At 40.2% G+C, this 143946-nt stretch overlaps 1 protein-coding gene and 2 non-coding genes across 5 annotated transcripts; 1 reads left to right on the forward strand and 2 right to left on the reverse strand.

The window, feature by feature from the left end:
- Positions 1–46545: 46545 nt before the first annotated feature.
- Positions 46546–46620, reverse strand: Trnas-cga. Its single transcript has one exon. It is a non-coding gene; the product is annotated as a tRNA-Ser (tRNA).
- Positions 46621–46806: 186 nt separating this feature from the next.
- On the forward strand, positions 46807–46881 carry Trnas-cga. Its single transcript has one exon. It is a non-coding gene; the product is annotated as a tRNA-Ser (tRNA).
- Positions 46882–65138: 18257 nt separating this feature from the next.
- On the reverse strand, positions 65139–110613 carry LOC124717149. 3 transcript variants are annotated; one of them, XM_047243906.1, is made up of 4 exons: positions 110450–110613; positions 110048–110282; positions 73099–74186; positions 65139–66756 (listed from the first exon to the last, which is right to left on the reverse strand). In XM_047243906.1, the coding sequence occupies exons 3-4, from the start codon at positions 74115–74117 to the stop codon at positions 65676–65678; spliced, it is 2100 nt and encodes a 699-aa protein (XP_047099862.1). In that variant the 5' UTR covers positions 74118–74186; positions 110048–110282; positions 110450–110613; the 3' UTR covers positions 65139–65675. The 3 variants fall into 3 exon arrangements, with proteins under 3 accessions (XP_047099862.1, XP_047099863.1, XP_047099860.1); XM_047243907.1 differs by having other exon boundaries at positions 110501–110580; XM_047243904.1 differs by having other exon boundaries at positions 110048–110613.
- Between the last annotated feature and the right edge of the window lie 33333 nt (positions 110614–143946).

The raw sequence follows: 143946 nt of genomic DNA on the forward strand, positions 1-143946 counted from the left end.
GTTACCACGTCTGCAGTGCACACTTCAAATCCGAAATTCCAATTCTCATCCACATCTCTTGCATCAATGCATACTGGTGCAGATCTTTCATTTATTTTAAGAGTGCAGAATACAGTTGGATACACAAAATGTTCATAACCTTCCTCATCTAACACAGCAGCTTTAAGAGTTGCACGCACAAGTTGAAAATCAATGCTAGCCAGAAGACGGAAGCACATCTGCAAGATGCCATCTTTCTTTTCAAGTTCCACACACAGCATTTACTCAAATTTACATGAGACAATATAGGAGACTTAATACTTTGTGTGTTCTTGGGACAAATATCAAAGCCCGTCACTATCCAGTTGCAGATGGCTTCCTGATAAGTTCACTTATAAGGACTACCAGCATGAAGTGCAGGTAGACAATCCATTTTAACTTTTGCAACAGCATGCACTTGCAAATTGAGACTGTCAGAAAATTTCTCCTCTAGTAGTTGATAACCTGTTAAAAAGAAAACTAACAAATAAATAAAAAGGTAATTATGACTTTTATAGCTAATAGTACATAAAAGGTGAAAACTGTTTACTGACAAACTCTGGGAGGTAGTGTGAGACACCAAAACAAATCCTTTTCTCTAATGTCATATTTTTCTGCAAGGATTTTTTGAACCAATAGAGGGAGTTTTCTCTGGGAGAAAATTAACTAAAGCAACAAACACTGGGAGGTTGCACGGGATACTGAAAATAATTTTTCTAATAGATTTTCCTGTGAGGCACCATTTCATGAGTACATCAAATCTTTCTTACAGAAGACAATGAGTAACAAAAATGTTTTAAATTCTTTATTAGCAAGAGGCATTAATATGGCAATAACTTCAACAACAGTAGGGATTCAAAATGCCCCACCGACTTGTAAACAAAGGTTACACTGGCAGGTCACGTTGTCTCTGATAAAGGAAAGACTACAGGAATGTCGTTAATTTCTCCTACTGGGCAACCAGATCATCATCCAATTCTATGGGGGTTTTGTAAACAGGGTTGCCCATTTCTACCCACATGAAGTCCAAAGGGGTCAAATAAATGGACTGAGTACGCCACGGTACAGGACCAACACTGCCAATCCAGTACTTTAGAAACAGTCAGTTCAAGAACCAACACATGTGCATGAGCCCTAGCATGCTGGAACCACATGCACTGTCTTATAGTGAGTGGCATGTCATCAAGCAATTCTGGCAAGGTCCTGGTGAGGAAATTATAATGTCTGCCATTTAATGGCTTAGCTAGGAAATACGACCCAATTAAACAATCATCAATAACACCTGCCATCACATTCACATAGAACTCTACTTGAACGTTAGCAAATGTGGCGTGGAGATTAAACTCACTTCAGATATATGAATTGTGGATGTTGAAGTCCCCACCACACCCGAATGTTGCTTTATCTGTAAAGAGAGCAGAAGATGGAAATGTAGGATGCATTTGATACTGTTCCAGGTACCACTGCAAAAACTGCGCTCTGAGTGGATACCCATCCGGTTCCAGGTTGGGCACACACTTAAGTGAAATGGATGTAACAACTATTCTTGAATGATATTTCTTGTAATCCTCTGATTCATTTCAATATTACATGCAATTGCACTATTGCTGATGAACACACTGCAGCATAACTTCATTGAATTGCAGGATAACTTCATTGAATTGCAGAGTGGTTGCTGTGTGGTTTAGCCGCTGTCCAGGTAATCTGCTAAATGACCCCCTCACATGCAGATGATGATACACAGCACTAAATATTTAACTTATGTGAGCTACAGTGATTGGGATATTGTCACTGACAAACCTGCTGTGCCACTTGCCCCATGTAGTTCACTATGCAGAAAGTACAATCCTTACCAGTGTACTCACTCTGTATCACTCCATTAGTAAACAAGTACTATGTTGGGTCCAGATGTACAACTACATGTGTATGTGATACACATGTTACAAACTGAAGAGTGTAGTATGCCCTCTACCTGTGTAACAGGAAATGTTACAGCAAATATCATTTATCGCAACTGAAGAGCTAATATGCCTTCTACCAGATTATGTAATGCTCAGAAGTCATGACATTAGATAGAAATATTTGTTTTCGTGTCTTGTGCAATCTCACAGAGTTTGTCTGTTTAAATAATTTTCCCCCTGTATAATTAGATAATAGAAGCAATCCCATAATTTTAGTACTCAGAACTTTCATTCATTTACATTTCACTCAACCTATCACAAAGGAAAATCTGCAGAGATGTGTAATATTTTCTGACTTCAGCATGACTATTTTCTGAGATAATGGCTCCCATCCTCACAGAAACCTCGTGCAAGGAGCCTATAACTGTACAAACCTGAACACAAGCAGTATGCTCATTTTAAAAAATATCACGTTAAGACAATTTGATATTTTAGAGGATAAGTGGACATATTTTTATTCAGTTCTGTGTAAAGTACTAACATTCTTCTATGAGTTTTGCCTGGAGGTGGGGATGTTACTTCCTGGATGTGTTTTTGGTTTCATTCTGTGAGTAGAACTACAGAACAATTAAGTTAAAACTAACTGAAATAGCTGTCAAGCTGATACTGCCAAGACCCCTAATCACATACAATAGAATGCAAGGCCAAGATATGCACCTGTGCACGCACATGCACATAACTAAAAAACTGCAGTCTGAAATAATTCCATAGGCTGCATTAACAAAAACTTTCTGGTTACAGCACTGCACTATTTACATCATACAAAATGATGTGAAAGCTTTTTCCATCAGGCAGTGGTGAAGAATGGAGAAAACTGAAGGGGTAAAGTGAAGAATGAAGGAAGCATGACCTCCCTAAAGTATAGTGTAAAGACAAAAGCAAACATTGTACTACTGCACATCCTCCACCACTTCTGGTATAGTTGGCAGACATTGCATACATTATAATAAGTCTTCCACACTCACAGGGTGTATGCATTCAAGAAAAGTTTAGTTAAAACTATACCACCACTGAAGATTATAAAGCTAAGTTGTTATGACAGCAATAAAATAAAAGAAATATGGCATGACAAACAAAATATTCTTCAACACAAGGATTCTAAACATCTCCAGGTTGTCAAGAGTAGATACTTTAACATTACATTATCTCAGCATGTGTCCAGGACTGACAAACATTCACTGATACTCGTGTTTCCTGCTTTCACTTCTGAACAATATGAGTGTATGTTTTCCGATGGGGCATGTGGGAATGGCACCACTATGGCTTGATGATGATGATGAGGTCCCATACTCTGAAGAGCGTAGGGGCGATGCGGGAGACCCGCACCACCGTACTAGGCAAGGTCCTAGCAGAGGTAGTTTGCCATTCCATTAGAACTACTGACAGCCTTGGGAGAGCCAGCCCTGACAAAAATCTACCATCTGGTGAGCAAGATATACACTCAGATTTCAAGAAGAATATAATAATTCCAATCCCAAAGAAAGCAGGTGTTGACATGTGAAAATTATGAAACTATCAGTTTAATAAGTAACAGCTGCAAAATACTAACATGAATTCTTTACAGATGAATGGAAAAACTGGTAGAAGCCAACCTCAGGGAAGATCAGTTTTGATTCCATATAAATGATGGAACACATGAGGCAATACTGACCCTACAACTTATCTTACAAGATAGATTAAGGAAAGGCACACCTATGTTTCTAGCATCTGTAGACTTAGAGAAAGCTTTTGACAATGTTGACTGGAATACTCTCTTTCAAACTCTGAAGGTGGTACGGGTAAAACACAGGGCACAAAAGGCTATTTACAATTTGTACAGAAACCAGATAGCAGTTATAAGAGTTGAGGGGCATGAAAGGGAAGCAGCGGTTGAGAAGGGAGTGAGACATGGTTATAGCCTATCCCCAATGTTATTCAATCTGTATATTGGGCAAGCAGTAAAGGAAACAAAAGAAAAATTTGGAGTAGGAATGAAAATCCATGGAGAAGAAATAAAAACTTTGAGGGTCACCGATGACATTGTAATTCTGTCAGAGACAGCAAAGGACCTGGAAGAGCAGTTGAACGGTGGATATAAGTTGATCATCAAGAAAAGCAAAACAAGGATAATGGAATGTAGCAGAATTACATCAGGTGATGCTGAGGGAAATAAGTTAGGGAATGAGACACTTAAAGTAGTAGATGAGTTTTGCTGTTTGGGGGGCAACATAACTGATGATGCTCGAAGTAGAGAGGATATAAAATGTAGACTGGCAATGCCGAGGAAAGCATTTTCAAAGAATAGGAGTTTGTTAACATCAGGTATAGATTTAAATGTCAGGAAGACATCTCTGCGGAGTGTAGTCATGTACGGAAGTGAAACATGGATGATAGATAGATTAGACAAGAAGAGAATAGAAGCTTTTGAAATAGGGTGCTACAGAATAATGATGAAGATTAGAGGAGTAAACCACATAACTAATGAGCAGGTATTGAACAGAAATGGGGAGAAGAGAAATTTGTGGCACAACTTGACTAGAAGAAGGGACTGGTTGGTAGGACATGTTCTGATGCATCAAGGGATCATCAATTTGGTACTGGAGGGCAGTGTGGAGGGTAAAAATCATAAAGGGAGACCAATAGATGAATACATTAAGCAGATTCAGAAGGATGTAGTTTGCAGTAAGTACTGGGAGATGAAGAAGCTTGGACAGGATAGAGTAGCATGGAGAGCTATATCAAACCAGTCTCTGGACTGAAGACCACAACAACAACAACAACCATAATGTTTGGATATTGCCATCACTGGATACTGTAAAACAAAAATAAAATGAGATACTAACGAGGTGATCGAGAGAGAGAGAGAGAGAGAGAGAGAGAGAGAGAGAGAGAGAGAGAGAGAGAGTGAGAGAGGACTGCTGGGGGAGGGAACATGTTCAGAGTTCAACGAGTTCCTATTGTACATGCAGTGTTCATTTCCCCCAATAATCTTTTTATTCCTGTCAAGGTTTTAATGTTTTGCACATTCAAGTTGACACAGGTGCTGGATGTCATTATTCAACTTGCAGACATACAGGGACTTGGGTTCTCCCCCTCTTAGCGCCAGTGTCGTGTACATTAGTCACCTACAATAAACAAAGCATTCCAACCTTAGGTAGTTTCTTGGCCCTGGGTCACATATAAATCTTTGGTTAGTCCACTGACTTTTCTGGTGGTGAAAAATACATGCACTGACAATTTATTTGGTTTGGGTGGCTTTAACTTTTTCGGGTTTACTATTTCTGATGAAGTTAAACTCTGATCAGCTGCCTTATATACAACTTGACTCTTTATGCTCTGAATTTTCCACCCAGTTTTCTGTGGGCTTCAGTTGTGCCAATAATTGCAAAGCCCACATCACCTTGGAAACTTTTACCAGGCCCCATTTCAGGCTCACCTGGGGCCCTATTCTGTATCTTTCTGCCATTTTCTGACTGATTCAGTATGCAAGTTCACAGAATGGTCTTGTTTTCGAAGGAGAGCCCCAACATTATTCTGTTACCATTTCAGAAGCAATTTTGAATGGGCCTAAAGAACCGAATTGCTGTTGTCAGTTCTCCTCATGCCAACCAATCAAAAGCAATCTGCCTCAGATCCACACACGTGCACTACAGCACCATGAACCTGAAGCAGCTAGCGGCCTACGCAGGTATGCTGTTCTTCACAGCACCCAAAAGTGTGGTTATAGTATGCAATACTGTTAAAATGTCGCTGACCATAAATGCATGATAGCGACAGAATATTGACTGTGTTCTGGAAACTGTCATAAATGTCAGAGTATGTCATTTATTCTCACTCACATCGAAATCTCATTTTTTTGATTTCGTCATTTTTTCTGTTTCCCATCATTCCTTAGCTGATTTTTTTTTAAAAAAAATGGAAATGATCGTATGTCATTGTTCATTGGTGGGAGGCCCCATGTGGGGGAGTTCAGCCATCGTATTGCAAGTACTTTTTAGTTGACACCACTTCTGCGACTTGCGAGTCAGTAGTTGCTTCAAAGTTCATGGAGGTACGTTCAGTCTATGCAGCTAATTGAAGGCAATTTGTTTATTGCCATACGTGTTTTGGTTATTTTATTCATGAAGATTCTTCACAAATAAAAGAAGTGAAATGTGTATGGCAATAAACTGCCTTCAATTAGTTGCATAGATGGAACACATCTCCACGAAACCGAAAACTTGTTTAAGAGTGTGTCAAAGAATAAGAAGATACATAGAATGTGGTTGTAACTCGCTCCTAGAGATCCAGATGATGAAGTGGCCCACTTCCCTATACGATACATCAACAATTTGGTCCATAAAAACAAAATTTAGAAAAATGTCTTTTCGAGAGCAGGTGGTGAGTGCAGCTACAGAAGTTAGTTGTAGTTTATAACATCCATCTGATGAATCAAAATGTTTCATATATGGTGGTATAGTCTGAAAATATTGTGGTGGGAATGTTTCATCTCTGTCTACTTGTCTAATGTTGTTGAGGATTCAATTGCAGACAAATACTTAGTACTACTACTACTACTACTACTACTACTAGTAGTAGTAGTAGTAGTAGTAGCAGCAGCAGCAGCAGCAGCAGCAGCTTTATTCATCCATAGATCTCTTTTTACAAGGATGTAGGACATGTCAAAGCATTTACAAATTTAGATCAATTTAAAATAAGCTAATTCGTATACACATATATTTACAGACTTCTAGTTAGAGACAATCATTAGATTTACTCCTGGTACACAATACTTTTTTTACAAATAACTTAAGGTGGTAGTTCGGGTTGGTTACACTAAACAACACCATTTCAACAGTAGTTCATTTATTCACCTCTTTACACAACCCAGGCTTACAACGAACTGACATGGCAGAAGTGCTGCACAAAGATAATCTTAGCTTAGTTCAAAGATGATTCTCAGATTAATGCTGGTGCCGACCTCATCGGCGCCACATAGTGCCCCCCCCCCCCCCCCCCTCTCCCGCAGTACGAAGCACTCTTGAGAGGCCAGGGAGGGATGGGGGGGGGGGGGGGGGACTGTGGCGTCGGCAGGGGTGGTCCACAGGAGCCGGACCAGAGGTGCCATCTACATTTAATTCAACATTGTCATTTTTCCTCTTCAAACTGAAATTCATGGCATTAGTTTTCTTTATGTTCAATGTCACTTTATTACTAATTGACCAATCATAAACTTGCTTGAGAGTTTCATTTGCTTTCTCAGCAAGGAGCTCTCTTGTTCTCTCAGTGACTATAATATTGCTGTCATCAGCGAAGAGGATTTTTTCACCATGAGTAACACTACTGGGAAAGTCATTGATGTATATCAGGAATACTATTGGTCCTATTATGATATCTTGCAGAACCCCTATATTAATGTATTTTGGATCTGATAAGTGTTTTACTAAATGTTTAGATCTATTTGATGTATGTGTGATCTCTATTCAATGTACCCTATCTGCTAGGAATGATCGAAACCAGTCATTAGCTACCCCTCTTATTCCTAATGCTTCTGATTTATTTAATATAATCTTGAGGTCAACTGTATCAAAGGCCTTAGAAAGATCCAAAAATATGCCTGTGGCACACTTATCTTTGTCATGAGCATCAAGTACAACCTTTGTGAATTCTACTATGGCTGACTCCGTATTTTTGCCACTTTGGAAACTGCTTAAAACATTGTATTTATTCAGGTAATCCATTAATCTGTCTTTCCTAATTGCTTCTATTATTTTTTTGAATGGTGACAGCAGGGAAATGTGCCAGTAATTTTCTTTGTCTTCTGCATTACCTTTCTTAAGCAAAGGTACAACTCTTGCCTGCTTTAATTGCTCTGGAAATGTCTCTGATGTGAATGATTCATTTATTATATTTGTTAAGGGCATTTGTATAATCTCTACGCATTGTTTCAGTACACACATTGGTACTTCATCTAAGCCTACTGCCTTTTTATTTTTTAGTTTTTGACCAGTTTAATTGACTTCATTCTCTGTGGTTGGAAGGAACATCATTGTATTTAGTGATACATTATTTACAGGTGTTAAATTTGTTTTGGGGAATTTTTGCTGTAACTTCTCTGCAGTACTTGAAGAATGCTCATTTACATAGTTTGCTAAGTGTTGTGGATCATTTATTACCTTATCCCCCTCCCTTAGTAGTATGTTATTCTGTGTTTGTTTGCCTCTCCCCGTTTCCTTATTTATAACATCCCAGACTGCTTTGCTTTTATTCTATGCATTGTATATTATTTTGTCATTAAATGACTTTTTTGAAGCAATCAGCACCTTCCTATAGATTGTTTTGTACCTATGATAGAAATTTAAGAATTCTGCATCATTGCGACTCTTTTTCATGGAACTGAGGTATTTAAGTGTTTGGGAGGACTTCTTAATACTTGCTGTTATCCATCTGTTTTTGTGAGATGTTAATACAGACATGCATACTTTTGGAAATACCTTTTCAAAGTTCAGTTTAAACAATGTGGAGAATTTAGAGAATTTCATATTCACATTGGTTTCCTTATACACTTCATCCCAGCTTTGTTTTTCCTACTTTTTTTGAGAAATCTTTTATTTTGATTTCTGATAGATGTCATGTTGTAGACTAGTAGTTTAGGGAATGATTTGATGCCTGATTTTACTGTTGTTATTTGACAGAGATAGTCTGATAATCCAAGTTCTTTTACAGCTACATCACATTTTTCCCAGTCCGTATTTGTGGCCACATGGTCAATTACTGATGAAGTCATTGTGGTAACCCTTGTTGCACTATTGACCAATAGAGACATGCCAAAACTTTGAAGGATGTTTATGACGGTGCTGCTGGATTCATTTATGATGCTAGTGTTGATGTTAATGTCCCCACAGAGAATTATGTTGACCTTTGTATGTGAGACTTTATCTAGAACTTCTGTTAACTTATTGAAAAATGTGTGCACACTACCACTGGGAGATCTATACATGCACAAAATGATTAATTTCTTGGTGATATCAAGCCCTGTTAATTCGATAGCTGATATTTCAAAGTGTTTATCTTCACTTACGGTACTGAGGTCATGTCTTGATTTGAACTGTGTTCCTTTTCTGATGTAAATGCATGATCCTCCACCCCTTGAAGTAGTTCTGCAATAAGAGTTTGCCTTTTCATACAATGATAATACTACATGTTAGATTTCTGCGTCTCTACACCAGTGCTCAGTAATACAAACAACTGTGCAGTTCTAAGATTGGAGCTCAACTTCTAATAGTTGAGTTGTATTTTTTTTTTTTTTTTTTTTTTTTTTGCATCTGGTATATGTGATATTTGAGGTGTTAAAATCTGTCTTATGAGTGCTTGATTCGGTATTTTTTAATGTTCTGGACATATTCTTTAGGCAGGGGAACCTGTTGTCTGGATTTATCCTAAAAAAAAAAAAAAAACTATTTTTCCTACCTACGACAACAGGAATTTGACCATGTGTGGTCCGAGATCCACCCCCTATACTTTCATGAATCAGCTGTACCAATCTTCCCTTCCCAGTCCTGTTTAGGTGTAGGCCAAGCCTAGTGAAACTAGTGACAAACCAGTTTATAAAGATGATTGCTGGTAGTTTCATTTGCAGTAATTCAAGTTGTGCTCTTAGATTCCTGTCTGACCACACTCTCGGAAATCAATACGTATCAAAAAGAGAGGTGAATTATTTGTGACAAGAAAAAGTATAAATGTCACTGTCAGTTTCACAGCAGTTTCATCTTTCATTTCTTAAACATTCCGATACGGAAGTCACAAAATCGGAGATACTCGTTAGTGAGAAAGCATGCTCTTACTTGTAAATAGCAAAGAATATTAAGAAAAATGCCTAACGTTGATTAATGGAGTCTCAGAATGTGTTAGAAACATGAAGAGGAAACAAAAATATTTTGGTATTATGTGGCATGTGAAACTATGACCTTCGAGATGGCAGGTGCTTTATTCCAATGAACATTCCAGAAAGACCTGCGATGACTTCGTAGTTGAATGATGCAGGCATGAGCCGTAAATGCATGATATTTTGGAAGACTTCCTCTATCAGGCTTCCTCAATTTCTTTGCATTGTTACTTAATAGTTTTAAATGCATTTCAATAATTAATAAGCAAACCATTTGCACAGAAATGTATGTGAAGTCACAAGTAATTTCAGCTGACACTGATGTGATATACGTAAGTAGAGCCAACCTTTTGAAATTGAATGACTTCTTAAACTCTTAATTATGTAAAAATAATAAGTATTTTTTGAGAATATTGACCATAACTGTTCATTTTATGTTATAATCATTCACAGTAACAGCAATACAAACCGTATTTCTAACAAACGAAAATAGTCTATTATGAACACTCTTTCCTGGTGATGATCCAGTAAGACATCACTAAATCCGAAGCTAAAACTGTTCAAAATGTTTAAAATAACAAATTCTAGGTGTAAATAAACCACATCAAACTGAACAAGAAGGCCATACCAAAATCCAAAACCTCTCGGTAGAATTGCCGTAAAATCGGCAGGAGGACCAATCGGCAACAGGTCCCAGAAGGTCACTGAATAAGAACTTTGGATAAAGAACCGAAAATGACGTCAATACTAAAGTTAACCTACTGCATTGATTGGTATGAACGATACAGAATAGGGTCCCTGGTGCCAATGGTGCTCCGTGACCAAGTCAAGGCAGAGCTCAACTGCCTCACGGCCTCCGGGGTTAATCTAGCCAATCACATCCAGCGAATTGGCTACCACATCAGTCATTGTCAAGAAGCCATCGGTATGGTCATGTCTTTGTGGCAATTTCAAATTTTCTGTCAATGCTCGGTCTGTCATTGACACATTTCCTTTGCCACGCCCAAATGAACTTTTTGCTAAGCTCACTAGTGTTCACTATTTTTCCAAGATCAACCTCTCTGATGCATATCTGCAGCTTCCTACTGATGCTGACTTTCAATTGCTCTTGGGTGGTAACACACCTTTTAGCTTGTATCAATACTTGTGGCTGCCATTTGACACCGCCAGCGCTCTGGATATTTTTCAACAATTTCTCGAATAACTTGCGAGGACTGTGCCTGGATGTGCCAACTACCTTTATGATATTGTGGTCTCCAGCTCCTCCACTGCTTAACATACCAACAAGTTAAATATTCTCTTTTCAGTGCTGCAGGCAACTGGGTTAAAATGCAATTTGGAGAAGTGCTGCTTCTTTCAGCCTTCTATTGTTTATCTTGGGTTCAAGGTCAACACTGGTATCAAACCCCTCCATCAGAATGTCTCTGCTGTTGTGGCCCTTCTTTGTCCTGGGGTAAGATTGCTTATCATCAGCTTTTGCCAGTGGCATTGTCGGCTGCACAACTGTTACATGCCTTGCTGAATAAGCAGACATCTTTCCTCTGGTTGCAGGCATTTCCCAAACTGAAGTCTATGTTACAATCCGCACCTTGCACCATAACCTAGCAACCAGATCAACATTTTGTGTTATCAATAGATGCGTCCCAGCATGGGCTCAGAACATGTCAGCTCATAATTATTCTGACGGCTGCGAGCGGCCTATTGAAGACGATTCACCTCAGATTAGATATTCTCAAATAGGGAAATACGCCCTCACCATTGCTTGTGCCTTAAAGAGCTTTCATGTTTTCCTGTATGATGTAAAATTCCATCTTATCACAGATCACAAGAAGTTAGTTTCACTGTTTAACCCCTCAGTGTCATTGCCAGACAAAGCATCACCTTCAACATTTGGTGCTGTTCCTCTCTCTGTACGACTACAAGATTCACTTCTGCCCCACAGCTAAACATGCAAATGCTGATGCGCTCCCCCCTGTCTGGTCCAGACCCAGTTTTTGATCGTAAGAAGTTACTCTGTTTCCATGTTGATGAATGCGCTCAACAAACTGCCGATAGTTTCCAATCACTAGCACTTGGGTCACGCAGGTTAGTGTTATGAATCTGATTTTAAGGAAAGTGATACACTGCGTACAACATGGCTGGCCTGAGGTGCCTACATCATGGGCATTTGACCTCCTCCGTAACTACCGTGTGTTCCAGCATTGTTTCACTGTTTCTCTGTTGATGGTGTTTTACTCCTTGATACGGACATTTCAGCTCCTTGTGTAGCGGTTCCCTCGGTTCTCCATTTGAAGATCCTGCAATTGCGGAATGTTGGTCATGGCAGCAGGGAGGAGAAGAGGGGGGAAGGCGGGGGGGGGGGGGGGGGGGTGTCATGTATCAAGGTGTTTTTAGGCCACCGTTATGTTTTTTGGCCTGGTTTGGACGGCAACATCATTCTTTTCATTATGGCACGTTCTCAATGTACATCGCAGCAAGCTGCCCCACGGGCAATATTGTCTCCACGGCCACATCCTTTGCAGGCCTGGGACTGTCTCCACATTGATATTCCAGCACTTTCCTTAATGCATACTGACTAATAGTAATTGATGCATTTCTCAGTTCCCATATTTTTTTCATTGCCCATCAACTTCGGCCTCTGCCACCGTGGCAGCCCTGTCGATTTCAGCAACATTGCTCTCTGATAACGGCCCTAACTTCGTGTCACAGGAGTTTGCCTCCTCCTGCAACACCCGTAGGATTCACCACATTTTTGTCCTGGCCTTCCCTTGCAGTCCAACTGTGAGGCCAAACTGTTAGAGCATTCAAAACACAAATGAAAAAGTACCCGACTCTGTCCCCATCCAACGTTGCCTTGGATCAACTTCTGTCTTCATGCTGGTTCATGCTGTTGAACAACAGCCCTGCCAAAGTGCTCCAGCTCCTGCATCCACTGCAGACCCATGCAGATGTCATCCTGTTACTGGCCCTGGATGACTTTCTGAGCACGTGGGTTTGATCATTGACAAAAATGTATTCCTGCCACCACCTCCCGATGCCGTGACTGCTCCTCTGCAACATCCCTACAGAGGAAGGCCTCTGTGCCCATCATTAGGACCAGTTACACTTGCTTATGGACAACCAGACACCCCGGCCAGGAAACCAATGTTGCCACACCAATCTGTGTCACTAAATGGATCACCTGATGTGGCTGGGACCCTACAATGGCATACGAGGGGTCACTCATCACCAATGGACCTTGTGCCCCAGTATCAGGTTGTCATCTAAGTGAGAAGCTCGTGGAGGAAGACATCATGTGCATCTCAGAAATCGAACTGTTCCCCAAGCGCACGCGTGCACCCACCCACCCACCCACCCACCCACCCACACACACACACACACACACACACACACACACACTCACACTCTCTCTCTCTCTCTCTCTCTCTCTCTCTCTCTCTCGAAAGCAGTGCATATTAGCTGAGTGTTGTCATCCGCAAGAGTGTACGCACGCGCGCGCACACACACACACACACACACACACACACACACACACACACACACTCTCGAAAGCCGTGCATATTAGCTGAGTGTTGTCATCCGCAAGAGTGCACCACAAAAGAGCAATACTGTGAACTTCTGATAGAGACCACCATAGGTAACTGTCTATTTAAATCCTACCACACTATGTTCATGCTCAGTTATCATGTTATTACCACTTGCATACATTTGCCTTATCTTATTGTTATATTATGCCTCAGTCTAATAAAGTTGTACTAACATTCTTGGTTGTGTTGTGTGTCCAATTTACAACAGTACCCTTCACCAGATCTCCCTTAGAAATTCTTAGAAATATAGATTGAAAAAATATTTATGGTGGAAAACCAAGTAGAAAGGCTATAAAAGAGAACTCCATTATATATTTAAATTTCCAACTGTGATAAATTGAAATTATGAGTAAATTTACCAGTGCAACAATTAGAAGCAAATTCATTACCTATGTGATGTTGCATTTTAAGTATACTTTAGAAAAAAATCAATATGGTAACACTTTAGCACTTATTTTTCCATTTAGACACTATTCACTGCATCTCTTCTGGAGTAATACAACAGAGCAGTCCTTTAAACACTTGAACAGTTTAGCCAAAGACAATCATTTAACGGAATTTTCAAGTAACTTTAAAATCATGTTACCGATGGATTCAGGACTCCTCACTACAGAACAGCATAATTTTAAACAATAAGTAGCAATGGCTTTAGGAGGGAAAGACCTCTTACTTTTCCTCTATGAAAAACAGGAGTTACAAACTGAACATTCGTCTAGTGTGTTGCACATACCACTCTGGTATATTTGCAATTTACGCACATTCTTTTTTTTGCATCTCTTTTTTTGAGCAATGAAACTGAACACAAATTGCTGTTTGTACAAATACTATGTAAATATTTCAGTGATATGGATTCAAAATAAACAACTAGAATAACAGTAATTGAGTGATTCCATCTCTAATGATCTAGTGGGGCTCACTTGGTTTCCTCAGTTTTTGTCCAAATTTGATACACATTTGCCAAATGATTGAAGGAACATAAGATTCTAGTGCACAAACTCAAATACTTTGTAACTAGGAGTTACAGTTTGTACTGTGCACATCTGCTAATGTTTGTGTGATGTAATCCACCATTTTTTTCCCAAGCACCACTTAATTCCCCAATAAATTTTGTCCCAATGAAATTGCTACCAAGTTTGAACAGTTTGATCTCTTCATACAGTTAGTTTAGGAAGCTTTGCTTTTGTACTCTTGTTGTGTAGTAGCTTATTTACAAAACCTGTGAAATTTATCACTTTTGGGCAAACAATTATCAAATTAGAAATGATGAAATTATAGTAACTAAAAGTATTGTTGCAAAAGTAAGTGCTTTTAAACCTTCATGTCTCAGAAGGGACATCCATTTCTAATTTGAAAGAGTATTCTTTTCTACATGAAACAGGAAATTCCCGCAATTGCTTTTTTCCCAGGAAGTCTACAATTATTAAGTAAGGTTTCTCATATTGGTTGATAATTCTGAGTAACACGAAACAGAATTTTTAAAGCAGTTGTCAATCAGAATGAAATTAAAACCTTGTGTGTCGTGTTCATCCATAGTGGCACCTGCCACTATCTGCTAGTAAAAAACTTGAATCCTATCACAAAGGGGCCACCATCACTGATCACGCAAGCTGAGCCACAAGTGAAAGCCTTTTCCTGAGTTTCAAAGCCTTGTTTGGATTTCTTAAGTACATTCACAAGCCTTTGGTTTACTAAGCAGATTTACCAAACTTTTTTTTTTTTGGGGGGGGGGGGGGGGGGGGAGGGGGGTGGAAGGTTACCAACATGAAATACTTACATCATGAAAAAACATTATTAATGTTGCAGAAATTTAAAAAGTTTGTCAATTTTTGTAATATCAGTATCTGGGAAACTGCAATGCCCACCATTATGTACGCAACATGGTATGTTTGATCTCTGTTACAGCAGGTTTTACTAATTACAGTACAAAAAACAGTGTATCAATTTACCATACCAGCAGTGCTAAGATTTTTGCTTTTTAAATAATTTTTTTTTAGAAAACAAGTATGTTTATCCTTAAAATTGCCATTGCTTTCAAACACTGCTTTATTAGAGAAAACAGGAAGGGCAATCAGTGCTATTTTAACAACAACATCCACAGTTGTAAACTATCAAGAAATGGTTCACATTCGAATCGGTACAGCTATGCAGAGACAAAAATATACCCACTGCCAAGTGGTGCAGCCTATTAGACGGCAAGTGTATATGTGCAGTGTGCACATCTGGTCTATATCATAGTTTCTCACTGTCATCTTCTGACATGCTGCATTGTACAATGGCACCATCCCTACTGTGGAAGTATTTTACGAATTGCATCAGCAGTAAAGAACAATGCTCTATTTTCTTTCAAAGATTAAGAATAGGAGGAGGCACAGCAGAGTAGCAACATCATATAAGGAGAAAATATCCATGATGTTCCTTGGAAGAGCAGCTAGATTTGACTGAATACCTATAATTTTATTGTCATAGTATAAACCTGGAATAATGACTCAACCTTCTAACTTTTTGGTTGCTTCAGGATGAAAAATTGACATCAATCGAGTGATGATGCAGAAAAGTCATCAGATTGTGGAATTTTGCTCTCTCAGTCACATCGCCCTGCTGGAGACAATGAGATCGATTTCTGCCGCAGTCTCAATTCCGTGTCAGTCTGGATCTTTACTACTTCACCTTTCTTAGATTTTTTCAACCTTTGTTTGAAGTCTACTTTTATTACTGGACCTAACAGCAACAAAAAAACCCAAAAATCAATTTTTTGAACTGTTTCAACAGTTAAAAATTGGTATAACTAAAATTTTGTTGTCTCACCAATAACTGCCAGCCCTACGGCTTGCATACAACTGAGATAACAGCTAATCAGGGATTCGGTACCTATATTTTTAAACTAACCAGGAAAAATCTGCAAGTGTCACGAGGATGCATCATATTTACCAGTACATCATTCTCTTCAAATGAGATTTCACAAACATTGCCAACCCATCAGCTACTGTCATACGTGCAATATACTAACCTGGTTGCAGTGCTGAAATCTTGGAACCTAAGGAATCTTCAGTCAATTCAGATATTTTGGTAGCAAATGACAAGTCCTCTTGCACCCTTTTTCACTTGAATGTTTTCCAAATCATCTGGAACGAACTGTTAATTGCTGGTTGTACTGGCCACTCCAAAAACCAAAGAAAAACTTTCTTCCTTAGAACCTCTGGCTGACTCAGACTGGGCTTTAATAACAACAAAATTTTTGATTCTGATTATTGCTCACTAAAAGTGTAAAAATCCAAAGGTGGTGGTTGGTTGGTTGACATTTGGGGAAGGGGGCCAAACTGTGAGGTCACTGGTCTCATCGGATTAGAAAATGATGGGGAAGGAAATTGACCATGCCCTTTCAAAGGAATGTCACGGCATTTGCCTGAAGCAATTTACAGAAATCATAGAAAACCTAAATAAGGATGGCTGGACTCTGGTTTGAACCATCACTCTCCTGAATGTGAGTCCAGTGTCCTAACCACTGTGCCACCTCACTTGGTCTTGAAGGTGTGAGAACTTTCTTTTCCTCTGCGCACTGTAAGCCAGCTCTTGCAGCCAATCTTTACAGTGCCTTCAGTTCCTTCATTTGTTGACTTTCCACAATTTGGAAACCTAGCGAAGTGGATTTATGCTATTTGCTACACGACACTCTTAATCCTTACATAACTAACAATTTTCTTTTCTTTCTCCTGCTTTCCCTTATATTCATAATGCATGTATCATGTGGACACAAAACTGTCAAATTCTTATTTATTTAGTATTTTTTGTAATCTTATTCATGTTATAATTTACAACCTGCTGATTTAATGGTATATTCACACTGGAAACCTTCTGAAGAGAATGTATGTTTCAAGACCATTCCTCATGAAGAAACCTCCATTGTATACAGACACTAATAAACAAGCTTATAAAGAGATTACTGAATAATAAGTATAAAAGAAAGCATAAGATAATAGGTACAGATATGCTGAATGAAATCCATCTGGATGTCAAGAGAGCAATATATGATGATCTAATTGATATCCCACAGAACCCAAAGAAATTCTGGTAGTATGTGAAGGCTGTTAGTAGCACCAAAGTTAGTGTCCAGTCCCTAGCAAATGACAGAGAAAATGAAATGCATAACTCAGTTTTCAAATGTTCATTTACAAAAGAAAGCCCAGGTGAACTGCCTCAATTTAATCACCATACCGCTGAAAATTATTACAGTGGTGTTGAGAAACAGCTGAAACCTTTAAAACTGAACAAAACTCTGGGGGCCAATGGAATCTCTGTCAGATTCTACACTGAATTTTTGGCTGTTAGCCCCTCTTCTAACTATAATCTATCACAGATCCCTTCAACAAAAACGTGCACATTTCTTGGGAAAAGCATAGGTCACACCCATCTACAACAAGGGTAGTAGAAGTGATCCACAAAGCTACCAACCAACATCCTTGACATCGATTTGTTGTAGAATCTTAGAACATCATCTGAGCTGAAACACAATGAGGCATCTTGACCTCCTCAATACCATCATCATTTGCAAGAAGGTTGATTTTATTATTAATATCATCTGCAAGGTCACCAAATAGCAAACTGAATCATCCAGATCATCCAAGTACACCTTGGCAGGTAATCTTCACAAGCTGGATCCATGTGATGAGACATTATGCATTCTGCAAATATGTACAAAAATCATTTCCTTGTTTTATTTTTTATTTATGCATTTCATGATTTTCCTTATCCAAAGATATATCACACGGCGATTTCTCTGGTGTTTCAGCCTCCTCTAGTAACACGGTGTTGGCTCTTCTGCCAACACTACACCTATGAATAGTGTTTCAAGGAAATGGGTATTCTTTATCATTAAATTCTATGAATATTTCAGTCAAAAGCAAGAATAACAGAGAAACAAGAAGAGCAGCCAAAAACCACTTATCCACCTTATGCTGGCCCAACAACCAGAAAGGCTGGTAGACTGCTGTGGAAACATGGCATCCAGTGAATTTTGCTCCCTAATTACTTGACAGGTGACACGTAACATGATGAAGCAAGTTTCCTCTAATCAGAGAACTCAATGTCATGCCTCAATCATTCACCATTGTCAAACTACCACAAAATTGGTCAGTTCACTTCCAATTCCTTGTCTGGTTTTCTTCCTTTATGTACCTGGTTCCCAAATCCTGGGGCTGGACCTTTCTTTCTCTCTCTCTCTCTCTCTCTCTCTCCATATACAGAAATAACCAAACAGTACTGGTTTCTTCTGCGCAAGACATGATTCAACATCGCGTATAACAGTTAATGTAATTTCAGGTCAGCTTACATTAGATATGCCTTGAATGACACTGCACAAAGCCGAATTTTTGAAAGCTGCAACTCATCATTGCATCTGGGTCACCAGAGGCCCACACTTAACAACATTAACAAGTTTAGTGGTTAGCACACATACCTCAGTTGTAGAAGATCATGGCTTCAAATCTCATCTAATGCAGCAATTTTTTATTTCTAAATATAATAAAAAGACTGATTATTATTTTTATTCAATTAATTGGTTTTTTAAATGTATTTTTTTAAATTTTTAATACCTGACCACATTTTCATCATCTTATTTACTGTTTTATATGATATTTCTTCCTATCATTCTTTTTCACTTGAAATCTGCCTGTGTCACCTATAATCTGCATGCCACCCAGGACTGCTCATTGGTTGAATAAATGGCAACTACTGCAGTAAGTGTGAGTATAGTTTCAGTAACCACTGATAGCAAGAAATTATAGTTTGCTGTTAGCACTGGAACTGAAGTATTTCCACCTTGTGTTTGCTTATTATGTTAGCCTTAATCGCCACGAACTAACTAATCATGATTTTAGTTCTGCTACAGATTGACGACTACCATTTTCTTGGATACACTGCACACTACAAGGTTGTGGTTATGTTATAACATGAGTTTAAATTCAGGGCTGTTGCAATTCAGTCACTAATCACTTGAAATCAGCTGTTGACAGAGCATCTTGCATTTCCATCATGCCTTGTGGCAGCCACTTCCAACATTGGTCTGTGTGATATGTTAACAGCATTTATGAAGTGACCTGCCGTGTTTGTGTGTCTTCTATACTTGAACTGTAGCCGGCAACCGATGTGGCAACACTGTAGCAGCAAGTGACAGACATCACTGTCAAATACTTTCAATAGGATTATAAAGTAAAAAGTGTTCTTTTTAATGTTAACAACAATCTAGGTTTCCAACAGCCAGCCATGTATCACATTCCGTGTAAACGTAGCATGTCTCACATGGGGCAGACTATCAGAAGAGTCAAGCAATGGTTCAAGGAACTAAGTGACACATTCAAATAAACCCACCAAGCAAATCAGCTGTCACCAAGCACTAGTTCAGATATAATCCTGAAATGAGAACAGTACTGTGGTGCGCCATAGGGTGGTGGGGTTTCGGGTTCCGCTGGATAGGTCAGGAGTCCACTACACGCAGCAAGCGGCTACACGGGTAGCAGGGGTTGTGTGGCGTGGACTGGGCAGTTTTTTAGGTTAGATGGCCTCGGGCAAGTACAGAAAGGGCAGCAGCCTCAAAGGGTGTGGGGCAAAGTCAGGACATGCGGGGATCAAGCAACAATCAGTATTGTAATCATAAACTGTTGAAGCTGCATTGGTAAAGTACCAGAACTTCGAGCACTGATAGAAAGCACCGAAGCTGAAATTGTTATAGATATGGAAAGCTGACTCAAGCCAGAGATAATTTTTACAAAGGCACAGACGGTGTTTAGAAAGGATAGATTGCATGCAACCAGTGGTGGCGTGTTTGTCGCTGTTAGCAGTAGTTTATCCTGTAGTGAAATAGAAGTGGATAGTTCCTGTGAATTATTATGGGTGAAGGTTATACTCAACAACTGAGCTAGGTTACTAACTGGCTCCTTTTACCGACCTCCCTACTCAGCAGCATTAGTGGCAGAACAACTACGAGAAAATCTGGAATACATTTCACATAAATTTCCTCAGCATGATACAGTCTTAGGTGGAGATTTCAATTTACCAGATATAGACTGGGACACTCAGATGTTTAGGATGGGTGGTAGGGACAGAGCATCAAGTGACATTATACTGAGTGCACTATCCAAAAATTACCTCGAGCAATTAATCAGAGAACCGACTCATGGAGATAACATCTTGGACCTACCGATAACAAACAGACCCGAACTTTTTGACTCTGTAAGTGCAGAACAGGGAATCAGTGATCATAAGGAAGTAAATAGGAATAAAAAAAGGGAGGAAGGTTTATCTGTTTAGCAATAGTAATAGGAGGCAGATTTCAGACTACCTAACAGATCAAAATGAAAATTTCTGTTCCGACACTGACAATGTTGAGTGTTTATGGAAAAAGCTCAAGGCAATCGTAAAATGCATTTTAGACAGGTACGTGCTGAGTAAAGCTGTGAGGGACGGGAAAAACCCTCCGTGGTTCAACAACAAAGTTAGGAAACTACTGCAAAAGCAAAGAGAGCTTCACTGCAAATTTAAATGCAGCCAAAACCTCTCAGACAAACAGAAGCTAAACGATGTCAAAGTTAGCATATGTAGGGCTATGCGTGAAGCATTCAGTGAGTTCTATGTACAGACTTGACAGAAAATCCTAGGAAGTTCTGGTCTTAAGTTAAATCAGTAAGTGGATCAAAACAGCATATCCAGACACTCTGGGATGATTATGGCAATGCAACAGAGGATGACATGCGTAAAGCTGAAATAGTAAACACCTTTTTCCAAAGCTGTTTCACAGAGGAAGACCGCACTGCAGTTCCTTCTCTAAATCCTCGCACGAACAAAAAAATGGCTGACATTGAAATAAGTGTCCGAGGAATAGAAAAGCAACTGAAATCACTCAACAGAGGGAAGTCCACTGGACCTGATGGGATACCAATTTGATTCTACACAGAGTATGCGAAAGAACTTGCCCCCTTCTAACAGCCGTGTACTGCAAGTCTCTAGAGGAACTGAAGGTTCCAAATGAATGGAAAAGAGCACAGGTAGTTCCAGTTTTCAAGAAGGGTCGTCGAGCAGATGCGCAAAACTAGTGACTTATATCTCTGACATCGATCTGTTGTAGAATTTTAGAATATTTTTTTTGCTTGCATGTCATGTCATTTCTGGAAACCCAGAATCTACTCTGTAGGACTCAACATGGATTCCGGAAACAGCGATCATGTGAGACCCAACTCACTTTATTTGTTTATGAGACCCAGAAAATATTAGATACAGGCTCCAAGGTAGACACCATTTTCCTTGACTTCCGGAAGGCGTTCGATACAGTTCCGCCCTGTCACCTGATAAACAAAGTAAGACCCTACGGAATATCAGACCAGCTGTGTGGCTGGATTGAAAAGTTTTTAGCAAACAGAAGACAGCATGTTGTTCTCAATAGAGAGATGTCTACAGACGTTCCTCTGGCGGGCCACAGGGGAGTGTTACGGGACCATTGCTTTTCACAATATATATAAATGACCTAGTCGATAGCGTCGGAAGTCGCATGCGGCTTTTCGCAGATGACGCTGTAGTATACAGAGAAGTTGCAGCTTTAGAAAATTGCAGCAAAATGCAGGAAGATCTGCAGCGGATAGGCACTTGGTGCAGGGAGTGGCAACTGACCCTTAACATAGACAAATGTAATGTATTGCAAATACATAGAAAGAAGGATCCTTTATTGTATGATTATATGATAGTGGAACAAACACTGGTAGCAGTTACTTCTGTAAAATATCTGGGAATATGCGTACGGAGTGATATGAAGTGGAATGATCATATAAAATTAATTGTTGGTAAGGCAGGTGCTAAGTTGAGATTCATTGGGGGAGTCCTTAGAAAATGTAGTCCATCAACAAGGGAGGTGAATTACAAAACACTCGTTTGACCTATACGTGACTATTGCTCATCAGTGTGGGATCCGTACCAGGTCGGGTTGACAGAGGAGAAAGAGAAGATCCAAAGAAGAGCGGCGCATTTTGTCACAAGGTTATTTGGTAAGCGTGATAGCATTATGGACATGCTTAGCAAACTCAAGTGGCAGACTCTGCAAGAGAGGCACTCTGCATTGCGGTGTAGCTTGCTGTCCATGTTTTGAGAGGGTGCGTTTCTGGATGAGGTATCGAATATATTGCTTCCTCCCTACTTATACCTCCCGAGGAGATCACGAATGTAAAATTAGAGAGATTCGAGCACGCACGGAGGCTTTCCGGCACTCATTCTTCCTGCGAACCATTCATTACTGGAACAGGAAAGGGAAGTAATGACAGTGGCACATAAAGTGCCCTCCATCACACACTGTTGAGTGGCTTGCGGAGTATAAATGTAGATGTAGGTTTCTAGGTTTCTGGAACAGTATAAAGAAGGATTCTGTCAAAATAAAGATGTCAGAGAACCTAACAAATATGGATGGAGGGATGGAGGAAGGGGGGGGGGGGGGAGAGAGAGAGAGAGAGAGAGAGAGAGAGAGAGAGAGAGAGAGAGAGAGAGAGAGAGAGATCACAGGGCATAGAGGGCATCAGGAATCAAACCTGCTGTCAAGAGTAGCACAAGACCAAAGACAGTTCACTGTGTGGATGAGATACACACAGCAAGTACACACAACAGCAAAACTCAGCACCTGAAGAAGACAACTGGATTAATTGTCAAAATATTCTGCATACCATGGAAATATCAACTCAGTTGAGAAAATGGAAGCATACCATTAATATATCACATTGTGATTTCTGTATTTTGAGTCATAAAATAGTAATTTAAAAGTGGAAATTACATAGGCACACCTCCTTGAAGTGATTGTTTAGTAAAAAAATAGGACTGAATCATTTGTCATACTTTATTGTACATACAGTGAAAATATGGTTCCTGTAATTGGTACCTCAGTTGCCAATATGGTTAACAATACTCCTTTACCGCCTATAGGTCGCAGTCTGTTTTGTTTGTATCTTTAACATTGTCAGAATGTATTTTATATTACACAACTGTTTTTTCTGCATTTTCCAGAAGTTTGCGTTCTGTTGCTAGTAGCGGTGGGGTGTAGAAGTTTAGTAAAGATAAATCTGTATTTCTCGGAAATATTCATGAATGCAGCTCTGTTACAAGCGTACCTAACCAACAAAGAAGTGGCAAGCTCTCAGCTTCTGTGAAAAAATTATCACACCAACAAACAGAAAATGACAGTAGTTTCTGTGTTGATTGTGCAGGGGCATCAAAAAGCTTTAGAGGTCATGATTTAATGCTACAGTCAAACTTTGTACACCAAAATGGGAGATGCAAGGTTTATGGAAACACTTGCTGCATTGCGACAGTGGAAAACCACAGTAGCAGGATGACTTTGTACAAAAATCTCTATTGTCTGCAGTATGTGCAATCAGTCAAACTCCACTACGAGTTCTGGAGTAGTAGGCAGCACAGAGTTATCAAGTAAATTTTGGTTTGTGTGTGGGTTTAAGTGTATTCACAAAGGCAGAAAATAAGCAGAGACATTTTGCAGTGTAACAGTTCTACCACAACTAACTGTAAAGTTCAATTTCCGTTTATCCATATTAAACAGAAGTTGAGATAAGAAAGCCAAAACTCTAATGAACACTGCCATTGACAATGATGTTTCTTGTAATGTAGACAGTATGGATGTAACTGTTGCATCTGATGGAACATGGCAGAAGCAAGGACACACTTCACTCAACTGTGTTGCCACTGCAAAATATCACTTATCAGGGGTAGGCTGATATAATTTCAAAGTCTTTCAAAATATTTCAGTATCTTTAGTTGTAGCACATAACACACACGCTTGAGAAACTTTAGTGGGATCAGTGGATATGTACAAAATATTTGAGGATCTGAAGTGATGCAGCATTGTAAGATATGCAAATTAGGTAAGTGCTGGTGATTCCAGAGCTGTCCCAAGAGTTACTGTAGCAAGAGCATTGCCAGTACTGAAAAGAAGTAGTTCAAAACAGAATGTGAGCAATAGTAATAAATCTAGATAGAGGAGAACCATGTACATGGAACAGTGCAGAGGTGGTAAACTACAAACAGGAAAGGGAGGACTTCCTGACACTGCAGTTAATGAAATGTAGTGTTATTATGGCTTGGGTAACAAAAAGAATTCTGAAAAATGTGGGGAAACAATGAGGAGAGCATCTTGGTTCACTTTCTTCCAAAATATATTAACTAGTAGAAATTCTCAACACACTCTCAGTCCACCTGGCACTGACAAATTGCTAGTGCGGCAGCTAAACTTTACACAGGGTCAAATTCATCTTGTACTTCTTCATGGTATTGAGCAGATGTAGGAACTGAACTCTATCTAGTTGGAGGGAGCCAGTGGGGGGATAGTAAGTGGTAATCAATAACTGTACAAAGTCCAAGTTACATATGCTGTGACAAAATGGTATGCATTATTCACAATGTGTGAGCAGCCTTTTCTTAATTTTCTATTTCAGACATTTACAGCTGTCTTCTGTATAAACCACTTTTGTACAATCTGTACTGAAATACTATCGATTTCATTCAGAGGCAGAATGTGGTGTTGTACCGATCCAGAGTGTAGCCCAAGGTATGGGTTAGATTGAAAGATAACTTTGGAGGAGAGTTGGCAAAAGCAATACATCAATAACAAATACCAACACGTGGCAAAACCAGAAAAGCAAAACTCTATGTAAAATTATTTATTATCGAGCTTAATATCCCTATCAAATGAAGTGTTTTTCTCCAAAAAAAAAGACAATAACATCTCCCTCCAAAAATTCAGTCGAACTAACGAGGCAACAGCGGTAAATTGAGGGTTTTAGGGAGAGGACAAGTTAAATATAATACAAAAAAAAAAAAAAAAACACCACGATCACAAAACACAAAATGACGAACAAAAAGAAAAAAAAAATTAAATTCCGCTACATCAACAAAATCTGCAGGAATCACATACTTCTCTTGACCTATATAGGTCAACGACATGTGACGATACCAAAACACCAATACCTACAAACACAACTACTGAAATTGAAATTGGACATTTCCCCTGACCTATCTAGGTTAACCACATATGTCGATACCAAAACACCAACACCTACAACTAAAACTACAAGAATTGGAATCGGTCATTTCCAAAGACCTATATAGGCCAACCGCAACTATTCACACCAAAAAACAAACACCTACAGCTACGAAAAATGAAACCAAAACCAACCCCACACACACACACACACACACACACACACACACACACACACACACACACACACACACACACACACACCTTACTGCACTACAAACAACAAACCAATAACACCTAACAAAAACGCCAAACACATAAACAAAAAAATTGCTAACTTATCGAAAAAACTCCCAAACCTTATGTTTGGAATTACAAACACTGCCAATGACTTCACGCATCCAACACCAAGCCTCAAATGAACCCAATACAACACATTGTACTCAGCACATACACACACACCACCAGAGGGCACCATGAAACACAACAAGACGACATCTACATCTACATCATACTCCACAAGCCACCTAATGGTGTGTGTCGGAGGGTACTTTCGGTGCCACTATCTGATCCCTCCAACCCTGTTGCACTCGTGAGTAGTGGTGGGAAGAATGATTGGCTCTAATTTCTCGAATTTTCTCCTCGTGGTCAATACTGGTACGCGAGATGTATGTGGGGGAAGTAGTATGTTGTCTGAGACCTCCCGAAGAGTGCTGTTTTGAAATTTCAATAGTAAATCTCTCCGTGATGCACAGCGTCTCTCTTGGAACGTCTGCCAGTGGAGTTTGTTTAGCATCTTCATAACGCTCTCTCGCCAGCTAAACGATCCCGTGACGAAATGCGCCGCTGTTCGTTGGATCTTCTCTATCTCCTCCATCAGCCCTACCTCTTAGTGATCCCAGATAAATACACATTACTCAAGAATCGGGCGAACAAGTGCCTTATAAGCCACTTCTTTCGTGGAGGAGCTACATTTCCTTAAGATTCTTCCGATGAATCTGAGTCTGGTGTCTGCATTTCCCACTAGTCTATATGTTTTATATGGTCATTCCACTTGAGGGCGCTCTGGATAGTTACGCCTGGATATTTCACGACAGACACTGTCTCCAGCTGTTTGTCATCAATAGTGTAGCTGTACAGTAGTGGATTTGTTTTCTATGTATACACAATATGTTACATTTATTTACGTTCAGGGTCAACTGCGAGAGTCTACACCATTCGTCAATTCCCTGCAGATCGTTCTGCAAATTCTTACTATCTTCTGACGTTGCTACTTTGATATAAACAACTGCATCATCTGCGAACAGTCTTAAAGAGCATCCGACGCTTTGTACTACATCATTTGTATATATTGTAAACAGCAACGGTCCTATCACACTTCCCTGTGTTGCTCCGCATATTAGCTTTACATCTGTCGATTTAGTTCCGTTAAGAGCGACGTGTTGAGTTCTATCTGCAAGAAATTCTTGAATCCAATAGCAAGTCTGCTCCGATACTCTGTAAGCTCGTTTTTTTTTTTTTTTTTTTTTTCCATTAAACGGCAATGTGCGACGGTGTCAAGTCGAGGAACACGGCATCAACCTGAGCGCCGTTGTCCACTGTGGATCTCATGGAGGAACAGAGCGAGCTGAGTTTCGCAGGATCTCTTTTTGCGAAATCCATATTGATTCGTATAGGGAAGATGTTCATTTTCCAAGAACGCCATAATTCTTGAGCATAAAACATGTTCCTTAATTCTACAACAGATTGAAGTCAACGATATGGGTCTATAATTGCGTGGATCTGTCTTAGGCCTTTCTTAAAAACGGGAATGACCTGTGCTTTTTTTTCAGTCAGGTACCTTTCGTTGATCAAGAGATCTACGATAAATTACTGCTAGAAGGGGAGCAAGTTCTTTCGCGTAATCTATCTTTATAGAATCTTAAAGGTACCTCATCTGGTCCTGAAGCCTTTCCGCTACTAAGCGATTGTAGCTGCCTTTCAATTCCGCGATCGGTTATCTCAATATCTACCATTTCGACGTTCGCACGGCAATTGAAAGGAGGGGCAGTGTTACGATCTTCCATGGTGAAACAACTTCGGAAGACCAAATTCAGTATTCCGGCCTTCTCTCTGTCATCTTCCGTTTCGGTGCTGCTATGGTCGCTGAGAGAGTGAATAGATGATTTTGACCCACTTACGGATTTTACATACGACCAGAATCTCTTAGGGTTCTTCCTCAAGTCAGTTGGCAACGTCTTACTTTCAAAATCATTGAAAACTTCTCTCATTGTTCTTGTTATGCTCATTTTCGCTTCGTTCAGCTTTTGATTGTCAGCTATATTTTTATTTCTCTTGAATCTGAGATGAAGTGCACTTTGTTTACGTAGCGCTTTTCTGACACGGCTATTAAACCACAGTGGATGTTTCCCACCCCTTAAAACCTTACTCGGAATATACTTGTCTAGGGCATATTGAAGGATGCCTGAGAATTTTTTCCACTTGTTCTCCTCGTCCTCATCGCCGAATATTTGATGCTGACTGCTGAGATATTCTGAAATTTGTATCCTGTCACCAAATATATCTTCCTACCTTTCTTAACATTCTTTGCAGAACGCGTTATTATAGATGCTGTCATAGCCTTATGATCACTGATACCTTCATCTACGTTAACTGATTCAATAAGTTCAGGCTGTTTGCTGAAGTTACCACCATGAGTTAGTTCTCTAACTATCCGCTCAAGGTAATTTTCGGACAAGACATCCAGAACAATGCCACACGATTCCCTGTCTCTGGCACCAGTTTTGATGGCATAACACTCCAAATCTATACTTAGCAAGTTGAAGTCAGCCCCTATTACAACGGCATGATCAGGAAAATTAGTAATGATATTCTGCAAATTCTATCTGAAGCGCTCTACAACTACAGAGCCCATCCCAGGTGGTCTATAAAAGCATCCGATCAGCATTTTTGACCGTTCTTTGATACCCAATTTCACCCAGGTGAATTCACAATCGGAATCCATGATAACCTCGGTAGATTTTATTGATTTTTTTACTGCAATAAATACGCCGCCAACACTTGCAACTAACTTATCCTCACGATAAACATTCCAGTCTGAACTAAGGATTTCGTTGTCATTGAGGTATGGCTTCAACCAGCTTTCTGTTCCCAATACTATCTGTGCATTACAACCATCCGTAAGCGATAATAATTCTGGGATCTTTCCTCGGCTGCTCCTGCAGTTTACTAAAATCATTTTAATCTTTTCTACCTCTGATCTACGAGGACCAAGATTCTCTGAGGTCACTGTGGCTGATTTAAAAGTCAAATCGTCTTTGCTCCCAATGAAGGGGTCCTCTAACCTAAAAATGCCCCATTTGCACGCCACACGTACTCCACTACCCTAGCAGCCACTTCATGCGTGTTTTCACGCCTGACCTATTAAGGGGAACCCTACAATTCTGCACCCGATAGCAGAGGTCGAGAAATTCGCATCCAATACCGTCACAGAGCCGTCTGAGCCTCTGGTTTAGACCTTCCACTCTGCTCCAAAGCAGAGGACCGCAATCAGACCTGGGTACAATGTTACAAACAGACAGCTTATCCAGCACCACGCGTGCGTTGCTAGTTGCCTTCACCAAATGAGCCAGCCGCTAAAAGGAGCCAAGGATGGCCTCAGAAACCAAGCGGAAGGCATCATTTGTGCCACTGCATGCAGCCGGTTGAACCCTGTGCCTTCGATAGCTACTGGCAAGGCCTCCTACACATCACGGATGAGACCTCCCGGCAAACATACTGAATGCACACTGGAATTCTTTCCCACCTTGCCTGCTATCTCCCTGAAGGGCTCCATCACCCGCACAACATTGGTGCTCCCAACAACGAGCATACCCACCCAACCTCTGTACTTGTCCGGACTGGGCAGGAAAATCGACCGCTGGCCCAACAGGAGAGGCATCCCGTGCTCGCTCAGAGTTATCATCAGCACTGGGAGGCACCTCGTACCTGTTGCTAATATGTAGGAAGCCTGCCGCACAGCCTGCTCCCTCTTTTGCCTTCTGATCAGTGACACGCGAACCCAATACTGTCTGCCACCCACTCTGGAGTGAGGACGGATAGGTCAAATGTTGTGTATTGGAAGCTGCGGCGATGTCTGTGTCACCATGGGTTCCAGTGACACCACAGGTGTTGCAGGTCTCGTCATTGGCGCCCCAACATCACCACAACTTCGAGCATTAGCTAGTAGCCAATGCATCTTCCAGCTGATTACAGACAGCAGTCAGCTCTCCTTGTGTCCGCTCACAACAAGCACAGTCCCTAGCCATACCGTACAGTGTATAAAATAGATATAAGATCTCAAACGGTGCTACTGAGTTTGAAAATATACCAAAAGAGAATAAAGTAACACTAAAAGTTGGTGTGCAGATTTCTGACTGCACTCTGAGACCGCAAGCTATTAAACAGAGATAAATTTCTCTACACGGAAAATTTACACTAGGAAGCCGCCTGCACAAGGATATTCACTTTACATTGTTGTTGCTGTTGTGGTCTTCAGTCCTGAGACTGGTTTGATGCAGCTCTCCATGCTACTCTATCCTGTGCAAGCTTCTTCATCTCACGGTACTTACTGCAACCTACATCCTTCTGAATCTGCTTAGCGTATTCATCTCTTGGTTTCCCTCTACAATTTTTACCCTCCAAGCTGCCCTCCAATGCTAAATTTGTGATCCCCTGATGCCTCAGAACATGTCCTACCAACCGGTCCCTTCTTCTTGTCAAGTTGTGCCACAAACTCCTCTTCTCCCCAATTCTGTTCAATACCTCCTCATTAGTTATGTGATCTATCCATCTAATCTTCAGCATTCTTCAGTAGCACCACATTTTGAAAGCTTCTATTCTCTTCTTGTCCAAACTATTTATCGTCCATGTTTCACTTCCATACGTGGCTACACTCCATACAAATACGTTCAGAAACGACTTCCTGACACTTAAATCTACTCGATGTTAACAAATTTCTCTTCTTCAGAAACGCTTTCCTTGCCATTGCCAGTCTACATTTTATATCCTCTCTACTTCGACCATCATCAGTTATTTTGCTCCCCAAATAGCAAAACTCCTTTACTACTTTAAGTGTGTCATTTCCTAATCTAATTCCCTCAGCATCACCCAACTTAATTCGAGTACATTCCATTATCCTCGTTTCGCTTTTGTTGATGTTCAACTTATATCCTCCTTTCAAGACACTGTCCATTCTGTTGAACTGCTCTTCCAAGTCCTTTGCTGTCTCCGACAGAATTACAATGTCATCGGCGAACCTCAAAGTTTTTATTTCTTCTCCATGGATTTTAATACCCACTCCGAATTTTTCTTTTGTTTCCTTTAGTGCTTGCTCAATATACAGATTGAATAACATCGGGGAAAGGCTACAACCGTGTCTCACTCCTTTCCCAACCACTGCTTCCCTTTCATGCCCCTCGACTCTTATAACCGCCATCTGGTTTCTGTACAAATTGTAAATAGCCTTTCACTCCCTGTATTTCACCCCTGCCACCTTTAGAATTTACATATGTGCCTTAAAATAAAATTTTGCAGTACATCAATGGATACAAATGTACAAAAAATTGTAAATCGTACAATAATATTCTTTTGTGTGACTAGCAGTCATTGTCATTCTGCAAAATTACATTGTCAAGTGGAAATGAACAGTAAAAAGCTACAAATCTCTGATACAAGTAAATACAATGGTGTTCACAAAAAAATGATTTAATGAGCACAAACCACCATCACCATATTTCTGTGTATACAAATCTCGGGATAGATGGATTTTCAAATTAGTAACAATGTGTTATGGGAGAAATCAGTTGTGTCAAACCCTAGTAGCACAGTTTAGTTTATAAAAAGCTAGGAATTTCTAATCGGTTTGTTATACCTCCTTGGCTGCTACTTACAGACAGCAGTTTAGTTTCTTTGGTCGTTCAGATAAATCTGGAATTTTCTTCTTTTTCTTTTTCAAGTGGTATAATAATAGAGAACGACATTATTCTCTGAGTACAAATCTGTGTTTGACATGTGGAGTGGTAACCAAAAGATGCTCGGATGTGACAAACGGTATGCCCTCTCCTCCACACCCACAGGTGACAATTGCAGTTGCTCATTCCTGACTTGCACCGTGGGTGGAACTGCGTTGCCAGCTAGTCGCTTACCAGTTGTAGATGCGGATCACCTACACATTGCGTTCCTTTTCAGTCTCTCCTTGTGCGGATGGCCTCATATCAAACACTAACAATATTAGCAAAATAATAGATTGCTACTCACTATTAAGATGGCCCATTAAGTTGCAGATAGTCACAACGAAAAGACGTTTTGGTTGCAGTCACATTGGCATCGACATAAGTGGATTCTGCGAACGACCAATATCGTGCGAAGATGGACGATCTTTTCAGATGAGTACACCAATACGTGAACGGTCACAGTGCAGCCAATGTCATGGCCTGAACAAACTGATTTTGAATGACAGTTGGTGAAATTCAAGTCAGTTTGTTGTTTTTGGTCATAATTGTTTAATCCTGCCTTGACATCAAATGTGAGATCCAGGAAACCTACACTCCCAGATCACTAGACAACAATCAAACAAATCGTATTAATAAGTTTTATTACGAAATGAGCAATGACAATACTTAACTTTGACAATAACACATAAGTGTCTCTAACAACCCTACCACAACAAAGATCAAAATTTTAATAACGATTGTGGTGTTGTTCATGCTGCTAAATACTGCATTTTCGGGCAACGACAGTCATATTATGTGGCAGGTGTCATTAGACCACAGTTAATAAAGTCATTTCATGTAATAATGAAAAACCTAGGCACTCATCTTTTCGCGTTTCCCACGCTGGTCTCGTTGTAAAATCATGGCTCAATCATTGAAAATCTAGGTGGTTATGATTCCAAGCTCGGATGCAAAGAGGCCTAGGTTTTATTGTGCTATATTCAAAAGTTTTGTAGATGCGCTTCACAAACCATCCTTGAAGATTACACTTTTTCTGGACTATCACGATGTAAAAAAATAATCAGCACTCCGAAATTAAGTTACACTTCCTTTTAATTGCAACATCATGTAAACACAAAACATCACTTTACAATACAAAACATACTTGAAAACATCTCTCTCACAGTCACTGTTAAACTTCACATTTTATAAGCGGACTACAATACGCGCATTTCCAACTTGACGTCCAAGACTTCACCGTCTCAATGGCCGACTCTCTAACAAGTAACAACCAACTAAGTATCGCTTACGCGCCCAAAAATCAGAGTTACAAGTATGTCAAAGATCATAGTGACAAAAGAAAGAATGTTGTTGTTGTTGTGGTCTTCAGTCCTGAGACTGGTTTGATGCAGCTCTCCATGCTACTCTATCCTGTGCAAGCTTCATCATCTCCCAGTACCTACTGCAACCTACATCCTTCTGAATCTGCTTAGTGTATTCATCTCTTGGTCTCCCTCTACGATTTTTACCCCCCCCCCCCCCCCCCCCCTTTCACCCTGCCCTCCAATACTAAATTTGTGATCCCTTGATGCCTCAGAACATGTCCTACCAACCGGTCCCTTCTTCTTGTCAAGTTGTGCCACAAACTCCCCTTCTCCCCAATTCTATTCAGTACCTCCTCATTAGTTATGTGATCTACCCATCTAATCTTCAGCATTATTCTGTAGCACCACATTTCGAAAGCTTCTATTCTCTTCTTGTCCAGACTACTTATCGTCCATGTTTCACTTCCATACATGGCTACACTCCATACAAATACTTTCAGAAACGACATCCTGACACTTAAATCTATACTCGATGTTAACAAATTTCTCTTCTTAAGAAACGCCTTCCTTGCCATTGCCAGTCTACATTTTATATCCTCTCTACTTCGACCGTCATCAGTTATTTTGCTCCCCAAATAGCAAAACTCCTTTACTACTTTAAGTGTCTCATTTCCTAATCTAATTCCCTCAGCATCACCCGACTTAATTCAACTACATTCCATTATCCTCGTTTTGCTTTTGTTGATGTTCATCTTCTATCCTCCTTTCAAGACACTATCCATTCCATTCAACTGCTCTTCCACGTCCTTTGCTGTCTCTGACAGAATTACAATGTCATCGGCGAACCTCAAAGTTTTTATTTCTTCTCCATGGATTTTAATACCCACTCCGAATTTTTCTTTTGTTTCCTTTATTGCTTGCTCAATATGCAGATTGAATAACATCAGGGATAGGCTACAACCCTGTCTCACTCCCTTCCCAACCACTGCTTCCCTTTCATACCCCTCGACTCTTATAACTGCCATCTGCTTTCTGTACAAATTATAAATAGCCTTTCACTCTCTGTATTTTACCCCTGCCAGCTTCAGAATTTGAAAGAGAGTATTCCAGTTAACATTGTCAAAAGCTTTCTCTAAGTCTACAAATGCTAGAAACATAGGTTTGCCTTTCCTTAATCTTTCTTCTAAGATACGTCGTAAGGTTAATATTGCCTCACGTGTTCCAACATTGCTACGGAATCCAAACTGATCTACCCCGAGGTCCGGTTCTACCAGTTTTTCCATTTGTCTGTAAAGAATTCGTGGTAGTATTTTGCAGCTGTGACTTATTAAACTGATAGTTCGGTAATTTTTATATCTGTCAACACCTGCTTTCTTTGGGATTGGAATTATTATATTCTTCTTGAAGTCTGAGGGTATTTCGCCTGTCTCATACATCTTGCTCACCAGATGGTAGAGTTTTGTCAGGACTGGCTCTCCCAAGGCCGTCAGTAGTTCTAATGGAATGTAGCCTACTCCCGGGGCCTTGTTTCAACTCAGGTCTTTCAGTGCTCTGTCAAACTCTTCATGCAGTATCTTATCTCCCATTTCGTCTTCATCTAAATCCTCTTCCGTTTCCATAATATTGTCCTGAAGTACATCGCCCTTGTATAAACCCTCTATATACTCATTCCACCTTTCTGCCTTCCCTTCATTGCTTAGAACTGGGTTTCCATCTGAACTCTTGATATTCATACAAGTGGTTCTCTTCTCTCCAAAGGTCTCTTTAATTTTCCTGTAGGCAGTATCTATCTTACCCCTAGTGAGATAACCCTCTACATCCTTACATTTGTCCTCTAGCCATCCCTGCTTAGCCATTTTGCACTTCCTGTCGATCTCATTTTTGAGACGTTTGAATTCCTTTTTGCCTGCTTCATTTACTGCATTTTTATACTTTCTCCTTTCATCAATTAAATTCAATATTTCTTCTGTTACCCCAGGATTTCTACTAGCCCTCGTCTTTTTACCTACTTGATCATCTGCTGCCTTCACTACTTCATCCCTCAGAGCTACCCATTCTTCTTCTACTGTATTTCTTTCCCCCATTCCTGTCAATTGTTCCTTTGTGCTCTCCCTGAAACTCCGGACAACCTCTGGTTTAGTTAGTTTATCCAAGTCCCATCTCCTTAAATTAGCACCTTTTTGTAGTTTCTTCAGTTTTAATCTACAGCTCATAACCAATAGATTGTGGTCAGAGTCCACATCTGACCCTGGAAATTTCTTACAATTTAAAACCTGGTTCCTAAATCTCTGTCTTACCATTATATAATATCTCTGATACCTTTTAGTATCTCCAGGGTTCTTCCATGTATACAACCTTCTTTCATGATTCTTGAACCAAGTGTTAGCTATGATTAAGTTATGCTCTGTGCAAAATTCTACCAGACGGCTTCCTCTTTCATTTCTTCCCCCCAATCCATATTCACCTACTATGTTTCCTTCTCTCCCTTTTCCTACTCTCGAATTCCAGTCACCCATGACTATTAAATTTTCGTCTCCCTTCACTACCTGAATAATTTCTTTTATCTCATCATACATTTCATCAATTTCTTCATCATCTGCAGAGCTAGTTGGCATATAAACTTGTACTACTGTAGTAGGCGTGGGCTTTGTGTCTATCTTTGCCACAATAATGCGTTCACTATGCTGTTTGTAGTAGCTTACCCACACTCCTATTTTTTATTCATTATTAAACCTACTCCTGCATTACCCCTATTTGAATTTGTATTTATAACCCTGTATTCACCTCACCAGAAGTCTTGTTCCTCCTGCCACCGAACTTCGCTAATTCCCACTATATCTAACTTTAACCTATCCATTTCCCTTTTTAAATTTTCTAACCTACCTGCCCGATTAAGGGATCTGACATTGCACGCTCCAATCCGTAGAACGACAGTTTTCTTTCTCCTGATAACGACGTCCTCTTGAGTAGTCCCCGCCCGGAGATCTGAATGGGGGACTATTTTACCTCCAGAATATTTTACCCAAGAGGACGCCATCATCATTTAATGATACAGTAAAGCTGCATGCTCTCAGGAAAAATTATGGCTGTAGTTTCCCCTTGCTTTCAGCCGTTCGCAGTACCAGCACAGCAATGCCGTTTTGGTTAATGTTACAAGGCCAGATCAGTCAATCATCCAGACTGTTGCCCTTGCAACTACTGAAAAGGCTGCTGCCCCTCTTCAGGAACCACACGTTTGTCTGGCCTCTCAACAGATATTCCTCCGTTGTGGTTGCACCTACGGTACGGCCATCTGTATCGCTGAGGCACGCAAGCCTCCCCACCAAGAAAGAATACACATAAGAATAATATCATTGCAATATAAACATATCGATGTATCAAAAATGAAATCAAATCTGAATGTTGTCTCAGAAATATGTTAAGTAGTTAACAGAAATACAGTAGAATATTACTGGTATCGAGAGGTTCAGGTAAGGTACCATAATGGTTGCGTAATTCAAGTACCACTACATGTTGTAAGCTAAGGGCGGACAGACAAAATAAACAATGTTCTTCAGTATACACAATCCTAAGCTGCTGGTCTTGATGCTGCTGTAGAAGTGTGCTGCGACCAGTTGGGAGCAGCACTTATGTTCTCTTCACATAGAGACCACTGCTGTCACGTTGTTGTCCTGAAGTGGGGTCAGTCAGTGTGCGATTGGCTGACGTCTTCTTCACAGACCTCCCCGCTTTCTCATTTCCGGCACTTGACTTTACACTGCAACAACAGTGGCCAATACGACACAAAACATGGACAGTGAGAAACTGATAAGTTAAATCAAAGGAGTAAGTTGTGACATCCTGAGACTGAAAAATATTATTGGGGTATAGTTCAGAGTCTATGGACTGAAATTGCCAGTGAATTGGAAACCATGAGGAGAGACAACCTTTACCGGAAATTTTAGATGTAGATCACAACCTTGAAAAATAATTTTTTCAAGTGACAAGGATGGCATGTCTTATGATTAATTTCACTTTGATTGATCTTTTTTGGTTATGGTAGGTGGAGATTAGCTGTCTATAAATAATTGTTATTTCTTACTGGCGTTTTTATCCCAGTAGGCTAGAATTTTGTTACATAAACTGGTCTCTAACTGTGGTGTACATTTGCTTTGCCACTTTACATTGCTTTAGGTGTTAAGAGTATCTTATTCCAGATTTTGTGTTTGTCTTTCACATGTATGCTAAATAACAGTCATTGGAGGTTAATTGACATATTTCTGCAATAACTTCAAATAAATTCCACAAAACAGATTTCAAATGTATGTAGAGGCATGATTTGAGCCATACTAAAAAATCCAACACTCACATAAAATATGCAGTTCTGGCTCAAGTAAAACTAGGATTGACACTTTGATATTTGACATCTGGCGATTACATCTTTCCAATGATTTGGCCTATATGGCATTCTGAAAGTACAGTTTCAAAGTTTTTGTATGGAATGTTGAATGCTATTTATGATGCCCTAAATTCTAATTTTAAAGCAAACATTTTTGATCTTGCACCACAAATACTACAAAATTTTTAATTTATTCAATATAGAATTTTGGAGCTATGCTTCATGCAAGTGCCCTAAAAGACACTATAATATAGTTGAATTTCTTTGTTAAAAGCTACATTGAATCTGAAATAATACTGCTGTCTCTTGTTACTCATTTCTCAGATCCACTGAGCAAATGTTCCAAGATCAGTGAAGTTTATACCAACTGCCAGTATTCCATTAATATTCACTATTTTTAGAATAAAGTGAGCTGCTGTGAAACCCCAAATCTACCTTTCATTAATTAAATAATACGTGCTTACTAACACACACAAGTTTTATCAAGTCATTATGAAATAGAAACATCTGCTCTCTCCACATAAATTAACCATTATGTGCTCATAACCTCATTGGCAAACCTTTTACACCAAAGTCGCCACTATTTCATAATAAACCATACTCTGAACAAGAAGACAGAGTCTACAACACTCGATACATTCTTTTTGAGACAGATATAGTTCATTCAGCATCTTTTCAATAGCAAATGCCGCAATGCAGCACTCATGTCCACGCACAGAGGCATCATGGCATCCACCCCACCCTTGGCAGTTAAAATATAACCTACTTCATACATAGAATAGATTCTAACCCAACCTGCTCGACTCTACTGACAACTGACGAATGAGCTCAGATGCACCATGACCAAGCTGTTGTCCAAAGTTATCGAGCAACCCCTGGCAGTCTTAGGCTGCGTTCACAGTAGCACCAACAGCGATCATCAGATCTCGACTCCAGAGGCTGCCAGATAACTTTGGCTGACAGATTGGTCATGGTGCATCCAATTCTATGTATAAGTATAGGTTAGATTTTAACCTCCAAAGGTGGGATGGATACCAAGAAACTTTTGTGCTTGGGGACAAGTGCTGCAGTGCAGTGTTTGCTATTAAAAAAGATACCAAGTGCACATAAATAATGTATATCTGCTAGAAAAGGATGTGGTGAGTACTGTACACTCTGTGTGTTACTGGAATTATGCAACAAGTTTCATGAATATGAGATGAGGGGGAAAACGCCATGCTACAAAAGTTACAAATTCTTTAACTTAGTGTCAATATTTTCCTTCTCCCACCAGCAATTAAAGTCAGAAGGAGCTGCTACTTTGAATCTAAAAGGCCATTCTTGATGTGTTTCATATTTATACATGTATATTACAAATATATGTAGTTTCACTGATACACCGCATTAAGGTTCTCTCGAAACACGTTGTTCCGAGTGGTTTATTATGCAACAGTGTTAAGATGGGGGACGTCTACGTATACAGATTTTGCCAATGAGGTTATGAACACATAATGGTTAGGTTACATTCTGAAACTAGATGCTGTTTCTATTATATGATACATGGATAAAATTTGTGTGAGAGTAAGGAAGAATTATTTAATTAATGAAAGATAGATTTCTGGTATCACAGCAGCTCACCTTATTTTAAAAATGGTGGAAATTAGAGCAATGGTGACAGGATATTGAGATAATCAGGAAAACTTCTATGCTTTTTAAACACTTGCTCAGTGCCCTTTAAAATTTGCTCAGTGGATTTGAGAAACAAAGTAACAAGGTTTATGATGGCAGTAATATTTCAGACTGTGTGCAGTTTTGAATACAGGAAATCATCGATAACTTATCTCAGTGTCTTTTTAGTGCACTTGAACAGATAGCTTCAAAATTTGGTATAGAATAAATTTAACATCTCACAGTATTTGGGGTGCAAGGATGAAGATATTAGCTTTTAAATTAGCCTTCAGGGCATTGTAAATAGCATCCAAGATATCAAACAAAAACTTTTAAATTGTGCTTTTTCAGAGTGTGGTACAGTCTTGAATAGTGGAAAGATGTGATTGCCAGATGTTAAATACTGAAGTGTCACATCTACTTTTACTTGAGCCAGAACTGCAACTTTAATGTGAGTATCGAATTTTTTAACTGAGCTCGAATCACACCTCTACAATTACTCAAAATTAGCTTTCATTATCCAAAAGTGCTTCACATATGATCTTTGGCTTTACATGCTCAAGATGATAAGTGATGATCCTGAAAAGCAGGATTACAAACACTACGTTTAGCTGAATTTATTTGAAGTTGTTCATTAGTTAACCTTCAATGACTACCATTTAGCATACATGTGAAAGATAAATAAAGCTTAGAATTAGATATTCTGAACATATAAAGCACTGAAACCTGGACAAACATAGTGCCATATTTGCAAATCACTTCATGTAATAGAATCACTCCACCTAATGACATAAAAACGTCAGTGAGCAGTAGTAATAATTTGTGGATAGTTAACATCCACCTGCCACAACACAAAAAAGACCCACTACAGTAACTTTAAGCAGAATATACTCCATCCTTCTCATATGAACAAAATATTTTATTTAGATTGTAATTACACCTAAAATTTCTGATGAAGGTTTTGCTACTTGCAGTTTCCAATAAACCTGTGATTACTGTAGATAGTTTCCGAACTATATCCTGATTATGACATTTTTATCCTTAGGGTGACACAAATTCCTTCTTTCTTGGATTGAACATCACTTTCTCACAATCCGTATTTGAGAACATTGGTTGTTTGACCAAAGAAAACAAACTGATTTGAATTTGACCGATTGTCATCCAAAGGCTATATGTTCATGCGATGGGGTCGGCTACAGTGTGACAGCACTCGTAGTAGTGTACTGATTTGAAAAGATTGGCCATCTTCGGCCGATGTTGGTCACTGATGGAATTCACTGGTATTGGTGCCATTATGACTGTGGCCTTAGACTGCATTAACAGTGGCACCAACAACAGCCGTCAGACTTTGTAGCCTGAGATTGCCCGATCACAAAGGCTGGCAGTGTGGCCATAGTGTGTCCAATCTCTTTCGGCAGTTTTCGGCATGGTCAAGTAGGTTAGGTTAGAATATATTCTATGTATGAAGTAGGTTAGATTTTAACCTCTTGAGGTGTGGTGGATACTACTACGATGCCTCTGAGCTTGGATACAAGTGCTGCATAATGGCTTCTTCTATTAAAGAGACACTGAATGCAACTGAATGAGTTTTCCTGTTTTGTACAGTACTATACACTCTGTGCTCAGTTACTGAAACAACCAGACAAGTATTACGAATATAAGAGAAGACGGGAGAAATGTTCTGTTACATACTAGAGATAATTCGTGGTGACCCTGAAAAGCAAGTTACAAACACTTTGTCTCACTGTATTTATTTAAAGTTGTGCAGATGTACGTCAATTAACTTTCAATGACTGTCATTTAGCACACAAGTGAAAGAGAAGCATAAAGTGTATCATAAGAGCCTCTGAAAACCTAAAGTGCTTGAAACCGGAAATATATACCATACATCACATTTGCAAACCACTTCATATTAACAGAATCACTACCCTGGTGGTACAAACAACCAGTAAGCAGTAATAATAATTTGTAGACAACTAATGACAGGTCAGCCTACCACAAAAAAGATCAAGTACAGTAGCTATAAGCATATAATATGTGCTATCCTTTGAGCTTGGAGAAATTATTTTCTGAGGTTATAAGTCATGCCTAAAATTTCCAATAAAGAGTTAGCCTATTTGATGTTTTGAATAAACTTGTGATTTCAGTCCATAAATCCCAAACTCTATTCTGAGTATAATATTTTCATCATCAAGATGCCATATACTCACTCTTTCTTGGACTAAACTTAGAAATTTCTCATGCTCCATATTTCGCATGTGAGAATGTCTGTCGATTTCACTGAAGAAAACAAGCTGATCTGAACTTCACCGGTTGTTGTTCAAAGTCTGTATGTTTGGGAGATAAGATCAGCTGTAGTATGACCCCGTACATACTGGCATACTGATTTGAGAAGATTGGCCATCTCCGGCCGATGTCGGTCATCAGCGGAATCCACCAATATCGCAGCCACTGTGGTAGCAGTCACATGTGCATGAGATGTGTTACTGAGGAAGGTTTGAGCTGTAAGCTACATTGTTTAACAGGCTTTTTCGTTGTGTCTGTCTGCAACTCAGATGGTCAGTTTATGGTGAATAGCAATCTATCCTTTTCCTAATATTGTTGATATTTCGACCTGAAGTTCCCATTGTTTCACATAAAACAGTGTTATGTAAGGAAGTTCAGTGTTGCAGTCAATGCAAATAAACTTATAACTAAATAAAAACATTTACATAATGTACAGAAATGGTAATATTTTAACAAATAAATGGATTTTACATAATTCATTAAAGTTCATTCACTACTTGCAGTAGCTGCACTGGTTTCTTTTGAGTCTGTTGTACAGGGTGATTCAAAAAGAATACCACAACTTTAAATATGTGTATTTAATGAAAGAAACATAATATAACCTTCTGTTATACATCATTACAAAGAGTATTTAAAAAGGTTTTTTTTTCACTCAAAAACAAGTTCAGAGGTGTTCAATATGGCCCCCTCCAGACACTCGAGCAATATCAACCCGATACTCCAACTCGTTCCACACTCTCTGTAGCATATCAGGCGTAACAGTTTGGATAGCTGCTGTTATTTCTCGTTTCAAATCATCAATGGTGGCTGGGAGAGGTGGCCGAAGCACCATATCCTTAACATACCCCCATAAGAAAAAATCGCAGGGGGTAAGATCAGGGCTTCTTGGAGGCCAGTGCTCTGTCACGGGCTGCCTGGCCACCGATCCATCGCCTCGGGTAGTTGACGTTCAGGTAGTTACGGACAGGTAAGTGCCAATGTGGACTCTCCATACAGTTGATTGTGGAATTTGCAGCTCTCTGCTAGCTCTGCGAGTCGATTTTCCTGGGCTGCGAACAAATGCTTGCTGGATGCGTGCTACATTTTCATCACTCGTTCTCGGCCGTCCAGAACTTTTCCCTTTGCACAAACACCCATTCTCTGTAAACTGTTTATACCAACGTTTAATACACCACCTATCAGGAGGTTTAACACCATACTTCGTTCGAAATGCACGCTGAACAACTGTCGTCGATTCACTTCTTCCGTACTCAATAACACAAAAAGCTTTCTGTTGAGCGGTCGCCATCTTAGCATCAACTGACGCTGACGCCTAGTCAACAGCGCCTCAAGCGAACAAATGTACAATTAAATGAAACTTTATAGCTCCCTTAATTCGCCGACAGATAGTGCTTAGCTCTGCCTTTTGTCGTTGCAGAGTTTTAAATTCCTAAAGTTGTGGTATTCTTTTTGAATCACCCTGTATTTCACCTGCCACTGAGTAGAAGCAATGATCTGATAAGGATGACACTAGGATTTCACAAAAAAGTGTGAACAATGGCATAATTTTAACATATGTGTAAGACGTTTTAAAATTGTATAGCACTATTCGTAGAAGGTTTTAAAAGCCAGTGCCCCTACTCACTAGATATGAATCTTTTCCTTTTGTCTTGTATCATGGTCATGGATATTAAAGATTTTATTTATGTCTCTTACATTATTTCTAGCATATTACAAAATTTCTAGTATGTGCATACAGAGACATGAGATGACTGATGAGGTTAGAAACAAGGGTTTGAAAGAAGCTGTTGGTCGAGCATGTTGCATTGATCTTACTGTTCTTTTCAAGTTAAGAAAATAACTGAACTAGGTTCTGTGTTATCCCAGAATATCTGTACAATAGAGTGCTGTGTAATCAGGTAAAGCTGGCAATTTGGGAAGTATGACAACTTGTTTTAACAGAGAACAAACATAGACCTTACTGTATTTCATTGTGCGTTCCATTTACTTTCTTCATATGTGCATGCTTTTTGGAGTCATTTTGAAGTGATATGCCTAAAATGTTCGTTTCCAAATGGGATGTAATTTTGTTGGTCTTTACTGTAAAACAGGTTGGAAGCATCACTTTCAAAATGACAATTAAGTACCAATAATTTTCTTTTATCAGTAGATTTGTTTATGACTCAAGATTTAGGTCTAGGTTGATTATACAGTATATAGGAGAAAGAGGATTGGCCTCATAATGGACCCTGAGGAACATCTTTTCTTTACAGTATCTTCAAATTGATCTAGTGGGTCCTCTTCCCCCCTCTGAAGACTACAAATAGATAGGGTGTTCTTTGAGAGTTGTTAGGCATATTTTCTCTTGTGTCTAAGCACTGTATGTTTGCAGTATTTTGCATTGTGTATCTGGGGTCAGCCCAAATAAATAGTGATCACTGGGTGTGTCAGGTGTAGCCTAATGTGGGCAAAAATTGTGGTTTGTTTCCAGTTACAGACAAAAGAATTTTTAAAGCAGAATTTTATGTGCCCATTCGATAGAGTGGTGCCAGATTAGTCCAGTGTGATACTTATTTCATCAATTTTTATTAACAGGGACAGTAAAACTGTAGCTAAGAATAACCAGCACTTAAGCAACTACAGCATTCCCCTGGCTGCTACCGCTAAGCATGAAACACTATTGAATCACTGCTGGATAGCTGTTCATTCTTCATTTTTTACTGCCCCAGTTAACACATGTTGATAAAACAAATATCGGAATACACTAATGTGTGAATGCTCTATCAAATAGGCACATAAAATTGCTATTTAAAAATAATTTTGTTTGTAATGGGAAACAAATTGACACTTGCTGTTGACTGTGGGTGTCGCATGAAGGATGGGATGAGCAGGAATTGAAGGGGATGACTCCAGCTACACAATGCAGAAACTAAATAGCAAATATCTGTTGAAACACCAGGGAAAATGTGTCTGACAACTCTTAGGACATGCACTCACTATATTCACAGCAGTGTGCAGATGCACGCAGTGGGCAGAGCCAGTTACAAAGAGGGACATATTGCTGAGATGATTACTACAATGTTTGTTGGGGCCTGGTTTGCAAATTTTTACACATCACTATAGACCAGTCTTTTCAGAAAACTATCAGAATTGCACAGTTTACATCACCATGACACCACAAGCTACCATCTGGCAAGCAAACAGTAGCATGTTTGAGAGAAGGCACCACACTTTAAACGCAGCCCTAAAGTGCCACAATAATGTCTGGACTCAACTGTTGCCTCACTTCCTGCTAGGACTTCAAACCTGACCTCAATTCCTCATCAGCACAGATGTTCTACAGTGGATTCTGTGCATCCTAGCAGACTTCCTTGCCCTATCACCATTGCCAGGTGAGGCCCAGCTTCTCCATATGATACAACTGTGTGATCATGTAGCAGTGATGCATCACCCTCCTGTGTTGTGCCAGGGACCTCTCTTGGTCTTTGTGCATAAGCACTAGCAGACAGCTCTCAGGTCATGCTTCCTGCTCTGGGCACTTCACGATTCTATGCCGATATCATCCAAAACAGCAACTGCACCAAAGTCTCTATCAAGCATAATTTTGGTAAACATTTCTGGAAAGCAGTGATCAATAAATTGTTATATTTTGACTAAAGTTCAGTCTTGATCACGTCATGTATGTTTTAATGATACAGGTGACCGGTTTCGGTTATTTCTATAAAACCATCATCAGACCCTGGCTCCTTTATGACGGTAGGCAGAGCTCTCCTCGCTGCTACTGATGGAAATATATTGGATCTAATGGCAACAAATAGACCTGATGTTTTTGAGGACATCAGCATCGAAACTGCTGCCAGTGACCATGGTGCGGTTGTGGCAACAGTGATTACCAAAGTACAACTAAAACAAGCAGAAAGATATATATGTTCAGTAAACTAGCTAAAAAATCAGTAGTGTCATATCTCAGTGAGGAACTTGAAACTTTCAGCACAGACCAGGAGCATGTTGAGGACATCTGGCTCAAGTTTAAAAGAATAGTTGACCATGAATTGGAGAGATACATACCCAGTAGAACAGTTCTTAATGGGAGGGAAACGCCATGGTATACAGTCACTGTAAAGAAAAGAAACTATTAAAGAAAGAGAGATTACTGCGTAATGGGCTATAAGCAGAGAGATGCTGAATGAAACACGTTTGGCTGTCAAGAGAGCAGTGTGTGATGCCTTCAGTGACTACCATAGCAGAATATTGTCAAGTGACTTTTCATAGAAACCAAAAAAATTCTGGTGATATATAAGAGCTATTAGTGGCACCAAAGTTAATGTCCAGTCCCTAGTGAATGAGACAGGAAATTAAATTCAGGGCAGGAAAGAAAAAGCTGAAATGCTTAACTCCATTTTCAAATGTTCCTTTACAAAAAAAAAACCAGGAGAATGGCCCCCCTTTAATTCTCGCACCACTGAAAAGACGAATGAAATAAGTATTTGTGTCAGTGTCTTGAGAAACAGCTGAAATTGTTAAAATTTTACAAAGTTCTGGGGTCCAATGGAATCCTTGTCAGATTCTATACTGAATTTGTGGCTGCATTAACCCCTCTTCTAACTATAATCTGTCATTGATCCCCAAAACAAAAAACTGTGCCCAGTTCTTGGAAAAGGGCACAGGTCATAACCATCTACAAGAAGGGTAATAGAAGTGATCCACAAAACTACCATCCAATATGTTTGACATTGATTTGTTGTAGAATCTTAGAACATATCATGAGCAGAAACATAATGAGGTCTCTGGAACCAAATGACCTCCTCAATGCCAACGAGCATGGATTTTGAAAACATCTATAACGTCAAACCAAACTCGCACTTTTCTCACGTGACATACTGAAAACTTTGGATCAAGGCAATCAGTTCGCAGCTCATGGTCTAGCGGCTAGCGTTGCTGTCTCTGGATCTCGGGGTACCGGGTTCGATTCCCAGACGAGTTGGGGATTTTCTCTGCTCAGAGGCTGTGTGTTTGTGTTGTCCTCATCATTTCATCCTCATCCATGAAAGTGGCTAGATTGGTCTGTTGAAAGATTGGGACTTTGTATGGGCGCTGATGACTGCACAGTTGAGCACCACACAACCCAGTCATCATCATCATCATCATCATTATCATCATCATCAAGGCAATCTGGCAGATGCTGTATTTCTTGATTTCTGAAAACCTTTTGGCTCAGTACCACACCTACACTTATTGTCAAAAGTACAATCATGTGGGATATCAAGTGAAATTTGTGACTGAATTGAGGACTTTTTGGTATGGAGGTCACAACGTGTTATCCTGGATGGAGAGTCATCATCAGATGTAGAAGTAACTTCGGTTGTGCGTCAGGAACTGTGTTGGGACCCCTGCAGTCTGTTTTTTATATTAATGACATTGCAGACAATATTAACAGCAAAAACAGGCTTTTTGCAGATGATACAGTTATCTGTAATGAAGTACTATCTGAAAGAAGCTGCATAAATGAAACTTCCTGGCAGATTAAAACTGTGTGCCCGACCGAGACTCGAACTCGGGACCTTTGCCTTTCGCGGGCAAGTGCTCTACCAACTGAGCTACCGAAGCACGACTCACGCCCGGTACTCACAGCTTTACTTCTGCCAGTACCTCGTCTCCTGCCTTCCAAACTTTACAGAAGCTCTCCTGCGAACCTTGCAGTCCTGCAAGGTTCGCAGGAGAGCTTCTGTAAAGTTTGGAAGGTAGGAGACGAGGTACTGGCAGAAGTAAAGCTGTGAGTACCGGGCGTGAGTCGTGCTTCGGTAGCTCAGTTGGTAGAGCACTTGCCCGCGAAAGGCAAAGGTCCCGAGTTCGAGTCTCGGTCGGGCACACAGTTTTAATCTGCCAGGAAGTTTCATATCAGCGCACACTCCGCTGCAGAGTGAAAATCTCATTCTAGCTGCATAAATATTCAGTCAGATCTTGATAAGACTTTAAAGTGGTGCAAAGATAGGCAACTTGCTTAATGTTCAGAAATGTGAAACTGTGCATTTCCTGAAATGAAAAAAAAGTAGTATTCTATGACTATAATATCAATGAGTCACCATTGGAATTGGCTAACTCATACAAATACCTGGATGCAACACTTTTTAGGAATATGAGGTGGAAGTATCATACAGGTTCAGTTGTGGGTGAAGTGTGGGGTAGACTCTGGTTTATTGGCAGAATACAGGGGAAGTGCAATCAATTTACAAAGGAGACTGCTTACAAATCACTCGTGCAACTGGTTCTAGAATATTGCTCAAGTGTGCGGGACCTGTACCAATAGGACTAACAAGGGATATTGAACTGAGAAGAGCAGCACAAATGGTCACAGGTTTGCTTAATCCATGGGAGAATGTCACAGAGATACTGAAGGAAATGAACTGGAAGACTCTTGAAGAGAGACATATCCTGAGGAAGTCCATTAACAAAGTTTCAAGAACTGTCTTTAAATGACGACTCTAGGAACATACTATAATCCCCTACATATTGCTCACATAGGGATCATGAAGGTAAGATTAGAATAATTACTGCATGCACAGAGGCATTCGAATAATCATTCTTGTCATGTTCCATATGTGAATAGAACAGGAAGAAACTCTAAAAACTGGTGAGGTGGGACGTATCCACTTCCATGCAGCTGATGGTGGTTTGCAGATGTAGATGCAGATGAAGAAAGCTAAACAAATACTAACTCTTCATGCAAAACACCAACAAAATATGAAAATCTAGATCTTTACTGGTTTTTATTAAAAAGTATGATATTTCTTAATTTAATGGAAAATAAAATGTAACAATAAAATTTTGTAACCAAATATTGCATAGTGTGTAATCAGTGCCAATTACAGTCAAATGAAACAAATGTAATTTATAGGATAATTATCTTTTTAAAAATTAAAACTCAAATGGTGTGTGCAGGTATTACTGAAAACATGGAAAAACATGAAGCATAAATAAAAATTCCCACAGAATATATCGAACCCGTAGGTTCCTTTTGTGAACATCAGACAGCCTGTTCTACGTAGTTTTCAGAGAAGGCATTTAGACTTAGCAAAGTTTCACAGGATGTCTTATCACATTCACCACTAATAACACCGTAACTTTCAAAATTAATTGTTAAATGATTTAACTCTCCACCAGTGATTATAGTATGATTGGTGAACTTCCGTACAAGGGAACTGAGGTGTTCTCTACAGTTTTTTGTTACATAAGGAGTTGAGTCTGGTGAGTGATAGAATGATTCAATAATCATTTTACGCCCACCCCTGATACCGACTCTTGCCCAGACAATCTCACATACAGCTTCAATTTCTACCTTGGTGGATTTGAGATTCTTGTCTACTGCGACAAATACACCATCTCCATTTCCCATTTGCCTGTCCTTTCAATACACACTTATATTTTCCTGAAAAATCTTGCTGCTTTCAATTTCAGGTTTCAGCCAGCTTTCTGTACCTGGGGCAGTCTATGTTTTTGAAATGGACAAAAGCAGTCTTTGTTTTAGAAGTGGCATAGTATATTAGATTTGGGTACCATGAACTGAAGTGTATGTCATGTGCATCTTTTTACCTAAACTTGTGTCTTTTAATTTAAAATTAATTTCAGTTATATTACAATCCCATCAATTTGCAAATTGTGTTTGTTACAAAAATGTGGAAGACACTATTTAGAAAAGTGCATAATGCTGAAACATGATGATGATTGACTGCCATGTGTAAAGTGGAATAAACCACAAGGACTTAAAACTATGAGTAAGTGCCTTCGATAAAATATAAAACTCTAGACCAGAATATCATTCCCGTGGCCAACATCAAGACAATGATTGGAGCTGCAAATATTTTGACAAAACAATATGAGTATTAAAAATCTTATTGCTCCATGCAGCAAACATTTTAGCACTAATCTGCTACACTGCTGTTTAGCAATTATCTTCTGAAACACATTTACATATCAGTTTGTCTTGATGAAGAAATGCGAACACATCATCAAAAATTTATGTAACAAAGACTTTTTTAATAGGGTGTAGGGAATGACAGTGATACAATTGTGTACTCATGCTGGTATCTTTTCGCTGTTGTGAAGATACTAATTTCACCTTATGTTCCAATAAGAGAAAGAAATTTGTTCTGAAAGGTGACTGAAAAAGAGATCCACAGCAAGAGGACATAAATATTTTGGACTTATCCTAGCTGTGAACATCGTGGGCAATGCTCTTTATGAGAACAATTGGAAACTGCGAATCAAAAAAAAAAGGCCAACAGAAGACTTTCAAACTACATGACAAAGCAAATAACAAGGCAAGTAAAAAAAATTTAAAACTTCATTCTTCTGGATCAAGTGGTTTGTGAACATGATGACAAAAGTGATAATGAATGAAGACACAGTTAACCAACCAGGCAGTGAGGAAGGATGGTTATCAGATCTGAGTCACGATTCAGACCATTCACAAGTTCAAAGAAAACCAAACGCAAAGGATGATTTGCTGAGTGGACTTTTACCCAAAATACATGACATCTGAAATAAAATCCCATAATTAGCTTCTAAAATCTTATCTGGAATCAACATTGAAATTCAACTTTATAAAATCAGAACTAGAATCTACAACAAAATCTGAAATAAAATCCAATAGTGACCTTTTAAAATCCGAAACAAAAAAAGAATATTGAACAGCTCAACAAGCGGATCTCAGAATTAAAAGATAGGCTGGATGCTGGATTGAAGGGCATGGAACCCAGAATAGATGCAACTAAAAATAGAATCACAGTTTTAGAAAATGAGTTTATCAAAGAAAATTCCAAGCAGAGAAAGACATGGAATAGTTAAAAATTTTGCAAACATCAGTAGAGGAGAAAGTTAGTAACCTAGGTAGTGAAACACGGCAAAAGATAACCAAAAATAAACGAGGCTGAACAAACCCTTACAAAAGATATGAATGTGTTAGATGATAAAAAAAATAATTAATAAATCAGGAATACATTGTATCTAAACTCTGTGTGTAAGCAGTGGTATCATATGGTCCAATTTACCAGTGAAAAAGCTTTCCTTGTGACAACTTATCACCCTGTTGATTTCTTGCAGCACTGCAAAGATAACTTTGTTCCTGGTATGTCAGATAATTATATCTATTCTGTAGGCTGCTTCATTGTTGTAACTAAGAGTGCACCATTTGCTTGTTATGGGCATTTCTCGTTCACGTGTGTTTGTATGTGTGGTTCTATGTACTTATTACCTGTGTGTTCGTTTTTGTATGTTCGAGATGAGCCATTTGTTTGTGTGTGGTAGGTGCCCTGTTTATTTTTGTTTTAATTTTGTGATTCAGTTCCTCAATTATTTTGTATTATATCCATTCTCTACAGCCATTTGTTTGATTATATGTAATTCATTTTTGTAGGTGTTTGCATTGTGTGGCGTTTTGTTCAGTCTGCGCAGCACATATTGGAAAGCAGCTACTGTACTATGTACACCATCGGATGATTTGAGTATTTTTGTATGGCTGTGTTGGTGGTGGTGACTCTCCTGAAAATGGAGAATTGGTGTTGGTTGTTCTATCTGTGTACTGTGAGGTCTAGGAAATTTATCACTTTGTCATTTTCTGTTTCTATTACAAATTTTATTTTTGGGTGAACCATATTTATATCATCGTCTGAGTTGTCCGATGTTACTGGATGTTTCGTCAAGAAGGCATATGAAGTCATCTAGTGATACCAATATATTTCCCTCTATTATTTGGGTCTTACTATTGTTTCAAATATTTTGTTTTCAGTGTGATCGAGAAAGATATTGGCTAGATGTTCACTGACTGGTGACCCCATGAGTAGCCCATCTTGTTGTGAGTAGAACTGGTTGTCAAATGAGAACTAGTTTTTCTCTGCAATTAGTTTTAGAATGCTTGTCACTTCTTTTACATGAGGTTTGTGAATGCCCTTCTGTTGCTCTTATTGTTGTTTGACGATGTTGAGGATTTCTGTGGTAGGGATGTTCGTGTGCATAGATGTGACGTCAAATGATGTGAGTGTGGCTTTTGTGAGAATGCTGATGTCTGATTTTATGTATCAGCTCTTTGGCGTTGTGTATCCTTCTGTTTGTGTAAGGAGAGAATGTAGCTGAGATTTGGTACACCATAGGTTTTGGAAAAGTTTACATGAATGTAGATACTAGGCAAATAAAGGAATAATTCATTCTAAATAGTGATGTCACATGAAAGATCAATTTAAGAGTCCTCCAAGGATCTATGCTAAGAGACATGTGGTTTGACATTAACAGAGTGCCCGAGTCAAATGTGTGGCTTTTCCCTTCCTTTCTGTTTCTGCGTGGCTTTCCTCTTGCTTCTATCTAAGAACCTTTTCTGTGGTGAGGTTGTTGTGTGCCTTACATTTCATCTGTTTTGCCTTCTCATCACATGAAACTGACCCAAAACAGCACAGTAAGGTGCTGGGATTCCATAGATGCTAGCCCACAGCATACTTGTTTGTGGGAATGGTCACTGGAAGATATTGACGTTTGCAGAATTGATGTGTAAGGTAGTGATTGTGGCGTACAGCAGTGATTGTGGTATACATAATGTGGTATGGTGCCCGGTTACCGGCTATAGACGGAGTTAACTGTAATAGTGTTTTTAGACCGTTTTTGTGTGGGTTAGACCACTACTGTTTCGGCACACTTGGCCGTAATACCTGTAATGTGTGGGATAGGCCATTATTGCTTTACACACTGTAGTCAAACATTGGACTAGATACACATGAGGTATTAATGTTCATCATCCATATCATCATATACAGGGATGGTGTCGCCACACAGCTGAGTAGATGCCTTCAAGTTACGGTAATAACCATGGAACACCAGGGGTATGAAGGTCATTAAATCAGTCTTCAAGTTACGGTAATAACCATGGAACACCAGGGGTATGAAGGTCATTAAATCAGTCTTTTTCATCATGCTAATAGCATGTCCATTGGGATATAGTACGTCCAGAGTCTCAATTACTTTCACCCCTCGTTTAGCAAAACTGACGTCGGCAAACGGGACACGTGGCTCATTGGAGTAGTTATGAAACATGATACGGGGAGAGCATGTTTTATACTGAAGCCACTGAATATGGAACCATTGAACCCTAGTATTTTGTGCTGACACTTTACAGTTATGTATGTTTCTCTCTAAATGTATGATGGACATGAAATCATTCCTTGTCATTGTTATAGTGGTGAAGAGTTATTGTTTTCATGCAGTGATAATGACATTCACCCAGTCAGAGGGTGTGTATATGTTTGGCTGAAATCTCCTGTTCTTCATGATGATACCAAAATCCTGCTCACACAGTAGGTATGAATGCCCACTGACTAGGAATTTATGGCAGATTACTTCCAGTGTGAAGTCTGCATGCAGAACCATGAATTGAGACAGTAAGGTCATTTTTATATTCCGATTTTGCCTAGTGCACTGATCCAAGTACAAAATCAGTCACTTTGCTTGGATGTTATGTGTAATGTAATGCATGAGACACAATCCAGTTTCTTGCAGTCCTCGGGATGCTTCGCCCTCACTCCAGCCCTCTTGGTATGTAGGTCATGTATTCCAAAGCAGTATGTCCACAATTACTGCTTGTAGTAATAGATACCCAACATAGCTACCACAGTCAGTAAAGTCCTCATCAAATCAAAGGCAATCACGGTTGCATCATTGTCCTGATGCCTCCCTTCTGCTGCATCGCGATGCATTTCCGAGCGCACACTCTCAGCCTTTCATTGATTTAACTCTCTTTCACATTCCCATTTACCCTTCTCTTCCGCAGTGTTGGCTACAGCATGTTTGATGCTATAGAGGTCAAATTTATGGCAGGAATCACTTTCATAGGGATGAAAGGACAGATTAAATCTTGTATTAAATATCTGACGAAACATGTAGTACGAGACGGGATCATCATGCTTGGCTTTATATGAATGGTATAACTTCCCCATGCTCAGGTATGGTGAGAATTACTTCTGACCCACTGTTTCATTCATTCGTGCATAATGGCTCTGATATGCTGGAAACTGTTTTATGAAGTTCTCTACTGCAACTGTCTCTGCTATTGGTGTTTTGTTTTTAGCAGGGCATGTGCCTCGCTTATCGATGGGTGGGGTCTAGTGCTGTTCTTTGTGTGAAAGAACCCTTGTAATCCTCCCATCTAGTATCTGCAAAATGTGCTTAAAGAATGTTTTACACACCATCATATCCACTCCCTCTTCATTCTGGAAATGGTATAGGCATGTTGTTACTCATCGCGACTCTGTAGTACCGAAGAATGCGCACACGCCGTATGGGCTACCTCGACTGTAACAAAAATGTATGCCAACTGCAAGACAAAACTACCTAATGCACAGAACGAGTCAAATAGATGTTGCTGGTGTTCAGGAGAAAAATGTTGACCACATTCCTTCTGACACGCACATGCTCCGAGGGTGGGACATTTCTGTTGCACTACATTTCCCTTCACATTAATGTATTCGTCCCCTTTCAATAGCTTTTCTTTTCAAATGTTCTGTGACCACAGGTGTGCATTCTGGACCCGTTTTCTTCCTCGTTGAGGTGCAATTACGGTACCAGTGCTACGATCCCCCTCCAATACGTCCATGGTTGAAGTAGTGGGTGTGGTATCTGAGCCGTGCTGTGGCTCGCTTTGCTGCTGTGTGTAGGTTTCTGCCAGATGGTATTGTTTAATAAGTATGGTTGCATTGTTTGTCTTCTTCTCATGTTCACTGGCACTACTTGGTTTCGTAAGTGTTGCCTGTCCATTAGTGGCAGCAGCGACACTTATCGATATGTAGTTCTGCTGCCCTATCTTTGGGGCGACCTCGTTCTTCTTCCGCATGGTGTGTGTGTGCACTTCAGTTGGGGACGCAGGAGCAACAAGGTCAGCGCAGAGTGACAACAAGCCGGAACCGCTGGCGGGGTGTATGGATTTCCGGATCGAAGGGCAGTGGTCAAGAGGCTGCATGACCTCGTTGAAACCGGATCCTTAATGTTTAAGTTGAGTGCATTGCAATTTGTGTAGAGAAACCTCAACCATTGTGAAACCTCGTGATTCTCCAGTGACTTGGGTTCGTGTTGCTGCTAATAGTGCCGCCGAGGCGAAAAGCAGTGAGTGGAGTACCTGGGGAAGGCAGATCTGATTAGCCTTCCTGAGCTTCTAATTACTATTTTCAGCTTCTTACATTGTTAAGTTCAACCAGCGGTATTTTTCTGCCTTGTGGCCACTAACGCCCCAGTCGCCTGCCCTGGGGGTTAGTGTATGTAACGGCACTGTACATTTCCTCACCTTGCCACCTCTGTCCGGTGAGGCGTGCAAGTTTGACAGCTTCTTGATTGTAGATTGGGTGGCACTCTTCCACCTTAGTGGTAGTCATTCCTTCTTGTTCCAGGTGCTCTAAGCGCAGTATCCTGCAGGCAGAGCCTAGACCACCGGTTCCAGCTTTGGCGTATTTTACATCTTGCATTTGTTTTGTTGGATCTCAGGTAGCCTCACCAAGATTATCACTAGTCGCTTGTTAGAACGCCACTAGTCCGAGTTACCATCTTGCAATCTGAATGCAACTCATGGTTGCCTTTCTCTTTGCTCATGAAAGTGTTTTTGGTGTGACATACTCAGAGGTCGATTCCTGGAACACCGTCTATCACTGGCCTTTGTGTTTTGTTTTATTATTTTGTGGTTATTTGCCTTAAAATTCTGATTGTGACCAAATTGGGTAGTTTTCAAGGATTATTTGCTGTCTCTATTTTATGTATCTTTGTTAAATTTTTGAAGGATTGCCATTTTGGGGGTTAAAGGCCTTCAGCCGTGACTGTGGTTACTTGCTTTAAAATTCTAGTTGCGACCACATAGGCTTATTTTCCAAAATTATTTGCTGTCTTTCTTTATGTATGTTTGTTTAATTTTTTATAGTTGCCATTCTGGGGTTAAAGGCCTTCAGCCGTGATTGTGGTTATGTGCCTAAAAAGTCTGATTGCGACCTCATTGGTATCTTTTTAAATAACATTTATTAAAATAGATGAGAGAAATTGCAAAGCAAACCAATAGTAATTGATTCGGGCCCCGTCCACAATCGTAACCCAAACCTGCTTTCCTTAATTACCAGGTTTCACTGGTAGCAGAGCGTTGTTACGATTCTAATATCACCATTTCAGTTGCTGTTGGTTTGATTGGTTAAGCCTTGTTACAGTTGTAAGGCTCTGTCTTTGTTGCTTGGTCCTGTTTTAGTGGATCAACTCTGTAATGGTGGTCAGGCAGTGCCCCGGGATCGGCCTATTGAGGAAGGACCACCTCATGTATGATGTGGCGATAAGACACCAGCCTATTGAGGGCAGTGTTCCGGACTTAACAGCCTGCTTGCGTGCTACTGTTCTTCAGCCGGTTGACGTCATGCCAGGGGGGAGACAAAGGCAGCCATTGAGTTTTTGTTTAAAGCTGTTAGGAGTCTCAAGGACAATATTGGCTTTTTAGAAGAGACTCAACCTAGTGGCAGTCAGACTAGGTGCGGGCGCAGTTGGTAGATTTAGCCAACTGGATATCTGACTGAAGGGCATTAAAATTAGAGGATCGTGATAAGGAATCAACCAGGGAAGCAGGATTTGTTGTCTTCCGGGTGGTGCATTAGCGAGCCCCAGGGGTTAGACCGTGCGTTTGCAAAGTTACCTAATCCCCTGTTGCATATGTTTCGAGATATCACAGAATTAGTTATAGACCAACTCGAGCAAATTGATAGGTTGTTATGGTTGCTGGTTCACTTGGAGCAACACACTGATGCATTTGGTGTTTCCCATCAAGTAGTGTTGTCTCTATTGTATCCTTTAACTAGAGGTGAATTGAGGACCCTGCTTTCCAGGGCAATGGCAGAAGGGTTGTCCTTGAAGCAGTTGAAAGAACTTGTGATTAGCGAAAGATTGACCACGGCAGTTCGCAAACAACTCAAATGTTGGCAGATGCAGCAAGATAAAGAGGAAATACAGCAATACGTGGAAAGAGTTAAGATGGCCTGCTTGGCCTTGTTAGTTGATTTGCCAGAGCGGTAATTAGTTTCAACTGTCCTGAGGGGAATGTGAGTGATGGATAAGTCACACTTTGTTTTTCATGGTTGTCCCTCTACTTGGGAAGAACTCCGTGCCACCACTGTAGCGATATCTGCATTGCCGCTCTTGGACGTTGGACACTGTGAAGTTAAGGTTCAGCCCCCGGGTGTTATTTAGGGGAACTCCAGATTACCAACATCAGCTGAGTCTGCTAAATGGGAATCATGGTGTTGTTTTATGTGCGGTCAAATTGGCCATTTAGTTTGTACTTGTGCTCAGCAGCGGACACTCAGAATCAATAAATGTCGCCCGGCTGGGCAGCGACCTTGGGGTTGAGGCTTTAAACCCTGGTGTGCCCGTGTCGCTGCTCGGTCATCACACCCACTGCCTTATATTTGTTCTCAAGTAGGTGGTGAACCTATATGTGCCCTTTTGGATTCTGGTAGCTCCTTTTCATTGTTGAGCTTGGAATGGTTTCTTGAATTTCGCCATCTTGCGAGGCTTAAGCCGGTCCCTTCTTTGGTGCAGAGATTTTGGGCTGCCAATGAGCAGGTGTTTTCTCTGCAGGGTTGGGTCTGAGGCAGTATCTCGGTTGGAGATTCCTCGTGGCCCTTGTCTTTGCCCATGGTTAAGGAGCTGCCGGTCGAATTGATTTTGGGATGTGATTTCATCGGTAAAACTGGTCTTGTCTTGGATTATTTTGGGTATACTTTTATCTTTAAGTTCACTTCTAAGCAGAAATTTGGCTTCTGTGAGTGTACTAACTGTAAGGTGCATCGAGATGCCGGAATGCTGGCTGTTGATTCTAAGGTTAGTGAGTTTTATCTCACCTATCTGTCTTGCCAGCAGGCATCTGAACTAAGGGTTTTTTTTGGAGAGGTTCCCAGAGCTTCTCTGTGATAGACTGGAAGTTACTAATGTTCTAGAGACTGGAAGTTACTAATGTTCTAGACTACCATATTCATCTGTCTGACCGTATTCCCATCAGGCAGTTCCCATATCATCTCTCACTGCCTAAGATGAAGATACTAAGGGAAAAGATCTCCAAAATGCGTGAGCAGGGAGTTATTAGGCCTTCTACATCCGCTTATGCCTCCCCTATATTCCTCATTCTTAAGGATCAGGGGCGGACTTTCGGCCTGTTCTTGACTACTGTCGCCTAAATAAGGTGTTCATCCCTGAATCGGTTCCTTTACCTGATCTCCATAACTCGTTTACTTGGGTTGCACGACTCATCGGTTTACTGTGCTCGACCTGAATCAAGCATATTATCAGATTCCCTTAGCCTAAGAATGTAAGAATGTTATAGCATTTTGTACTGATTAGAATCTGTTTGAATTTAATAGGGTCCCCTTTGGTTTGGCTACTGGCACAGCCGTCCTTACCTGTTTTCTGGTTAATATTCTCAGAGACTTGAAATTAGTCTGTGTTTACAATTCCCTGGATGATCTGGTAATGTATAGATGTTCGTTTCAAGAGCATTTGGAGCAGATCCAGCATGTTTTTGTTAGGTTGCAAGGGGCCGGTTAAACTGTTAAACCCAATAAGGTGACATTAGCCAGGCAGCAGGTATCCTTCTTAGGTCACCTAGTATCAGAAGAGAATATTCACATTGATCGGCAGCGGACTAAGGCCTTGAGAGTCCTTCTGCCGCCCACTGATAAATGAGGGATTGCCAAGTTCATAGGGATGGTGAATTATTTTAGGCGTTTTGTTCCTAATTTTGCTCAGTTGGCGGCTCCTCTAAATGAACTGCGCTGGAAAGGGGTGCATTTTGAGTGGGGACTTGCTCAAGAGGCCGCGTTTGAGCATATTAAGGCGGCCATAGCCAATCCTCCTGCTCTTGGAGTGAGTGATTTCAATAAGAAATTTACTGTCCAAACTGACACATAAAATGCGGGAATTTTAGCAGTCCTCCTACAGGAGTTTGGAGGTCAAAGGCAGCCATTGGCATACGTGTCTCGTCGGTTAACCAGCACTGAGCTTAAATATTCTGTTTACGAATGTGAGGCATTGGCCGTCTTGTTCGCACTGGATAAGTACCGGTTTCAGTTCAAACAGAGTATTTCAGCTACAGACCGACAATCAAGCCTTAAGCTCGGTGCTCGCCAAGCCGCATAAAACTGGCCATACTGCCAGGTGTGCAGTAGGCGTTTCGGTGTTTCAGTTCGAGGTTAAGCACATTAGAGGCACTGAGAATGCACTCGTGGATGTCCTTAGCCATATGTCTACTGGACAACCATCTATTGAGGGCGCCCCATAAGCTGCAGAATGCAATCTTAGTTGTGTCATGTTACGCAATATTCCTCATGGTTTAGTGATACTGCCGATCATCAGGAACAGGACCCCACTTGGGGGTCGGTTAAGAAACAGCTTTTGGGGGGGTGAGCATTTGGATGATTACATCATCAGCAAGGGCATTTTGTGTAAAAGGGTGGGATGTACCAAGGAACTTAAGATCTATCTTCCAAGCACCCTAATATGCCCGGTTTACCATTATTCTCACAACTCGTTGATTGGCAGGCATTTAGGTACCTCTAAGACTTTGCAGAAGATTGAGGACTTGGCTGCCCTTTAACCGAGACGTTAGAGAAATGATTTCTCGACGTCAGTAGTGTCGTGTGGCCAAACCAAATAACGTTCTTCAGCAGGGGTTCCTTAGTTCTGAGCATGAGTCTTGCCCCATGGAAAAACTCTAAATTGATTGTGTGGGGGCCTTACCTCACACCAAAAGAGCCCATCGGTATGTATTAGTCATTTTCGATGGGTTTTAGAGGTTTACCTGGCTTCTTCTGAGTCGTAATGTGATTGCTGCCACCACCATTATGCATTTAACTAACATATTTAGTGTGTTTGAACCTCCTAAGCAAATCGTTAGTGATAATGCACTGGCCTTTCTTTGGGCTCCATTCAGGCCTTCTGTTTTCACAGCAGTGTTAAGCATGTAACTACCACTCCATATTATCCACAGGTGTCCTTTGTGGAGAGGGTCAATCGTTACCTTAAATCCGCACTGATTATCTTTCATCAGAAGTCTTCCAGTAAGTGGGATTCTAGTCACCCTTGGCTTAGTTTTGCCTTCAATACCGCCAGTCATGAGGCTTTGAAGGCTACTCCTGTTTCCTTGGTGTTGGTTTATCCTGTTAATTCCTCCCTTTCAAACTTATGGGGGATTCAATCCCTAATTCCTGCAGAGATCACCCCTCCGGTAGTCAAGGAAAACTGGATTCATGCCAGCTGCAATATTCTCAGGGCCCACAACAAACAAGCTGATCGTTATAATCGTATCAGTGAGCCTTCGGGGGTAAGCCGGGAATTCAGGTGTATGTATGTACTTTTCCTGGGATGGACGTGCGTGTTGGCAACCTTGGTAAATTTCCACCTAATTTTCTGGGTTTGTGTATGATTATGCGGATTTTAGGCCCAGTTAATCTTCTGGTTAAGGACAACTGTATCAGTAAGCAATACCGGGTTGATCTTAATCAAATTAAGTTTGGTTAGGCTGCTTAGTTGGGTCTCCTAACACCCCCCCCCCCTCCTCCCCTCCCCGAGGTTTCTCATTGAGGGGGGGAGGTTGAGCCATGCTGTGGCTCGCATTGGTGCCGTGTGTAGGTTTCTGCCAGACTGAATCGTTTAGTAAGCATGGATGCGTTGTTTGTCTTCTTCTTGTGTTCACTGGTGCCACTCTGTTTCATAAGCATTGCCTGTCAAATAGAGGCAGCAGTGGCACTTATCGATAAGTAGTTCTGCTGCCCTATCTTTGCGGTGACCTCGTTCTTCTTCCGCGTGGTGTGAGGGTGCAGTTAGGTTGGGGATTGCAGGAGCAGCGAGGCCGGTGCAGAGCGACAACACGCCAGGACTGCTGGAAGCGTGTATGGACTGCCTGATTGAGGGGCAGTGGTCACGAGGGTGCACGACCTTGTCGAAACCAGATCCTGCGTGTTTAAGTTGAGTGATTGCAATTTGTGTAGAGAAACCTCAACCATTGTGAAACCTCGTGATTCTCCAGTGACTTGGGTTCACGTTGCTGCTTGTAGTGTCGCCGAGGCAAAAAGCAGCGAGTGGAGTACCTGGAGAAGGCAGATCTGATTAGCCTTCCTGAGCTTCTAATTACTATTTTCAGCTTCTTACATTGTTAAGTTTAACCAGCGGTATTTTTCTGTCTTGTGGCCGATAACACCCCAGTTACCTGCCCTGGGGGTTAGTGTATGTAACTGCAGTGTACGTTTCCTCACGTGTAAGTTTGACAGCTACTTGATTGTAGGTTGGGTGGCGCTCTTCTACCTTAGTGGTAGTCATTCCTTCTTGTTCCAGGTGCTCTAAGCACAGTATCCTGCAGGCGGAGCCCAGACCGCCGGTTCCGGCTTTGGCGTGATTTTACATCTTGCATTTGTTTTGTTGGATGTCAGTTAGCCTCACCAAGAGTATCATTAGTCTCTTATTAGACTGCCACTAGTCTAAGTTACCATATCGTGATCTGAATGCTACTCTGGGCTGCCTTTCTCTCTGCTCGTGAAAGTGTTTTTGGTGTGACCTACTCAGAGGTCGAATCCTGGAGCACCGTCTATCACTGGTCCTTGTGTTTTATTTTATTATTGTATTATTAAGTTACCATCATTTGTCTCACCTGTTTGGTAATTTTTTTTAATTAACTTTTGCTATGCCATTCGGCCTTTTGACAGTATATTAACAAATTTTCTTATAATTGCCATTTTGGCGTTAAAGGCCTTCAGCCGTGATTGTGGTTACTTGCCTTAAAATACTGATTGCGACCTCATTGGCTTGAAAATATTATTTATTAAAATAAATGAGTAAAGTTGCAACGCAAACCAATAGTAATTGATTTGGGCCCTGTCCACAATCATTACACAATCCTGCCTTCCTTAATTACCAGGTTTCAGCATCCTTCAATGTACCGGGTAGATTGGGCTCTGCCGACATGACACGTAACTCAACTGCTGTACCATTTTCACACTGGCTGAATCGGCCAGGTGCACATTCCACGTCTGAGGCATTGGTAGTATTGTCCGATCCAAACAGGTCTGAAATGGAAATGGTCCTTATCTGCGCCGGTGTCCATATCAAATCATATGAGCCCAACAAGGGAACATAACACCATCCTTGCTTCGCAATGGGGCTTCAACATCATTACCAGGGCTACTGCACATGTCGTTCTGTAGTACACACAAACACTAATGACTGTTCAGCAGTCTATACTGCAGCTGTGTCCTCCACCGGCCATCATGTGCTGTATGACCTATGGTACACTGACCCACTGGCCTACTCGCTACGCATACATGGCGCAGTAGTGGCGTATGTGGCACTGCATGGTGCATAAGCATCTGACGCAGCCGCATTGTCCAAGGTGTCTGAATACCTGTCCGGCAATTGTAGGACATAATGGTAAGGCGTAAAGTGATGTTCTGTGGGAATATCTCATTTTTGCCAAAAATGTGGCTTAGGCCACTATTGCATTGACAGCCTCATTTCTGATTGGATACCCCCACCCCCGTGAATCTTAGACTCATCACTTAGCCTTGGTGCCTGTTGATTCAGAACAGTGATATGTCTTTTTCATCGTCATCTTCAATTCCCCTTTATCCAGATTCAAGTCAGGTTGGGACATTTATGGTACTTCTCCACTTCCCTCTGTCTTTCCACCATTGGTATTCTTCCATCCTCTGTTCTCTTTAAATGTCCAAACCATTTAACCTGTTACCAATGTGGGAGGGGTTAAGACGGGGAAGGGAGGTACTAATGAAATGTAAGGAAGTGCTTTATAAGATGTACTTTACCCCCTGCTGACATGTGTTGGAAACCTGGACAGTGACAAGAAGAGAGGAGCTCTTCTATTCCTTTTTCATTCTTACCATCTTCATTCTCTCTCTCTCTCTCTCTCTCTCTCTCTCTCTCTCTCTCTCCCCCCCTCCCTCCCTCCTTGTTCCGAGGAATTTCATTTCACTGGCTTGTTGGATTCTACTCTCCTCTCTTCTTGTCACTGTCCAGGTTTCCAACACATGTCAGCAGGGGGTAAAGTAAATCTTATAAAGCACTTCCTTACATTTCATTAGTACCTCCCTTCCCCGTCTTAACCCCTCCCACATTGGTAAATGCATTGCTCTGTTACACTCTCTGTTAACTTCTGCCTTCATTCTTGGATGAGTGAAAAAAATGTGTGTTATTGAGATTTGATTTAAGTTTCACCCGAAAAGTTATCAGATCTTTGTGGCCCCGTAATATTTTCAGTGAAGAACTGGGGTTTTACAGATGTACTGGGTTTCATTCAATATAAGCAAGGTATTTCGTTGTTACCTTTGGTATTTCTTGTATCATTTCATCTTAACATCTTGTTAATAATACTGATTATACTTGTGTTGGCCTGTTGGGGATGAAAATTGTTGTTGGACTGTTTGGGATGAAAATTGGCTGTGTGCTTATTATGTAGTCTTGGAAGTTTTTCAGTCTCTTGAGCTACAACTGTCTGCTTGTGCAGTTTGGCATGCTAGGCTGTAGTTGCAATAAAATAAATTTAAGAACATCTGGGCATAAGACAGGTTTCACATTACAACAAATTTAACTAAAAGAGAGAATGGACTTTTCATACTGTGTGTGTGTGTGTGTGTGTGTGTGTGTGTGTGTGTGTGTGTGTGTGTTTTGTGCCATACTTCACATGTCGCATAGAGAATCATTTTTCTAAGAACACAATTGTGTTTGTAGTCTGAAATAAATTGTGTTTTATCACACATAAATGTGTGGCTCAGTGGGTAAAAGCCCCATTATGAAGCTAATAACCTCGGGTTTGGTTCTAGTGTTTTTTTCTGTAAATTATCAATACCTTCACCTCTGGCTAAGATAACAGTCAATAAGTAACTTCCAACAGTTTAAGGAGTGGAAGGGACCAGAAAGAAAGATTTCTTCTGCCCCCAAATAAAATATTCCTTCAATGTTATACAGAACTAGTTAATAGTTAGTGTTTCTTTTTACTGTTTGAAAAGTAAATTGTATACTATTTAGCAATGCCCAAGATATGTCTGAAGTAAGTAGTTGTATACTACACTGTTTCTCACACCTTTGTTTTTCTAAGTGAATAACTCTGAGGCTGTTTATAAAATAAATTAGTGTTTAGTGCATTTTGGTTCCATATGATATTCAGGAGCAAGCAATACTGCCCCTGCCAGAAGGCACTACTCTCTAAGTGGATGAAATCATTTGAAGATCTGACACCGACTAGTTTACTGTCAGAACAAAGGCATACTTGACTAGCTCAAATACAAATGGCATGTCTGTTGATGTCCTGAGAGTGAGGGACTTTTCTTTTAGCTTACACAGTTAAAGTATTGGTGTTAGTTACACTAGTTTTCTATCCAGCCTTGTTCCATTACACAACGTAGGTGCCAGAAGTTATACAACAACATAACTGCCGCAGCACCCACCCTTTATCTCAGTTCATAATTATACAAAGAAACTTTTAATACATTTAGAAACCCAAGCAGATAATGCAGTACTTGTTCCTCTTTGAAAAAAACTCAAACAAATACATAAAATGTTGTGAGACCTGTAATAAAGGGCATCCCAGAAAATGGTGAGTAGCAATTTACCTGCATACGGAGTGCTTTTGAACGTCTTTTGGACAGGTGATGACAGATGTTTCCATTCCTGCACTTGCTGACGACCATCACCGAATTGCTGGCACCATCTCCGCACCATTTGCCTCAACATCACACCTGACCTGTACACCTCAACAGGGCGGTTATGAATTTCTGTGCCCGATACTCCACGTGCCCATTCATAGTGGATAACAGCTCTCATTTCCGCCTTTGACCACAACTCCGAAACACACCTTCTCTCCATAGCTCCCGGAAAAGACTGAGCGGCTAGCCTCCGCTTTGCGCAGGCACTGCAACAGCACCATCTGCTTGATCGCAGTCGCCCATATCGCACAACTCTGCCCACAGTCGACAGGGGAAACTTATTTTCCAACTCCCCCTCATATAATCGTCTCATAGCAAACATTTGCATCATTTTTTGAGGACTGTAGCTCATTCAAGTTTTAGTTTGTGTGAAGTTCTTGGGGAGTTTTAATCCTTTTACTGCTACACACATGCTCTTTGAATGCCATGCTGAGGTGGCTTTTGTTGTGGCTGTATTGCACACCCAATACTGGTGCCTTTGCTGAGAGAGGGTGTTACATCATATATGAAATAATGTTTTGGAAACTATTAAGTGAAAAAATGTGATCTTGCAGTTTGACACCTTTAATCAATCAAGGACTGAATGTCTTTTCATTATCCATCATACTTACTGAGCTGTTTCAAATTAAGTAAAACATTGCACAAAATTTTAGAGTTCACTGTGTAAACTTTGCAGTATGGTTGATTTTAGTTAAGACATTGTAATGAATGAAATGCACATAATGAAATTTTATTTAAAACTAAGAGCAGAATAATATGTCATTCTGGAGTTATTGGGTTATATATACGAAGGACAGTCACATGCGATGCACCCATTCATGTCCCTGAGCATCCCTCATGACGTGTGTGATTACCAAAAAGAAAAAATCTTCAGATAGAAGTTCAGGTAGCATTTCCGGCATCTAGTTTTGCAGCTGAAGAAAACTACATTGTTCTAAGAACCTCAGAGTACATGCCAGTAGCCTCTTAATGAGCAGTTAGCCCAAAGAAATAACTCTTCAAACCACTGACTTCCTTAGGTTCTGTATGGCCAGAGTGTGCACACTGTCAAAATATTCTTGCTTACTTATCTGTATTAACATTACAACTAGAAAAATGAAGTCAGGTAGACGACCTGTGGCTAAGGTGTTGTGATACTTCATTAAATTATAAAGAACTGGTCATCTTATAATACTTGACTGTTAATGCTATGGAACAAATTAATATGAATGCAGTAAGACAGACTTCTGTTTAAGGCAGCAGGAACACAGAATAAGTAAATACCGGACATTAAACTTTTGTCATCACAGAGCCAAGATTTAATGGGTACAATATTATAGATGTTGTTACAACAGAATATAAAAGCATTATGAACATATATTACAACTGACAAAATAGGCAGTTTTCTTCTTTTTTAAAGAAATAAACAAAAACTATGATTAAAAGTTCATAAACTTTGTAGTGTTAAAATGCAACTCAATTAAAAACTGGCAATCTGAGAATATCTTTTTTGTCAAATCAACAGTAAAATTATTTTCAAGCAAATTCGTCTTACAAATATTCATCTTGATGACAGCAACAGGAACATTTTTCATGGTACTAATTCCGTCCAACATACCAAATTACTACACAAATTCACAGTTTTCAAGGCTTTATTCAACAATGCTGTGTACTCCTTCCCGTCTGAAACACTGAACTTGACTGTTTCCTCATTTCTGGCACATTCTCTGGAATATGAGATTCGTGACTCAGTTGTTCCTTATAGATCATTAAAAAAGAAGAAGGCAGGGGCTGAGGGGGGAATATTCCGATGATGAACAATATTTAAGCAATATGGCATATGCTCTAGTTCTGGCAGATACGGTATAACCAGGGGAAAAAACATGCACTCAGACATACAGTGTATTCAAAACATTCATAATGCCAGTGTCTACTTTCCAGGTTCAGCTATCAGTTGACTAATTCTCTTGAGAGCTGTCGGATGTGTATCAATGGCCTCAATCCACTCAGCAGTGCCCATCACCTGCTTAAAATGTGATCGGATGAACCCAATACACAAGTTTAGCAATGCGTCACAATTGCTGTCCATGGCACACACAGCTGTAGTGACAGCATTACCCAAAGCGAGCTGCCGAGACAAATATGTTAGGCATTTTCTCTTCAGGTCACACAGTTCAAACCTGTGAGCTGCCGCCAGTAGTTCCCCTGTGGAGTCACATAAATTTGTTACTCTCCCGGTGTACATATACCGCAGAACCTCAGCCAACACAGTTGGCTTCATATTCGACACCTCCAACTGGCCACTCTTTAACAACTCAGAGCCCGGCTGCAGCATACGGGCAAAAAAGGGGCTACGGGCCACCAGTATCGCTCTGTGCACCCCCATCTCAATGGTTCCAGCACATAATTTAAAATCTGCAAAATTTCCTGACTCTAGTAGGGAATGCAGATCCTGTATGAGACCAGACTGCAGCATTGGCTTAACTGCTACTACACACTGCTGCACAACACACACCATACTGATTTCACACTCCAATGCCAATGTGTCATCTACTAAGTATCCACATTCAATTTTTTCTGACTCAGATCCTTCTTCAAACATGCAGCCTGTTGATGTATGGATTCTGCATTTCTCTCCTACTGGAGGAATTACAGAAACACTCAAATCCACTGCTACACTCCCACCAGCCTTATTCTCCAACAGCTGGAAGCGCACATCATACTCTGTTCCACATTTGTAGAGTTTTACCTCCCACTCAAGTGTCTCAGGATGGAAGAAGTGTGGCGATGCGACATAATCTCTGCCCTCAGGCCAATTCGTTAGACCAGACACAGTCCAGACATAGATCACTTTCTTTCTTATGCAGCGTGTGTAGCCCGAGTCACACACAGTGTCCAGACACCCACCATTTGTTGTGGGAGTGAGGTATCCTGACATGGGCTCTGCAGCTGTTGAATTCACAATGGTGGGATCTGATTGTGAACCAGGTGTAGCAGCTGGTGAGGTGCACCTATGGAGAAAGATAAAGCAGTGACATCATTAAGTGACCCAGCAGTTGAAGCACATACAATGTAGGAATTCTCAAACTGAGGCAGACTGCAAAACTGAACATGAGACCAAGCAAAATTCCAATCACCAACTTCCTCCTCTGAATGCGGAAATATTTTGTTGACACTGACCTACGTAGGGAGGAGCGATCACCACGACAAAATAAGGGAAATCAGAGCTGGTACGGAAAGATATAGGTGTTCATTCTTTCCTCGCACTATACGAGATTGGAATAATAGAAAATTGTGAAGGTGGTTCGATGAACCCTCTGCCAGGCACTTGAATGTGATTTGCAGAGTATCCATGTAGATGTAGAACTTTCCAATAATACACGACTTAACTGTTATTGATCTGTACCACAATTCATGAAAACACACACACACACACACACACACACACACACACACACACACACACACACAGATATGGGACAGTTTGATGAAGACCCATAAAGTTGGGGAACTGGTGAGGCTTCTTGTCAATGGGAGAATGGGGACTGGAGCAAAATTAATTAAATGGTTAAGTGAGGTGCTTCATAAAATGACAGAGTTATAATGAAACATTTTTGTTAAAATAGCAGGGAGTGGCACAACTGTTAAAAGAGGACAAATTAAACAAGGGTGCAAGATCTGGCCTCATTAGACGTAAATAATTTGTATACATCTGTTCCATCTGAGGAAAGATATACTTACGTGAGCATGGTAAAATATCTAACTTACAAATGGATGATTTCATAAGATTCTTATAGTTTAAAAACAAAGATGATGTAACTTACCAAACGAAAGCATTGGTATGTTGATAGAGACACTAACAAACACAAACACACACACACAAAATTCAAGCTTTCGCAACCCACAGTTGCTTCATCAAATGGTTCAAATGGCTCTGAGCACTATGGGACTCAACAGCTGTGGTCATCAGTCCCCTAGAACTTAGAACTACTTAAACCTAACTAACCTAAGGACATCACACACATCCATGCCCGATGCAGGATTCGAACCTGCGACCGTAGCAGTCGCGCGGTTCCGGACTGCGTGCCTAGAACCGCGAGACCACCGCGGCCGGCGTTGCTTCATCAGAAATGAGGGAAGGAGAGGGAAAGACAAAAGGATGTGGGTTTTAAGGGAGAGGGTAAGGAGTCATTCCAATCCCGGGAAGGGAAAGACTTATCTTAGGGGGAAAAAGGGACAGGTATACACTCGCACACACACACACACACACACACACACACACATATCCATCCGCACATATACAGACACAAGCAGATATATTAAAGGCAAAGAGTTTGGGCAGAGATGTCAGTCGACTGACTGCTTAGAACCTTGACATTTATCAGGTACAGACACATGTTGGCTGGCTAGATCTGCACAAAAAGTACTCATTTTTGGATTTGTGCGCTTCTGTTTGCGAGACATGCAATTTCGCTCGTGCAAGTGAAGGTTTGTTGGTATGGTGTGCACCTATAGCAGGTGAAGACATGGGTGTAATCTTTGAGTTGAACAATTTCATAACCTTGGCACTTAATTGGAAGTCTCAAGTCTTCATAGCCATGCCCTTCATAGTTCAGGCTGTAGTGGGAACTGTACTATTAACTGCCAGAGGGTGGTGTATGAAGTTTGCGACTAGCCAAAATTTTTCGAGCAATAAGAGTAGGAACTTTGTCCTTCACCCAGATCTCATGAATGAGTTTCTCACTGAGGTAAATTGGACAGTGAAGGGAGGGAACAGAATGATCACCCTTGTAGTTGATAACAGTGAGGGGAAGGAGGTGCACACTCACACCTCATGAGCATCTCTGCCATAGGTTACACATTTGGCTGCATTTTCACTAGATTCACATGTGTGGCCATAGCAATATTTATACCAATGTGTGTGATGCAGAATATATGGTGTAACAGTAATCACTTCATAGCCTGCCTTAATTTTTGGTGGAAGTACCACATTGTCAAATGTGAGGAACACAGTGCAGGCTGGCACTAATACTTTACCAACCCTTTTCATGACGCGGCGAACTGCAGTCACACCCTGATCAATGAGGCAGGCTATTATTTGAATCTCTGCGAGGCCACCAAGCAGCTGAGTGTATATGACTACATGGGAGGAATTCAGAGCCTCTACTTCAACAGTTTAGCTGTTGAGAAGTGTTACATTAAACAGTTTCTGTGCTTGAAAAGCACTGTCTCCAAAAACAAGGTCCCATTACACAACTGAGAGCTGCACTTCACTGGACCAGCAATGGCATCTACACCCTTCTGAATAACAAACTGATAAACTGTCTTGAAATTGTGACCATGTGCCATGCATGACACCATGAGGTATTCGGGTGCAGCTGGGACAGGCGTCGATTCTTTCACCTCAACCGATTTACATGTTTGAGATAAGGAACTCATTGCAGAGATATCCCTAACACTGCCAGCATCTCCAATGGTGTGCTCCTTCCTACTGGGGACCCCACCCGCATTAGGTGGCTGTGCACACATCAGGTCACACCTCCTGGACACCAGATAGAGGGACCAATCGGCAAAGAGGAAGGTACCAGCTCAGGCAGTCACCATTCCCTTGGCCTGGTCTTGACCAGGTGGAGCCCTACATGCAGACGTGGGGCTAGATGTTGCATGCTAACTAGTCACCTTTTATGCATCAAATGCATAGGTCGACCTTCAGGAATGCAGAGGGAGGCAGAAGAAGAAAATGAAAAAGACCTCCAGGACCGAAGCAGAGGAAGGGTAAGAAAATGAAGGACAAAGAAAGCAACAGGCTGACAGGGCGATTCCATACACCGTTTTACCAAGAACTTCAATTTCCCGAAGCGGGCATACCACTCGGTTCCGCAGGGAGGCTAAAGGAATAGCAGGAAGATAGACATGCAGCATGAAAAGTGAAGTAGCACTGCAAAGGTTGGGGTCCCATAATAGCCAAGCACATACTCACCATAGAGTGGTGAGCCTATTTGGGCGGGCGAGGGGGGGGCATGCCGTCTTAGGTTGGTACGAACCATTGTCAGATGTAAATATTTATCCTCAAGAAGCTCTTAAACAGGATGACAATTTCTACCCTTTTTCTCACCCAGGAAATACCTGAGCCGAGTGACCTCCTTATGAGTGACAATTTGCAGATTTCATGCTGGCTGTTCTCCATTCACAAAAACAGCCAACTTCAGTATTTTAACCAATACTGTTTTATCAAAGTGTATAAGTGGACAGGAAAAAAAAATTCCTGAATTTTTCCCAGATTTTCTGGTTGAAAATCCACTTTTTTCAGGTGAAAGTACATTTTTCTAGGTCAAGTGACAACATACTTTCCATTGTAGCTGTAAAATTTGTGAATCTTTTGAACAGTGAAGGTTTTACACACCAGCGTAGAGCTTCCCAGAATTTTAGGAAATGAAACACAGCAAAAGGACATTGCATATTGGAAAGCTCTTTAATGCAGCAACAATATTTTGCTGCTGTTTTTTTTTCCCACGAGTGGTGTTGTGCAGGAGCCTAGGAGCACAGCTGACAGGCACAATTACAATTTATACTACTGTGCATCGAACATTTAAAGGGTTACCTGGCTGAATACATATTCTGTCAAGCACTTTGACTTTTCCATAGAAAAGCCAGTTATGGGGGAAATTGCTCAAGAAGTCACTTAACATGGTTTTTTGAAGGGTAATTATACTTTTTACCATTGTTATTGCATAGTTTGTAATCTATAAATATGAAAAGCAAACTGTGAAACTCTCTTTTTTAGCATGGGTTACCTGTAAGATACGTCAAGCACAAATGTGCCAGCAAAATTTTAAATAAGGGCATAAATGGCTGGTTCTCTGGGCTCGAAATTTTTCTAAGTGGCTGGTCCTCAAATTCTTAAAGTTTTTAATGAGAGTCAAGCCTCTATGACTTAAGAAATTCATCGCACATTCTCAACTTAAAATGCTTTATCTCGCATAACAGAAAATGTGCTTTAATAGTAATGCTTATCAAACTACTACTTGCAATATTTTCTTGCGACCCGTTAGAAATGTAAACAACTGCGACGTCACGTTCATCAAAACAAGGTCCATGAGAAAGACACATCGAAAGCTTTTTGTTGTTACAAAGTACTGCATAGGCTTCGACACATTTTACTGTCAGCAGACACTTACATGTGCACTGTGTTTCTATGTTGAAAATGTCGCATTTTCTTTGAGACTAAAGTTTTATATTTGTGTTATTCTCTCCTTTATGTTTTATTGCTGCAGTATTGTTCTGGAGTAGTGTGCTAGAATGAAATCATTTGTTTGAGTATCAATTCTCATGAGGCAAAATTACAAAAATTTTACTGAAAACTAAAAGAATGAAAATTTCCCAGGCTTTTCCTGTATTTCTCAGGGGCATATACAGCCCGTTTATTTAGCATAACCTTTTAACCAATATCAGTAATAAGTCTCACATTAAAATATAAATATCTTTCTAATGTGTTTTTACAAAAGACTTTTGCTTCAGTGTTTTATTTACACCATCGGACACGATTAGAATGAAGAGGGGAAACCGTCTGCACATTTGTGTGTGTCAGCACTCTGCCACTGCCTTTGAAATTGATGCTTTGTATAATGTGGAGAGACAAATGTAGGCATCTGCTGTTACAAAGAAACAAAAACAATTATTTCAGGGTTTTTTTTTTTTAAATAGGCAAAATTTAAAGTGTTATAATTTCATATTCTGAACAATGTAAAGAGAATGACTCCAGTTTATTCATTTTCGCTTGCTGTGTTTCCTATCCTTCTCTGTATTTTACACTTTCTGCATCTGACACTGTTTTGGGTCAGTTTGCTGAAAAGTGTAAAATGGGATTTTACTATATGTTTACCGATTTAACTACTAGCGAATTATTCTGTTTTTCAGGCACTGAAAAAAAAAAAAAATTACCTCATGTTAGAGATACATTTCAACAAAAATGGGCTTCAACGGAAATGTAAAACATGACCAGCAAGTTGTCCTACATGCTATAATAAGTGATAGTGTTAATTAATAATATACAGAAAATTTGCATAAACTTTAATATGGGTCATCCATGTTCTGGGTTTTGCTCACATTATTGAGCATATGCTGGCAATTCATTTCTGTCTCGTTACAGGAAGCAAATAGGATGATAGGATGTGGACAAGCTACATCACCTGTTAATATATGAGCTGATGGCATTTTGTAGCTGGTATATTATTTCATTGTATATTGTATTCGTATTTTGATGTGTCTGTTAAAACACACACACACACACACACACACGAGAGAGAGAGAGAGAGAGAGAGAGAGAGAGAGAGAGAGAGAGAGAGAGAGAGAAGGTGGGTGGGGGGGGGGGGGGGAAGAGACCAGGCTCTTTCTTTATCTTCTGCTTTAGCGATTACAAGCATTAAGCTTATTGCTATATACACTGCACTTTTGTGCTGACTGTGTTGAAATATTATTAATGATTGCATTTCGAAGGCGGACTCTAGTATGCTGTAGTGACAGGCCCGAGACCTAAGGTGATGACTTGGTTGTGAGTTGGCGAAGCCAACGAAAGTGAATGCGAAATCTTGGTTAGCATGACAGACTATTCTTAAAAATGTCTAGATCTAGCAAAGTGCAAAATATGTTCAATTATGTGCATTTGACATATTCTCACAAAAAAAAAAAAAAAAAAAAAAAATAAAAATAAAAATAAAAAAAAAAATCAGTTTGACTGCACTTTAACGTTGGTAGGTTAAGATGGTCATTGCATTCAATACAATATTTCTTCTGTGGTTGAAATGACAATATTGTTACATTAACAGTTACACAAAACAGGGTGCGCAGAATAATAGTGGGCCAGAAAATATTAAAAAGACTGCCACAGAGTAGACCCTTGTTAATAATTGGAGGACTGCCCATTACAGCAAAAGCTCAAACATTTCTACACACACGCTTCTCCTGCATGCTCTGTCCTGAGTGCTTTGCAGAATCATTATGTTTGAGTGAGTGAAAGGAAAAGATGTGTTTAGTGACAAGTCAAATGCAACATGGAATGGTGCTCACAGTGAAACAGCATGCGTTCATTGTCAAGTGTGACATGAAGCACTGTTTCGGGAAAACTTGTATGCAACAGTTTGAGTATGAGAGGAAGTGTTTCCACAAAACCTACAGCAGAGTCTGCAATTCAAAACTAGTCACAAAATAGTGCTGCATCGCCACGAACAGTGGCCATTTCCAGCACATCCTGTAATCTCCATTAACCCTCAAGCAGGCGCCAACCACAAATAGAATTTAGGCCTCTAACTAACATTTTAAATCTCACTGAATGTTGTGTGTTAAGTCAGTTTTACCTTTCTGATCCTTTGGTGACCAATTCACTGATCATCTTCACAGCCTTAGGGTGTTTGTCAATGATGTTTGCCCAGCCTTTGGTCCCCACCACCTGCTGAAGATTCTGTGTAATGAAAGCCATACACACATCCTGCAAAAAGCTGCAGGAGTGAACAACAGCATAGACAGCAATAGTAGCAGCAGTATCTACCGTAAGCTGCCTAACTAGCTCCAGCTCGTACTTCAACTTGGCATCTTGGAGCCCGTATTTGTCAGAGGCAACCAAGAGCTCCTCTGTCATGTCACTTGGTACCTGCACTATGTCAGTGTACATATAGTGTAACAACTCTGACACCACTTCCGGTTCCACATCTGGTATCTCCACAAGACCTTCCCGAGCCTCCTTCGTGTCGTGACTCAGCATGGCTCGGAAAACTGGGCTGCGCGCACACAGTATCGCCCTGTGTGCCTCCAGGTGGACACCTCCAGCACTCAGCTTGATGTCTGCAAGGTCTTTGGAGTCCAGCAAGCGCCCAAGATCCTTGGCCATGGCCGACTGCAACTCTTCTTCTGATGCATCACTGGTGTCCTCAGCTACCACTTCTACAGTGGACACTTCACATTCAAAATTCCAGTCCTCCCCCAGCTCTTTTGTGTCAATTTTGTCAATTACAGACTGCAGAGAAGATTTCTCCTGTATTTTAAGATGGTGGACATCAGGAGGAAACACATAGTGTCTTACACCATTCCGATCCAACACAAAAGCTTTTAGGGTTGCACTCACAGGCAGAGAATCATTGCTAGCAACAAGACGGAAGCACAGCATCGGGCTGCCTTCATCCTTTTCGAGTTCCAGGCACCATTTACTCAAATTTGGATGAGCGAATACAGGAGATCTAATATTTTCAGTGTCCTCTGGACAAATATCAAATCCAGATACTGTCCAGTTGTAGATGGCTTTCATTGCTTTCATTGTTGTGTTTCCTGACAGTTGCACTGTGTCAGGTCTACTAACATCAACTACAGGCAGGCAGTGCATTGTAACTTCTATAGCACGCACTTGCAAATTGAAAATGTCGGCAAAATTTGTCCACTAGCAGTTGATGACCTGTTAAAAAAGAAAATAGAAATAAATTAATACAAAGGACACTATAAATTTTATAGATACATATAATTAAGTTGAGGTAATTGAAACATTTTAATGCTTGCATTAGAATTATTCACCCATTCACATTTCACAGAACACATTGTAATGTAATAAAAGAATTTCTCCTTGCTCTTAAGAATCTTAAATCTCCCAATCTCTTCAGTTTAGCCATTTGTTCTCCACACATTTCTTCTGGACAGGCTTGAACATATATGGGTTTAATAATGACTGCTTTCAAAATAATGTGGGAAATGGCATTTTTTTAAAATCACTTCATCACTATGTTGAACGTTATTATCAACAAAGTGCAGCCATCCTTCTGATTTGCATCCACTTGCTATTACTGCTACCAAACCAATATCAAAAGACACAAAAATGGAAAAATAATTAAAGTGAACATTAAATTGCAATCATGATATTAAATGGATGCTCTCTCTTGCAGGCAGGAGAAGTTCCATTACGAAGGGGAATCTACAGGGCTGTGCAACATTTGTAAAGTGTTTCAGTCAGCATTTAATACAATTTTTGTTAATGCTATTCATATTACGAAACAGGTTTCAAGAAATAATGTCTCTATTATCAGCAAAACTCATACAACAATCCTAGCTCTACACAAAAGCGAATAAAAACCAGTATACTGATTTTTTTAAAAATGTCACGTGGCCTGATATTTTACAGAATAACTTGACAGGTGTCAATTCAGTTTTGTGTAATACAGTACATTCTCATAGAGTCTTGCCTGGGGTTGAAGGGTGGGCCATTATTTCCTAGATGTATTATTCGTTTCACTACGTGAATAACACTACAGGACAATGAAACTGAAACTGATTTAAATAAACATCTTAACTTGATGCTGCCACAACCTCATATTCCACAGAAAAAAGTCAAAGTCAAGGTGTACATTAAAAGGACAGTTGTTGTTGTTGTGGTCTTCAGTCCTGAGACTGGTTTGATGCAGCTCTCCATGCTACTCTATCCTGTGCAAGCTTTTTCATCTCCCAGTACCTACTGCAACCTACATCCTTCTGAATCTGCTTAATGTATTCATCTCTTGGTCTCCCTTTACGATTTTTACCCTCCATGCTACCCTCCAATACTAAATTGGTGATCCCCTGATGCCTCAGAACATGTCCTACCAACCGATCCCTTCTTCTGGTCAAGTTGTGCCACAAACTTCTCTTCTCCCCAATCCTATTCAATACTTCCTCATTAGTTATGTGATCTACCCATCTAATCTTCAGCATTCTTCTGTAGCACCACATTTCGAAAGCTTCTATTCTCTTCTTGTCCAAACTATTTATCGTCCATGTTTCACTTCCATACATGGCTACACTCCATACGAATACTTTCAGAAATGACTTCCTGACACTTAAATCAATACGGGATGTTAACAAATTTCTCTTCTTCAGAAACGCTTTCCTTGCCATTGCCAGCCTACATTTTATATCCTCTCTACTTCGACCATCATCAGTTATTTTGCTCCCCAAATAGCAAAACTCCTTTACTACTTTAAGTGCCTCATTTCCTAATCTAATTCCCTCAGCATCACCCGACTTAATTCGACTACATTCCATTATACTTGTTTTGCTTTTGTTGATGTTCATCTTATATCCTCCTTTCAAGACACTGTCCATTCCATTCAACTGCTCTTCCAAGTCCTTTGCTGTCTCTGACAGAATTACAATGTCATCGGCGAACCTCAAAGTTTTTATTTCTTCTCCATGAATTTTAATACCTACTCTGAATTTTTCTTTTGTTTCCTTTACTGCTTGCTCAATATACAGATTGAACAACATCGGGGAGAGGCTACACCCTGTCTTACTCCCTTCCCAACCACTGCTTCCCTTTCATGTCCCTCGACTCTTATAACTGCCACTGGTTCCTGTACAAATTGTAAATAGCCTTTCGCTCCCTGTATTTTACCCCTGCCACCTTCACAATATGAAAGAGAGTATTCCAGTCAACATTGTCAAAAGCTTTCTCTAAGTCTACAAATGCTAGAAACATAGGTTTGCCTTTCCTTAATCTTTCTTCTAAGATAAGTCGTAAGGTCAGTATTGCCTCACGTGTTCCCAGTGTTTCTACGGAATCCAAACTGATCTTCCCCGAGGTTGGCTTCTACTAGTTTTTCCATTCGTCTGTAAAGAATTCGTGTTAGTATTTTGCAGCTGTGACTTATTAAACTGATAGTTCGGTAATTTTCACATCTGTCAACACCTGCTTTCTTTGGGATTGGAATTATTATATTCTTCTTGAAGTCTGAGGGTATTTCGCCTGTTTCATACATCTTGCTCACCAGATGGTAGAGTTTTGTCAGGACTGCCTCTCCAAAGGCCGTCAGTAGTTCCAATGGAATGTTGTCTACTCCGGGGGCATTGTTTCGACTCAGGTCTTTCAGTGCTCTGTCAAACTCTTCACGCAGTATCATATCTCCCATTTCATCTTCATCTACATCCTCTTCCATTTCCATAATATTGTCCTCAAGTACATCGCTCTTGTATAGACCATCTATATACTCCTTCCACCTTTCTGCTTTCCCTTCTTTGCTTAGAACTGGGTTTCCATCTGAGCTCTTGATATTCATGCAAGTGGTTCTCCTTTCTCCAAAGGTCTCTTTAATTTTCCTGTAGACAGTATCAATCTTACACCGAGTGAGATAAGCCTCTACATCCTTACATTTGTCCTCTAGCCATCCCTGCTTAGCCATTTTGCACTTCCTGTCGATCTCATTTTTGAGACATTTGTATTCCTTTTTGCCTGCTTCATTTACTGCATTTTTATATTTTCTCCTTTCACCAATTAAATTCAATATTTCTTCTGTTACCCAAGGATTTCTACTAGCCCTCATCTTTTTACCTACTTGATCCTCTGCTACCTTCGCTACTTCATCCCTCAAAGCTACCCATTCTTCTTCTACTGTATTTCTTTCCCCCATTCCTGTCAATTGTTCCCTTATGCTCTCCCTGAATCTCTGTACAACCTCTGGTTCTTTCAGTTTATCCAGGTCCCATCTCCTTAAATTCCCACCTTTTTGCAGTTTCTTCGTTTTAATTTACAGGTCATAACCAATAGATTGTGGTCAGAGTCCGCATCTGCCCCTGGAAATGTCTTACAATTTAAAACCTGGTTCCTAAATCTCTGTCTTACCATTATATAATCTATCTGATACCTTTTAGTATCTCCAGGGTTCTTCCATGTATACAACCTTCTTTCATGATTCTTAAACCAAGTGTTAGCTATGATTATGTTGTGCTCTGTGCAAAACTCTACCAGGCGGCTTCCTCTTTCATTTCTTAGCCCCAATCCATATTCACCTACTATGTTTCCTTCTCTCCCTTTTCCTACACTCGAATTCCAGTCACCCATGACTATTAAATTTTCATCTCCCTTCACAATCTGAATAATTTCTTTTATTTCATCATACATTTCTTCAATTTCTTCGTCATCTGCAGAGCCAGTTGGCATATAAACTTGTACTACTGTAGTAGGTGTGGGCTTCGTATCTATCATGGCCACAATAATGCGTTCACTATGCTGTTTGTAGTAGCTTACCCGCATACCTATTTTCCTATTCATTATTAAACCTACTCCTGCATTACCCCTATTTGATTTTGTGTTTATAACCCTGTAGTCACCTGACCAGAAGTCTTGTTCCTCCTGCCACCGAACTTCACTAATTCCCACTATATCTAACGTCAACCTATCCATTTCCCTTTTTAAATTTTCTAACCTACCTGCCCGATTAAGGGATCTGACATTCCACGCTCCGATCCGTAGAACGCCAGTTTTCTTTCTCCTGATAACGACATCCTCTTGAGTAGTCCCCGCCCGGACAGTAGCTGTCATAAATAATTCTGTAGGTATCAACAAAAAAAGATCTTTAACAGTCTCCTGCAAGATGTTTGATTGTGTACTTCATACAACATGATATGAAAGCTTTATTACCTGGATGCTGTGAAGAATAGAGAGAAAGGGGCGGACTGAAGAAGGCAGCATGTTAAAGGGTGAAAGGATTATGACCGCTCCTGAGGTGTATTACAAAGAGAAAAGCAAATAGTCTACTACTAATGTATGACCCCTGTTGTTTCTGGGACTGTTCGCAGATTGTATACTAAAATCCTTCCACACCTTTAGAATGCGTAACACGCAAGTAAGATAAGATAAAATGTTCACTTAAAACTGTGAAACTAAATTGGACCCAAAAGTTATAAATGCAGTAAACGTGTTGAGTAATGGTCTGTAACACACAACAAGGCACAGTAATTATGCTGCTACAGCTGCTATGTAACATCACATTAAATAATAACGTCTTATACACGCATGCAGTAACATACTTTATTTCTCTTTCATGTAAAACATAAAAGCGAATAATGAATAGCGGAACATTCTAACTACATAGAACAAAGGCAAAGAATAAACAGTACGCAAATAATTCACATCTTTGCTGCTGACTGCTGCAATGTGTGTAACTGTTTACTTATTTTGTATACCTTCACACTCCCACACAGCCTCCTCAAGGTAGAGCGGAGCTCCAGGTATGTGTGGAAACCCGTATCAGACATTTCAACCACCCTTATATAAATCACTTGTTGTGTGTCTTGTTCTTCTGCCACCGTATCTTCCACCAAATTCACTTTATTTTCTGTTTTGGAAGATGCTTGCTCCTGTTGTGGCACCATATCCTACTGAAAGTCTTGTATGTCTTCTTGGTTTAAGTCTTCCGACAGTACACGAGCAAACTTCACTCTATCGACTGACACTGTAACTCGTTTATCATGAATCAAGAGCTTCACTGTGTGTGTGTGTGTGTGTGTGTGTGTGTGTGTAAGATCCAGTATATGGTGGCTGCAATGGGGTTCTTACTGCATTGGTTAATAACATCAGCTGCAAACACTTTAAGTCTCAGTGCATGCCATTTTGATGGATGTGGCTGGAGGTTAGCCAGCTGTGTTTTTAACTCTCTTCAATGAATTCGGTAGGTCAGCCTTACTGGGACGGCCCAAGGTTTCTCAGTACACAAGCTCTGCCACGGATGCCTTTAGGTCTGGCTTGAAAACAGTGCACAGACCCACTACCACCAGAGGTAATGCTGTAGACAAACTGTCACCATGGCATATCAATGCAGCTTTAAGTACTCTGTGCCACCGCTCAGTCATTCCATTACTTTCTAGATGATAATTTGTTGTAGGGTGATGTCGCTATCCAAAACTGATAATCAGTTCAAAAAATAATGAGGATTCAAATTAACAACCCTTGTCAGTCGTGACGTGCACTGGGCATCCGAATCTTGCTGCCGTGTCGCCAAGAAACTTTGACTAATTGTCTCCGCCGATGTGTCTTGAAACGGTGCAGCTTCTGCCCACCTCGTAAACCTGTCAAATCCCTTTAGCAGATAACAGTAACCTTCAGACATCAGCAGAGGGCCAACAATGTCAAGGTGCACATGTTCAAAACAACCAAATGGTTTGTCACAGCATCCAACTGATTTCTTCACATCTCACCTTACAACTGTGTCCACCTTCAACAATCATTCTTAACTCTAGGCCAAACAAAGCATTCTGTCAGCAACTTCACACTTGCTCGTGTACCTGCTTGAGCCAATTATGTATACTTTCGAATATCTCTCACCACAAACGTTCAGGCACAAACGGTCTACTTCTTCTTGTGAGATATCACACCATATTGTAACAGCCTCACCTTCCAAATTTATTTCCTGCAATCTCTGCTGAAAAAGCTGAATTGTATGACTGCTGTTTGCTCTCTTGTCAGTTTCATATAATCCACAGAATTGGTTACCTTTGCAACCCTAAAGAAATAGTCTGACACAATATTCTCTGCTCCTTTTCCATGACATACGTCGGCGGTGAATTGGCTTATGTACCCTAACTGTCTGGAATCGCCTACATGACAAAGCATCTGTACAAATGCTGAACGTAAAGGTGAGTGGTTTGTGGTCTGTGAACACTGTAAATGGTCTGCCACCCACATAAGGTTGAACAGGCCTTATTGCCCTATACACACCGAGTGAGAAAGACCCTAACGGCTGCCCGTGTCCAGCAGACCCTCGATGTAACGCTGCTCCAATGGCTATCTGACTTCTATCAACTAACACAGCTAGTTTCACACCTCTTTCAGAATTTGCCAGTAAAAATGCTTGCTTCAGACTTGTCTTAACCTATTCAAAGGTTTGCTGCATGCAAGGTGTCCAATCTAGCTTCTGAGGTTTATTTGTATGAGGACCTCTGTGAAAGTGCTTGCAAAGCGGCTTCTCCCAGCAGATGTCAATGGTAAAAATTTACAACCCTCAAGAACTTATATAACTGCTGCAAATCCAACACTGAGGTAAATGTTGTGCAAGTTCCACTTTCTCTTCCAATGGGCGGATGTCATCTGCTAGAGCTATGTGACCCAGGTACATCACATAGTTTTCTTTCGCAAGCTGCACTTACATTCATTAATTAGTACCTCGTACCTATGTAGACTATCAAAACTGCATTAAGGTGTGCCTCAAGGAGATGTGTTGCTGTAAACGCCCATATGTTGTCAAGATACACGAAAGTAAATTCTGACCCTTGTAACACCTCATCAATGAAACAATGCCATATTTGAGACGCATTTTTATGGCCAAACAGCATATGTAAAAATTTGAAGGGCCCAAAAGATGTAATGACAGCTGTCTTCAGTATGTCAGCATTTGCAACCAGTACCTGATGGTATGCCTTTTGACAACCTATGACACTAAAAAAATTGCTCCCATTAGTACAATCGTAGAATCACCAATATTGGGCATTGGATATTGCATGAGCATTCAATTCCGTGTAATCCAATTTCAATCTTTTTTTTTTCCTTCTAAGATGAAAAGGTTTGTTTGTTTTGCTTTTGGGCACAATAACAGCTGGGGTCACACACGCCCAAGTCAAAACTTTAGAACACGAACACAGAGAAAAGTTTAAAAAAATGACTATACGTCAGTCCCAATTGACATAATAAGACAGCTAAAACCAGGCACGTGGAAAAATGGCTACAAAAGACACCATACATAAATGGAGGTCCAAAACTAAAAATTAAATGGCCTTCGCCACATTGCTTTGGCGGATAAAAAGTAAGACAGCCCACACGTCATTTGCTAAAACGGCTGATAACTCAAGACAGCAAGCCCAAACAGGAACGTAAAAGGTTTAAAAAAATGGACATTCCATCAGGAAGTGGCGAACAGTTAAGACTTGAGTGCAATGTGTACAAAGTGATGGGGTAGCACCACCTAACAAATGACAATGGCTAAAAAGGCAGTGCCCAATATACAACCAAGTTAAAATAACCTCCTCCTGGTGGGAGGGCCGAGAGGAGGTTGTCCAAACGGCTGGGAGAGGCTTAATAAGCCAGAGCTTATTCCCATGAAGGGAGGACCATTGGTGATGCCACAGGGACACCACCTCCTGACAGACGGCGACACAGAGATCATCGGAGGGAATATAGGAACTCACGGGCTGAGTTACGGGGACTGCAGCTTTGGCAGCAGCTTTGTTTCCTGGCAGACTGACATGACCAGGAACCCACAGAAACATCACACTGGCTCCACCAAGAGTGAGCAGTTGACAGTATTCCTGGACCCGCTGCACTACGGGACGGGCGGTGTAGCGCACATAGACTTTCAAGGGCCCTGAGTGAGTCTGAGCAGAGGGCACAATTTAAAAGTCTGTGTCACCAGATGTACTCCATGGCCTGATACAAGACAAAGGGCTTGGCTGTAAATACTGAGCAGTATGCCAGAAGCTGATACCGATAGACATGGGTGCCAATGATGACAGGCCCCAAGGTCGGTCAGAGCCATCATCAGTGTGTAGAAAGGTACTATCATGAAGTTCCATGCAAACGTCATGAAACTGAAGGCAATAGACCAAGGCTGGAGTAGTGTCCTTAGGTAGCGAATGAAGGCCAACATTAATACGGGTCACTTCACAAAGCCAAGGTGGTTAAGGGTTCACACCCATCGGGAAAGGCGCAAATAGTGTGAAGTTAAGCTGCCGCAGCAAGTGCCGAAAATTACTCCAGGAGGTAACAGAAGGACGAGCCTCATACTGACAATCAAAGGTATCACCAAAGAAGGAGACATAGCATGGGTGGCCATGCATGGCTGACAAACAGCATGCATACCTGCTGAGGAGAAAGTCACAGCAGTAGGACAGTGGTAGTTCAGCAACTTCAGCATACAGAATCTCAACCAGGCTGGTATAAAAGGCGCCCATGGCCAAACAGATGCCACGATGGTGAATAGTGTTGAGACAGGGATGGGCATGCAGACACATAAACGAAGCACCCGTAGTTGAGTTACGAAAGGACAAAGGACCGGTACAAACGGAACAGGGTGGTTCGATCGGAACCCCAGGAAGTACCACTGAGGAAATGTAAGACCTCGAGGAACCGCGTACAGCGGGCTGCCAAGTAAGATACATGATAGAACCAAGATAGTTTCCTATCAAGCATGAGGCCCAGGAATTTTATAGTTTCAATGAACGGAAGGGCAAGAGGCCTAAGATGTAAAGATGGTGGGAGAAACCACTTGCATCGCCAGAAATTCATACAGACAATTTTGTCAGTGGAAAAACGAAAGCCGTTGGCGATGCTCCGGGAGTAAAGAAGACACCGCCCAGTGAGACAGGTCTGTCAACAACTGCAATAGATGGTAAAATCGTCAACCAAAAGGTAGCCAGAGACGTCCTGTGGGAGACAAGATATGATAGGATTAGTGACTATAGCAAAGACGCCGACACTCAGGACAGAACCCTGAGGCACACCATTTTCCTGGGTAAAGGTGTCTGACAAGGCAGAAGCCACATGAACCTTGAAAACTCGATCTTGTAAAAATACCTGAAGGAAACCGAGCAGGTAGCCGCAGAAGCACCACATATAAAGAGTACGGAGGATACCAGTTCTCCAGCAGGTGTCGTAGGACTTCTCCAAATCGAAAAACACAGCCAGAGTCCAGGATTTCCGCAGAAAGTCATTGATGACATGGGTGGACAAAGTAACAAGATGGCCAACTGCAGAACACCATGCTCGAAACCCACACTCTGCATTTGCCAGTAAATTGCAAGACTCTAGCCACCCTACCAGACGGGCACGAATCATACGTTCCATCACCTTGCAAATGCAGCTGGTAAGAGAGATGGGGCAGTAGACAGAAGGAAGATTATTGTCCTTATTGGGCTAAGGGATGGGTATGACGGTGGCTTCATGCCAGCATCTGGGAAAAGTGCTCTCTGCCCAGATGCGGTTGTACAAGTTAAGCAGAAAGTGCCTGCCTGCAAGAGAAAGGTGCTGCAACATCTGAATGTGGATGGCATCCGGCCCTGGGGTGGAGGATCGGGATGAACTGAGAACATGATCGAGCTCCCTCATAGTAAAGGCGGCACTCACAATTCGGAGAAGAGAAGGGTACCGCCTGAGCCTCCTCCACTCGTTTCCGATGGATGAAGACGGGCTGACAGTGAGAATAGCTTGAAACTTCCGCAAAATGGCAGCCCAAGGTGTTGGAGACAGCAACAGGGTCCACGATAACATTGTCTGCAACTGTGAGCCCAGAAATGGGGAATGGATATTGGTCCCAGAGAGCCGTCGGAGGTTGGCCCACATGACAGAGGCAGGGGCGTGTAATGGTACTTGAATTATGCAACCATTACGGCACCTCACCTGAACCTCTCGATACCAGCAATATTCTACTGTGTTTCTGTAAAGTAGTTAACATATTTCTGAGACAACATTCAGATTTGATTTCATTAATGTAGATGTACTATGATACATCAATATGTTTATGTTGCAATGATATTATTCTTATGTGTATTCTTTCTTTTGTCACTAAGATCTTTGACGTACTGGTAACTCTTGATTTTTGGGCACATAAGCAGTTAGTTAGTTAGAGAATTAGAGACTGAAAAGTCAAGTCTTGGACATCATGTTGGAAAGACGCATATTGTAATCAGCTTATAAAATGTGAACTTTAACAGTGAGGAAGATGTTTTTCAAGTATGTTTTGTATTGTGAAGTGATGTTTTGTGTGATACGTGATACTGCAACAAAAGCAATAAAAAGGAAGTTAACTTAAATTCGGAGTGCTGATTATTTTTTTACTTCACCATTGTGCTAACTTTGAAAGGTTTAATCTTCAAGAATGGTTTGTGAAACACACCTATAAAACTTTTGAATATAGCAGAATAAAACCTAGGCCTCTTTGCGTCCGAGCTTGGAATCATCACCACCTAGATTTTCGACGATTGAGCCATGATTTTACAACGAGACCAGTGTGGGAAACACGAAAAAATGAGTGCCTAGTTTATTCATTATTACGTGAAATGACTTTATTAACTGTGCTCTAATAACACCTGCCACATAATAATTTTGTTGTTGCCCAAAAATGCAATATTTAGCAGTGTGAGCAACACCACAATCATCATTAAATTTTTACCTTTGTTGTGGTAGGGCTGTTAGAACGTGGGTGCTCTTGCCGGAATAGGCAGCACCAAATATTCAAAAATTAACTGTAGATGTGTTTTCATGAAAAGTACATAGTGAATCTGTTATGAAAAATACTGACAAAAACCTGACAATCAAATATTAAGGAGACAACCACAGGACGAAAAATGGATGCAAAAAACAATGGGACGACAAAGGATTTAAAATAAACACTATGACTGGATTCCGACAGAAGACTTCAGCTATAAGTTAAGTAAAAATTCTAACGAATTTTGTAATTTGGTATTGTCATTTCTAGGGGTTCATTTTTTGTTAACAGTTAACAATGGATAAAATTAATGCAGGGGAAGAAATAGTGGGGGAGGATCAGAAACTTAATGGGTTAGAATTAATTATGCAGGTTTTGAGTAAGCAGAATGAAAATATAAATAATTTAAAATCTGAAATGACAGCTGAAATGGAAGAAAGGTGAGGGGAAAATTTCAATAAGCAATTAAATGTAATAAAAACTGAGTTAACCGAGGTCAAAAATACACTGGAAGGTAACTTAAAGTTAATAGAATCGAGGGTAGATAACGTGGAGAAAAAAGTAATTGTTTTGGAAAATGAGTTCATTGCTGAAAATAGTAACAGAGTCAGGGAAATTCAGGAACTTCAAAATGAAAATGAATCACTAGATGCAAAATTAAATGACTTGAAAGCAAACAATGTTAATGCAGTCAGTAGTGTTGAGAAAAAGGTTGACAGTTTAGAATCAAATCTTACCAATAAGTTAGACACATTAAAAACTAAAATAAATCAAGTTGCAGAATATGTTGTTAACAAAAATTTGTAGAGTCGAGCATGGTCGAACCTGTTTGTGAAAATTTTGCCTTGTGATAATTTTCACCCAGTTGATTTTTTGCACCATTGCAAGGATAATTTTGTGCCAGGAATGCCTGATAATTCAAAAATTAAATTTGTCAAAAAATTTCTTGAAGGGGAGGCCCTATCCTGGGCTACCTAAAATTTCGATCAGTGGGAAACCTTTGCAAATTTTGAGAAAAGCTTCTTAAACAAATTTTGGTCAGAATCTGAACAGGGGAGGATTAAATCTGAATTTTTAAATGGACCTATTTTCAGAGGGAGAGTGGGCGCCATGAAAGCATTTTTAAAATATGTGGATAAATTGGATAGGGCATTAGAAAGAGGGAATATGCAAAATTTTGACAATGGTGAACACCAATGTGGGGGCGGGGGGGGGGGGGGGGCAGGGGGGGGTGAGGTGTGAGGTATTCAAACAGGTATGGAGAGAGGAGAGAATACAGAGACAATAGACATGAACAACACAAGGGAAACAATAGGGATCATAATGGTAATGACAGAGATAGGGATAGAAATTTTGGAAATAGAAACAGATGGGATGACAGAAACAGGGGGGAACAAAATTGGAGATCAAACAGAGAAAACAGGCAGGAAAACTCCGGACCACCTCAATGAGGGCCCGCAGTTTTGGGGCGAGAAAATTTAATCACAATAGGACCTACAATAACAACTGGGAATTTACAGACAGGGGAAGAAGGAAAAATGAAACTTATTATTATAATAAAAGCAGTGGAAGACAAAACAAATACACACCACAAATAACAGACACTCATGTTCAACACCAAAGTAATACTTTAAAGTTTGATCAGAAATTTTGGGATACAATAAGGGAAAATAATCATGTTGAAAGCAACAAGGTAACTGCTTCTGAGAACAAGCCAAATGAGGATATTGCAATTGTGCCAGAATTTTATAATTGGGTAGAGAATGATAATCTATGTAATTCTGAAGTATCTGACAAACATTACAGCTCTGATTTGAATAAGTTATTTAATGAATATGAAAAGTTATGTGAAGAGAGAGAAATGGAACTTAATGTGACTGTGGATAGGATACATGATGAGGAAAGTTTTGATTTTGATGAAAATATGGAATCTAATGATGTTGTTGAGAGTTGTACGGAGGTAAGTAATGGTGAGAATAATGCTGTGGGTGAGTATCAGGTATTCGTCAAGATTATTTCAAGTGAAGTAGTGAAGCTATGTGAAGATGAAGTTGATAATTGTGAGCATTACGATGAGGTAAGTGTGGTTAGTGGTGAGGTAAGTGTGGTTAGTAATGAAGAAGAGGACACTCATGCATCTGAAGAACAGGTAAAGTTAAGTCAGTGTAACCAATTTAATGTAGCAGAGGACTGTAATGTTGTGCCAGCTAATAGTATGATGTATTTAAACCCACATACAAGTTCTGAAGGAAAAGGTGAAAAATTTTAAAAAATATTATGGAACAGTTGCAATTACAAAACAGATAGGGAAGAGTTGTGGAACTATTTAGCTAAAATTTGTAGAGGGTTGTATCCTCACTGGTGGCAAAGTGTAAAACATAATGAATATCTGTTGTATGCTCAACCTGTTGTATCCATAGATGATGATAATGAAAGTGTCAATGTGTGTGTGTGTGTGAAGCTGTTAAAAACTGATCAGGAAAATAATGAGGGTAATTTTAGAGAAATTGACAATGACCTGTTACATGAATCATTAAAAGAAAAAGTAGAAGAATGTGAATTAGGGTGTCCATACATTAAAGCTAAAGTAAACAATTGGTAAGGTACCTTAATGTCTCATTGATACAGGGAGTACTATTTCAGCCATTTCAGAAAAATTCAGAAATAAAATTAAAGACAGTGTTGATTTTGTTGAGGCCACTGTGATGGGAATAAAGATAAGAGGAGCTACAGGCAAACACAGTAAAGTCATCAAAAGTCGAGTATTTTTATCATTTGAAATAGAAGATGTAAGGTTTGAGCAGGGTTGTCTTGTTATTCCAAGTTTAGAGGAGAACATATTGTTTGGCATGGACTGGGTGATAAAGGTAAGTGCTGCATTTAGCTGGAGTGAGATGAATTTAATTGTGTGTGAACCCAAAAGCAATATTATTGTGTGTACACAACTGTTTATTATACACTGTGGAGAAGGTTGGAAGCATGCCAGGAAAATCATAGACTATGAAGAGAATTTGTACTCTTACAATGACAAACCTGAGCTAAATTTTTCTGGTCAAAATTATGAAAATCTAGTTAAAAGCAAAGTAGTGGAAGTAATTAATTTGGACAGTGATCAAAAGAGACAGTTGGAAAATTTATTGTGGGGATTTCAAGATGTTTTCAATGAAAAATCTGGAAGAGTCAGGAATTATCAATGCACTTTGCACCTTAAAAATCATGAACCTTTTTTCCTCAAGCCTTATAGTATTTCTTTTGCAAAAAGAAAAGAAGTAAAAAGTGAGATACAAAAGATGGAAGCATGGGGTATAATCAAAAGAAGTAACAGTGATTATAATAATCCTTTGGTGGTGGTTTCCAAATGTGGAGGAGGTGTTAGACTTGTACTTGATTCTAGGCACCTTAAATTTTTGAAAGGAGAAAATGATCATCCAGAAAACATAGATGAACTGTTACATAAATTTGAATGTGTGAAATTCATGAGCAGCTTAGACTTAACTTCAGGCTTTCACCAAATTTCTTTAGAAAAAAATTCTAGAAAACACATTGCATTTTTGTGTGGGGGAAAAAGTTATCATTACTGTGTTGTACCATTTGGACTAACTGTTTCTGTTGCTGAGTTTATTAGAGCATTAGATCTTGTTTTGGGGGATGAACTACTGTCTAAACTTACTGTATATGTAGATGATATTTTGATCTCTGGAAAAACATGGGAAGAACATTTTGAATTGCTAACACAGGTGTGTACAAAATTAAGGGAAGGGGGTATGACCTTAAAGTTAGAAAAATGTAAATTTGGAGTAAATGAATTGAAATTTTTGGGACACATTATTTCGGAAAAGAGGATTGAACCTGACAGAGAAAAACTTGAAGCTATAGAGGATTTTCCTGTTCCTAAAAATAAAAAACAATTAAAATCTTTTTTTGGTCTTGCTGGATTTTACAGAAAGTATGTCAGTACTCAAGCTATGAATGCTTCTTGTTTATGTGATCTATTAAAGAAAAATACTGTCTGGGATTGGTCATCTGATTGTCAAAAAGCATTTGATGAGATAAAGAAACAACTTTCACAGAGCAGAATTCTATATAGGCCTGACATGTCTTTACCCTTCTGTTTAATGACTGACAGCAGTGATACAGAATTAGGAGCACACTTATTTCAGGAAAAAGTAATAAGAGATCATACTGAACACCATTCCATTGCATTTGCTAGTAGAGTATTACAAAAGTATGAAAATACTTACACTGTGACTGAAAAAGAACTTTTGGCTATACATTGGGCTTTCAACAAATTTAAAAATTATCTTCTTGGACACAAAGTGATTGTTTACTCTGACCACAAAGCACTAAGTTACTTACAGGAGTGTAGGCTTTATCATAGTAGAATCACCAGATGGGCATTATTCTTACAACAATTTGATTATGAAATTAAATATATTAAGGGGAAAAAAATGTTATTGCTGATGCACTTTCTAGGTCACCTATTGGGCTAAATTTTGATAATGAAACAGGTATTGATGACAAAAATTTCAAAATTATGTATTTGAAGGGTATAAAAGAGGAAGGAGAAATTTTAAAAATTTGTAATGACACCAAAATCATGATGAAAATTGGAAATTGGTAAAAAGTTCTTTGGGAGTTAAGCAAAGGGTAGATGATTATTATAAGGTACACAAAGGTATTCTGTTCAGAAGATTAAGACCTGATTTGGATGACTGGAAATTATGTTGGTCTGAGCAGCATATAGACACATTAGTTAAGTATATACATGAGAGCTTTGGACATTGTGGTTCTGTCAAATGCATACAAAAGATTCAGGAAAACATCTATTTTTATAATATTGCCAGAAGAAAAAATTAGCAGCCTGTGACCGATGCCAAACAGTAAAGGTGAGTAATCAAACATGCAGAGGGATGATGCAAAATATTTTGCCCAGCAAAAATTTAGAACTGACAGCTTGCGACATTTATGGACCCCTCCCCAAGTCAAAAGGAGGTTACAGTTTTATCTTTGTGATTGTTGACATATTCTCAAAATTCATCAAATTGTATCCATTAAGGAAAGCCACAAGTAAACAGATTACATCTAAACTAACCAGCGATTATTTCAATAAGGTAGGTACTCCACAAGCAATCTTGTCAGACAATGGCTCACAATTTACATCAAAAGTATGGAAAGATTTTGTTGAAAATGCAAACATAAAACATATTTTGATTTCAGTTTATCACCCGTCCAATAATCCGGCAGAGAGGTACATGAGAGAGATATGGAGGTTGTGCCGAACATATTGTAGTAAGAACCATGTAAATTGGATTGAATATGTAAACGATTTTGAAGACATAATGAACAGCTTGCAACATACATCCACTGGCTTTTCACCGTTCGAAACTATGTTTAACACAAGACCTACTAGCTTTATTACTGAACACACAGACTTTCCAGTTTGTCAAACTTTGTCACCTCAGGAGAGAGAACAAATCGTAAAAGACACCATGAAAAAACAAGCAGATTACAAAAAGAAAAGACACGAAAGGCAGGTTTCACAGTTTAATATTGGTGATTTTGTTTTGGTTAAAATTAAAGAAAAATCTAAACTTATGACTTCAGAATTAAAGAAATTTTTTGACATTTATGTAGGACCATTTGAAGTGAAAGAAAATCCTCACCCAAATGCTTACAGATTGATCTATCCAAAGACGAGGAAATTATTTGGTTTGAGAAATATAACTGAATTGAAACCTTATAAGTCTGATATCTAGAATGAAATTTGCAAATCTCAATAACCTGGAATACAAAGAAAATTTTTCACATTTTATATTGTTTAGGTAGTTTGTTTCCGTACTGAAGCTTACTTATTGCTGAAAGGAATGCAAAATGATTTTGCTTTATGAACCATGTACACATGTAATATACGTACTATTCATTGAATATATGCCTAGATGTAAGAAAATATTTTGATGGTTGCTTCTGCATTTTATTTTCTTTGTGTGGTAGGACATGTGCTATTTTAGTTGTTGTTTACTCATGTTAGTTATTAGACATTTGACATTCATATTTTGTGCTTACCACTATTTTCTTCATGTGCTGATGTCATTTATGCTGAAAACATTTTGTTGCTGTTGTTATATTTTCTGAGCCTATATGTTGGAAAAGACTGAAATTGGAATATTATGGACAGGCTATGCCTGCTTATTTGCCCACTTGACATTTGGGATGTGAGAAATTGAGAACTTTCCACACTGTGGAATTAAATCATTCTTTTGTGTATTATTGGTGAACAATTCTGTGTGCCTATGGAGGCAACACACAGATACTAACAATTGTCATTTTTCTTAATTTTGTCTTTCTATGTAACATGTTTAGGATTATCGTGATACCTTTTGATATTTTGCATAATATGTTGATGAAATTAAGAGGATGCTTGTTGTAAAATCCAGCCTCTACTTTTGTCATTTTGATAATATTTCTTCTGTTTTTGTAAGACTCAGTGTATGCCTGAGCACTTTTCTTCCTTTGTACATGTCAAATTGTAGGTTTTTATGCTACAGTTAGATTGGATCTGTATTGGGGGGGGGGGGGGGGGGTGCATATTGGGATAGACAACATATGTATCAGTGATAGGTTTCTTAAGCTACTGTATGGGGATTATCACAGTCATCCGTTCTGCCATGTCTGCGTTGTATTTTATGTTGGTGGGCGGCTGTTGATATTCTGCTCTCAGTTATATTTTTTGAGCCCTCCCCTTTTATTTCTTATCCTACTACCTGTCACTGATTCTATTCTTTTTTTCTTCTTCTTCTGCTGTTGAGAGGGGGCTAGGCTGAACTCTCCAGTAGTACCTATTTCTATCTTTCTTTTCCATCCACATATTTTAAGGTATCGCTCCTCCCTTGTTGCAGTGTCTATAAGTGTACCATGTCCTCATGCTCTTCAATACGGATCAACAAGCAATTGTTTTCTTAAATGCTGTCTGGTAATACCTTTCCTTGTCACAAAATCCCATGTTAATGTAGTAAACTGTATCTGGTTGAATAACTTTGAAATTAATTTTCTAATTTATTTATACACTTGGATAATAAAAGCTTGCTTATGACATATCATAATCAAGATTTTTTTTAAAGTAATGTTAGAAAATGAGAAATTTACTATGTCTTGTAATATATAGAATTTTTATTGAATATGAATCATAATTGTTAGACTATTATAATCTTTCATATTGTTTCTTTCACGTCATTCTACTAGTGTTTGATCATTCTTGGTGACACAATATAACACTGAATATTTGTGTAGGAACTTATACTGAACTGAAGAGTAAAGCCTATGTAATAATTTCAGGTCAACTACCTGTGTAGATAAAGAACCCACTAGCTAAAAGGAACTATGTAAAGGGGATACCTATGGACCTGCTATTAGAGGAAAAACTTAACTAGGAGAACAGGATCTACAGCGGTGAAATGGACAGTGAGTTATTTATAAACGATGGACTGGAAATAACAATTGGACTCTTGTTTGAACAAATTTTAATACTTTTCTTATCATATTGCCAGGAGACATATTCTGTACTAATGTACATAGTTGTAACTAAGATTCAAAAATTTTATGAGTTTTTCTTTGCATACAACATGTTACAGATTAACAGATAACATTTTGATATTCATGTGTACTGTTGTAAAGAGAGAGAAGAGATCACTGTTGTAAAATTTAGTAAGTTTTGCAAGTCTGAAAAGATATGGCTAAAGCAACTTTTAGTCTATTACATTTCATTTCTTTACTATTATACCATGAGGATCAATAATCTCTATGTACTGTTTCAAAGATACTATTATCTTATATAATGATTACTCTAACTTACTACTTTATTATCTTGCTGTTCGGGACACCCGATCCCATGCAGCTTGTGCATGGAATTGTGTGTGTGTGTGTGTGTGTGTGTGTGTGTGTGTGTGTGGGGGGGGGGGGGGATGGGGTATTGTAAGTCATTGTAATGGTACTTGAATTAAGCAACCATTACGAGGCACCTCACCTGACGCTCTCAATACCAGCAATATTCTACTGTGTTTCTGTAAAGTAGTTAACATATTTCTGAGACAACATTCAGATTTGAATTCATTAATGTAGAGGTACTATGATACATCGATATGTTTATGTTGCAATGATATTATTCTAATGTGTATTCTTTCTTTTGTCACTAAGATCTTTGACGTACTGGTAACTCTTGATTTTTGGGCACGTAAGCAGTTAGTTATGAATATCTGCCTGTGTCTGTATATGTGTGGATGGATATGTGTGTGTGTGTGCGCGAGAGAGAGAGAGAGAGAGAGAGAGAGAGAGAGAGAGAGAGAGAGAGAGAGTGTATACCCGTCCTTTTTTTCCCCCTAAGGTAAGTCTTTCCGCTCCCGGGATTGGAATGACTCCTTACCCTCTCCCTTAAAACCCACATCCTTTCGTCTTTCCCTCTCCTTCCCTCTTTCCTGACGAAGCAGCCGTTGGTTGCGAAAGCTAGAATTTTGTGTGTATGTTTGTGTTTGTTTGAGTGTCTATCGACCTGCCTGCACTTTCTTTTGGTAAGTCACATCACCTTTGTTTTTAGATATAAGCAGTTAGTTAGTTAGATAGTTAGAGACTGAAAAGTCAAGTCCTGGACGTCATGTTGAAAAGACGCATATTGTAGTCAGCTTATAAAATGTGAACTTTAACAGTGAGGAAGATGTTTTTCAAGTATGTTTTGTATTGTGAAGTGATGTTTTGTATTGTGAAGTGATGTTTTGTATTGTGAAGTGATGTTTTGTGTGATACGTGATACTGCAACAAAAGCAATAAAAAAGAAGTTAACTTAAATTCGGAGTGCTGATTATTTTTTTACTTCACCATTGTGCTAACTTTGAAAGGTTTAATCTTCAAGAATGGTTTGTGAAACACACCTATAAAACTTTTGAATATAGTAGAATAAAACCTAGGCCTCTTTGCGTCCGAACTTGGAATCATCACCACCTAGATTTTCGACGATTGGGCCATGATTTTACAATGAGACCAGTGTGGGAAACACGAAAAGATGAGTGCCTAGTTTATTAACTGTGCTCTAATGACACCCGTCAAATAAAAACTTTGTTGTTGCCGGAAAATGCAATATCTAGCAGCATGAGCAACACCACAATCATCATTAAATTTTGACCTTTGTTGTGGTAGGGTTGTTAGAGGTGGAACTGTTAAAAGAACTAGTAAATGAGATCCGGCTTGCTCTTTTGCTATCCCAAAGAACGTGACGACACTTTGCACATCTGTTTACAATTAATGCAATTTGCCATCACAGGATGACAGTTAAAACAACGGAGAGCACATCTCCTTGCACGAATTGCATCGTGGCATGCCTCAGTCCACCAAGCGACGGGGACACGACATGGTAAAGACTAAGTGCGAGGAATGGAATGTTCTGCAGGATAAATGATAACGTTGAGGAGATAGTCTGTGACGAAGCAAGCTGGGGTATTTTTCTTCCCCTTTTGCTTTGCCGTCTGCCTGCTTAAATTCATTTGGTTACTTTTAACTGTTTGCCATTAGCATAGTGAGTATAATCTGCATTTCCATAAGAGAAAAATTGGTCCTCAGTTTTAAAGTAAATAAAACCGGATCTAATTTTGTGCCTAGTTTTATGTATATAATCGATTTTCTAATTTATTTTGCCTCCCCCCATGAACCATGGACCTTGCCGTTGGTGGGGAGGCTTGCGTGCCTCAACGATACAGATAGCCGTACCGTAGGTGCAACCACAACGGAGGGGTATCTGTTGAGAGGCCAGACAAACGTGTGGTTCCTGAAGAGGGGCAGCAGCCTTTTCAGTAGTTGCAGGGGCAACAGTCTGGATGATTGACTGATCTGGCCATGTAACACTAACCAAAACAGCCTTGCAGTTGTGGTACTGCGAACGGCTGAAAGCAAGGGGAAACTACAGCCGTAATTTTCCCCTTGGGCACGCAGCTTTACTGTATGATTAAATGATGATGGCGTCCTCTTGGGTAAAATATTCCGGAGGTAAAATATTCCGGAGGTAAAATAGTCCCCCATTCGGATCTCCGGGTGGGGACTACTCAGTACTCTGGACATTGTTATCAGGAAAAAGAAAATGGATCGGAACATGGACTGTCAGATCCCTTAACCGGGCAGGTAGGTCAGAAAATTTAAAAAGGGAAATGGATAGGTTAAAGTCAGATATAGTGGGAATTAGTGAAGTTCGGTGGCAGGAGGAACAAGACTTTTGGTCAAGTGAATACAGGGTTATAAATACAAAATCAAATAGGGGTAACGCAGGAGTAGGTTTAATAATGAATAAAAAAATAGGTGTACGGGTAAGCTATTACAAACAGCATAGTGAACGCATTATTGTGGCCAAGATAGACACGAAGCCAACACCTACTACAGTAGTACAAGTTTATATGCCAACTAGCTCTGCAGATGACGAAGAAATTGATGAAATGTACGATGAGATAAAAGAAATTATTCAGGTAGTGAAGGGAGACGAAAATTTAATAGTCATGGGTGTCTGGAATTTGTCAGTAGGCAAAGGAAGAGAAGGAAACATTGTAGATGAATATGGATTGGGGCTAAGAAATGAAAGAGGAAGCCGCCTGATAGAATTTTGCGCAGAGCATAACTTAATCATAGCTAATACTTGGTATAAGAATCATGAAAAAAGGTTGTATACATGGAAGAACCCTGGAGATACTAAAAGGTATCAAATAGATTGTATAATGGTAAGACAGAGATTTAGGAACCAAGAATTAAATTGTAAGACATTTCCAGGGGCAGATGTGACTCTGACCACAATCTATTAGTTATGAACTGTAGATTAAAACTGAAGAAACTGTAAAAAGGTGGGAATTTAAGGAGATGGGACCCGGATAAACTGAAAGAACCAGAGATTGTACAGAGTTTCAGGGAGAGCATAAGGGAACAATTGACAGGAATGGGGGAAAGAAATACAGTAGAAAAAGAAGAACGAGGGATGAAATAGTGAAGGCAGCAGAGGATCAAATAGGTAAAAAGTCGCTGGCTAGTAAAAACCCTTGTGTAACAGAAGAAATATTGAATTCAATTGATGAAAGCAGAAAATATAAAAATGCAGTAAATGAAGCAGGCAAAAAGGAATACAAATGTCTCAAAAATGGTAACGACAGTAAGTGCAAAATGGCTAAGCAGGGATGACTAGAGGACAAATGTAAGGATGTAGAGGCTTATCTCACTCGGTGTAAGATTGATACTGTCTACAGGAAAATTAAAGAGACCTTTGGAGAAAGGAGAACCACTTGCATGAATATCAAGAGCTCAGATGGAAACCCAGTTCTAAGCAAAGAAGGGAAAGCAGAAAGGTGGAAGGAGTATTTAGAGGGCCTATACAAGGGCGATGTACTTGAGGACAATATTATGGAAATGGAAGAGGATGTAGATGAAGATGAAATGGGAGATATGATATTGCGTGAAGAGTTTGACAGAGCACTGAAAGACCTGAGTCAAAACAAGGCCCCCGGAGTAGACAACATTCCATTAGAACTTCTGAGAACCCTGGGAGAGCCAGTCCTGACAAAACTCTACCATCTGGTGAGCAAGATGTATGAGACAGGTGAAATACCCTCAGACTTCAAGAAGAATATAATAATCCCAATCCCAAAGAAAGCAGGTGTTGACAGATGTGAAAATTACCGAACTATCAGTTTAATAAGTCACAGCTGCAAAATACTAATGCAAATTCTTTACAGACAAATGGAAAAACTAATAGAAGCCAACCTCGGGGAAGATCAGTTTGGATTTCATAGAAATGTTGGAACACGTGAGGCAATACTGACCCTACGACTTATATTAGAAGAAAGATTAAGGAAAGGCAAACCTACGTTTCTAGCATTTGTAGCCTTAGAGAAAGCTTTTGACAATGTAGAATAGAATACTTTCTCTAATTCTGAAGGTGGCGGGGGTAAAATACAGGGAGCGAAAGGCTATTTACAATTTGTACAGAAAGCAGATTGCAGTTATAAGAGTCGAGGGGTATGAAAGGGAAGCAGTGGTTGGAAAGGGAGTGAGACAGGGTTGTAGCCTATCCCCGATGTTATTCAATCTGTATATTGATCAAGCAATAAAGGAAACAAAATAAAAGTTTGGAGTAGGTATTAAAATCCATGGAGAAGAAATAAAAACTTTGAGGTTCGCCGATGACATTGTAATTCTGTCAGAGACAGCAAAGGACTTGGAAGAGCAGTTGAATGGAATGGACAGTGCCTTGAAAGGAGGATATAAGATGAACATCAACAAAAGCAAAACGAGGATAATGGAATGTAGTCGAATTAAGTTGGGTGATGCTGAGGGAATTATATTAGGAAATGAGACACTAAAAGTAGTAAAGGAGTTTTGCTATTTGGGGAGTAAAATAACTGATGATGGTTGAAGTAGAGAGGATATAAAATGTAGACTGGCAATGGCAAGGAAAGCGCTTCTGAAGAAAAGAAATTTGTTAACATCGAGTATTGATTTAAGTGTCAGGAAGTCATTTCTCAATGTATTTGTATGGAGTGTAGCCATGTATGGAAGTGAAACGTGGACGATAAATAGCTTAGACAAGAAGAGAATAGAAGCTTTCGAAATGTGGTGGCACAGAAGAATGCTGAAGATTAGATGGGTTGGTCACATAACTAATGAGGAGGTATTGAATAGAATTGGGAAGAGGAGGAGCTTGTGGCACAACTTGACTAGAAGAAGGGATCGCTTGGTAGGACATGTTCTGAGACATCGAGGGATCACCAATTTAGTATTGGAGGACAGTGTGGAGGGTAAAAATCGTAGAGGGAGACCAAGAGATGAGCAGATTCAGAAGGATGTAGGTTGCAGTAGGTACTGGGAGATGAAGAAGCTTGCACAGGATAGAGTAGCATGGAGAGCTGCATCAAACCAGTCTCAGGACTGAAGACCACAACAACACAATTTATTTCGACTATTGCTAGTTAATATCCTTTATTATAGGGTAAAATCAGTAATTGTTTTGTAACTTGAGTTCGACTGTTTATATATACAGAAATATAAATTCTGTACTAGTTATAAACATTTGGAGGAACAACTAATAGTACTCTTAAAGTATTCATTTGGCTCTCTTCGAAAACATGTTGGCAAAGCCAGCCCTTAATTAATTCCAAAGTAACTGTTTTGTCAAAAGTATTGTTTGCATAACTATATATGTTAATTTCACAATTTAAACAAATAATTTGGCCTAACTCTTGCAATTGAAGAAACTGTTAAAAAGACAATTTTCTGTTGTACTCAGTTAATATAATGAGTTAAGTTTTAATTGTCATTTTTGTAAATGAAGCATCGAACAGTGTGAAGTTTTAGCACCTATTATTGTGAGGATATATAAGGGGCCAATTTTGGTCATGAGACAGTCCACAGCTGAGAAAACTGTGATGTTTACAACAACAACAATGCTTCAACTTAACTGTGGAATAAGTGTTAAGCAATTAGGCCATGTGTAAAAACAATGACAAGTGTCTGCACCTTACGTATCTTTCTATTCTTCAATAACTGCGAACTTTGTGGTTAGGTTTTTACTGCTTGTATATGTTCAACAGGAAACTATTGTAGCAGTATGTGGATGTTATCCTGCTAACTATTAATGAGGCTTATGGAAAGTTAAACAAAAGTGCACTGGCCATATAAATGTGTACTGGAGGTTGTGAAAAGTGAAAGTAAAAGACAGTGACACATATCTGTGCATCTGTCGGCTACATTATTTACTGTAGTCAGTGTAAAAATTACAACCCCCAATTTTCCATCCAGTGTAGCAACACAGTACGTTGTCACCGAGGACAATCAACAAACGAAGAAAATAAAAGCAGGCTGAACTGCTACAATTCCACCTGGTCGTCACAACTTGGGAAATCTTGTTGATCGAAGGTTGCCAGGTAGGATTAAAGCTGCCAGTCAGCCTTAGTAAGCTGCCATTATGGTGTGCATACAAATGGGGTAGGAGTCAGCAACCGGAGAGCATACGGGAAATGGTTGTTCAAGTAGGTGTCAGAAAAAATGGACCATTCAAGACAATGGACAAGCTGGGCAGTGCAAAAGGATAGGTCCAAATGGGAATAGGTGTGTGAAGAGTCAGAAAGGAAAGTAAGTGCTCCAGTGTTAAGGCAGAAGAAGTTAAGTTGGTTAAGAAGGTCAGCCAAGAGGACACTTCTGACAGGTACTGGGAGAACCCCAAAGGGGATGACGTGCTTTAAAGTCACCAAGTAGCAAAAATGGGGGAGGTAGCTGCCCAATAAGCAGAAGGAAGTCTGCCCTAGTGACATCAAATGACGGAGGTAAATAAATGGTACAGAGGGAAAATATCAGGCGAGGAAGGAAAAGGCAAACTGCAACAGCTTACAGAGGGAAAAGGTCAGGCAAGGAAGGAAAAGGCGAACTGCAACAGCTTGAAGATGGGTGGTCAGAGAGATGGGTTGACTACAAATGTCATCCCGTAGGAGCAGCACAATGCCCCCACGAGATGGAATGCTGACCTCAGCAGGAAGGTCAAAACAAATCAGTAAGTAATGTGAAAGCTCAAAGTGATAGTCAGGGCGCAATTTCGTTTCCTGAAGGCAGAGTACAAGGGGATGCTGCAGTGCTAAAAGCAGCCACAAATCCTCTATGTGGGACTGAAGGCTGCGAACGTTACATTGGAGGGCAGTCACGAGAAGGAAGAGTGTAGGGGTGTCAACTCGGCGGCTGCTGAGTGACAGCTGGTGTAGAGTCGCGACTACAACGCACCATGAGGTCCACAGAAGCATCGGCTTGCTTGTGCAGTCGGTCCATTAAGTCCAACACTGAAAAACGGTTGGTGGTGCGCACCAGCAAGACAGAGGCTGGCCGGGCTAAATACCACGGGGTCTTGGCGAAGGAGAAGCCCTTTGCCTTTGGGGGGACTTCTTTGAGCATTTCCGGTTAGAGGGAGACTCAGGTGTTGTTTGGCTGGAGATACGGAGGAAGTCTTCATAGGAGTACTCCTTCTGCCCTTTCCAGCCTCCTGGTTGTGTAGCTGGTGGCTTTGCTCCTTGAGGCGAGAGTTTGACGGTTTGTTGCACAGCGGGACAGGGGGATGGCAATGCTACCTCGACACTAGGCGATTTCACATCATCAGACCAGAATTTGAGATCACATGTCTGTGTGGCCACATCCTTCTTGGGGCGAGGGGTAACAAGGACAGAACTATAGGTGCCAGATGGGAGAACACAGCGTTTGCGACTAGCCAGTAACTTGCGAGCCACTGGGTGAGGCACTTTTCCTTTACTCGAATCTCTTGGACATCCCACTCATCAAGACACACGCGGGCTGCCATCACAGTTGAGACAACAGGGAGAAGGAAGTAGACAATCGCCCTAGTATGCGTCCCTACCACAGGCTACACATTTGGCCGGGTGTCGACAAGACATTCTAGTGTGGTTGAAACGATGACACTGGTAGCAGTGCATCAGGTTCAGAATGTACGGCCGGAGTGTGATAATTTCATAGCCTGCTTTGATCTTGGACCGAAGCACCACTCTACCAAAGGTGAGAAAGAAAGTGCGGGTGGGCACTAAAGAGGTATCTTCCCTTTTCTTTACACGATGGACGGCAATGACACCTCGATCAAAGAGGTAAGACTGTATTTCGGCCCCTGTTAGAATGTTGAGCAGTCTGGTGTAAATTACACCACAGGAAGAATTCAAAGTTCTATGAGCCTCAACACAAACAGGGTAGCCGTGGAGAAGTGAGGCACCAAGCAGTTGTGCTTTAGAATCAGAAGCAGTCTCCAAAAGCAAAGTGCCATTCCATAAATGAGAGCAGGATTTCACAGGGCGAGCAATTGCATTGACACCTTTCTGAATAACAAATGGATTTACCATGGCGAACGACTGACCTTTTTCGGTACGTGAGACCACAAGGAACAGTGGTGCAGCGGGACGGATCTTTAGCCTCATTACGTTTACATTTTGTAGACGTCGATTGGGAAGATGATTGACTCATCGCGAGGAAATCCCCCACGATTACCAGCATCACCGATGGTGCAGTCCTTCCAATTGGGGTTCCCTTCTCAAGGGGGCACACCCGCCTTAAGACGATTGTTCACACCTCCCAAACACCTGACAGAGGGACCAATCAGCAATTTGGGAAGATTACTACAACTCAAACAATCACCCCTCCCCGGGCCTGGCCTGTGCCGAGGGGTACATCCGAACCCCACCTGTCAACCCAGGGCTGGGAATTACGCGTTACCAAGTCGCCTGTTACGCGTCAGATGTGTAGGCCAGCCTTTGGAAAAGAAGAGGATCCTCAAATGCCGAAGCGGAGGAACTGAAGGAGAAGAGAAACAAAGAAAGGAAAAGGGAGCAAAGAACAAAGGTGAGTCTGTCCGTATGTCAGAGACAGAACGCAGAACATTCCCAATAATATCCCCGATGTGTTCCCCGAGGGAGGGGGAAAAGAATAGCAAGAGGATAGACATGCTGCAAAGGCTGGGGCCCAGTGGTAGCCAAGCAAGAACCAGCCAGGGAGTGGCGAACCCCCTGGGGAGAGATGTAAAGGTGTGGACTGTGCACTGTCAGACCTTCGCCTTACACCTTTTTCTAACATACAATCAAAATCTGCCTTTGCACCTACGAACCTGCCTGGTTCCAATCTTCTCAGGCTAAAATTGACTGGAAGGCCCGGCACTGTGTTTATGTGATGTACCATATTATGTGCCACTGTGGTCAGAATTTGTGCTGTTACTTGTGCTGAACTGTCTCTTCTTTCTCCAAATTTTTCAAGAAGTTGTTACCATTTGTTGTCCTTTCGAGTCGAGCCCACCGAATGTCATTGGTGATACTACAGAAAACCTGCCATTACTAATGTCCAATGAGAAGTATTATGAAAACTGAAATTCACATTCTTGGTGCAGTTGCCATACATTGTTATCAGCTGTTTATTTGCTGCCATGAAGTGAACTAATGAACTGTCTTTGACTGATATATCTCTCTCTACAGGCAAAGTGCTTACATCAGACCCAGTGCCTAGGAGATAACAACAAAGTCTTCTCATCTCTTACATAGAGTCTTCGTAACAAAGGCAAAAAGGAAGTGTTTGTTCTTACAGTCTCCATGTCATTGACATGGCAGGCGTAACTGCATAGTAGAATACACTTGGCAGCTTGTCCTGCAGGACCCTCCAATCCAGTGGTCTTCCAAGTCTTGATTTGTCTCTATAGCTCGTCTAGTTGTTCCTTTAATTTCTAAAAAGTTTACAGTTGTGTGTGCCTGTTGACCTTTGTGGACTGCCACCTCACGATCCTCTTCAGATTTCGCTACTGCTTCTGCGATGTGCAGTGTACTTGCTGTCGCCATTGTTGCATAAACTCTATCAGCCAGTTGGAGAACAGTGGTCATGTCATCACTGCTCTTGCCGCCTTGGGAAGCTGTGATGTGCAAATGTACCGACGGATATCATCCAAACTTTCTGCCTCCATCACTATCTCCCGTAACTGCCGACAAAATTCTGAAGGGGTCTGTCACCTTGTCACTCGCTATTTTACACGTGGTGTATCTATTGATCTAACGGTTGACTAAGTCTTCTTATCAAAATCTTCTTCAGATTTGCATATTGCTGTGTTGTTGGTGCACGCTTAATTTGCTCTTCTACTAATGCCGGTGCTCTGGTGTCCAGATTGTTGACTGCTATTATGAACTTTCCTTGATAGTTTTTTTACTTTACTATGAGTAAACGCCAACTCTAACATCAAAAACCAGAGTTCCAATTTATCAGACAGGAACCGAGGCACACACATCTTTCTACAGCCACCAGATGAATCATTGTTTTCATAGTTTCATCAGAGTCTGTCACGCACAAATTATTAATTTGTTCCAGCGAAACATTTCCATGCCACACTATTTCGTTCTATAAGTCTCGTATCTGACTGCACAGCGTACTCTGTAGTTGCACTAAGTGTCTTGTAGGGCTTCTGTCATCTGTTGTATGCGTTGGCGAATTTGCATCACCTTGAATTGTTCTGAATCTGGGGTCACCCCTTTATGGCCACTACGTAATATCGTATTAAATAATAGCTTCTTATACACACATGCGAGTGACAACTTGCTGCCAACATCATTAATTCTATTGACAATGAGATTGAGAAAGGGACGACAGTGCTGACAGAGAAGGCAACATAATCTGCAGGCCAAGTTTGGCAAGTGAAAGTTAGGTAACACAATGGCGTGCAAAGCACACAAGGATGGACACAATGTCAAGTGGTACAGGATTCAAATATCTGCACCAAAACAGGGTAAGTAAGAGGAACACAAATATTTCACTGTTAAAAATGAAAAATGTGTTGCCTGATGGCAACTTTGGTGATGTCATGAAAAATGCAAGGAAATGCCACCTCTGCAAGATGTTCACAGCTTTTGTTGAACAGAAATGGAATTACGTGCCAGCAAAAAAACTCTGATAGAGATGTCTCCATCTACGGGACTATTTTGTAAGGGACCAAACTACAGAATGACTGAGTGATTAAAAGTAGACAAGAGACTACATCATATTTACAAAAAAGCATACTAAATTAGACTTTTTACGAAGCATTAGAATGAAAGCGGCCAGTAGTTTATTTGGACACATCACAGATTCCTACGCACAACGTTGTGAATACTACATGTTGCAAAGTAATACTCCAGGAAAAGTACTGTCAAACAACGGTGCCAAACAACATTTAAATGTTGTGACTGTAAACTGGACTATCGTGTAGAAATTAACAGAAAAAAATTAAAAGAGACAAGGGAAAGCCAAATTTCTGGCATTAATTAAGCACCAAACCCTCCATTTTATTCCACTGGCAAAATCTGGAGAGCCTTCCTGCAGCCAACATACCATTTACTCCTAAATCTTATAGAAATAGTGTGGCATCTTGCAAATAATAAGATCTGTAGCCTGAATACATCATCAAGCATCTCTCTCTAAGCCAAAAAATAATTGCTGATACTTTTAATGCTGGTAAACTGCATGTCAGTTAGCCTGGTGAAAACCCTTCTCTGTATGGAACACTACCTCTGCCACTTGCATGACAATTTCCCCACTTTTATAATGATAAAGCAACTTGTTAGTGGGCACATGACACAGAACCTCCATCCAGGTTTTTTTTTTATTTTTACCAGGGAAAAAATTGATGTGGCCACTGGGAACCTACCCCAGGACCCCAGCATTACTAGTCAAAAATGTTAACCACTATAGTATGCAATCAGTTTTCTTTTGCAACATTAATATTAGGATATACAGGGTGTTCCAAACAGGACTTTACAACTTTAAAAATCCATAAAAATTTATTGAAAGAATATATATAGCTGGGTTTAGTGGTTTTTTTTTTTTTTTTTAGGGAAACACATCAATTTTTTAACTAAAGATGTTGCATGAGGTTTCCGTAGGTTAGCCTGCACACACCCCATCGGAAGCCAATTTCTTTCCAGACTCACTGTAGCATTGCAGGTGTAACTTGCTCAGCAGCAGCAGCATCAATTCAGGTTCTAAGTTCAGATTGGTCATCCTCATCAGTCTGTAGTATCAAAAATTGTTGTAACATATCTAGGTGCACTATCCCATTGAGGTTTCTCTCACAGAAAAAAAAGGAGCCGTACACTTTGTTCTTGCTCAATGCACAAAAAACTTTCAGTTTAAGGCTATCATGAACATGTTTCAACGTTTGATGTGTATTTTCAATGCTCCAAATCCTACAGTTACGTGTGTCAACTTTGCCACTTAAGTGAAAAGTTGACTCATCAGACGAGATGATTTTGCCCAAGAAATGTTCAGATTTAACATATCTGCACAAAAGTTCTTGCGAGCAATTTTATCAGTGGTCATTTATTGCTTGTACAATTGTCAACCTATTCGTTTTCAAATGTAAACCGTTTCTTAACACATGCCAAACAGTCATACATGGGATTTGCAGTTCGTGAGATGCACGCCGGGTCGATTTCATAGGCTTGTTGACGAAACGTTGTCTCACTCGCTCAACAACACCATCAGATGTGCTTGGACGACCAGATGAGACAACACGAGACAAAACTTGATGTTGACACTACAATCACCTCTGCAGATACTGTCAATTAATTTATATGAATTTTCAGAGCTGTAAAGTCCCTTTTTAAACAACCTGCACTATTGTTGCATTAGAAAACAAGAAAAAGTTGCAAATCGTGCAGAAAAAGTATGTGATGGCTACTGGAGGAGAGATACTTTAATGGACAAGGAAACTGAAAATATGAGAACATCAGTCAGCGTTTTCATCAGAACTGAAACAGCAGACAGTCGAAATATACAGCTGCGGAAAATAGCAGTATCATTGGGAAAGGTAGTTTTATGGATACTGAAACCAAAGCGTCGTGAGCAACAGGAGAGATGTACTGCGCACATTGTTTGTGTTCTTGCCCTACATGGGCATTTTCATTCAGTTGCCTGTACACATATGTAGCATTAAACGAGTTCTAGGGTGTACAATATAACTATCTCCCCTACCTACTTCTCATGTGTAAACATGATGGTGCTGTCACGCTGGCCAGGCAACCAGTTCACTCTGCAGGGTAAAACATGAGCAACAGCATAAAACAAAATAAATACATCATAACAAAAATTTCTACTAGACAACATTCCTGAGAACTATCACTAATCATGAGCAGATGTCTAACATTAGGCTTCCTGAGCACTTCTCCATGTCCAACTCACATCCTCATTGATAATTATGTTTCCTCTTATTACATCTGTACACTATAAGCAGATGTTCTCCCGTGAGGTATGTGGGCAATAGCTCCAGTACGGTTGATCCTGTCATAGTAAAATATAACAACTGATTCGTGTTCACTGAAATGAAACAAGTGGAATCACTGAAATGCAATTATATGAACTGATGTTAAGGAAATCCCAATCACAAATTACTTAAGGCCACACCTTGTGATATGGAAATGTGGAATGGAATCCCAAGGTGCCACAAATCTCCATTTTCCATAAAATGTACATTATATCTTAAGTTTAAAGGAAAAATGAATAAGATGATGATAATGGTGGGCTGCAGCCAATGGGTGTGGTTGTGTGTGAAAGAGGAATCAGCACTTTTAAATGGATTAGGTCATGTCAATGCAGTAATGGAAAAGAAAGCTAAAGAAAGAAAGAAAGTGAAAGTGTGAGTTGAGTTAGGGAGGGAGAGAGGGAGGGAGGGGAAAGGTTCAGCGAGTTCCTGTGGCATATGAAGGCACAGGAAATAACGTGGAAAAATATGTGAGGGTGTCGGAGAATGTTTGAACTCTTAAGGTATAGAAATAATTACATTGTTGGGAAGAATGTGGGGAATGAGATGGATCTCCTTTGAAGGAGGAGTTCAAAACAGTACTCTCAGGTTATAAGTCTTGGCTACAGTTTCCTGTGACTAAATGGGTTATTCTGTCTGGTGTCCTCCATCAAATGATCGACTCTGTTGTCTATTGTGAAACTGAAGATTGATTAGAGTATGTTTATTGCCACAAAAATTCAAACACACTTCTTGACAATAACACAAAGCCACACACAAGTGTGCTCACCGAAGAGGATATGACAAAACTTTGGTAGTGAGTTCTTCCTCATTCACGCTGCATCCCTGGTCTCGCACCTTCTGACCTCCATCTCTTTGGCCCACTCAAGGAAGGGAAGTAACTGACACAACAAGAACTTAGTTGAGAAGCAGATTAGTAGAACAGTAATATGACAGGATACAGGCTCTTCTACAAGGTATCGCCATATAACTGACCAGGGCTTACACTGAAAAATAGGGCTTTCAACCTGAGAACTGGGTATTGTGTGAATGTGAAAAATTTCTTTTAAAACTTAATATGTTGCCACCAGGGCATTAGTTATTGGATCAGCTCACATCTGCGGAGTGAAACTGGTTTTAATATCGAACTGAATGTGACCTGTGGCTGTTTTATTTGATTATAAATGTTAGTGTGTTTACTGCAGGCTTTGAGTGTTAGCATACCAAAAATTTTACACCATTTTAAGACATGTTCAGGGATTTCAAAGCAATCAGAAGAGTAACTTAGGCACTAGAGCACAGAAATACTAAAATTAAGAAGGTAGAGTTTTGTGGATGTATTCAGAAAAGAAAGAGTAATATTAAGAAATTTAAAAAAGGCCATGAAAGAGAAAAGTGTGGGATGGCAAAAGGGGAAATGTGGAACTTATTAGTTGCATTATTGTTATAGTTAAGTACAGATTTACTGAGGATATGGTTGCATGGCAACAAAAAAATCCACAAGAGCTTCAACCAGGGCATACAGGAATGCACACCAAAGACATTACTGGGACAAAAATACTCTGAATGTCAAGGGTAAACTAACATTTTTTGGAGAGGAAAGACACTGTAAAATTATAAAGAGGTGACACATTATTTATTGGACAGGTTGTTTTTTAACATCATTTTGGAATATAGGGTCTCCGAGGAAGTGTCTCTTGTAGCTGTACCTAATTATCAACATAAATCTATTATTTTTTTTTTTTTTTTTTTTTTTTACTATCAAAAACAGTCTTGATCACAATTTATTAGGGTGACCGGTTTCGACCACCACGGTGGTCATCTTCAAACCTACAAGTTGTGTACAACGCTTTAATTAGAGGGCTACATACATTAAAGAAAATACATAAAGTTATAAAGCTATAAAACGATGAATCACCAATGAGTAAGAACCTCCTTTTGGTGGCAAATCACTACTGGAGAAAACAGTGCACATCTTCTTATACATAATGGAGGCTCCGTCCACTTCTGACGGAATGATATCATTACTAACCAATAGGTTATAGGTTGAATAACAATGTAAAATTTCTTAGTTAAAAGAACATAGTCAAGAAAGGAAAATAAACACACACTAAACTTGGCTTGTTTAACCGTTATTGTCAATTAAGAAGGAAAATAAACACACACTAAATTTAGCTTGTTTAACAGCTATTGTCAATTAAGAAGCGTTAAAAATATGTAAACATGTAGGATAAATGAACTTTGTTTTGACAGTACATGGGTTGCCCTCTCAAGGCCTGTTAGTGAACCATTTGGAACCCTGGTTGCCATGGTGAAGTTGGACATCATTCCAAAGATGTGATAGCAGGCTTCTTTCCACTGAAGTTGTTGTAAAGTCGATAGGCAAACTAGTGGTTGCCATGGTCTTTATTGAAACGATTTTCAATGAGTAGGCTGCAATAATCATTAACTGTCATGTATAGTACATGCTGCATAGATATGATTTACTGGTGTAACAAGACACTTCCATTTACATAGAGTACATAATAATTCTTACAGATCAATACTAAGGAAAATACTAAAAAAAAATCTAGAGGGTACAGTAGTTGTGCATATTTATGAAATAGGCTGCTGTCTATGAAGTTCATATGTAGATTCCAATTTCCAACTTCACCATGGCAACCAGTGGTTCCAAATGGTTCACTAACAGGCCTTGAGAGGGCAACCCATGTACTGTCAAAACAAAGTTCATTTATCCTACATGTTTAAATATTTGTAACGCTTCTTAATTGACAATATCCGTTAAACAAGCTAAGTTTAGTGTGTGTTTATTTCCCTTTCTTGACTATGTTCTTTTAACTAAGAAATTTTACATTGTTATTCAACCTATAACCTATTGGTTAGTAATGATATCATTCCGTCAGAAGTGGGCGGAGCCTCCATTATGTATAATAAGATGTGCACTGTTCTCTCCAGTAGTGATTTACCACCAAAAGGAGGTTCTTTCTCATTGGTGATTCATTGTTTTATAGCTTTATAACTTTATGAATTTTCTTTACTGTATGTAGCCCTCTAATTAAAGCTTTGTATACGACTTGTAGGTTTCAAGATGACCACAGTAGTGGTCGAAACCGGTCACTGTAATAAATAAATTGTGATCAAGACTGTTTTTGATAGTAAATATTTGTAACACATTGGACACTGTTCACTCCCACAATGTATTCAAAACAAATCTATTTCAGTGTGATTTTCATCTTGGTGAACACCTTGTAATGACCTATGATACAATATTTTATTTCCCAAAGTCTTTTTGTGAATAAATGAGTATTACACCTGGATAATGTCATAGCTACCTAGTTAAGAATAAATAAGCTACATACAACTGAATTTAATAAATTTTTTCTTATAATGACTATCATCTTATACTTAGGACACAGTATGCTTAAACCTTTTGACAGTTTATACTCTCGTTTTGTGTAATGGTTTTCCACGAAAATAAAATAAATGCAGTCCATGGTTCATGTTTCATCAAAGGCACACTTTGTCTGTGCATGTACTTAATATTTATGTCCAGCAAATTTTATGAGCTTAGAACATGATTCTCTCAAGTATCGAGTTGTGTGAGAAATTTTGCACCTTCATGGAAAAACAAGATCCCTTATATTGATCAACCTTGCAGTCTTGACAAACATGTTGGCAGAAACCAAGATCATATAATAGAAGCTTTCTATATCCGCTATCTGAAGAGAAAAAACTGCTTTACCATTGGAGACATTTTGTATAGGCAAAACTGAATGATTCTGTGTGGTATTTCGAGCAAATATTGTAAGTTAAATCATAAAACTTACAAAAAGAGCACCCTGCGAACTGTTAAATTATATTGTCCAGTTTTGGAGTTTCACTACAATCACCCTCCAAACCTGGCTACATGTTTTTTAAATGCCGCTGCAACACCGCCATCTTTCACTAGTAAGGCTCATGCACACAAAGTATTAAGATCTGTGCTCTAGAAACTTAGTGTACTTTTGACAGTTTATGAAACATTCAGGCAACATTTGAAAGAAATTCGATAGTCGACAACAGAACAGATCTGAAACAACATTATTTGACATACAATAACACTACTACTACTACTACTGTTAGTACTTACTACCTACAAAGCATTGCTAATGCTTTTATGGCCATGAATACACATACAAAATTAAAACAACTGTCATAACATTCATACTCTATGAATGTAAAAAGCTGTCAGCAGCATTAGCTATATAACTTTGAAATAAGACGAAGGTGACAGTGGGAGACAACGCCAAATGTCATATTGCTATCAGTATTAATGAAGATCACACTGTAGTCGTTTAAAACAAATGACATTTCTTTACTCTGAAGTGGAATAACAAATGTGATATTGTTTCGACGCAGTTCGAGGGATGTTAAATTTCCTTAATTTCGCTAGATAGCATGAACATCAATGGAATACCGGTTCAGTGAAATAACGCAACTTATTACTCAGACAATACAATAAAATCTTTTTGTTAGCACTGTTTAACTTACCGGAGGATTGTTTACATGCTTGTAAAAAGCCAGATCCAGTTTCACAAGCAAGGTAACTCTCAACGTATAACGCTATGTAGCGAATGTGTCAACTCTCGTCGCTGAAGAAATCTGTACTTCCCAAAGCGCATGAAACCCCACCTTCTTTCATTTCAGCTTACTGCTGCCAACCGCGCAATGTCACTCTCGGGTGGCGTTTTTAACAGATCGTTTTCATGTTACCCAAAGGAGACGCCTGTGAAAGGCAAGATGAAGCAAGATAAAATGTATTCCACCTTTATTCTGTAGATGCTTCAAATCAACACTGTGATTTAAGAAGCACTTTGGCGAAGGAAAGCAGGCTGTTTTTTGAAACCCCACTAAAAAAAGCACGAGTTCTGAATGCCTCAAAATGTCACCTACAACATTCATAATGTAACTGGCTGTATAAACCGCTGAGGTGAAACCTGTTACCGGTATGCCACTTGCAATGTTGATCCCCCTCACAACTTCAAATGATCACTGTCACTTCAAAAAACACGCTTACTTCGCACACAAACAACAGTGACCTACGTCCTTCGCCACCAATTTCGGGAGATGTCGGCAAAGTTCGTTTCTTATCTTCGAGAAGTTCGATTCAACGGAGTCGATCTTAGGGTCGTGCAGATGTATCTATCGAAAGGAGGTTGATTATTCTGCGCCAAGCGATTCTCCAGTTGTTTGCCATGACTGTAAAATACGTTTTTCCGTCTGATCCGGGGTTCCCCTAAACTATATCCCGTGTAGCATAAGGTATTGCAATTATACTAACTAAAAAACTTCCACTGTATCATTGAGGTTACGTAGGTACTTTTATGTTCTGTCAGTCTTTTGGACACACAAATACATTCATATATTCTTCTATTGATTCGGGTAACATTAACAGTAACAATATACACACGAGCCCTAAAGATGAGTACGGTGTAACCGGCGTCCGGCTGAAATCGCCTGAGTAAATTTCGGACGAACTTAAATATTAGGCTACAGGTCAAAATGCTACAGCAACTTTTATTTGGCATTCACATCTTTATCTTTGCCAACAAACAACGAATTTAGCGCTTGGGGATACTCTACGGATGAGTGTGTCTCCACAACAAAATGAATGTAATTTAACCAAACGTCAGCTATATTGTGCAGTATGTACATTTTAGCGACTCACTGTACACACGGTCACTACCATTGAAAACAAAACAATGGCAGAAAAAAAAATTTCCATAGTGTATTCCCATCGTTTATAACGCTATTTTTCGTAGAGTGTTCACATTGTCTTCTATATAATGTCTAGTGACGAGGACGATATTGCCAGTTTTAGCAAACGGAGAGAAATATACAGTCTGGCGTACGAGTGAATAACCTGCTACAGGAGCTGAATACGTAAGACGATGGCTGGCCTAACTTCACCAAGCTACCGTCCCCCAGTTTTGAAATTCCCGCCAATATGATAGCTTTTGATGACTGCTCACCAAAAATGAGCTCTGACATTTGCTCATGCGAAAAAAGCGTGAATGTGCGTAATAATGTAAGACATTATATCATTACTGTTGTACTAATGAAAGCGCCAAGCGGAAAATGTGGGCAAGTAGGCAATAAATATGACGACTATAGATTAGGCTTAAAATTTAGGAACAATATTGTGCAAAAGAGGTCATCAGTATGCTACTAGACGAGAGTACAGAACCAAAACATAAAAGTGAGACATTGCCAGAGTGAAAAACAGAAGGTGAATTTAACTTACGAAATAAGTTTGTAAAACAGAGCAGAACAACGTCCACAGCGTTTTGTAAAAGTACTACCGAAAATGGTAGATGGACAGTAGAGCAGCCTGGTAATAACACAGTGCTAATTATTACAGAAAACATACGCCTGTGTGAAGCAAAAAATTCATGAATCTATTGGAACACACTACATTATGGCGGATAGCCGCTGTCGGTGGGGCATGCCTCTCGAAGATAATTCAGAATCTTCACTAAGAAGAAATTATCAGGCTGACTACAAACACCCTGCCAAAGCCGAAGAGAACTCTGACTTTAAGAAAATTCAACACACAGAACGTAGAGAGATTCAGTCACTTACTATCAAGAGAAAGGTAGAAAGAAGTTTCCATATGCGTGACACCAACAAAAAGTATGAAAAGTTCCCTGACAGTTTCAACTGTTATTTTGAAACTGCATTTTCTCTCAAAACACGGGGGAGTAAGAAACACAAATGTAAAGGCAAAGACATGGATAACGAGGGGCATTAAAATCTCAAGCAACACAAAAAGAAAATTGCTCAATTACAGAAAAATCCATAACACAACCTCTCTCCACATCAGTTTTATACGTAATATATTCAGATGTATAGAAAAGTCGCATGTCAGGAAAAAATAATGGCTAATGATAAGTTCATATCAGAGACGCAAAATAACAGCAAAACAATCTGGGAAGTGATAAAGCAGGAAAGAAATAGTAAAAAGGAAAAATTTATCCGGAACTGTGGCAACAGAAGAGTTACTGATCCTAATAGACTGCAAATCTCTTCAGGTAGTATTATGTAGCAAAAAAAAAAAAAAAAAAAAAAAAACGTCTGATAATCACTGATAAGTGAGACAGTCCAAACAGCCATGAGAGCGAAGTAAATTCTTGCCTCCACCCTATCTATCTCTATGAAACCACTCTGAATGATATCATTCATAAAGAAAAAAAACCTTCCAAACTGTCCTTAGGAATTGATGATATTCCAGACTTCATTTATTATAAACATTGTAATACTCCTTGCAAAAATAATCAGCTCATCCTTGACAGGAATCTTTTATGAGTGTTTTAAAATTATTGAAGTGGTTCCCATTCATAAAAAAGGTGACAAATCGTATTAAAAACTATAGACCAGTTTCAATATTACCAGAGTTTGCCAAACTCATTGAAAGGACCATGGATAACAGGTTAATGAAATTCCTGGATAAGAACAAAATCCTCACTGAGATATAGTATGATTACCTGAAAAATGAAGCCACGACTAGTGCCATCTATAATTTCTTACAAAATGTTTTAGAATTACTGGATGAAAAACAAAATACTCCTCGTATTTTCTTAGAGTTCAGCAAAGCTTTTAACATCTTGGATCACTGAATCCTGCTGGGAAAGCTCCAAAAGTACAGCATTAGAGGATGGATCTCCTCATAATTAAAAAATCAGAAACAGAAAGGAGTAATAATACACAAACTAAATGATGGCACTGGAACATATTTTTCAGAAGCAGGAATAATAAAAAGTGGAGGTGCTCAAGGACCCATTCTTGGGCCTATCATTTCCCTTCTATGCATAAGTGACCTAGATCTAAGCATTGAATCACAAGTAAATACCATGTTTCCAGATGAGACTAGCTAAACAACAGGTTTATAAGAAACAAACTAATAATAAATACATCCAAAACAACTGCTCTTAATTTCCATTTAAAAGGGCAAGCCTCCAGTATCTCTGTGACAATAGATGCCAGTGGGATTATCCCTCACTGGAAACAAATTTTTTAGGCCTATGGCTTCAACGTAATTGTATGTGACAGACACACATAACAAAAATAAATGCAACACTGAAGAAAGTTTTTTTCTATGCTACAGCCTATGTTTACTTGGGCACAAAGCAAGCTTCCAGACTGTTCAAATTGCATACTTTTCTCAGTTCCACAGCATTCTGGAGTATGGGATTATATTGTGGGGTACTGCAACTGAACTAACTGTCATCTTTTTTACCAAAAAAATATTTGTATGAGCAATGCACCATGCATGACAAACAGATTCCTGTTGGCCCCACTTTCAGAAGCCTTTGATCCTACCATTTCCCTGCATTTTTATTGTATAAGCCTGTCAACATATGAGAAATAATTTAAAAGAGACTAATACAAACTTTAATGTACATGAACAGGATACCAGGAAGAAAGATAACCTTCTTGTGCAGTCGATAGGGACACCAGTCTTTAAAACCTTCAGTATAAATAGTGCTATAGAAATGTACAACAGTCTGCCACATAAAATAAAAGTCATTTCTTCATTTTCACTGTTTTACAAATTCCTGAGTGGATTCTTATAGGTTTGCTGCTTCTGTTCAATGGGAGAATGTTTACACCATGAAAAGTACAAGAGATTTGAATCAAGAATGTGCAAAAGCTGCTGCTGATGCTAAACAAGATGAAATAGAATGAATTTATTGTATTATTAAAATATTCTTAGATACATGTAACTTTTTTTATATATGTGCATGCATGTGTGTGTGTGTGTGTGTGTGTGTGTGTGTGTGTGTGTGTGTGTGTGTGTCATGAGAAACAAACAAAGGACAGGAACCTGTGTCTGGAAACATTATCCAACAGCGCTACAGAATGTTGAAGTTATAGGAGTCCACACAAGTATATATATAGGGTGATTCTGTGATGATGTTACAAACTTTCAGGGATGATGGAGGAGGTGAAATTTATCAATTTGAGATAAAGGACCCTTGTCTGGAAATGAACGAGTCGAAGTTATAAGCCAAAAACATTCCTATACCTCTGACAGCAGAACACGTCTACTGGTACTGTTGTTGCTATGATTGTAGGGCAGGCAACTTTCAGAGGTGGTGGCTTGGAACAAAACAAGAAAGAATGCCCACTAAACATGAGCTCCAAAATGCAGACCTGAGTACTTGTTCATCTATGCTGCTGTTAAACACATCTCTTCTACTGAACAAGTGCTCATAGCTAAAGGTATGCATTTTTGAGTCCATGTTTACTGGACTTTTGTTCTTATATAATACTGTCTAGGGATATGAAATGGAATGATCACATAGGTTGAGTCATAGATAAAGCAGGGGGTAGACTTCAGTTTATTGGTAGAATAAGGGAAGTGCAGTCAGTCTACAAAGGAGACTGCTTACAAAACACTCAGAACTTCATGGTATTCTGCAGAGTATAGATGTAGATGTACACTACTGGCCATTAAAATTTAATTTGCAATCCACTCCTCTTGCCACCACCTCCACCGAAGTATGAGTTCACGAAGAAAACGATCATGGACCGATTCACCAGCTCACCACAAGAATTAATCATCAGGATCTTGTGCGAGGAACACCTGAGGGACCGAACTCCATCAAAACTCTGGCACTGCCTTCGGTTGTTCATGAGTGAGCATACAATGCCGGACATCACTCTGTGGATGGTGTGGTCTGTCAAATTGCCTACCAATATACAGATTCACCTGCAACTGCACTCCTTTGAGTCAATTGGCTCTCGTCTCCGCATTGCAGACCAGCTGTATGCTTGCTATGACAACACCAACCAGCTCACCACTCACCGCTGGTCAGCACAACTGCTCCTGTTTACCTGCCATCTGCTGGCAGAAGCAGAGCTCACTCCACATCCGCTCTTTCTACACCGACTGGCTGTATCCACTCACTCTCTCCATTGTCCGAACATTCCAGGATTGCCCACACACCATATGTGCCGGTATACATGCCAGAAGAAATTGACGAGGAGAAGCCTCCTCCGCTGCCACAGTCACCACCACCACCACCACATCTAGCTCATCCGTACTGCTGGTACCACAAGGTTTTCAGTGATAATGCTAAGAAGTGTCGGTTACCTTGTCAGCACCCAAGCCAATCGCAGCACCTAAATGAAGCTGAGCCCTGAAGGGAACCTCACAGGCATCCCCATACCATACATTGCACTCCGTCCACTTGTCCGCCCAGCCAAGCAGTCGTTTATATGTGACTGACATTTCGTCACACCTCGTTTTCCTAGTCGACCCTGGTGCTGACGTGTCTATCATACCTACATCGATGGCTCCCCCATCTTTTCACTGACGAGGTCAACGTTACAAACCTCAGGCTCTGTCAGAGTTACGGTGCACCTATCTCCTTCTCTGAGTTTCCCACGGACTTTCCGCACTGCCGACGTCAATGAACCAATCCTCGGTATTGATGCTTTGTCCCATTAGAAACTCTCTCTGAATGTGGTTCAGGGCTCAGTGTTACACCATCTCGCTAACACTCAGATACTGTGCTCCCGCACTTATGTTCCACGTTCTGTTTCTCTTGCGACATGTGAGTTAGTACATGAGCGCTCTGCCCTCACGGGCGACATTGTGACTTGCATCACTAACCTACTGTCAGAATACAACTGGGCAGCACAACTTGACTGGGAAAATGACAAGCTGAAACAACGAATAGCACACACTTACAAAGAGCTCATTTCAAGTCGTACCTCGCTGGTGAAACTGCAGTCCACAGTGCCACCTCCTAACCTTGTTTCTCCAGTGTACACCAGCTCGGACACTCAGCAGGTTAGTCCAAAACCATTAATTGCGTGTGACGATTCGTGTCTGGTAGACACTGCACCCCCAACGCACTCGCCACGTTCAGGTCCATATGTTTCAAACAGTGCTTCTAATGACAGTCACATGCGCGATATGACCACTCTCACTGTGCAGCCAGCCACCCACGTGTTGATAAACATTCTCCCTCTCTCACGCGCCAACCAGTTGACTCGGTGGCCATCGCTGTTCCCCATGCGACGCCAACGCCTCTCTCGCCTGTGCTGGTTACCCAAGGCAAGGCTGACAACAGACAGTCACTGCACGTCCTGATCTGCTTCATGCTGCGCACCCAGCTGACCTCTCTAAACAAGCACATGCCATACTCACCTAACAGACATGTGACTTTCCTGCTGCCACCGAGCAAGGTGGCGCAGTTGTTAGCACACTGGACTCGCATTTGGGAGGACGACGGTTCAATCCCGTCTCCGGCCATCCTGATTCAGGTTTTCCATGATTTCCCTAAATCTCTTCAGGCTAATGCCAGGATGGTTCCTTTGAAAGGGCACGGTCGATTTCCTTGCCCATCCTTCCCTCAGCCAAGCTTGCGCTCCATCTCTAATGACCTCGTTGTCGACGGGACATTAAACACTAATCTCCTCCTCCTCCCTTTCATGCTGCCTTTTTCCACCCACACTAAGAGTTACGCCTCGTCGAGCCTCACTCATCCAAAAACTTCACATCAGGATGTTACTCAGTCTCGTGTGCAGTTCTCAGTTTCTTCCATCACTGACGGAATGACACACAAGATAATTACCACTGTCAGCCCTCCTATTAGGCACAGGGTTAGACGCCTCAACCCCATTAGATTGCGCGTGGCCCGGCAGCAAATTAATGAACTTTTGGAGGCAGGTATTCTACAACCTTAGGACAGCAACTGGTCTTCACAAATTCACCTCGTCCCCAAACAGAATAGTTCTTTTGGAATGTGCGGTGATTACACTTAAACGCTTGTACCATCATGGATAAATGGTTCAAATGGCTCTGAGCACTATGGAACTTAACTTCTGAGGTCATCAGTCCCCTAGAACTTAGAACTACTTAAACCTAACTAACCTAAGGACATCACAAACATCCATGTATGAGGCAGGATTCGAACCTGTGACCGTAGCAGCAGCACAGTTCCAGACTGAAGTGGCTAGAACCGCTCAGCCACTTCAGCTGGCCATCATGGACAATTACCCCATGCTGAACATAAACGATTTCACTCATATGTTATCAGGCACCACAATCTTCAGTGTGATTGACTGTAAATGTACCTATCATGAGATTCCCATAGTGCCAGAAGACATTCCAAAGACAGCTATTATCACACCACTCGGTTTGTTCCAATGCAACTACATGCTGTTTGGCCTGAAAAACGCGTACAAACATGGCAACATTTCATCGACTCAATCTTATGAAAGTTCGAGTTTTGCTTTGCGTATCTGGATGACATACTCATTTTCAGCAACTCGGCTGAGGAACACGAAAATCATTTACACGAGGTCCTCCAGACCTTGAACTCAACCGTCGTCGAGGTCAACAAGGATAAATTCCAATTGCAACAGTCCTCTGTTACATTTTTGGGTCACACCGTCTCCACAGACATCTCCCAAATCCCACGTGCAGGCCATCATGTCACTGCCGCCTCCGGCTACTTACAAAGAACTCAGACCTTTCTTGGGTACAATAAACTACTACCGTCGGCATCTGCCTTCTGCCTCCACCGTGTAGGCCCCACTGACAGACTCGCTGTCGGGCAAACAGACTTCAGGCCTTAAACCAGTTCACTGGACTGAACCTATGCTGGAGGTCTTCAAGGCTCTAAAAACTTCCTTAGCTCACACCATGGCACTTGCCCATCCCAACCCATCAGCCAAGTTGTTCATCACTATGGACGCCAGTGACATTGCAGTGGGGGCAGTACTAAAGCAACACAAGGGCGACACAGTTTCTGCCCTTCATTTCTTTTCAAGAAAACTGTCTACTGCTCAGAAGAAATATTCCACTTTTGATAAGGAACTTCTGGTGGTCTATGAAGCCGTCAAACACTTTTGCCCCAATGTCGAGGGCCGCTCTTTTTTCCTCCTCACCGATCACAAATAACTGGCAGATGCTTTCTGCAACCCTCCCAAGGACTCACCCCCTCAGCATTTCCGCCACTTTGATTTAGTCTCTCAATTCACAACAGACATTTGCTACACCAAAGGCACAGAAAACTTCGGCACTGATTTTTTCTCATGCATCAATATTGTCTCACTCATCATTGACTTATCCAACCTGGTCGCTCTCCAGGCCTCCGACAAAGAATCTCAAGCTCTCCTCAAGGATTCTCAAATATCTCTTGTGTTTACCAAAGCCAAGTTCCCCATCATTTTGGACGAGATGTGGTGCAATTCTTCTACCGGCACCCTGCAGCCTTGCTCCCACCCACATTGCGCCGGCAAGCCTTCGACGCCTCGCTCATCCTGGCATCCACACCACTACATGGCTCATATCCGAGCGTTTTGTTTGGAAAAATATTAAATGGGACTGTCAGAGCTGTGCACGCAGCTGTGTCCCCTGTCAACGCAACATAATCGGCAGCCACACCACACCTCCACTAGGCAAGTTCGACATTCCGCAAGGATGATTTCATCATGTACATATCAACCTTATCGGTCCACTACCACCATCGGAGGGCCACAGATATATTCTCTCCACGATCGACCGCATGTCTCACTGAGTGGAAGCTGTTCCTGAAACCGTGGCCAAGGGTTTCGTCTCCTCATGGATGGCCAGGTTCGGTTGCCTGACTGCCATCACCACCGACCAAGGTCGGCAGCTCAAGTCTGCCCTTCTCACCATTTTATGTAACATCTGCAGCATTAAAAAAATTCATACATCAGCCTACCACCTGCAAAGCAACGAGTCAGTTGAACAGTGGCACCGCACCCTCAAAACTGCCCTCAGTTGCCACGACTGCCTCTGGTCTGAGGTGTTTCCATGGGTGTTACTCAGTCTCCTTTCAACCTTTAAACCAGACTTACAGAGAACCATCTCTGAATTTGTTTTTGGTGAGAACCCAGTCCTACCAGGGGAACTTATGCTGCCTCAAGCACCGGAGGATTTTCTCCCCTCCCCAGATTTCATTAGTCACATATGCACTCACTTCAAACATGCACGGCTACACCTGCCTATCAGCCATTCCCCACCAGACACTTATGTGCCAACCACACTCAACACTTGCTCCCATGTTGTTCTCAGGGATGATTCCATCAGACAACCCCTGCAATCACCCTACCTCAGCTCCTTTAAAGTACTCTGGCAGGGCGAGACAACTTTCACCATTATGGTTAAAGATTTCCCTCAAACTATTTCATTGCACAGGATCAAACCTGCTTTCATGGACTCCAACGCCCCCCTGTCATCTCAGTCAGACCCTCCTGAAAACTCAGTTTACTTGAAACCCCGCAGCCCACCAAACGTTGGCTGGGGTGAGGAAGCACGCTTCTGACGTTTGAGCTAAGTACAGTTATTGACATGGTACACATGTACCATTTATTTTACATTTTATGTGAGTCTTTTGCCCTTTTGGGCGTTGTGTATTAATGTTGGACCATGCCTCTTTAGGCAGTATGTAGTTTTAGTGTGTTCCGAAGAAGGCGTGGTTATCCACGCTGAAACCTTGGTCAACATCCGATTTCTATTTGCAGTCGAGGTGGATTCTTTATAATCATTAAATCATTCATGATTACTGATGCGCTGCAATGTTAAAAGTTCTCATTGTCAAACAAAGCTTTTGACCAAACAGGCCTTCATCAGAACTAGAGAACATACACACACATACACACACACACTCATGAAAACACAACTCACACACATGACCACAGTCCTTGGCTCTGAAGGCCCACTCTGTCATTATCCAAGAGTCATATAATGTTAGCATCTTTCTCACAAAGGAAATTACTTATGTACTGAGAACTACTTGTAATGACTTTATCAGTTATTTTCAAGAAATAAGCTGTAAGAACTAATTTTTGTGAGTGACACTGGAAATTTATTGTATACCAGGGAATTGATGGTTATCTACTCAATATGTGAATAAAAACACTGTTCTGTGGACTCCAGGGAGGTGAGAGGGGCAGAAGGTAAGTGCCTCCTGTTGCCACCCTTCACAGATGTCTATGCATCTATATCACTGGTTTTATTGGCAGCCCAAAATTACTGGTCACACTAACAATATCAGTTGACTCACATACTTCACAAAATAAATAAACATGTTAGATGAGATAAACTAGTTCAGAATTTCTGCAACAAATGGCACCCATTCGGACCCAAAAATACACAAAACTGCTGCAAATTCCTTTTGGAATGCATTGATAACACTGAACATAAAGTAAAAAAGTCTGCATATGTGGTACCACTAATCTGTTGGCCAATAGAAAATCATAACAAACGTTTTGATTGGTCAGCAGTTGTGACCCCTAGTGAAGAGCTCCACATGCATTTGTTCACTTCAAATTTAACAAAAATTACTATTGTGAAATGAGTATATTTTCACTGTGATGGATACTTCTACTAAGACATAATAAAAATGCTTGCTCTGTTCCACATCCACAGGTCATAACCAAGAAGAGGTGTTGCATCATTTTCATCAAAATATTACACAAGAAGAAAACAAATAATATTATTCACACAATGTACAGCTTGAAACTTCCTGGCAGATTAAAACTGTGTGCCGGACCAAGACTCGAACTCGGGACCTTTGCCTTTCGTGGGCAAGTACTCTACCAATTGAGCTACCCAAGCACAACTCATGCCCCGTCCTCACAGATTTACTTCTGCCGGTATCTCGTCTCCTACCTGTACAACTTGGAGTACAATTTAACAAGAAAATCAAAGCTTTTGGGCTCTTCCATGGCTGCTTATACTGTTTCCTCATTGTATTTTAACAAATCATCATGTTTCAAGGACTGTGGGGACACTAGCACAAACAACACCATTGACCAGAGAGTTCCCACAAGCAAGACAGTTTGGTTCAGATCTTGGTGTGACATGGTTGTACTATACTGCTCTCTGTATCAATGAAGGTGTATCACATTATATTGTATCAGCTACATAATGGCGCATCTCCTTATTCTGGTTAGGGAAACCTACCTCATCGGTGACACATGACTATTGTGACAACCACAATGACAGATCTTTTCATTCTGTTCTGAGTTGCAGCCATCTTGCATTGTGCCTGTTAACACCAACCACTTCACACAACTGCACTTCATGGACTCCATTGAGTGATGTGCATCTCCAGTGTTCCCAGTGCCTTAATTGAGGGACATTGCTAAAATTTGAACTGATTGCTTTTAAGCTTACTTCCTTGCACAACATCAGGTCATGGTCTGCCACAACCAGGGCCATGATTGACGAATTACTATTGGACTCGGTGTAAGGGTGAAATCTGCTTTGCTTCAACACTTATCTCACACCTCAGAATGAGAACTTTGACAATCAATCTACGATGAACAACTCGCCAATAAGACACCATCTCAGCTGTGGCCCTGGCTGTGAACATTACTTGACATGAATGTGAAGCTGGACATCACATAATGGATGTTTTGGATCATCAGATTCCTGCTTCAGCTGCAGCTTCCTATGGCTGCACATGAAGCAGAGATAATAGACAAGAAGCTCAGCCTCACAGATAGGACGTTCACCATGCTGCAACATAGGCTGCATATTAATTACAAGGACACCACCTCCCTGCAGAACATTAGATCTCTGCCATCTGCCTCACACACTGAGCCACCCTGACTTGAGTTGATGACAGATGACAGTGATGTCACTGCCTCCAACACCTATGCCATCCAGAGGGCTGCACATGACACCAAGCCCTCCTTGACAGTACCACACTAGCTGCAACTATTGCCTCAAGGACGCAATTTCTCTGGCATTGTGCCCAGTCCACTGATGCTATAACTAACTTCTGCTTTCCCTGTGGCTTCCCAAGCTCCAAATGTGGGCTGCTGTAGTCAAACTGACTCTTGCAGTTACATGAAGTCACCTTCGCCTATGCCACATAGGAAAAATGTTCTCTGCCCTGTCCAAACTGTCAGATGGAAGACTTTACATTTTCAACCACAAGGCAGCATACTTTCTCACTAATACAGGGTCAGACATCAGCGGAGTATCAAAGGACATTTTTTTGCTGCTCCCTGACACAACCAGGTTACAGCTCCATGCTGCCAGCTATTCTCAAGTCTCCATGCATAGAACACAACACTGTGTTTTACAACTCAGCACAGGTTTGCAGTGCCTGTGGATCTTCTTTGTCACTGACATCAGCAAACTTGCGGTAGAAATTGATTCTTCTGACATTTTCATTTCTCACTGGATCTGGAGCACACTACACTTCTACACTACAAAATTTATTATCTCATTCCAAGGCTTTTAATGTGATTGTGCTCCTTCATACTTCCTAACCATGACCAAGAAACATGCTCTATCATCTTAAAAGGGTGCACTGCAACCATGGATGCCATCATGTTAATATTCATGGTTTACCTGGAAACATGTAAAACATCGGAGATAATTTGCACTGAAAACACAAGCCGGCACAAATGTATTTGTGGCATATCTGCTGCATTGCTGCATGCATGCAATGCAAATGAGTGGCTCTTGCTTATAACTGACATTACCTCTACATTTACCACCCCTAACTATAGTGGCCACACCCCTTCACTTCAATCTCAGGCAACTACACTGCTGACACTTTCAGCCAAACTGCAACACACACAGTTTAGTATGGTGCTTTCTCCCTTGGTAATCATTGCATTGTCTATGTGTCTCACCCTGTTGAAATTGTGAGCAAATGCTTAGCAAAGTGCTGTTTGCAGTGGTACGATGCCTCACTTTCTCATAACTCAAGGTGCACCAGTCCAGCACAAAGAATGCTGCCTAGCTCTGGCTCTACTACAGGAAACTAAAGTGGCAGACAATGAACTGTCACAGTTGGATATAGTTTGCCCTTTGGGCAGCTTCTAGTCCTCACTCATCAAACTAGTGCTATAAAAGGATGGTTCTATTAGACTCTGCTGTGATTACAGAGTTATCAGTGTTTGAACAATACACAACAATTACTCCATTCCTAACATTCAATATCTTAGATATGATACTGCGTGAAGAGTTTGACAGAGCACTGAAAGATCTGAGTCGAAACGAGGCCCCGGGAGCAGACAACATTCCATTAGAACTACTGACAGCCTTGAGAGAGCCTGTCCTGACAGAACTCTATCATCCGGTGAGCAAGATGTATGAGACAGGCGAAATACCCTCAGACTTCAAGAAGAATATAATAATCCCAATCCCAAAGAAAGCAGGTGTTGACACATGTAAAATTACGGAACTATCAGTTTAATAAGTCACGGCTGCAAAATACTAACACGAATTCTTTACAGACGAATGGAAAAACTAGTAGAAGCCGACCTCAGGGAAGATCAGTTTGGATTCCATAGAAATATTGGAACAGGTGAGGCAATACTGACCCTACGACTTATCTTAGAAGAAAGATTAAGGAAAGGCAAACCTACGTTTCTAGCATTTGTAGACTTAGAGAAAGCTTTTGACAATGTTGACTGGAATACTCTCTTTCAAATTCTGAAGGTGGCAGGGGTAAAATACAGGGAGCGAAAGGCTATTTACAATTTGCACAGAAACCAGATGGCAGTTATAAGAGTTGAGGGGTATGAAAGGGAAGCAGTGGTTGGGAAGGGAGTGAGACAGGGTTGTAGCTTCTCCCCGATGTTATTCAATCTGTATATTGAGCAAGCGGTGAAGGAAACAAAAGAAAAATTCAGAGTAGGCATTAAAATCCATGGAGAAGAAATAAAAACATTGAGGTTCGCCGATGACATTGTAATTCTGTCAGAGACAGCAAAGGTCTTGGAAGAGCAGTTGAACAGAATAGATAGTGTCTTGAAAGGAGGATATAAGATGAACATCAACAAAAGAAAATGAGGATAATGGAATGTAGTCGAATTAAATTGGGTGATGCTGAGGGAATTAGATTAGGAAATGAGACACTTAACGTAGTAAAGGAGTTTTGCTATTTGAGGAGCAAAATAACTGATGATGGCAAAGTAGAGAGGATATAAAATGTAGACTGGCATTGGCAAGGAAAGAGTTTCTGAAGAAAAGAAATTTGTTAACATCAAGTATAGATTTAAGTGTCAGGAAGTCATTTCTGAAAGTATTTGTATGGAGTGTAGCCATGTATGGAAGTGAAACTTGGATGATAAATAGTTTGGACAAGAAGAGAATAGAAGCTTTCAAAAAGTGGTGCTACAGAAGAATGCTGAAGATTAGATGGGTAGATCACATAACTAATGAGGAGGTATTGAATAGGATTGGGGAGAAGAGAAGTTTGTGGCACAACTTGACTAGAAGAAGGGATTGTTTGGTAGGACATGTTCAAGGCATCAAGGGATCACCAATTTAGTATTGGAGGGCAGTGTGGAAGGTAAAAATCGTAGAGGGAGACCAAGAGATGAATACACTAAGCAGATTCAGATGGATGTAGGCTGCAGTAGGTACTGGGAGATGAAGAAGCTTGCACAGGATAGAGTAGCATGGAGAGCTGCATCAAACCAGTCTCAGGAATGAAGACCACAACAACAACAACAACACATACTAACACATGTGTGACTATCTTTAATGTCTGACTGCAGAAAGGCCTACCTTCAAATATTTGTGCATGTAGATGACATCCCTAAGACTGCTGTCATTATCGCTTTCAGCCTCTTCAAGTTTCTTTTCATTCCCTGTGGACTGAAAAACCTGACACTGATTTACCAGTGGCGTTCTGTTCATAGTGGACTGTTCCTATGCATACACAAACTGTTGCTGTGCATACCTTGACGATATCCTAATCTTTTCAGCCAACCCCAACATCATGAGTGGGGTCTTGAATTAAATCTCATTGCTCTTTGAGATGAGAATGTAATAATTAACAAAGATTAATCTCAGCTGCAGAGAAAGGAAGTGATTTTTTTGGACGTGTCCTCAATACCAATGGCATCAAACCCACATTGGAATGAACAGATGTCATCCAACAGTTACCACAGTCACAGACTTACCACAAACTGTGACATTTTTGTTGGCATCATCAACTTTTACCAGTGTCACCTGCCGCGCATGACAGAAACTCAGACTGCCCTTACTGACACCCTCACCCAGCTGAATACATAGGAAAAAAGGAAAATTGTGTAAACTCTGGACATGTAAGCTGCATTTGACTGTGCCAAAGACCGCCTCATGAAAGCAACTGGCACCATATGCACAAGGGTTGGATGGATCAGATTGTGGTACTGAAACAACTCAGCCGTCAGGGGGGTTCTACAGCAAGTTGTGGCAGGCAAAATGTAGCCATTCTGGCTATTCTCTAGAGAGCTCACAGCTTCACAGTCAAAACTGTCCACATTCAGTCAAGAGATACTTGTTGTATATGAAGCAGTTTGATATTTCAGCAAGGATATAAAAAGGCAGACATGTTCTGATCTATGCATATGACAAACCTCTCGCTGATGCAGTATGTCACCCATTGAAGAATGTGAGCCCTCATCACTTTAATCACCTTGGCTTCATTCTGCAATACACAACTGACATCTGTCATTTACATTGTACTAGAAACATTATTGCTAATTACTACTTGTGCATCAATATCATTTCACTCTGCCTCAACTATGTCAAGTTGGTGGCACTTAACTGCACAGTTCATTTGGCTGAAAGTCAAACACGACTGATGCATCTGGTCACAGGCTTGTTTGGTGTACCAATGCAGCTATGTTGACTACCATATCCAGCCTCCTCTCAGTTGTTTTGATAAACCATGCACACCAGTTTGGCTAGTGCACTTTGACCTCATCAGCCCTCTTCCTGAATCAGAAGGCTACAAATATCTGCTACCAATAAATGATTAAGTCTCATGCTGGTCAAAGCCACGGTTCTGAAAGACATCAAAGCAGAATCCACTGCTCGAATTCCCATTGATACAAGGAATTTAGTTTCAGTTGTCCAGAAACAGTTGCCACAGACCAAGCGACACAATTCAAATCTTCTTTGTTCACTGCATTCTGCCAGCTCTGCAGCATTACCCACAACTGTACAACTGCATACTATCCACAAAGTAATGGGCATTTGGAGTGGTGGCATTGCACTCTGAAGATGGCACTCATGTGCCATTGCAGACTGTAGCTGGAGGCGTTGGCATAGGTGCTGGTCAGCACTTGCATTGCATTTAAGGAGGACTTATGGGCTTCTCTTTTGGAAGTCCTGTAAGGTGAATCTCTTATGCTCACACTGGAGTTCATCCTCTGGACACCACAATGACTGACTCCTCACACAGGCTCAAACTGGCATGGTTCTTTTGTGATTTTGTCATTCCATGCCCCATGAATTCTGATGCCTGACACAACATCCAGGATGACCACTCTCCAATCAACACACCGCTAGCCACTTCATGGGCCTGTGACACAGCAATCATTATTTTTGACATCCACGACTTTGAACCTTGAGATATAAGAATCAAAGTGATTGACAACAACGTCATAGTAGATGCCTGTCATGACACTCCTGATGCACTGATTGCCAATGTCTATCAATTACAGTTACATGCTGACTAAACAGCTATATCCTCATGTTTGTCAGCAGATGGCATGCTCACCATAACCAGTTCTCTTCAGTTGGTACCTCAAGCTATGCCGTTAACTCTGATTCCACCACCCTCTGAGGCACCGAACCCACCAGTTCATCCATGATCACTACCTACACTCAGCACATCCGGTTCAGCTGCCCCCATTGGCCTCCTTTTCACTTGGTGCCACAGCATCTCTGCACCACCACCACCAGGCAACAAACACTGAGAAATGTGCCAGCTGGGTTCTGCTTCGTAGCCAGCCATGACACAGGTGGTCACATACATCTTTTTATGGTTTCCATGACTAAAGGCACTTCACCCAGTGCTTCACACATGGGAGGGGGGGGGGGGGGGGGAGGAGTAAGCTCTATGAGGACATGGCAGTAACAACATCATTATTGGGAGTGTTTCCATGGTAGTGTGAAGTATGTGAGAACAGCGCCGGCCGTGGTGGGATAGCGGTTCTAGGCGCTCAGTCTGGAACTGCGCGGCTGCTATGGTCGCAGGTTCGAATCCTGTCTCAGGCATGGATGTGTGTGATGTCCTTAGGTTAGTTAGGTTTAAGTAGTTCTAAGTTCTAGGGGACTGATGACCACAGATGTTAAGTTCCATAGTGCTCAGAGCCATTTGAACCATTTTTGAGAACAGCACAAGCAAGACAATTTTGGTTAGGACCTGGTGTAATGTGGTTGGCTGTATAGTGCTCTGTATCAATAAAGGCGTACCACACTACATCATGTCAATTACATTAATGGTACGTCTCCTTATACTGGTTGGATTGCCACACAGGATTAGCCGAGTGGTCTGAGGTGCTGCAGTCATGGACTGTGTGGCTGGTCCCGGTGGAGGTTCGAGTGCTCCCTCGGGCATGGGTATGTATGTTTGTCCTTAGGATAATTAAGATTAAGCAGTGTGTAAGCTTAGGGACTGATGACCTTAGCAGTTAAGTCCCATAAGATTTCACACACATTTGAACATTTGAACTGGTTGGATCAATAAAAGAAGGGTAAAATTGAAAATCATGTACCTTACTGGTAAGTAATGTTTCCTTGATATCTTTATTTATATTAAATATCATCATAAGTTTTATATTTATAAGTACAAGCTAATGAGATGAAATTCTTGAGAAACAGCATTGGAGTGACAAAGATATACAGGTTAAGAAATGAGAGGATCAGAGAGTTAATAAAGGTGGAATCATTACAGGAGGAGATAGAAAAATCAAGGCTGAGATGGTATGGATGCGTTAAGAGAATGGAGGAAGAGAGGATACCAGGAGGATACACAAGATGAAATTGGAAGATAAAAGACCAAGAGGAAGACCGAGAAACAGATGGCTGAAACGAGTAGAGGAATGCATCCAGAAGAAAGGAGAATACTGGACCAAGGTGAAGGTGAAGGGGTGATGGAAAGACAGAAGATGATGGAGAGGCCTATGTTCCATACAGACCTGGCCAGGGGCTGGAAACTGTCCAAGACGATGATGATGATGATAAGTTTTATATTTACAAAGTGAATCTTAAGATATGACATAAAAAGTTCTTATTGGAATTGCAAGTATTTGTTTTGTCATGGAATTGCTCCATCTGTAACAAAAATCTTCTCAAAATTGCTTTGTTTGTGATGGTGAATATTTATAGCCACAATCTTCAATGTCTGCCTCATGATGTCAAATACACTTGTGTCATTCAATTAGTAAATTGGGCAAACTGCAAAAGTCAGTACCTGCAGCAGTTTTTTAATCTTGTTTTTGTTGAAATGTACCCCTAACACGGTACTCTTCTGTTTCAATGTATTTTTAGTTTTATACTGCAAAAAGAAGGAGCATCTTAAAAAATAAAAATAAAAAGACTTTTGCAGAACTGGCTTCAGTAACGTGAAAGTATTGATGTTTCTGTCCCTGTACATAAACAGAACAATAATTTCATTAATAAAAGCCAATGCATAAGGTCTAGCAGTAAAAATGGCAATGTACATTTTTATGGTACAAGAAATAAGACCCGTATAAGAACTGTACCACACACACAGAGAGATGTTGAGAAAGGTTCTCAGTACTCAAGAGTACAACTGGGCAAAATGTGTTTATAAGAGTATACTTAACAGTAGGTGTGAAAACAGATTTCAGAAACTTCTTAAGGATTATTTAATGGAGACATTACTTTATGATGTAGATTAGTTTATGTGTAAATAATGAGGAATACTTTTATTACCCATTTATATACACTGTAATCACCTGAACATATTGCAAACATCATATGATTTTGTTTGCCTACCCTGTAGTCACCTGAGTTAAAGGGAGTAAATAGCTTCAAGGACTAAACTTAAATGGAGAGAAAAATGTACGCAACATAACTATCATATTTGCCAGTTTGATGTTTTACACTGTAATTCTTAGGCTAAATCTTTTAAGACCTTAGATTAAGTTTACTTGATCTATGTTACATGTACACACACTGTACATAATGTAATAAAATAGGACCAAACAAAATCAGTCAGTCAATAACTTCATGAGCATGAGACAATTCTTCTTTTATCATTTAACACATTTTTGGTAAAAGGTTTAGTAAAATTTGTATGAAATTTTAACACCTTTCAAATTCTGTCACTGTATTCTCACAGCCTTCTTCCATTTTGGCTAGTGGAAATAAATACATTGCACACACATTTTTTTACTTTTAGTTACAAAAATTACCATTTCACCCTCTTGCAGTTACCAAAGTCCACACAACCATCAGTAGCTAAATTAATTGATGCTACTAGCCGAGGAACACTTCAAGAAGCCAGAAACTCGAAATGATGTCAGGGCTAACACTTGGTCTGTCAAATTAGAGTGGATGGAAAAAAAATAGTGGAAAATGTATAAATGATTTTCAGTTTGAAGGTGAAAGTAGATCTCTACACTAAATTATGCTTTAATCAATGTCAACCCATCATCAACCTAGAAAAACACTGGATGTGCTTGTAGATACAGATTACACATTTTATCTTGGCCCCTTTGTGTTTGGTGAAAGCTGGTTCACTTTGTTCCACTCTGGAATGTTTACATATGTTGCCAACATTAGCTGTGTAACTCCAGCAGTAAGTACCCATTATGAATACAGAATTCTTCGTGTGTAGTAGTGTGTGTAGTGACTGTTAATCTTTTTTATTAAAATGGGCAAAGAGGCTGTACCTGATCCTTGTAATGACACTCCATCAATTGTTGTGTCACTTTTGCAGTGCATTGATATGGAACAGGCTCTGCTGCAAATTTTTTGAAAAGTTTATATTAGCAGTTCCAGAACAAATAAAAACATTACTGTAAAATTAGTCTTTGGATCTTCCAGGTTGGCATATTAACAATATTAGGAAAAATATAGATTCTCACACACACACACACACACACACACACACACACACACACACACACAAGTAAGCACAATTTATAAACACATGACAACTACTGCCAGCATCTCTGACCAGAATGGGAATGCCACGTGAACAGCATTCTGGAGGGGGGTGAGGAAAGGGGAGGAATAGCAGGGAACAGGTCGGAGGAGAGAAGAGCATTGTCTGGTGGGGTCTGTAGGTACTAGATTGTGGCCTGACTAGACTGCCACACTTAATGTTTGGAGGTGGGGTATGAGGGAAAACTGGAAAGCAGAAAAGGAGAGGAGCAGTAAGGGGAAAAGACGGGCAGCCCACAGTGAGGGTAGGAGACATGAAAATAGAGGAGGTGATATGATAGAGGGGGTGGAAACTGGTGGGTGGAGGTGAGGACATTAGGTTACCATAGGCTGACACCAGTAGAACTTCGAGAGAGGAGAATGTGTTGTAAAGGTAACTCCCACCTGCACAGGTGGGAGTTAGCCTTAAAACACATAATTTGGCATGTACTGAAATGACACCTGCATATGAAGCATTTTAAGTTGCAGTTACTGCAGCAGCTGGATCCCACCAATCATAACAAAAGGCATCAATTTTGCATTTCATTTCCCCAGGATATGATAGAGGATACTTTTTTCAAAGGACTCACCTTTTTGTAGAAATCAGTGTTTCATCTTTTGGGTATGGTAAACGTCCATAATGTAAGGATTTGTGGGTCACAAAATCCTGGCATCATCATCAAACATGAAAGAGACTCTAAAATGCATACCTTATGAGCTACAAGCACTTGTTCAGCAGAAGAGATATGTTCCAGAGTAGTGAAGATGAACGAGTGCTCATAGATCTTAAGGTATGTATGCTAGAGCCCATGTTTACTGAACTTTTTTCTTGTTTTGATGCAAAGAATCTGTCCTCAAAGTCTGTAAAGGGAGTTCAGTTACACCCCGTATATGTATACAGGGAATAAAAAGGGTTTTCAATTAGAATTCTTTTTAGCTGGTCTTTAATTTGTTAGTAGGAAGGGTTGTGAGACTTTTTGGTAGAGCATTGGCTAGCTTCAGCCCAGAATGAAGTGCATTTTTTTTCATATAAAGCCATTCTGTGGCTATTTACACGGTATCTGAACTTTTGCCTTGTATCGTACTGGTGCAGGTCACAGTTGAAATTTGGATTTATTGTTTTCACAAGCAATACAACTTTCAATATGTATACACCTATAATGATAAGCACACCTAATTTTGGGAACAGATTCCGGCATGATTCTCGAGGTTTGGCACCACAAATAATTCTCATAACTTTTTTCTGTAGTACTAATAATGTACTTAGGTTGGCTTGAGTTGTTGCACCCCATATTTCTACAGCATAGTTTAAGTTTGATGAGAATAGGACATGATAAGCAGTTTTTAGTACATACATGTCCTTACAATATTTGCTAATCATATTTATAGCAAACACATTCTTCGACAGCTTACGTGCTAAGGAATCAATATGCATGTACCATCTGAGGCTATCCTGGATTGTAATTCCCAAGAACTTTGTCCATTTTTCCTTTTTTACAATGTCATTTCCTATGGATAATTTCATGTCAAATTCGATTTGTTCCCTTGTGTTAAATTCCATCATTGCAGTCTTTGAAGCACTTACATTAAAATACTTGACTATTTCATTAGTTACACTGTTGCACAGTACCTCCAGACTCTCATAGTCTTTTTGTTTACACACTATTGATGCGTCATCTGCATACAATATTTTTGTACAGTTAGGAGAACAATACTGTATATCATTAACACAAATCAAGAAAAGAAGAGGTCCCAAGACAGAGCCTTGAGGCACTCCATATTTGATATCAGTAACTTTAGATTTGTAAGACCCACTGTTTGTTTTAAGCAAGACAAATTGTTTTCTATTGCTCATTGATATCATTTCACCTTGAAGTTTAACCCCACTCTTGACCCTATCTCACCTTGAAGTTTAATCAAACACTCTTGACCCTATCTTTTATTTCCATCATTGTGTCTGTGATGTACAGATTGAACAGTAGGGGTGATAAACTACTACATTCTTGATCTTCATATCTTGTTGCTCCCTCTTGGTTGTTGTACATATTGTATGTTAGCCACATTTCCCTCTTTTACTCCTATTTTTCTCAGAATTTTGAACGACTTACACCATTTCATATTGTCAAATGTTTTTTGTTTTTCAGTCTTGCTTCCATTATCAACTGAAACATCAGCATTACCTTTCCCAAAGCCAAACTGATCATCAGTTAAGAGATCTGCAATTTTCTTATCAAATTTTCTTGTCAGTAACTTGGATGCATGAGCTGTTAAGCTGATTGTGTGATAATTCTCACACTTGTTGGATTTTGCTTTCTGTGGTATTATGTGGATGATTTTTTTTTTTTTTTTTTTTTTTTTTTTTGTTGAGAGTCTGATGGTATACCATCAGTCTCATACATTTTACACACCAATGTGAATAGTCATTTCGTTGCCAATTCCCTGAATGATTTTAGAAATTCTAATGGAATTTTATCTATTCCTTATTTGATCTTAGATCATACAAAGCTCTTTTAAATTTTGATTCTAATACTGTATCCCCTCACTCCTCCCTATCAACTTCTGCTTCTTCTTTCTGTATATCATCAGACAAGTCTTTCCCCTCACAGAGGCCTTCAATGTACTCTTTCCACCTAATTGCCATCTCCTCTGCATTTAACAGTGGTATTCCCATTGAACTTTCAATATTACTGCCCTTGCTTTAATTTCATTGAGGATTGTTTTGAGTTTTCCGTATGCTGAGTCTGTCCTTCTAACAATCATTTCTTTTCCTGATTTCTTCACATTTTTCATGCTGTCATTTTGTCTTGGCTTCTGTGCACTTCATATTTATGTTATTCATAAATTACTTGTATCTATGTACTCCTGAATTTTCCTGTACAGTTTTGTACTTCCTTCTTTCATTGATCAACTGAAGTATTTCTTCTGTTACCATGGTTTCTATGCAGTACCTTCCATGTACCTATGTTTTTATATCCAACTTCTGTGATTGCCTTTTTTTAGAGGTTTTATTTATTTAGTCCTTCAAATCCTACATGTATAGAATATATACAAGGATATTGGACATGGTTAGGTATTTACAAGATAAAATACAGTTTGTATTGCAATCCTAAGGACTAGATATTGAAGTAATTTAGCAGAGAATCATGCATACAACAAACATTAGAGGCAACATACAAAGTAGAATATTCATAATGCATCTTTATTTTTGTTGGTTGTCTTCTAGGTACTCTGTCAGACTGCAAAAGCAATGATCAATTAAATATGCCTTTAGTTCAGCCTTAAAACTACAGAGTTTACCTGCTGATTCAATATGGTTAGGCAGATTATTGCAAATCTTTATCCCAGTATGTAGTGTGCCTTTTTGGCACAATGATGTTCTCACTTGTTTCATATGAAGGTCATATTTTTGCCTTGTATTGTATGCATGTATATCTTTTTTTATTTTATTTTATTTATTTATTTATTTGGTCCTGTTGATTACATATTATACAACCAGTGTACAAATAATATAGGACAAGTCAATTGATGCAATTACAGCAGTACATTAACATTTATACATCACATTGCACAGACATTGGTTTATTTTACAAGAACAATTTTTAATAAGATATCTGGGTGTCTATCAATATATTGTTTGATGAAAACTGATGTTTTGTAGATAAAAATGCAAGAAGAGGAAGAACTGACAGTTTTTTGAATATGGGTCTTAATGATTTTGTACTGTTTACACCTTCAGTAATTCTCAATATTCTCTTTTGCTTTCTGAAAAGTTTAATATTTGTTGTTGTATTGCCCCAGAAGATTATGCCATATTTAATTACAGAATGCACATAGGAGTAGTATACATTTAACAGGCTGGCTTTACTGCACCAAGTTTTTAAGATCCTTATCATGTAGCAGGTTTTGCTTAGTTTTCTTTGCAAATATTCAATGTGTACCTCCAATTTTGTGTTGTTCTTTAGCCAGAGTCCCAGAAATTTTGTGCTGTCATCACTTTCAAGAACTCTGTTGCTAAGTTTTATTTGTATGTTTGGGTGGTGTCTTCCTTTTACATTATAGAAGTTCAGTGCTACTGTCTTTTCTTTGTTTATAATTAGCTTGTTATAGCTGAATCACTATTCTACACTGTTCATTGTTTGGATAGCGGAGTCTTTTAGTTTTTCTTCTGTTTTACCACTAATAAGGAAGCTTGTATCATCTGCAAATTGGAGGGTAGTTTGGCAATACTTGTTGTACATAAGATCATTGACAGAGGAGAAACAGAATGGGTCCTAATACTGATCCTTGAGGGAAACCATGTTTCACATTTTCTTATCCTGGATACTAGTAGCTGATTTTACCATGGTCAGTATATTGCACATCAACAACCTGTTTGCGGCCACATAGGTATGTCCTGATCCACTCATTGGATATAACTCTAATTCCTAATTGATCAAGCTTCTGCAGTAGGGCATTATGGTCAATGGCGTCAAAAGCTTTAGATAAATCAAGACATATGCCCATCACAAATTCACTTGCATCCAGTTTAGTATAGATTTCATTAAGAAATTCAATATTGCACTTTCAGTTGAATAGCCTTTCCTGAAGCCATGCTGTAAGGGAGAGAGAATTTTATTTTTATTTAGGAAATCAGAAAATCTCCTATAAAATTTTTTTTCTACAACTTTTGAAAATGCAGACAGTAGGGCTATTGGTCTATAATTTTAAACACATTTTGGATTTCCTGTCTTGAGCAGTGGTTTCTGTTTTGCTGTTTTTAAGCATGAAGGGGAGGTTCCTGATGCCAGTGAGCTGTTGCACAAGTGTGTCAAGGGTTCAGCTAAGGCAAGACAGCATTTTTTAATAATTGAATCTGGTATTCCATCAATTCCACATGAGTACCCTGTTTTCAAGGTTTTTATAACTGATAAAATTTCTTTTCAACTGAACTATCAAGCTGTTCATTATCACTATATATATATAGCCTCATACAACTTCACATGTACCTCATCATTTCTTAAAATTTCCATATCCCACTTCTTTGCACATTGATTCTTCCTGGCTAGTCTCTTAAACTTCAGCCCACACATTGTGTGTCTTTAATGCAGCGGCTTCCATTGCCTTCTGCAGCCCCATACTGCTGAACATTACTGATTCTTCTGCCTTTTAGGGGCCGTTTCCCTGCCCCAAGGGTAAGATTGTGCCCTCAACCTCTGTCTGCTGCTCTGTCCTCTCTGACAAGGCCATTGGCAAAAAGAGGATGATTTCTGATGTGAGAAGACTTTGGCTGCCATTGCTGATGATTTTTATTCAAAATTTAAGCAGTGGCGAGGTCCAAATCTGGGAACTAGGGCATTTTGTTTACTAGTCAGAGACTCTACATCTCTTCTTTAATATAACATAACCAAGAACCTTCCCACTCAGTGCTTGAAGCAGAACTTTTTTTTTCTTTTCATAGATGCCTTAAACTGTAGAACAAAACTGAAATAGTAATAAAGGTAAAATAAATAACAGATTGCCACTTCCAATGGCATGTGAGTTCGTGCCAGGCAGGTGATGGCAAAGAGGGCAGAGGTCAAGAATACTGAGGCCTGGACACGATGCCGCCTCCATACCTGTCATCCACTCACAATTTTTGTGATATATCTAGCTTTTTTTGGATTTATGAAGACTTTCAGCTCCAGGCAGGTGGAGGCAAAGAGGGCAGGGGTCAAAGTCCAAGGCCTAGCCACAACGTCTCCCCCCTATCTGTCACTGAGTAACTCCATTATTACCAAGTATTCCCATATATGCCGTAAACTGCAGTACAAAACTGAAGTAGTAACTAAGGTAAAATATATAACAGATTGCCACTTCCAATAGCATGAGTTCCTTGTAGGCCACAATCAATAAGCGGCAAAAAAGGTGATGGAGAAATCCATAAAAAAACGCTGATTCAAAAACATTTACACAATTCAATGCACTGGAGACATATGATATCAGTAAGGAAGCCATATATTTTTCAACAAATGAAAGGAAATTTAGAACCAGAGGGGTTTTGCCAAATTAGACCAGTTCGCACTTTAGAACCAACATAATAAAAGATGCCAGGAATAATGGAAAGGAAAGAATAAGTATTCTGCTTTGAATCAATTAAACTGTCCTCCTGTTTGTAGCTCATATAAAGCAATAGATAAAAAATTGTGAAACCATTCCTTATATTTGTGATTCTTCTTCAACTTAAAATGTTCCTCTGCAATATCAAACATGCACTCTTCTAAGTTTGAAGTTTTGATTGTTAACACATAAAACACAAACTGTCCCAGAAGCCAGGAATAACCGTTATTCTTTGAGGATGGGTAACATTTCCAGTCGGGTTGCAAAGCTTCATTTATCAGTATCTGACTTTCTGTGATTCTGTTGATAAATGCTAATTTCTTCCCAGTCCAGTTCCAAATTCCAATTTTATTTCCACATACAAACAACTGGGGTGCTAGAGTTTCTACAAGCTGACATTTGTCGCAATGTGGAGATGGTGTCAATTTGATTTTCCATAATAGTTCCGCTGTGGGTATGGTTTCGTTTACGACATCATACCATATGGCACTTACTCTAGTTGGCAGAATTTTATTGTTGATATTTTTCCAAATGCCTATCCAGTTTTTGGCAGGATATTTTATCTGAATCGGGTCGTGAAGACGATTTATGGAAATATAGTCATGGATGATTCTAGTGTTGGTTTGTGCTGGTGGAAGTCTTGTATAGCTCCAATCAACATAGTACTTTCAGACATAATTTAGAGTGGCATCTATACATGCTACATTAACAGAATTGGTCTTGTCCCCAGGATCTAATGAGAGGGACAGAAGCTTTATAATGCATGTCTTAGTGGCATGTATTAGTTTAAAAACATGAGTTGAAAACAGTGTGTCACATATAGATTTAACATCTTGAATTCCAAGTCCCCCACTGCACTTCTATAAAGTCTCTGTGTGGAAGGATACCTCGAAGATATTTTGTTTCCACACATACCAACATGCTGCAGCTAGTATTCTTCGATCAGTGATTTGCAGTATTGGTAAGACTGCTGTGACATGATGTATTTTGCTAAGTATATATGTATTTATAAACTGAACTTTCTGCAGTTGGTCTAATGATCACATGTTATGGTCCTTCTGCAAGGCTCTGATGATATTAAGTTGTAGCTCCCAGTTGTTCATAACCATGACCTTGGGATTCGCCCTTAACCACAATCTGATTTGGAGTCTCTCTTCAGTTACATCCAAGCAGTGCACATCTATGGCACTACTGTAAGAACCAAGATTCATTATTTTGGAATTTTTTAAGATTCAGTTTTGTGCCAGAGGACCGTGCGTACTGGTGTACCAAACGTTGCACTACATCAACCTCACTATTCAAATTTACAACACTTATATTGTCAACGTACCCATGACAAACTGTCTTAATATTGAAGACCTGTAGTCCTTTCAATTTTTAGTGCATTGTGAAAGCAAAGGTTCCACCGTGATCACATATAATGTCATAGACGGTACTTGATGTACTGATTGTTGAACTGGAAATGCTTCAGTCAGTTGACCATTGATTTTAATCCTTGAAATAGCACCACTGGTACATTTACGTATGACAGTTATAAAGTGGTCATCGATACCCATTTTCTGCATGGTGATGAATAAGAAGCCATGATTGATCCTATCAAAGGCATTATCAAAATCTAAAAACAATAATGAAAGACTATTGTCACTTAACCAAATAAGGTTAATGACGCCTCCATACTCACATTAAGGTATCTAGCATTGATCTACCCTTTATTGCACTCGTTTGGTAAGGATCTATGACATTTTGCAGGAGGGGCTTCATCCTTCTGTTCAGGATGCAAGTGAGAATCTTAGTCAGCATTTAGTAAGGTGAATCCTTTTGCTGTTTTTTTTTTTTTTTTTTTTTTTTTTTTTGGGGGGGGGGGGGCAAGGGGGCGAGGCAGGGGGGGGGGGGAATGAGTACAATTATTCTCTACATAAATACAGGAGGGAATGCCTGGTTAGTTAATAACTCATTGTATATATCTGTGAGATCATTCCCTATTACATCCCACATGCATACATAAAATTTGACTGGGAGCCCATCGGAGTGTCATTAATTATGGTTTAGCCCGCCCAGTTGGTCGTGCGGTCTAACGCACGGCTTTCCGGGCGGGAAGGAGCGCCTGGTCCCCGGCACGAATCCACTCGACGGATTTTTGTCAAGGTCCGGTGAACCGGCCAGTCTGTGGATGGTTTTCAAGCGGTTTTCCATCTACCTTGGCGAACGTGGGCTGGTTCCCCTTATTCTGCCTCAGTTACATTACGTTGGCGATTGCTGCGCAAACAAGTTTTCCATGTACACGTACACCACCATTACTCCACCACACAAACGTAGAGGTTACACTCATTTGGTGTGAGATGTTCCCTGGTGGGTCCACCGGGGGCTGGACCACGCAATAACCCTGCATTCGGTGTGGGGTGATGGACAGGTGAAGTGGACTGCAGTAGTCGTCGTGGGGTTGTGGACCACTGCGGCTCCAATGGGGATGGAGTCTCTCCGCCATTTTTAGGTCCCCGGTTAACATACAACATACAATTACGGTTTTTATTTCATCCTGAGTTATATGTTCAATTAGACTGGCATTATTCTCCTCACATATTCCTGTTGTAACATTTGCTAAACGTTCTTCATTGTCCCGTCTACCTATTTTTGTTCAAGTGTAGAGATTCCTATAATACTTCACCACATATTGTTTTATGGTGGTCTGAGTAGTGTACTCTCCTCTGTGATCATCCACTAGCACAGTTATTATTCTCTGTTCCCCTCTATGCATCTCCCTTATTACATGGTATAGAGACGTACGTTCCTGCATAAGAACATCCTTGCCTTGAGCTCACGTACACACCCCATCCAGATGCTGCCGGGCTAGGGGAGTTATTTTCCACTTAAAGCATTTCAGTTTGAGTATGTTAGCCGAAAGGACATCTGGTTGTTCATAAAGGCCCTGCAAACAGGAAAAGTAATATTCTGTCATTTGTTTGCGCCAATTTGCTTGGGCTTTTGCGTACTGTATAATGCATTTACGAAGTACAGGTTGTGCAATATTTGGTCCACTAAATAATCTGCTCGCAATACCTCATTTGGGAGTGTAAGCATTTGTGCCAAGTCTGTCTAATAGGTTGCTTGAGTTCAGCATCCTGCAATAGTGAGATGTTAAGTTGCCATACCCCACAGCCACAAATGGTTTTTTGTCGGATATACCTGAATGAATTATGGTATGCACATTGGTTGGAGAAGTTTATAGGTCAAATTTCACAATTATCAATATTGCGCATGAATTCTTTGGCAGGATAGATACCATCTAACCTGCTTGCTGGTGTGCTATGGACTTAAGTACAGAGAGAAACAGAACCGGCTAAGCAGTTTTAAGGAGCAATAAAAAGTAAATCTGGATGTATGCAGAAAAAATGTTCTTATTTTCTAAATTAGTACAAAATACTATTTTACATTCATTTGGTTTTGAAAATAATGTCCTCAAGGTGGTGGCCATTAGCATCAATACATTGTTGTAGATGATTCCTGGAGTTTTGAGCAGCTCTTGCACACATATCGCGGGGTACGGCATTCACTTCCTCAGTAATCCACTCTTTTAGCTCCGGTCGGGTGTGAGGGTGGCTTTTGAAAACCTTTTCCTCCAGATATCCCCAAAGAAAGTAGTCAGAAATGCTCAAATCTGGTGACCACTCAGGCCACCCGACATCACCCCTCAAAGACATGAGGCGCCCCAGAAACATTTCTCTCAAAACATCAAGTGAAGTTCAAGATGTGTGAGCAGCAGCTCCATCCTGTTGCATCCAAAAATCTCCCAGTCCATGTTCTTCAACAATCTCATCCATTCTGGGCTGCAGAAAATTTTGCGACATTGAAACATATCGTGTGGAATTCACAGTCACGGTCACTCCTTCTTCCTCAAAAAAGTAAGGAGCTACCACGCCAAATTGTGATATGGCACGCCACACTGTCACTTTAGAAGAAAGTTGTGGTCTTTCATGAATAATTCTGGGGTTATTTTCAGCCCAATAGTGAAAGTTTTGCTTATTCACGCACCCACGGAGATGAAAATGTGCCTCGTCATCACTGCTGAAGAAAGCTGCATTCAGAGGGATCCAAGCAAGCATTTGCTCACACAGATTTTGATGATTGGTGTAGTCTGCTGGGCATAATTCTTGAGCAATCATTATTTTGAAAGGATGGAACTTCAGATTACATTGCAGAATCCTTCTCAAACTGCAGTCTGAAATCCCCAATGCAACAACATGTTGTCGAGCAGAACATTGCGGCGATTGTTGAACTGCTGTTTTCACCCGCTGCACATTTTCTGGCATTCCGTTGGAGCAGTGTCAGCCATGTGTGTCTGTTCTTAGTGTGCTACCAGTTTCCTCCAACTGCCGAACCCAGGATCGAACCGTGTTTCCATTAGGAACGGCATTGTTGCGTGGAATGTTGAACTGTCGCTGAAAAGCTCATTGTGTAGCAATCACAGATCTGTTGTTTTGATAATAAGCGTGAATGGCAAACCGTGATGTGCACTGGTCCAGACCATGTTGGCTACTGAAATGGGGTCAATGACTGAACAAAAGCAGACCATGTGCAACTGCCTACCCCCACCACAGATCCAGCAGTAATTGATAGAAACTGCTTAGTCAGTTCTGCTGCACACTGTGTATCTGGTATGGTGGGGATTCAAGTAAGTCCAGGTGCCTTGCAGTTCTAACTCAGTCACCAATATTTGTGGCTCCTGACAAGTGTTGAAACTGGGCATCTGGTGTTCATGGACAATACACAGTTAAAATCTCCAGCAAGCATGGCAACAGCCTTCTTAAACATTTCAACTACCCCATTCCAATAAAAGTTACTTCTGTGCCATCTTTCATTGGTCCCAGATGATGCATATATGTTAATTAAAATGAGGTCATGAAGTTGGACAGTTACACCCCAACCAGTCTCTAAAATAGCTTGAGCTCGACACACGATACCCTCTTTGAATAAGACCACTGTTCCTCCTTTATTTCTGATGTTAATTATGGCTTCATAACCTGTTATGTCCGCTACTTTAGTTGTGACAACTTCTATGTCAGAAACATAAAGATAATCTTTCAAACATTATAACTTCACCGCCAAACCTATCCCAGAGACATTAACTGTAGCTAATTTGTAAGCCTGCATATTATTGTTTAGTACTGCCCAGTATCCTCCAACCAAAGTGTGCTCAGAACCAGGTGAGACTCAGAAGATACTAATATGGTTATATTCACGTGATTGTCTAATTCCATCTCAATGTCCTCATTCAGAATGGGAGCCATAGCCCTAATTGCATCAGTCACTGTTTTCCCCTGTCTGAAATTTCTTTTGGATATCTCTTGTGTGTATTCTTTTCCTTTCTAATTCCTGTCTCTCTTGCTGACTTTGTATTCTAGGGGGTCATTTCGTTTGTTTAGATGACGTTTTTGAATTGTCCTTACATGATACTGGGTGAGCAGACCAGTCGCTGAACGTTGGGTTGTTTGGGTTTGTGTCCTCGTCAACTAGCATGTCACCACCTACTGATGACACTGGAACATCATCAGAATTGGAAACTAGTGGTACCTCGGGATGTTTAACAGGCATAGCAATTTCTTGTCCAGGTGTCTTGCTACCATCTAAAGTCTGGGTATTAGTCTCTCCTGGAGAGGCCTGATCCAAACATTTTGTCAGCATGCTACATGCAGTTGAATCCTGATAGCCTTCATTTTCTCCCTGAGGTGACATGTAAGGGCTCTGTCCATTCCCACTTTCCTGTGATGGGGCTGACAAGGTCTCTGTTGATGTCGCACATTGCCCGTGGAAGTGAGTGCCTAGTTTTCCATGTGTAAAGATCTGACCCGGGGACAGCTTGCCTTAAGATGATCCATGGATCTGCGTACTACGCAGGTCCTCGGTTGGCGTTCATAAAGAACTAAGGCTCTGTAGCCTTGAACCATAATATATGATGGGATGTGCCTATGAAGATCAATTCTGACACTTCACACAACATTGTCAACATTGAAATGTTTATTGCCCATCCATTTATCACCAGTAATATGTAAAACCGTTCCATAAGGAGTTAACGCTTGTTTGATGAGATCGAACTTCAGTTCAAATGGGTGGTTGAATATGCACACAGATCACAACCCTAAAACAGAATAGCTGATAGCGATTGAACTAGATTCACCACTGGAATGAAGATAGTTTGTGAAACTTCCTGTTTTTGTCATGATCCGGGTACATGTTTCAACATCTCGCACTTTAACATACACTGCATTACCAAGGAAATCATATGACAACCCGTGAACATCAGCATCTTGTAAACCTGTCTTTTCAAAGAAACAATCATCGATTTCATAAACTTTCGGCCTGTCATAACCAAATGGAAACAAAAATTTCAATGCAAATTTCCTAATCTGAGCTTCCATAGCTGGGTGACTATGTTGTACTCACAAGCTACAGCGATGATCAACCGATGACATGCCCCACTCGCGGTGAGTTCTGCACACAGCGGCGGCTAGGCCACATACCTCTACACTGTGGAGTACATCAACATCATGGGCTACATCAACATGGCTCCAGAAGTGCATCATTTATTTGAGCTTCAGGTCCTACAATTTGCACTTTATGTTTGTGATGCTAGCTGGTACATTCTGTTTACATATCAGAAGAAATGTTCAAAGTGGCCTCCTCTGGTCTGAATAGAGGCCTCCATTTGTCACCTCATTGATTTCTGGACACAATCAAAAATACTGGATGTAATTTATACCATTTCAAAGGCAGCTACAATGCACGCATGAGGAGTAGGTCCATCTGTAACAGCAGTCGAGTACACTTTAAACTTACATATCCCACAAGTGAATGTCCGAGGTTCTTAAGTCAGGCAAACAGGGTGGCCTAGCAATTGGTACACCTCTGCCTATCCAGTACTGAGAAAAATTTCCATTCAGGTGCATCTGGGCGTACATGATGAAATATGTAGGAGTACCATCACACATGAAATACAGTTGTCAACAGGACGCATGTGGCATATCTCCTAAGTACTGAGGCAATGCAGTATGCAAGGAATCTGTGTAGTTCTGTCCAGTCAGTCTCTCTGGAAGGATGTAGGGTCCCAACAAGCAGTTGCCAACAATGGCTGTCAAGATGTTAATGGAGGACCTTTGTTAGTGAGGTGATTGTATAGTTGCATAGGGATTTATGTCCACTCACTGGTGCTGGTTATGTAAATTCTGGTTTGCATTCATTGTCAATGTCACTTCATCTGTGAATAAAACACAAGCTGCAAAGTTGGGCATCGTAACATATCACTTGGGGGACAATCCACAGGAGATGAGGCTTGTACACACTGTAGATGGTATGGACTCAACATGTCTCACAAAGTATGTCTCCAGAATGTTGCATGTGGCACATTCCTCTGCAAGCC

Source organism: Schistocerca piceifrons, chromosome 9 (assembly GCF_021461385.2).
Source record: "Schistocerca piceifrons isolate TAMUIC-IGC-003096 chromosome 9, iqSchPice1.1, whole genome shotgun sequence".
In the NCBI taxonomy this organism is placed as follows: domain Eukaryota; kingdom Metazoa; phylum Arthropoda; class Insecta; order Orthoptera; family Acrididae; genus Schistocerca; species Schistocerca piceifrons.

Bases quoted from the DNA above. Each gene is read 5' to 3' on its own strand.
- LOC124717149 (XM_047243906.1), bottom strand. From the start codon at position 74,117: ATGCACTGCCTGCCTGTAGTTGATGTTAGTAGACCTGACACAGTGCAA. The intron at 66,757-73,098 runs GTAAAACTGACT...CTTTCTCCATAG, and splicing joins GTCACCAAAGGATCAGAAAG to GTGCACCTCACCAGCTGCTA.